Source organism: Coenobita brevimanus, chromosome 14 (assembly GCF_032717465.1).
Source record: "Coenobita brevimanus isolate Jiangsu-jjx chromosome 14, ASM3271746v2, whole genome shotgun sequence".
NCBI classification, from domain to species: domain Eukaryota; kingdom Metazoa; phylum Arthropoda; class Malacostraca; order Decapoda; family Coenobitidae; genus Coenobita; species Coenobita brevimanus.
Window position 1 is genome coordinate 29,894,533 of NC_136967.1, and position 144,179 is coordinate 30,038,711.

Below are 144,179 nucleotides of genomic sequence, written 5' to 3' on the forward strand. Positions count from 1 at the left end.
TTCACTTGGCCACTCTTGGTAAAAAATGCGAACACTCGTACGTTTGTTTCCCTTCCTTTCGACTGCGCATGCATCTCATAGGTTTGTATCACCCAATCATATGCCTACTATAGGTCACGTGATGGAATTTGGCCAATTATTTTAACCCGCGCTGTCCCGGCGACGTGAATTAACGTCCGCACATGATGTGCACTCATGTCCCGGCAACGTGAATTAACGCGGCAACATTGCAAGGTCCCTAATTTGCACAATTTTCAATTTTCGCGAGTAATTTCGCGAGTGATTTTTGGCACGTATACACGGGATACCTTCCTCTATTCCTCTACAAGATGCCAAGCAGGGACAATGCCTTACACCGCATAACCTCTCCCCCCTACCCTGCACGCCATTGTCTTGGCAATTCACCTGTTACCAGTGACCTGGCCAATAAAGACATTCAGGGCCAGAGTGATTCCCCAATCGATGACAATGCGAAGGACAAAGTTTACATAGCATTAGAGGAAGAAACAGTCAGAAATTATGATCAGGTACTGTGGGAAAAAAAAAGGTCATGAATGGTGATGAGTTAGTGAGTGAAACAATGCTTATAATGCCTATATTACTGTTTGAAAACCAATATACTCTTGTACTACATATAAACTCGTACCAAGTAATTAAATAAATACTGTTTATGAGTGGATAAAATAGTTACCCTCCCATAGAACTCATTTTCTTTGGTGCCAGCCTGTTAGAAAACCCAGTCAGGTAAGGAAGTACTCGTACCTAAATCGAGTATTTTAAACCTCAGGTGAGCGATTTCTCTATGAATATTCAATGTTTCTCACCAAAAGCGGATGTTTGAGCCAAAAAAAAAAAAAAAAAGGTCCAAAAATGTCGGGACTGGGGCGTACCACTGCCCAGAAAACGTTGGGATGGGGCGGGTTAAATCGCACTTTTGGATTCAGTGTGGATGGAAAATTCAAATCCTTCTCACTATGGCCTCTAAAGAAGAAAGACGCTGTGTGTCCCTGGTGTGATATTGATTATTTACGAGTGATAAAGCGTTTCCACTCGAAATCTGAGGAGGACACAGTGTATTACCTTCTGAAGTTTATTGCCCAGACTGTCAGGAACCTTGTTAATTTTGAAAAGACAGACATCAGTCGTATTGTGGTTGGTACAAAAAGTACGCAAAAACCAAGAAACAGGTACAGTGTAGTTTTTTTGTTTCTAACTGCAAAGGAACTTTTCTGGACAACACACACCTTCTGGCTTGAAAAATTATATTGTTCATAAACCACTGGATTCAAAGGTTCTGGAACCACGACGTTATTGCCAGACGACCCTCCTCCTGGACAATCGTATCTCAAGGGTAAGCATTCCCCTAGGATAGGTTAGGTATATTGGGGTAGGTGTTATGCTGGGTGTTTTTAAGTCGACTTCTCGTCCTAAGAACACCAGCTACTGAGCGGGGTCCTCTTTCCGGAACGGAAGTAAAGCACCCACAGAGGAACAGGACATAAAAATCAAGCAGTACACCTTAACACATCTATTACCTTAACTCTGACACCGTGACAATATACACAAAGAGATATTGGATACTTGTGAAAGACAGGGAACACAGAATTAGCCTTTAATACAATGGATAGGATTACACACACAGTAAGTCACTCTTCACTTGTACAGGAATATTTAGTATTGATATTACAGTACCCGAATAATACACTTTGGCAGAGATGGCGTTTAATTCACTGAGTATGTTTCACTAGGGGAGGACGTGACTAGGAGTGGGGGAAACGAATAGTACCATAAGTGAGTAGAATGCCGGTCGCATCACTCCCGGGAGTTACTTAGGCCCAGTAGCACTGGATCGCAGGTTTCTAATGAACCCCGTGTGCACCTGCTCTAACCCACGTTTTCTTTGCACCCTCCTGTATATGGTCTTTTCTATTCTGCCAGGTATCGGGTCACTGTGCACTGAATAGGTCTATAGTTATTCACGTATCACTCAGGCCTTACTCTATTCTCTCTCACTGTACACTACTGTGGTGATTGTTCACTGTATCAGTGTCACTATGTACCCGTATTTCCTTTGGGTATCACTTGCTGCGCGTCCTGGGCGTGAGAGAGGGGCCCTACGGGAAGCCCTCCTGTAGGGGGCAGCACACTGTCCGTAGGGGCGTCACTGCGGGGGTGGTAGTCGTTGTTGGGGTGCAGGGAGGCCCTCCACTCTGGGGGCCACGACCTGAGAGACAGCCCTCACACTGGGGCCGTGCTGATGGGGTGCAGGGAGGCCCTCTGGTCTGGGGGCCTCGACCTGTGGGGTGGCCCTCGGGACTGGGGCCAAACAGCTGCAGGAGGCGGGCCTGGCACCTCTGGCTCCTAGGAGAGAGATTGCCTGGGTGGTCTGGGCCTGGGGACTTCTGGCCAGACCTGGGAGTCCAGGGACTGCGGCCGCCTGCAGGAAGAAGCGCCGTCAGGGGTGAACTGCGGCGTCGCCTCCGTCGGGTGTCTGTCAGGAACAAGGACCTCCCAGGGGTAAGTGGTAGGGTTTGGACTGGGCCACACCACCGCTCTGCCAGCACCTCTGGGGAATTGCTCTGGTGGGGAGACAAAGGGTGTCCCACGCAGCCGAGAGGAAAGGGGTCGGCCACACAAGGGACCTCGCCTCCTGCTCCAGGAGAGCCTTCGGAGTCACGAATGAGGGGTGTACGGTGGCCACACCCTCCCCGTCATGTACGGTGGCCGTGAACGCGGTTTCGTGACTCCTAGGGCTCACACCTGAAGGGCGTACGGTGGCCGCTCCTTCCCTGTCACGTACGGTGGCCATGAACGCGGTGCTGCTCCCGAAAGAGGAAGAGGCAGGAGAGGGGTGCACAGGGGCAGCGCCCTCTCTGGTGCATGTTGAGGCTGTAGCCGAGGGTCTACTTACCCTGTCACACATTAAGGCCGTAGCCATGTGCCTGCCCGCCTGCTGGGAAGCAACTGAAGGGCGTACAGTGGCCGCTCCTTCCCCGTCATGTACAGTGGCCGTGAATGCGGTGTTACTCCCACAGGAGGAAAAGGTAGGAGAGGGGTGCACAGGGCCAACACCCTCTCCGGTACGTGCTGAGGCCATAGCCGAGGGTCTACTTACCCTCTCATGCACCAAGACCGTAGCCGTGGGCCTGCCCACTTGCTAGGAAGCAACTGAAGGGCGTACGGTGGCCGTGAATACGGTGTTGCCCCCACAGGAGGAAAAGGCAGGAGAGGGGTGCACAGGGGCAGCGCCCTCTCCGGTACGTACTGAGGCTGTAGCCGAGGGTCTGCTTACCCTTGCACGCACTAAGGCCGTAGCCGTAGACCTGCCTGCCCTTCGGGAAGTACTGTAACTGAAGCGTTACTCCTGTAGTAGGTAATAGTGGATGAGGGGCGTACAGTGGCCGCTCCCTCCCTGTCACGTACGGTGGCTGTGAACGCGGTTCCACTATTCCTCTCTCTGCCAGTCGGGGCGCGTTCAATAACTAACGCCCCGAGGCCGTCCCCAGAGGTGGCTGTGACTAAGGGGCGTACGGTGGCCTCTCCCTCCCCCTTCACGTACGGTGGCCGTGATGGCAGTCACGGGGGGAAACAATTTAAGGGCGTACAGTGACCGCTCCTTCCCCGGTACGTACGGTGGCCGTACCGTGGTGTTGCCTGGGACTGACTCTGGATCAGCCCCACCCCGAACCTGCTGCAGGCTGACCCGCCTGCAGGGTCGTTGTCTCTTCCTGCTCACCTGGTGTTGTGACAGTTATGGGGAAGAGGGGCTCTGGACAGAGGTGTCCTGGTGACCCTCTTGTCCTGGGTCACTAACTTTGCCGTGGTGTCTTCCTAGGGTGGTGGTGTGGTGGTGGCTTGGTGGTGGGGTGAGTGGTCTGGCGGCGGCGGGTATTTTAGTAGGTTTGGTTAGGTTTATTGTGTTTGGTGAGGTTACATAACGTATTCCCCTAGGATAGGTTAGGTAGGTTGGGGTAGGTTTGGTTACGTTTTGTGTGTTGGGTGAGGTTACGTTACGTATTCTCCTAGGATAGGTTAGGCATGCTGGGTTACATTTTGTTAGGTTTAGTGCGTTTGGTGAGGTTACGTTACGTCTGTTTGGTTAGGTTTCGTCTGTTCCGTTATGTTACCCGGTGGTGCAGTATATTTTTCTGGTGGATTTTGATGCGATTTGAGTTTTTTTACTTCATTTTTTTTTTTTTTTTTTTCAGAAAATGCTTGATTTCACCTACTTGTCCAATCAAAGTTCATGATTGGAAAAGAGGGGTAATGAGGCATTTCCGACAAAAATGAAGGTCAAAAGCATTCGAATCGCATCAAAAACTACCAGAAAAATATATTGCACTACCTGCAGGGTGTATTGTCTACTTGTAAAAATTTACCGTTATACTGTATGTCATGAAAAGGTGAGAAGATTAGTAGGAAGAGAGTGCATTAGGAATTTAGAAGGACTTCGTGAAATGGAAGGAATGTAAGAAAATGATCTGGAAAGAGGTGAAGAGAGTTAGGATGATAAGGTAGTAGTGGACTGAAAGATAAAAATGGTATACTAGTGGAGAAGGGAGAAAAAGTGAGTAGAGGGAGAGAACATTTTAAGGAACTGTTAAACATAGAGAATGAAAGCAGTACGAGGATAAGTGGCTGGGGCATTGTAATGCTAGGTGTTTTAGGGTCGGCTTGTGTAGCTGGATTCTCTTTCTAGACCGGAGCTTAGACAAATAAAAGGCAGGACACAAAAACTCGAAGCAGCAACCTTACATGTGTATTGCTAAATTCTACTGTGGAACGGGCAGATGTCACAAATACAGTTATGCTGAACAATTATAATTCAAAGGCTTAGATATTGGGTGTTAGTATCACACAGGATAGTGTTTAGGACAAGGTCGGATAAGGTGAATAGCACTTACGGCAGTGACGTTAAACACTATTTTTCGGGAAAGTCTAGGTTCTGTATACTGGTGAAGTTTGTGGCACTATTTTCACTGCTGGCAGGCTAACTGGTTTGTCTGTCATGTCATTAATTATTACTCTTACACTGGGGCCTTTGTATGATTTTAAGGGATGACTTCATTTTTGGGGGTGAAGATGAATCTATGCGTCAGTCTACATGAACCTTTACTGGATAATAGCTATGATACCTACTAAAGCGTGTAGAAAGTTTCAAGACGATACATGAAGAAAAGAAAAAAAAATATTCAGTAAAATCTTAATATATTTAACCTAACTTTTACTAACTACTGCTCCTACGTGAGTAAACATATAATCATTTTAATAATATCAGTGATTAAGTTAATCATTTATGAATAAAGCTCAGGGATTAGTTTTGCCAAATATAGCTATTATCCAGTAAAATTTCATGTAAATTGATGCATAATTTCATTTTCGACCAAGAAAATGAACTGCCTTCCCTTAATGTGAGGCGGAGTCACTACATATGGTAGCGTGTTCACTTGAGACAGACCCTTATTTCACTGCCTTGCCATGTTCACAATTTCACTGTTATCTTACTTATTCCACCTCTGTTTTATATTATTACTGATGCTTTCTCACTGACTTTCCGTATTCTGATAACTCGCTGTTCTGCCCTTGTTTCACTATGTCACGAACACTGTGCTTTCACTTTCACTCACTTTCGGAACTTGGCCTACTGGCGGTCAAGTACAAGGGCAGCGGGAATGGCTCAGCCTTACTACTGACGGGGCTGAGCTCCGCCAGGGGCCTCCATATTCAGGGGCCATGGGATCACGTGTAGGGGTGTCCTCTCTCATCGAGGGCTGCTGGTGGTGAAGGGTCCCACACTTTCAGTGCTTGGGGCGGGAGTCTGGTCCTCGGGGCTGGGACCGAACAGCTGCCTGAACTTCTTGCTCAGGCGCCTGACGGAGGACAAAGATCTCCGGCGTCGAGGTGAAGGGATACCCCTCCCGGAGGTCCTGGGAGCGGTCCGGAGGTCCCGGGAGCTGCAGTCTCCAATGGTTGGGGACGCCGTCAGGAGTGGGCTGCGGCCTTAAGCCTCTGTCAGGGTCTGTCAGGCGGGTCCTCTCAGGAACTGGCTGTAGTGAGAAGAGCCCGGTGGTAGTTACGGGGCCTCTCCAATACTCCTCCAGACTGGGGTCTCCCTCTGGGTCGTAGGTTGGTGGGCAGGAGTCAGCACCTGACAGAGGAGCGGCTACTGGCCGTGGCCTTCTAGGGGCACGGCTACAGGCCGACTCAAGGGCACCTTCGTAGCGGCTACTGGCCGTCTCCTCGTTACCTCCAGAGTGGCTGCAGGCTGTCTCCTGTAGGAGGGTCCAGCAGCTACAGGCCATCTCTTGAGGGGCACCTTCATAGCGGGTACCGGCCTTCTCCTGACGAAGGCGGAAGCAGCTACCAGCCATTTCCTTGTTACCTCCGGAGCAGCTGCAGGCTGTCTCCTGTAGGAGGGTCGAGCGGCTTCCGGTCGTCTCGTCTGGGGCACCTTCAGAGCAGCTTCTGGCTGTCTCCTGATGTAGGTGGGAGTGGCTACCGGCTGTCTCCTCGTTACCTCCAGAGTGGCTAAAGGCTGTCTCCTGTAGGAGGGTTGAGCAGCTACCGGCCGTCTCAGGGGTGCTGACTGGAGCTAGAGAAATAGCTCCACCCCGTGGCTGTCGGTGGTCAGCTCACCTGGAAGGTAGTCTCGCTTTCCTGCTATGGTGGCGGCGGGCAAACTCCGGGTCATAGGGGTGCACGGCCTGGGCTGACTTATGTCCCTGTCGCCCGGAGTCCAGTTGCACTGTACATGCTCCTCTGTGGGCTCCTTCTGGGGATGTTGGGTTGCCCTCGGTGATACTATACTGCATTTTAGGAATGGCTGAGAGGAGGGAAATGAGAAAGGAAGAAGAAAAGTAGGATGGATTCAGAGGAAGAATTGAAGAAAGTCAAAATGGGAAAAGTCCCAGGAAGTGATGGAGTGAGTGGTGAAATTGAGAAAGGAAGAAGAAAAGTAGGATGGATTCAGAGGAAGAACTGAAGAAAGTCAAAATGGGAAAAGTCCCAGGAAGTGATGGAGTGAGTGGTGAAATGCTGAAGCACGGGGGATAGTAGTGGAGTGGATTTGGAAGATATGCAGATTGGCGTGGGAGGAAGGTAGAGTCCCGAAGGATTGGAAGTCAGGTATTATTATTCCCCTATACGAAGGAAAGGGGAAAAAGAAGGGTGTGTTAATCATAGGGGCATTTGTCTTCCAAGTTTAACAGTAAAAGTATATGATAGGATACTTATTGACAAAGTTAAGGAAACAACAGAGGAATTAGTTGGAGAACAGAGAGGTTTTTAGGAAGAGAAGTGGTTGTGTAGATCAGATATTCGTCCTACGATCTTTAGTAGAAAAGATTCTAGAAAAGGGAAAGAAGTTGTATGCAGCCTTCATGGATTTGGGGAAGGCATATGGCAGAGTGGATAGACAAAGAATGTGGAAAGCATTAAGAATGTATAGAGTAAACGGGAAGCTGTTGAATGCCGTGAAGAGTATGGATAAGGGCACTAAGGCTGCATTGCGTGTGGATGGTGAACTGGGTGAATTTTGCTATCTGAATGTTGGATTGAAGCAAGGATGTGTCATGTCTCCATGGTTGTACAGTCTGTATATGGATGGAGTTATAAAAGAGAAACAAGGTAGGGCAGTGGATGCTGGGGCGACCCTAATGAGAGAGGGCAGCGTTTGGAAACTTCCTGTTCTGTTGTTTGCAGATGATACTTTATTGTTCAGTGAGGACGAAGGGGAACTGGAAAGCCTGGTGAGTGAGTTTGGGAGAGTAAGGTAAGATTTAGGACGTGGAGAGGTGGAATGGGGTGCAAGGGTCTGAGGTATACGGAGATAAAACAAAAAGTGATGATATCTAGGGCTGGTGGCAGTACTGTCAAAACAGAGTGTGACCTTATGCAGTTTGCCACAAAGGCTTGGGAAGTAACTCCATCCTGTGCAGTGTTTGTGGTAAGTGGGTGCATAAGAGATTGTAGTATTAGAGGTAGTCTATGAAATAATGCTGACCTCATTTGTGCAGTGTGTAGGGGTAAGGCATGCAAAGACAGAGAAGTGGGAAAAGAATTACTTTGCTGGAAAGTCTAGAGAGTGTGGAGGAGTTCTGTGATTTGGGGGTTACAATTGTGCTGGGGGTGAGGTTGGGACTAGCTTTGTGGTTTGGGTAAAGAGTAATCGGAAGAAGCTCAGGAAGCTGTTGCCTCTTGTACACAGCATGAGTGTAATGCTGTATGGTAGTGAGGCCTGGGCAGCAAAGGAAGAGGATGTTTGTAGGCTCAAACATGCAGAGATGCTAATGGTTTGATGGATGTGTAGTGCGTCTTTGAATGGCACACCTCAACAGGGTTACGATTGTGCATGAAGAGCTGAGGGGAAGGATGGGATCTGAATTTATTAGTACTGTGATGAGAAGGGTTGGACTGAGATGGTTTGGGCAAGTGGAGAGGATGGAGGATGACAGCTGGGAGCATAATGTGAGAGGTGTGTGAAAGTTGAGAGTAGGGTTGCAAGAGGCAAACCGAGAAAGACCTGAGGTGTAGTCATAGAGTGTGACCTCAAAAATAGGGGATTTAATACAGAGAATGCTAGAAATCAGCAGCATGGAAAGCCACCATTAGGTGATCAAGGCCGGTGTAGTGCAAAATCCTGACGGGGCATAGCAGTCGAAATTATCGTGGGTGAAAGTCCCATGTCCGAATTCACTGTAAGACGAAATAACAAGCTACAAGTTCTTCTCTCACTCGAGTCAGAGAGTGAATGATTCGTACGTCTGGCATGTTTCTGGCAACCGACAGCACATGCGCACTGAATGCAATGAGTCAAATTTCTGGAGGGGGTCAGGAAGAATAACGCAGGATTTCGCACTACACCAGTAGTCCGTGAATGTATACTTGATAGGCCGGGAAAAAAAAAAAAAAAAATGTATACTGGAGCTATTATTAATGAAGGTACAGTGTTGGATGATGAAATACGTTAATAAAATACATCTTCCAATCTGCAAGCATGCTGGGGCCTGTATAATTGAAGGTGCATTGTTGGATGATGAAACATTATAATGAAATGGCTCTTCCACCATGTAGTGTCTCCTTCCCTCCCCACCTCCCGTTTACCGCATAAGGTGGCTCATTTTTACTTGATTTCACTTTTTTTTTTTTTTTAACTCACCACAGGTTCCTCCTTGTCTCTGGATCCCACCTTCCATCTTTTTCTCTGTGGTTGGGATGGGATGATACCTGTAATGAGAAGTACAGGGCAGTCAGTTATTGCTAGAAAGTGGTTTTCATTCATGTGTTTTTCCTTGTGTTAGATCTGCATGAACTTCCTCCTGCATGTGGTATTTGTAGCTATTAGGCACTCTGTGGCAGCCAGTAAATTGGTGGGTTTTAAGATAAAACTCAGTTTGTTGGTACACATGCTAGGTTTACATTTTATTCCTCTCTCTGACCTCTCCTTCTTTGTGCAGTGTTATTTTTCTGTGTGTGTATTTTTAACTGGTATTATTTAATGGCTTTGTAAACAAATGATGGCTGCTTTGCAACCCGTGCACAGTATGAAAGCTGCTATGCAGCGTCTTCTGTGCCCGACTACTTGGGTCCAGATACGGTGCAGGCTTTGGGTTCTTTATTCTTGACCGGACTGGAGTGCGCAGCCAAGGAGGTAGGGCTCAAACACAAACTGGCAAAGTTTGCACTTATATTAACAAATGAGTAAAGTACAACAATACACACTACAGTACATGGAAAATCCTACACAATATAAGTACACTAGGCAGCACAATATAATATGAATCACACACTAAAAATACACCACGATACAAGACAGCTATGACACTTCTGTACACTAGTTATATCTCAGTATGACACACGAAGGGGTAGGGGTTTTTTTCAAGAATACTCCCCCAGTATCCCCGCTTGTCGTAAAAGGCGACTAAAAGGGTTGGCGGAGGGTTAGTGCCGCTCCCCGGAAAATAACTAACTAAAAAAACAAACAAGAAGCCTTGGACATGTACTGACCAAACGATGACGACCCAGGACCGGGCCAAAGGAGTTGGTAATGGGTACATGGAATGTAAGAGGAGCGAATGATGAGGTGAAAGAGAGATTGTCCAGGTGCTTGAGGGTGCGAAAGTGGATGTATGTGGAATAACTGAAACAAAATGGAGAGGAGAAAGTGTGAGAGAATGGGAGTATGGATGGGGTATATGTGCAGGAGTAGGTGAGAATGAGAGGGCAAAGGAAGGAGTATGTATAGTTGTGAGTAAAAGATGGAAGAAGAACATAAGACAGTATGGATCAGTTGGGTCAAGGATTGTGTGGGTAAAGTTGAAAGTTGGAATACAAATGTGGGCGATTGTATGTGTGTATGCGCCAACGCAAGATCGTGGTAGAAGAGTGAGAGAAGAGTTCTGGACAAATGTAGAAGTGTGCATGGAAAAGTTTGGAAGGAATGAGAGAGTGTTTTTGATCGGTGATATGAATGGTAAAGTGTGCATGGAAAAGTTTGGAAGGAATGAGAGAGTGTTTTTGATCGGTGATATGAATGGTAAAGTTGGGAATGTGAAGGTAGATGGAATAGTTGGTGAGTGAGGTGTGCCTGCAGAGATAGATGAGAATGGGAGTGCGTTAGTGGACATTTGTGCTGGGAGGGGGTTGGTGATAGCCAGTACCCTCTTCAGGCATAAAATGATCCACAGGAATACATGGCGAGTGATGAGAAGGGTGGGTGGTGAACTGAATGAAAGGAAGGCAATGATTGATTATGTGTGTGTGGATGAAAGGATGCGAAGATGTGTAATGGATGCAAGAGCTTATAGAGGTTGGGGGAGTGGACTTTCTGACCACTACTTGGTGGTGGCCAGAATTAGGATGCAAGTAAGATGGAGGAATAGAAGAAGGGAAAGACGAGAGGAAGGAGTAGTTGCAAGGAGAGTGGAAAGGTTACAAGAGGATGAGAAAAAGGCAGAGTATAAGAGAGAAGTGGAGGAACGATTGGGCAAATATGAATTAGAGCAGATGGGAGACGTGGAAGGTGTGTGTAGGATATTTACAGAAGAAATATGTGCAGCATGTGATGTGGTGTGTGGAAGGAAGAGAAGACGGAGGGGGGTGCAAGGAACAGCGTGGTGGACTGAAGAGGTGAGACAGGCTGTGGCACAAAAGAAGAAAGCATACAATGAATGGATGAGAAATAGGGGCGTGGAAGAAGTTGAGAGGCGGAAGAGAGAGTTATATGTAGAAAGAAAGAGAGAGGTGGAAAGATTAGTAAGAGAAAGAAGAGAGTGGATGAGGAATTTGGAGGGAATTTGAGTGTAAAGTGGAGGGACTGTAAGAAAATGTTCTGGAAAGAGGTGAAAAGAGTAAGACAGGGTGGAAGTGAAGTTAGCAGGGGAGTGAAAGATAAAAATGGTAGATTACTAGTGGAGAAGGGAGAAAAAGTGAGCAGATGGAGAGAACACTTTAAGGAATTGTTGAACATAGAGGATGGAAGTAATGCGAGTATAAGTGGCTGGGGAATGGCTGGGAGAAGGAGGGAGTTGAGAAGACGGGAAGAAATCAGTAGGATAGAAGTTGTGGAAGCAATGAAGAAAGTTAAATTGGGGAAAACCCCAGGAATTGATGGAGTGTGTGGTGAAATGCTGAAGCATGAGGGAGATATAGTAGTAGAATGGATGTGGAAGATGTGCAGATTGGCCTGGGAGGAAGGTAGGGTCCCGGAGGATTGGAAGTCGGGTATAATTATTCCCTTGTACAAAGGAAAAGGGGAAAAAGACGTGTGGTAATCATAGGGGCATTTGTCTTCTTGGTATACAGTAATCACTCTAATATCCGGACACCCAATATCCGAACATTCCCACTAACCGGACATAATCGTCCTGGGATCCAATATTCCCAAAAAGGTCCGAAACTCCCCCCCCCAAAAAAAAAAAAAAACTCATTTCACTCTTTAATGTCCTTTATTGGTGTGAATAGGGTGTTAGGAGCTATGCATGTGCAGTAGGAAGGTGTTTTTCTGAGTTAGGCTAGGTTAGGGTCCATAAGTACCAGTCCAGGAGCCAGTCACCAGAATGTTTATTATTGTATGAACCTACTTCTAAACCCTCATTTTATGTTTCTTTTGCATTTATTTCAGTCATTTATGTGCCTTATTGGTGTGATTTGCGTCTTAAATAGGTGCTATGCATGTCCAGAGGGAGTTGTATAGGTGTTTCTCTGAGTTAGGGTCCATAAGTACAAGTCCATAGGCTGGGGCCCAATATCCGGACAGGACCACTATCCGGACATGCCTTTGGCTCTATTACGTCGGATATTGGAGGGATTACTGTAATAGGAAAAGTGTATGGTAGGATACTTATTGACAGAGTTTGAGAAAGAACAGAGAAATTAGTTGGAGAAGAACAGGGAGGCTTTAGGAAGGGAAGAGGTTGTGTAGATCAGATATTCATTCTTAGATCTTTAGTGGAAAAGTTTCTAGAGAAGGGAAAGAAGTTGTATGCGGCCTTCATGGATTTGGAGAAACCATATGACAGGGTGGATAGACAAGGATTGTGGAAAGTGTTAAGAATATATGGAGTAGATGGGAAGTTGTTGAATGCTGTGAAGAGTATGTACGATGGTGCGAAGGCTGCAGTGCGTGTGGATGGTGAACTAAGTGAATTTTTCTCTTTGAAAGTTGGGTTGAAACAGGGATGTGTCATATCTCCATGGTTATTCAGTCTGTACATGGATGGGGTAATAAAAGAGGTACAAGGTAGGGTAGTGGATGTTGGAGTGGCCCTGGTGAGAGAGGATAGTGTTTGGAAACTCCCTGTACTGTTGTTTGCAGATGCTACTGTGTTGTTAAGTGAAGACGAAGGGGAGCTGCAAGGCTTGGTGGATGAGTTTGGGAGAGTGTGTAAGAAACGGAATCTAAAGGTGAATATATGGAAGAGTAAAGTGATGATCTTTGAGAGAGGTTAAGTCAGTGAATGTACAGTGAGGTTGGATGGTGAGGAATTGGAAAATGTGAGTACGTTTAAGTACTTGGGTAGTATGATGAGTAAGGATGGAGGTTTGGAGGGTGAAGTGCTTGAAAGGGTACAGCAGGGAAGAATGGTTGCAGGTATAATTATTCCCTTGTACAAAGGAAAAGGGGAAAAAGAAGTGTGTGGTAATCATAGGGGCATTTGTCTTCTTCGTATAATAGGAAAAGTGTATGGTACGATACTTATTGACAGAGTTTGAGAAAGAACAGAGAAATTAGTTGGAGAAGAACAGGGAGACTTTAGGAAGGGCAGAGGTTGTGTAGATCAGATATTCATTCTTAGATCTTTAGTGGAAAAGTTTCTAGAGAAGGGAAAGAAGTTGTATGCGGCTTTCATGGATTTGGAGAAAGCTATGACAGGGTGGATAGACAAGGATTGTGGAAAGTGTTAAGAATATATGGAGTAGATGGGAAGTTGTTGAATGCTGTGAAGAGTATGTACGATGGTGCGAAGGCTGCAGTGCGTGTGGTTGGTGAACTAAGTGAATTTTTCTCTCTGAAAGTTGGTTTGAAACAGGGATGTGTCATGTCTCCATGGTTGTTCAGTCTGTACATGGATGGGGTAATAAAAAAGGTACAAGGTAGGGTAGTGGATGTTGGAGTGGCCCTGGTGAGAGAGAATAGTGTTTGGAAACTCCCTGTACTGTTGTTTGCAGATGCTACTGTGTTGTTGAGTGAAGACGAAGGGGAGCTGCAAGGCTTGGTGGAAGAGTTTGGGAGAGTGTGTAAGAAACGGAATCTAAAGGTGAATATAGGGAAGAGTAAAGTGATGGTCTTTGAGAGAGGTGAAGTCAGTGAATGTACAGTGAGGTTGGATGGTGAGGAATTGAAAAATGTGAGTACGTTTTGTGATGAGTAAGGATGGAGGTTTGGAGGGTGAAGTGCTTGAAAGGGTACAGCAGGGAAGAAAGGTTGCTGGTTCTTTGAAAGCAGTGATAAGAAACAGGGAAGTGAGCATGGAAGTGAAAAGTTTACTACATGACAGTATTGTGATACCAACTCTAACGTATGGAAGTGAAGCTTGGACGTTGTTGGAAGGACACAAGTCAAGAGTGAGAGCAGTGGAAATGAGTTATTTAAGAGGAGCCTGTGGAGTCACATGGAGAGACAGGCTGACGAATGAGGATATAAAGGAGCGTTGTGGTGTGGATGTGGATGTGATAGGAAGCGTTATGAGGAACACACTGAGGTGGTTTGGCCATGTGGAGAGGATGGAGGGTGAAAGACTGACGAAGAGTGTATATGTGAGTGAGGTGGAGGGGGGAAGAGGAAGGGGGAGGCCGAGGATGAGATGGAGGGATGGGGTGGAGAGGTATATGAGAGAGGGGTGTGTGAGTTGGGAGCAGGGCAGTGAAATGGCCGGGGACAGGGCGACTTGGAGGCGATTTGTTTGTGGCCACCTGAAACAGGATTGAGGCATCTGGCAATAGATAGATAGATAGATAGACAGCGTATCTCCGTATGAGTACATACACATTACATGAACGCAGTGGTACATTACTTCACAATTAACTTGGATGACATGGACGCGGTGGTATATCGCTCATAATGCACTCACGTGACGTGAATGCCATGGTGTATCACTCATAATGTACTCATGTGACATGAATGGGAGATACCCATGAGTGTAGTATATATATTATAACACAATCACCTACAGGGCATAAAAACAATACTGCCCCCTGTGGTAGATCTGGTGGACACTACCACAGGGCTTGCTGCCCTCCTGGGGAGCACTAGTGAAGGTCATCTGGGGGACATTCCAACACACTGGCTCCCAGAGGTGGGTGGCAGAAGGAGGAGAACCGGTGGTCACTCCTCGTACAGTAGATCTACTGTGCTGCTGCGCCCCTGGGGTGTAATAGATACTGGAGCTCCGGTGGAGTCTCTTCCTCTTTTAGAGGCAGGTCCGATGGACTCTGTGTCTGAGGGCCTACTTGGGACTTGGCTACTGCAAGTCCCACCCCAATTCTGGCGAGTGCTTGCTCCGTCGAAGTGTAACGCACTCACACTGAATACTGCCAGGGGGTCCGGCTGCGTGGGAGAGGGTCATCGGGTCACGGGGGATGTATGTCCCTTCCGCTCGGAATGCGGAAGTACCTCCCCATTGTCTCCTGGTGGGGTGGGGGTTACCTCCATATGCCCTCCTGGGGTGATGGTGTCAGGCTCGTTCCGCATAGGTGGATATTTCAAAAGCCAGTTACTCTACTCCAGCTTGTTCAAATCTGGCTCTTTTTAAGCGCTGAACTGAAGATTTTTTTGACAATATTTTTGACAATATAAAGCAAACTCCTGTCATGGAAATTGATCAAGGTTTTGGTTAGTGGTAAATAGTTGTTAGGCATTCTATCCAAAGTACATTACCAGCAAATCCAGGGTTTTATTCTAAAACCCACCAAATTTACAGCTGCTAGTCATTATTCTATTAACTATACAGAATACATATGGTGTTTAGCATATACAGTAATGTCCCCAAAGTTTCACTACCCTTTGTTCAAAACAGAGAGTATAAAATATTCTTGCACCACATTTTATAGATTCAGAATTTCACTTGACTGAATACATTTTGTCTCTTCCAGGATGGGACTTATGGAGGACGACTGAAGAAGAAACGTCGCTCATCATGGCGTCGTGAGCGTCGCTCGGCCTCAGATCATTATTACAGGGAGGTTGAGTCTGGTGTAGGGTCAGGGGTTGGGGCAGGGATGGGGCCTGGAGGTGAGGATGGTGCAAATAAGCGAGGCAGCAAGTTCAAGAAAGCCCTCAAATCTGCCAAAACCACAAACTTATAACCCCCTGCATACATTATCCTGCCCCACTAATTCCTCTTGTACCCTGATATGACCTTCCATAGCTTGTCACACCTGCTCCAGCCTACTCCAGCCTCTATTTTATAGTGCCCTACCAGTGACCTTAGGCTCATTGATTGGTATCTTTTTGTTGGTTGTATCCAACCATTATGTTTTATTTGTAACTTTTTATTTGTAAGAATCAAAATCACATTTAATTGATATAAATTTGTTACTGAAGTAAAAATAATCCATATTGTTGCGGTATTGCAGTATCGTACAGTATAAATGTACTGCAGTACAGTATACAGTATTGCAAAATGGTTTGTTTGCCTGTGGTATTGTGGATGACCTATGATTGTGATTCTGGTACAACTGGCATGGCTTGGTAATGTCCATTCCATTGTGTGCTGTCTGGTCCAATTTTATTTTCCAAGTTTATTAGTTGTCTGTGTTAAATTTAGAAAGTTGTATTTACACGAGTAGCACTGATCTAACTGTCTTCCGTTCAGAGCCGACACATACCCTGTAAAAGAGCCGAGTGGCTGAATATTTATGAGGCAGATATATATTTTCATTATGCATTTTCCTATAAAGAGAGCTGTGTCCTGACCCGTGAGTCCCCTGTCTGTGGAGCACCTTCTGGATTCCAGGCTCAGCCAAAAGAAAAATATAACCTATTTATAAACTTTTGTAACTGTTTTGTATGTATTTATAAACACTAACAGATAAGATTCCTTACTTTTCAAAAATATTAGTGGTATATTTTTAGGTGTTCATCAAATAATCGATAACCACATTTTAGATATGAACATTTATAGACAAATAATCCAATTTTGAGGAACAGTTTGTATTGTATTGTGAATGCAGCTTCTTGGATGTACTGTAATACAGTATATGCATTTCATGTTAAACATTATACATACATATATAGATATATATATACATGATATATATATTATAGATATTTAATGATGTTGATATATAGGAAGTTTCATTTACATTTCCTTTGTTGTATCTTGTAAGATAAACTATTTATAAATAATGTGTGAGCAAACAGACATGTAGCCTGAGTGTGGATATTTGCCACAGTGGTGAGGATAATATGGATTCTTAGACAGACCTTCTGTCTAAGGGAGTAAAAGGAAGGGTAAGGCAGGGAGGCAATGGTGAGAGGGAGGGAGAGAAGCCTAGAAAACTGTTGGGAATGTTAGTAGTTGTTTCTTCTCCCTCCAAAGTTCTGTGAAGCTGTGATAAATGTGGTATGATGTTATGGCATGATGTTTTGACTAGCCTTTACATCAAGCCATACATCAGGCTGTCATTCCCCGGCCGCAGGTTCACACATGGTGAAGACTGAGCCGCGTGCCACTCCCTCAGTTATACCACCGTGTATCATATGTGTGTAATCAAAAGCAAAGCATGACCTATTATATCACATTTCTTGTTAAACGTCTCCAGAGATTTTCCACACTCCTGTAGGCTAAATGACCCGCCATGTTACTGACACTGCATTTATGTGTGTGAGGGAATCCCCTTAAATATTATTCACTATTAATACTTATATGTGTGTAGTGTTTCTTCCTGGGGATCAGGCTTGTATATTAAGTGTTACTGAACTCGTCTCTTTCTCTCATTCGCCATCTTTGATGAATCCTATGCCAAGTTCTCAAATTACTTCCTGATTCTGAAATCTAGAAATATAGTAAGGGTTTCATATAGATACCCTGTGGTATAAGGAGCTGGACAATTCAGCTCTTTCCAGTTTGCTTATACTGGTGCAAAGTGCTGTATGTATGCTCTGAAGCAAAGTACTTTTCTGAATGATCTGAGGCCAGGTACTGTATCTCATGTTTATAGTGTAATGTTTAAAACTGTACTTGTTTTCTTAGCAAGGCAATCTAATGTATAAATAGTGAAATAATCAGTCTGCTATTTTCAGCATATATAATGAAGGAATTGTTCTGCCCTCTTGCACCACAGAGACTCTAGTTCCAGTTACCCACTGCAGCAAAAGGTTGTCTGTTCTGCATGAGCTTATTAATTTTCAAGGAAGTACAATACAGTAACTTAGTGTTTGTGCAGCCCAAATTTAATACATTGAGAACAAAATCTGGCACAAAACTTCTTGGACTTATGCTGAGGCTGTGTAAAAGATTAATTTTTGTCTTACTCTATATGCCCCTCAGCTAAGCAGTGTAAGTAACTAAATACATGGAGGCTTTCTACACATACTTTATCATTATTATCAAGAATATGAGAAACAGTGAACATGAGTAATGATGCATAAGAAATTTGTATGAAGAAACAAAATTACATGTACTGGTACAGTAATTTATATATGGCAGTTATTAGAAAAATGTTAGCTAATATTTACCTGATAATTACAGTTAATGGATTGTAAGGAAATGTCCATAAAGCATGTGATTAACATAAGGATCAAAAATTACACTAACAGTATTACATGTGAAAGAGTGGAGAAAGAGACTGAAAAAAATATATATATATATTTTTTTTAGGAATATGGTAATATTAAAGTTTGTGATGATATTCTAAGGGAGATATTACAATGTAAGTATGATACTTCGAAGTAACAGAGAGGAATCTGAGGAAATTTCATACAAATATTTATACAGTAAAGGTGTTCTATTATAAATTAGGAGAGAGTACCAAGGTGCCTAATAGGATAAACAGCACACTAACAGGTAAAATAGTCACTTTATTGGACACTAGACTCTTCCAGCCTTGCATTGCCTCTCATCTCTTAGTTATTTTGGCTGTTATGGGGGAGTAGAGGGTACATCTGGATTATATACCATATGAAATACCCTGTGAGTGAATCTGAGCCAGGCAAGGCAATCCATGGTCTGCAGTGGATTTCATAATAGAAGTAGGCACTGCAAGTGCCACTTGATTTCATACATTAACTAGACTAGCTTTTACTCTACTAGATTGTGTGGGTGATGTTTAGCAGGCAGGCAAGAGTGGAGTCGTTTAGCTGAGAACTATTTTCATAAGATTTTACACAAGATTTTTGCATGTTCTTTCTTACACAGGACCTATGATATGGGGACTCTTCCCAATTTCCCATCAATAGATTTCCATTGCCTCCTCAAAAAGTGTGGTTTAGTACAATAGAAGAACATTATTAGATTTGGCAGCATTTCTGTTTATCAAGTCAATACTGGTTGACTCTTTATCAATATGTTGTAGGTTTCCCAGCGAGTTCATTCCCCATATCCTGGTGTAAGCCACACTCACAACAAGTTCCTACTTTTCTGTGAAACTTCTCACCTACACACAGCTATCACACCCTATAAACAAACTTTTTAAAGGTTAGAATGGCCTAATGCTTTGTTCTTGTGAATCTTATCTGATGATATTTTTCAGACATATTTTAAATTATTTCTTGCTGGCATGACTTTCGGGATACATCTGAAATATGGTGAAGCACACCACAACTGACAGGTGTGATAATGATTAAGGATCCACACCGATGCAACAAACAGTATTTGAAAATTAAAACATAGATTGATTATCGGAGATTACGATAAGCCACTACCACGTGTATCCCATTGACTGTAGCCTCCGTGGGCCATGAGTGTTAGCTGGATGAGCAATTAGGTGAGGTATTGCAACACTGCCTAGAAAAAAAATAAGCATTTTACTTAATTTCAAGCTGAAAAGAGGTTTTATTCGACATTACTTCATGACTACTTCTTTCTGCACATTTCTTTAAAAGTTTTGCAATATATACTGTACAAATTTATATTCCTTTGTACCCTAGTATGGCACTATGCCTGTTTCAGTTAGTGGTTGCTGCATTAACATACTGTTTGAATGCTTTTCTGGAAGTGATTAGTTACAGAAGGGCTTCTTATTAATGGAACATATGAATGTTCCTTCGTAATTAACTAAATGTTTATAGAAATATAGTACTGACAAGTGAAATTTTGTGATGTGGCTTTTAGAGCATTTTGTAATCAGAGTTATCAAAATTTTTCCTAATTATTCTTTAATACTTTAGCACATCATTTTGATACAAAGGTTTTCAAACTCTCTAATATCAGTTATGATGCTAAAATTTAGAAGTAACCTTTATTTGTTTATCTTTTATCAGTTATTATCCACCTATGCAGGTAAGCTTCCCAACTGCATAAGTAGTTAGATAACAGGATGCACTGAAGGTTTGTAAAACTTAATTTATGGCTATATTCATATCTTTGTCATATAATTTGAAATACAAATTATTAGAGGAAAAATGTTAAGTGTAAATTTTCTTCTAATGTTTTGAGATATACAAATAAATAAATGGATGGAAAGATGTCAACTTGAACACTGAGTAGTCACTGAATATTTGTTGCATTCAAAACAGTTGAAAAAAAAAAAAAAAAATCAGTTGCAGCTATCAGGCTCCTGTACAGTAGCTCTCATATTCAGTATTGTTGGGGGCTGACATATGAAGAGACTTTGATCACTGTCTATACTTGCCAGGTGCAGCTTTTTAGCAACTTTAAAAATGGTTCCATTCTGTATATACTTTAAACTGTGGCCATAATAATACATATTTACATAAGGCCTGGTGTTAGCCTCTTCACAATATGTATTCTGGCTGTTAACACTGACATTGTTCTTGAGGTAGTTTCTTGCTGCTCCTCCTGTGGGGGGCGTGATGCTGGCAGGTTACTTCACACATAGCTGGGACCATTATCACATAATATTAGATACTGACTACAGTACTTGTAATCTGTTTCTTCTGGGTAATTTATACCACTGAAACCATTCAGTATACTTTCTCTCTCTCTCTCTCTCTCTCTCTCTCTCTCTCTCTCCATCATCATCTAATATAGATAGATAGATAGACATATGTCTATCTATCAACATTATATACTGTATATACTGGTGTGTGTGTGTGTGTATATATATATATATATATATATATATATATATATATATATATACAGTATATACTGTATATACAACCAGTGCTCACTTTATGCGTGATCAGAGTGCGCGAGCCTCGCATAACACGGAAGGCAATTTTTGAGATCAGGAAATGGTCAAAACGCAAAAATGACAGATAAAACGGACGTGAAAAAATCTGCCCATGTTTTCGAAAACCGTACTATGCTGTGATGGTAAGGACGATTCTGTCTGAGGCCACAAATTACGGTTTAAACTGTTATTACGTAAAAAAAATGGGAACACACAACGCAGGCAGCGATAGTCATAGCGCGGGTTGCATCAGCCAATGATGTATGGCGTCACATGCCTGCGCAGGGTATTGTCACGGTCCATTGAGCATTCCTGCCCCACTTGAGTCTACCTTCTTCCCACATTCTGACTCCACACGTGCTGTGTGTTATCTTTGCTTTTTTTTTTTTTTTTTCCGCCTGACTCAGCCCAACCATGCCGCCACACCATGACCCAGTGAGACATTGAAAGAGTCTGACCCAGGAGCTGAAGCTTGATGTCATCAAGTGGAAGGAGAGAGCAGAACGTAATTGTGCCATTGCCAAGGTGTGTCAGGTCAACGAGTCAACTATTCGTACGATCCTGGGGAAGAAAGACGCCACTATGAAGACTGTGCGGGCCTACAGGGATCTCCCATGGACCAGAGGATTCGAGTGTCTGACTCAGTGCTTGTTATGACGGAGAGGTTCCTGGTCATGTACTTAAACCGAAAGGAGAGGAAAGGAAGTCCAATCGACTCCATTAACATAAGGAGGACGGCCCGCCTTCTCTGTGCTGTAGCTTGCCATAAGCTGTCCCAACCCTCAGGTAGATTTAAGGCATCGAGTTGTTGGTCTGGCAAGTTTAGGAAAAGGAAGGATTTGAAAAGAGTACAGGTGACAGGAGAACGAGTGTCAGCAGGTGCCGGAGCAGCAGAGACATTCGTGGATGTTCTAAAGGGAATCATCACGGATGGGGGTTATACTGCTGAGCAAATTTATAACACAGACGAGACAGGTCTGCGATACAAATGGATGCCAAGGACTACTTGTGTCTCGAGAGAACACAGGCAAAGCAGGGGTAGGAAAGTTGATAAGGTAAGCATCACTAGCTTGTCTTCCAGTGGTGCAGGCCGTAAGATGAGGCCCTAACTTGTAAGTAAACACACACACAAAAAAAAAAGAGAGGTGCTTTAAGCAGTTGAAACACATGAATGAGTCCAAGGTTTATTGGGAGAATTCGAAGATATGGTGAATGGCAAGGGATATCTTGAATAGGTGGTACAAGAAATATTTTATTCCTGATGCAAAGAGAAGGTGTGAAGAGTTGGGCATACCATTTAAAATCCTGTTGGTGCTTGATAATGCACCAGGGCACCCAGCCTACTTGGAGGGTTTACATGAAAGTGTTAAGGTAGTGTTTTTGCCAGCAAACACGACTTCCCTCCTGCAACCCCTAGACCAGGAAATGATAGCATCTTTGAAGTACCATTATGAGACAATCTTGTTTGAGTATCAGAGGGAGGCCACAGACTATAAGGAGGAACAACTCCTCCAAGAGGGAGAGCTTGATGGAGACGAGGATGTAGAGGCGTCTGATGAGGAGGTTTTGGATGACCCAGCAGATCCCCAGCCAGCTCCCTGCCATTCGCCTCAGCCTGACCCACCAGAACTGGTGCCCAGTCCCTCTCATGTGCCTCAGCCTGACCCTTCACATTGTCACCTTTTAACTGTGACTGCATTATGGAAAAAGTACAGTATGAGGAACGTCATCACGAACATTCTTAAGGCATGGGATCAGGTGTCTGTGGCAACAATAAATCACACCTGGCACAAGCTGGCACCTGAGTTGTGTGCTGTTGGAGGTGTTGAGGTGCAGTCACTACAGGCTTCGGGGCAGGAAGCGGTATGAGCGTGCAGAGCCATGCCAGGCTGTGAGGTGGTGCAAGAGGAGGATTTAGTCGAGGTGGTCAAGGACAGCACAGTGCCAGAGGAGCCATGCAACGCAGTGAAGAGCTCGACATGGAACATCGTGAGGCAGAGGAGCAAGGGAATCAGGCTGAGGCACATACCACGACACCAGTTATGGCCACGGGTCGCGTAAGTAACATCTTGGCCATTGCAGAGGCACTCAAGGAAGCCATCATGGTTCATGAAGTTGATGAGGTTCGGAAGGCTGATATGATGGACACTGTGTTGCATGCAGTGCGACCGTACGAAGAGCTAAGGGAAGAGGAAATACGACAACATCACCAAACTCTACTCACTTGGTACTTTCATCCTGGACAAATGCCAGAGCAGCAAGAGCCAGAGGAAGATGCTATGTCTCTGGGTTCTCTTGACTTTGATGGGTTCGTGCAGGAGGCAGAAGAGTTGCAACAGAGGATTGTGGATGTACATGATTCACCTTCTTCCTCAGACCAGGACTCCTTGGAGCCGGCGCAGCAAGAGGACCATGCTGGGGACCAGTAGGAATCCTGCCCTGCCCCGGAACCCCACTCCCCCTGTCCCCAGCAAACCCACAACCTCATCATTTCAAGGTGAGGAAACCTCCAGTGTTTGTATGTAATGAAGTCATTATTAGGTAGGAAAATGTTCTGGGAAAAATCCCTCAAAATTGCCCCAAAAGGTGAACTTGGGGCTGGCTTGGGTATCATTTAACCTTTTAACATGTAAACATATGGCCCTATAACGCTAAAATCTCATAAAGCAGGACTTTCCAGGGACAATATTCGCATGTTATGTGAGCGCTCGCTGTGTATATATATATATATATATATATATATGTACATATACAGTATATATAATGTGTATATATGGGTGTCCCGCAAGTCATGCACCATAGGGAAAACTGAAGTTTAGAGTATTTGTTCGAGGTGCCGACCATCGTACCTCATACAAATATCCAGACGGGTGACCCACTCGACATGGACCTGTCGAATGGCCCCCGCGTAGCCCTGACCTCACACCTCTGGATTTTTACCTGTGGGGTCATTTAAAGGCCGTTGTGTATGCAGAGAAGATAATGTCTCTGCCTTATCTGAAATCGAGAATCACAGCTACGTGCAGAGAAATAACCCCAGACATCTTAATGACGTGTCCTTGACGATTAGGTCACCTGTCTGAATATTTGTATGAGGCACAACGGTCAGCATTTCGAACAAATACTATAAACTTCAGTTTTCTCTCTGGTGCATAACTTGCCGGACATCCTGTAGATTGATATAGATAGATATTAAAGATGAATTCTGAAAATATTTTGACAACATTAATTACCAGATATGTATCAGCAATCAGTTTTCATTTGTTTAACAAAGAGAAAGGAGTATTCTACTGCTTGGTTCCCTCTCATTGAAGTACTCATGAATAGCTGCTATTTTTGTCATTTTTCAACATACAGGTTTAATATACAGACTTATCTATACAATTTAGGTGTAAAAATGTCAAAGTATACAACAGAATTTTAACAATTTCCACTTCAACTTAAGGCGGGATAATTGGGGCTATACTGTAGCTTGACAATGAATTTTAGTGCTGTCCTTTTTGATAAAGAGGACAGTATATTTAACTTTCTTTACAGCTGCAGTGTAAAATGTATTACCAAGGCAGTTTGTCGAAGTAAAATTATTATAGTGCTCACTGCACTGTGATAAGTAATCCAGATACATTATTGAAATATAACATTATTTTTCTGATGGTTCAAAATATTTTTACAAATATGCAGTATGTACACTATATGTAATACAGTATGCGATTCAAATATTTGTCTAGCATAAGATCCTCTGTGGAGCTCAACCTTGTATGAAGTGACCTAGCAACAGCAGACCAAAATCTAAAATGGAAATGCATCCTCTAATTTACTCATTTTCACTGTATGTCACCACTTGACCATGTGTGTATATAAATACTGTAATGCCCACAGTCTATGCAAATGCATCTCTGAGGAAGAATATGCTGGCAGATAAGAAAGTGGGTGTGATGATGAGCATTTTGCATCATTCTGTCAAAATTTTTTGGATTGTAAATAACTTAATGATATACGCAGAGTATATATTATCTATATACAATATATAAAATATATATATATATATAATGTAAAAAGCATTCTCATACATTGCAGGTTACTAGGGACCGAAATTCTCAATATTGTAATATAAATGATTCTGCAATACTTTCCTTTTCCAGGGTATCTCACTGAACTGAATGATGCATATGACTATTTCCTTGAAGAAAATGAGATTTTCAGTCTGACCAGCATAAAAAAAAAAAAAAAAAAAAAATGGGGGGTAAGTTCAAACATATCTGATTTTGTGTCATATGCTTTTTTTCAGTTTATATCTGAAATACTTAAAACTGCACTCATTATTTTTAAGCTTCTCATGGTTAACTGTCAGAAGGGAGTGCTTGATGAACTGAAGTTTCTCATTTAGTGTGGAAAATAATAGCCACACAAGTGTCTGCTTCCCATATACTGTGTGCCTAAATTTAAATTATTTGAAGTTCAACAGCATTTTTCTCAATCTTTTTTCCCAGACCTCTGTGTTGTACAGTACTAACCTCACCTACCTTTTCTTCTCAATTGCTTTCATTTTGTTTGTAACCTTACCTAACCTTTCTCCAAGTTCACCAAACAGACTACACTAGAGTGCGGTGAATAATGTGGATGGAATATATATACCAGCCAGAGCATTCCTCTTACCAAGAACTGAACCAGAAAAATTGAAGTTGCCATTTTGCCTCCCACCAATTAATTAGAAGTTGGACCTCTGTTTAATGAAACTTTGTATGGTTCTTAGCGAGGCATTAAAGTTAGAGCATATTAAACTAAAACAAACAGCACTGTTTGTAATTTACTTATAAAATCACCACAGTATTCTAACCACAACAGTCTCGTCACCACAGTTGTCTGAAGTGCCAGCAGTTCTATAAAGTCTCACTCCTGTGTGTCACGTTATTCTATACAATACCCAAGAACCTGGCTGACAATGGTGTAAAAGAGCTTTCTTTGCAGTTGTCCTGTAACAAGGGTGGAGTGAATGCTAACAGTGCACCTCCTGTTACTGATTTGTTTTCATCACTGCATAATGTTTTTCGGAAATACTGTAGCTTCATGTAGCATCCAAAAAGTTTTTAGTGTCTTGTTATTCTTATCAAATACAGTAAATACCCAGAGAGTTGGCAATGGAATTTCCAATGGTATATTTTCATATGGGATGGTGCACTTGATTTATGGGCCATAAAAATGACTATATTTGTAGTAAACATAGACATATATTGAAAAATAATGCTTGATGATGTATGGGGAAAACATTTGTAGACTCGTTTAGAAATTAAATGTCACCAGGAATGGGAGTTCCAGTTACTTTAGTCAGTCTGTGGAAGATGGATGTGTGTTGCCTCAGCTGTGCACAAGTGAAAGTGCTAAGTTAGATCCAGTTGAGTTGTTGGAGAATATCATTCTTCATTGAAGAAACATGTCATAGCTTCCAAAAAAATTACCCAGTCAAGCCTGCATTAGCCCATCCTTACCTTTACATTCATAAATCAAATTAATCCGACTCAGCAAACCCAAGTAAATAAATAGTTATCAAAAAATCAAAAGTAATATCAATAAGTATATACTGTGAAATACAAAGGAGAATACTTACTGCTAATCCATCAGACTTTATAGTGCTACCATGACAAGCATACCTTTCACACATCTAAAATGCCAGGCCAGCTGAAACATATTTTTCCTGCTTCTATATACCAGGAGATTTTAAAGCTTATATAGGAAATTTTGACTTGTAAAGTAATCATAGCCATTATCATCACCATCATCCAAACCCTGATTCCAACTGAAATATGGTGTTGGGAGGATTCAGAGATAAGAGAAAGCACAACAGTTATAGGTCAATCAAACATAGTGTCCAGAAAAATGGGCCACAGTCATTCATACATCATTTAGGCTTTTGAAATCTTAACTCCATGTCATAACAGAAAACCATCCTTATGTATTATTTGCATTTTCCTCATTAAATGAAGTGCACAGATGCCTGTGGATTGTGATTCTGTTCCCTAAAAAGCAACCTTGTCATGTGCATCTCCCTTCATACTTCATCTAACCATTTAGATTGTCAGTTCCTCTGCATCCTCAACCTTTATACCAGTGTCCAATGCACAAAGTACCTGTATGGCATAGGATACTTGTGCCCGGGGTCACAAGTGCTAAGTTACTGCATGTACAAGGCACCCTATGTACAAAGTAAGTACTGTATACCATATCCCTGCCTTTGGGCATAATGCTAAACACTGTAGGTGGTGATAAATGGTGACAGCAGTCATCCACACACCTGATGTAATGCTGTCTGCTTCCTTCACCTTTATCAATCTTTTTTCTGTGTGCCCTCCCCTCTTCCAGAATCTCCCATCATTCCTGTCACATTTTATTGCTCTTCTTTCCACTCCATTCTTTCTACACAGAGTGACAAATCTAATGATTTCCTGCAACCCAAGAAACCATTTATAGTGCTGGGTGGTAACCATGTAACCAAATGATGGGGTAAAATGTCACCTACTATGGTGCCCCTGTTAACTGGCTAGAGAGATGCAAATGTGGATTCCATCCAAGAACCAAACCTCCACACTTTTCCCAATGCCTTGCTGTTTGAGGTGCTGTCTGTTGCAGGAGAGAAGCAGTTCACTGCACAGGATAGCCCTGTAGGGATGGCTTCTTGCCTGCAATTTATGAGTCTACTCAGCCAAACAGACCATCATTACTCAACAATTATAACTGCTAAATAGATGATTTTCTTTGATTCAAGAGAGGGACAGTTTGTGCGCAGAAATCAAATTGTCTCTCTGTGTATCATAAAAAATTATCTAATTAGCATAGTATGTTCAAAGACCAGGGATGTGCTATAGGGTGTTTTAGGGTACTTCAGTACACAGAGTACAGCCATGAGCAAAAGTTTACCAACAATCTGCTGCCAACATTGTGTCTTTATTTATTTTTCAGTCCACCCACCAAAACAGCAAGTGTCCTTCCTTATGGGCTTCATTTTGCTGTTACATCAAAGTAGCTTATGTAACACATTCCAGTGCCACAACCAGCAAAGAAGTGTTGGTGAACTTTATCTCATGGCTGTACTCTAGCAAGCACAAACTTGGTGCATATGGCAGTCAGTACTTTGCTTTGTCACACATTTGATTACCATATCCATTCATCTTCTTGGTCTTCCATTCCCACACCTTCTAACTTGTTCACTTATACTCTTTTTCACCACCCTGTGCATACCCATTCTCTCTTCATGACTACATTACCTGAGCACACTTTCCTTTATACTTCAATCAGTCAACTTCCACACTTCACAATTATCTTTAATGAAGCTCTGTTTCATATTCTGTTAGGTTTGTGCAACCCACATATGTTTGAAAATAATCCCATTTGCACTGTTCTCTCTCACGACTTGTCAGACTAATGCCATACCAAAATCTCACGTCAGTAGGTTCATGTGGACACTAATATACCTTCATGCAGTTCACTTGTAGCCAGTGCACTCGTTTATTTCAGATCACACATAAGACCGCTTCATTTTGTATGATAATTCTTTAGTTATTACTCAGTTTTGGGAGATTAAAAAAGAAAATTCTCAGGCAACTTTAGTACATAGTTGTTTTTACAGATGCCTTTATTTTCATCATTTAGCCTATGTAATACTAAGGAAATTTATGGAATGAAAGGCTCAAATGAGCAGTTAATAGATTTTTGGCTTATTTTGCTGACCATTGTTCATAGCTTTCCTACTATTGTATCCCTTATTGCTGTTTCTTGGACCTCCCTGTTTCCTTGAAACACAGGAATGGGAAATTGGGTTAAGATGGTGACAATGACAATTATGTGAGAGAAAAAAAAAAAATTACATATGAACTTACACTCATATATGTTGAGGAGTAGCTTCCATTTCAAGTTGGTACAAGATTTAAAAATATGTTTTCATAATATACCTGTCTCTTATATTTTGTTCAGTTGTTCTGATTAACTTTTATATATTAGAGTAATTGCAGACTGACTGTTTTGTGTAAGAAGCAAAATTATTTGCTGACAACCAGTGCTTTTTTTTTTTTTTTTTTTTTTTTTTTTTTTTTAACATGTACTCATACATACTGTAGTGTATTGTGTCTCGGGGTACTGCATACATTTTCAGTTACCAGTACATATTTTTACAAAAAAACAAAATATATTTATAGTTGCTTCATAATGTGAGAAAGTTTAAGAACTAGAACATTACTGTATATGCTGGAGGTGGATGCCTTCATGCAGTGGCAGCAATATAACCAAGCAGTTCTACTGCCTGGCTGTTCAAACATCCCTCAACTCCCTCCATATTCAGAGAATGAAGGATGGTGGACTGCAGGAAAAGGAAAACTTCAGCCAACAGTCCACCAGGTTATGTTTTGATGAGCCTGGAACTGCAACAGCACTAACAATGAGTGTGTGGCCCTCACTGTCTCTGGTATTTTAATTGTATAAATATTATGGCGAAGTTCTGATTTTAAAAGAAGATTGCATATATGATTCAGGCATTTTACTGACAGAGATGAAGCTCTGAACTGCAGCAGCTGCAACTCCCAATGTGCATTTTAACTACTGTATCAATTTCCAGCCTAGTTATGTAGCATTTTTACTGTCCCAACCTACTGCTGTCGTGGCCACCCTTGTGTATGCCCAGAGTCAATATATTTTGTGGAGGAACCTGTGTGTATTATTCTTGCTTCTTCCTAATGGTAGAGCCATAAGTAAAACTTTACTGACACTTTTCTGCTGGCTGTGGCACTGGAACATGTTACATGAACTATAGCAAACAAATACACAACAAAACTCTATGTGAAAGTAGGATACTCTGTCATTAGACAAGGAACAAGAAATATGGAAGGCAGGACAAAATGCTAGCAGATGATTGCCAGTGAACTAATCCTTATGGTTCTACATACTGGGACATAAAACCTTGTGCTTCTTAATTAATAAAATATTTTGTACTATGCAGTATTTAAGCTTATACAGACTCCATTACCGGTACTTCTTTTCAGTTCAAGCCTGTCTATAAAATGATGCCCTTTCATTCTGCAAGGGCTAATGAAAAGAAAAAAGCCTTTTACTACAGTAACTTAACTTAAGGCTTCTGCACTTTGCAAGGGATATTATGAATGTAGGTTTGATCTCCATGGGGTGACTGAAGGTTACTCAGCCATGTGATGCCACCAAAGCAAGTACCTATAATGTAAGATGATGAAATACCCTTCACTGTACTGAACAGTAATAGTCTACCTATAGAGTGTGTATTATGAGGAAGCCTGTAACCATTTTTATATACCCGTAATTTACATTAACATCATACAGCTGAGTCAAAACTGGTTTGTGTGATACCTGGCAGTTAATATTACAACATATGGATTGAGTACTAATCTCCCTTGCTTAACAGTGGAGTCCCATTACCCAAAACCACAATATTAGCTGCTTTAGCAGTAACCAAAAACGTTCCCAAACAGTTTCAATGAGGATACAGTACATTGTTTCACGTCCTGGACTGAGCCTCGGAAGGGTACTTCCACTTAACCTAGGTCCAAGCCAACATTAAAAAAAAAAAAAAAAAAAAAAAAAAAATCCATAACCAGCTAAAACACCACATACTGCACTGGTAAACCAATGTCAGATTATTACCAAGCATAAAACAAAGCTGTTATTGTTGTTACTGCTTAGCCCAGGTCCGCATGGCCAAGCAAACCCGTCATCTACCGGTAAGCAATTGCACTTATGGCACATGTCCCATAGGCTCGTTACACAGTCAATGTTGTGTCTGTGTGTTTGTGCAGCATGTGCTCCATTGTGTGTGTTATCATGTGTGAGCCTGTTCAACAAGCTGGGCATGTGCCATCTGTGATACCCAAACCAAATCAATGCTGATAACTTAGAAAGGGTGTATGATGTCCTGCTCTACGCGTAGCTAAGGAAACTCAGTCAGTTCTGCTTAAGAATACAGGATGACTGATGGACAAATATTGGAAGGAGAGGGCTTGTCGTCAAGTGTTCTCATCGAAGAGTTCCATTGCTCTGCGCTTGTGACAAGTGTTTCTTCGTTGCTAGTGCTGGAATGTTTGGGGGTATGAATACTGTCAAAGAGGGTCTAGCAAAGTTTATGCGGAGATGATGTTATGTGTCTTGATGTTCTGTGTGGCTCTATCATATACAGTAATGACAGAGGTTTTGTGTCTTGGTGCAAGCCAATGCATAGTAGGATGTCTCTCTCTGACAGGGATGATGTTAGTTTCAAAATGTAATAAAGCTGTGGAGGTGGTTTTGGTGCACCACTGATGAAACAGGGAATTATTTATTATGGTATGCAAGGTATTGTAGTAGGTGCTAGGATGGGGGCCCAACAGGGAGGCATGGGACATCACTGACTTATGCTGTCTATAGTGAAGGGAGAGTGTTTCTTTTTGTTACCCAAGTCTGACCCTGTGAATGCCCTGAGTGCACTGAGTCTGGGGGTGCACTTTCTCTTGATGTTTTGTGTGTGGTCACTGATGGTAAATCCAGTGTCAAAAATCACTCCAAGGATCTTAGTGGAGGGTGTGTGTGGCACATGTACAATGTTAAGTATGATGTCAGAGGAGTACTTATGCTCATTCTTGCTACTGGTGATAAGTATGGTGGTAATTTGGCTAGTTCAGTTGTCAGCCTGTTATCGTTGACCCATGCCTGAAGTGTGCTGAGGTAGTCTTGTTGCAGTGTGTGGGCTGTGCCTGCAGTGTGGTGTGAGGTTGCTATGGTAATGTTATCTGTATATGAGGCAATGTTTGTGGATGGTTGAGGTCTATGAATGTCATGCACAGATAAGATAAAAAGTGTGGTGAAATTAACTAAGAAATGGATTCCTAGCACCATTTGGCACTAATTAAAAGCAAAGATAAATGACTAGCAATGGAACAGAAATGGGAAAGGAGAAAAAAAGAAGGACAAAAAAGGTCTATCAATCAATCCATGGCCAGATGTCATAATCCCGTAAGGGGTGACCATTTGTCTTTGAGTTGGTTGTTTGACAGGGAGGGGCACAAACCCTTCGTCATGTAGGGCGAATGGTAAAATTACAATGAAACAAAGACACTATGAAGATAAGATATAGTTTTAAGGATCAATAAAACATAGCAGGAAAAGTATAAAACTAAATGTTGCACAAGAGACCATCAATCCATCCATCCATCATCCAATCCTACATTGCCCCGTGAGGAGCGTAGGAGCCCGGGGCTAGGCAGTTGGTCCTGACATTTAAGATGAGAGTGACCAGCCTCACTCATCCCTGAGTGGTATTACATGAGCAATCAACCCCAGCCATCCCTTGGATATAAACCTTCACCAGCTCAATCCGACTAGAGCGCAATAATTACCCACTAAAACCACCAGGCGCCAAAATCTGGTTATATGGTTACCACCCAGCGTAGTAAATGCTTTCCTGAGACCAATATGAGATAAAAATAATAATAGTTTAAAATATCAACTAAAAGAGTAGGATGTTCAAACAAAACTGGAAAAGAAAGAAAGAAAAAATAAAGACTGGCAATGTACAGCATTATGAAGAAGGGAGCTGAGATGAACATGATGAACTGAGGAGGTCATGTCAGTCAGAACAAGGTGAAGGAGGATCTTCAGACATCAAATGGCCATGGGTCAGACGGGTAGAGCCCAACGGCATTTTTTTTTTCTATGCGAGGAAGAAGGAACCAAAGGCCTCAAGCCTGCAATTGTTGTTCCTTCCAAGAGAAAAACAAAATACCAGAGAGAGCCAAATTCAAGATCCGATCATTTCGAGATGTCTGGACACACTACATTTGAAAGACTGGAGATCACAGGAAGCAGGAAATCAGACAGAGGGAGACAGTTCCAGAGTTGACCTGTTGCATAAATGAAGGACTGTGAGTAACAGTTAACTCTGGCATTAGAGAGTTAGACAGAAAAGGGATGAGAGTTTGCTGCTAAACGGGTGCTATGTGCCTGTCGTAGAGGTGGAGGAATGCATGCAGACAGTTCAGAGAAGCAGTGACCATTGAAGTAGTGATAGAAAAGAGATAAAGATGCAACAGTGTGACGAAGAGACAGAGGTTGAAGGGAGTCAGTAAGAGGAGGAGAGTTAATGAAATGAAAAGCCTTTGACTCCACCCTATTGAGAAGAGCTGTATGTGGGGAGCCTCCCCACACATGAGAGTTGTACTCCACACAGGGGCAGATAAAACCCCTGTATAGAGTCAACAATTGTGCAGGGGTAAAGGAGGAACGGAGTCGGCTTAGCACATCTAATCTCTTGGAAGCAGATTTTACAAGAGATGTAATATGATCTTTCCAAGATAAGTCCCGAGTAAATGAAACCCCATGCATGTTCAAGGATGATGCAGGATTAAGCTGAATATTATTAAACATTAGTGGGTATACCTGTGGAAGATTTTGTCATTTGATAGGTGTAAAAACTGAGTCTCTGATGCATTAAAAACAACCAGATTATTTTTATCTCAGTCAGAGATATGAGCCAAGTCAGACATTAGGTGTGCCATAGCTTCATCCCTTGTTTGTTGAAGTAACTGCTGAGATGGACATTGCAGGAACCGAATGGAAAGGTGAAGGATGGAGTCATCAGCGTACGAGTGGATAGAGTTAGATGTACAGCTTAGAAGGTCATTGATGAATAAAAGGAAGAGAATTGGTGATAGGCCAGAGCCCTGAGAAACACCACTGTTGATAGATCTAGGAGAAGAACGATGGCCGTCTACAACGGCGGCTATAGAACAACCAGAAAGGAAGCTAGAAAAGAAGGCACAGATAGAAGGATAGAAACCATAAGAGGGCAGTTTGGAAATTAGAGGTTTATGCCAGACTCGATCAAAAGCCTTAGAGATGTCAAATGCAATGGCAAAGCTTTCGCCAAATCCCGAAAGGAGGATGACCAGGAGTCTGCAAGGTAGATGAGAAGATCGCCAGTGGAGCATCCCTGACAGAACCCATACTGATGATCAGAAAGAAGATTGTGACAGGAAAGATGCTTTAAAATTTTTTGATTAAGAATTGATTCGAAAACCTTTGAGATACAGGATGTTAATGCAATTGGACAATAGTTGGAGGGTTGGGAATGGACACCCTTCTTTGGGACTGGCTGAATGAGAGCAAACTTCCAGCAAGAAGGAAAGATACAAGTTGATAGACAAAGGTGAAAGAGCTTGCCTAGACAGGGTGTAAGCACAGAAGCACAGTTCTTGAGAACAACAGGAGGGACTCCATCAGGCCCAAATGCCTTATTAGTATTGAGGCCAGCAATGGCAGAAAATACATCAGCTGAAGAAATATTAATGTCAGCCATGAGGAAGTCAGAGGGTGGAAGTGATGGAGGAACAGCACCGGAATTGTCTAAGGTGGAATTGGAGGAGAAAGTCAGCGAAGAGATCTGCTTTATCAGTAGAAGAATTAGCTACAGAGCCATCAGAGTAAAAAAGAGGAGAGAAGGATGATGAGGTAAAGTTGTTAGAAAGGTTTTTGGCAAGGTGCCGGAAGGAACGGGAAGAATTCGAATTGGAGAGTTGAGAGCATTTAGTACGGATGAAATTATTTTTAGCAGAGCGAAGAACAGACTTAGCACGATTCTGGGCAGAAACATATAAAAGATGTGATTCAGGGGTGGGTTGGCTCCGGTGCCTTTTATAGGCCCTCTCCTTCTTGCGGACTGCATTAGAATAAGCGTGATTAAACCAAGGCTTTCTTTCATTAGTCAGAGGACATGAGAAAGGAATGTATGCTTCCATGCCAAAGAGAATAACCTCCGTAATGCACAAGGCGCACTCAGATGGCTCCTGGCCATGGAAGCAATAATCATTCCAGGGAAAATCAAAGAAGTACTGCCTGAGGGCCTCCCAATCCGCAGCTCCAAAGTGCCACAGATGACGTTTCTTTGGAGGGTCAACAGGCCGTAACGGAGTGATAGGACAAGTTAAGGTGATAAGGTTGTGATCGGAGGAGCCCAACGGAGAGAAAAGATTAACAGTGTAAGCTGAAGGATTAATAGTAAGGAAGAAGTCATGTATGTTGGAGTTCTCTCCAAGGCGGTCAGGGATACAGGTAGGGTCCTGTACATGCTGCTCTAGGTCATTAAGGATAGAAAAGGTGTAGGCTAGTTCACCAGGTGGATCGATCAATAACAAGGGGCAAACCAAGGTGTCACAAGGAGCTTATCATCATGAAGTTTATCACTGGTAGTTGCGGATTAGCAAGACTGCCGGTGCAAAGTAAGAAACTCTGAGAAGGCATGAGAGAAGTCTGAAATCAGGACAGAATGGAAGTGTATGTTGGGTGATCTGATAGCAGCACAGGTTGCTAAGGCATCAAGGATCTCACTGTCTGGATACCAACATGACTTGGCACTCACCAGAACTCAACACACTTATGCTTCTCTGACAACCAGAACAGCCATTTTAGAATCTGAAGGGCAATAGTGTGAGACCATGAGGCCACATGTATACGAGAAGGGCACTGAGAGAGTCTGAAAACAATGAGTGATTTAGAAGGCCAAATGTATGCCTGCTGCTCAACAACCAACAATCCATGAAGTTCAGCTGCTAAAAAGGAGGCCACCAGGGGTAGGCTGTATGCACAAGAGCAATTGGGAAAGGAGACTATTATGCTAGAGTCCTTCTGGTCTAGTGGGGTTCTTCTAAACAGGGAGGAGCACCAAAAGAGGCCACAACACACATTAAGAGTACAGGGTAGATACAAACTCCAGATGGCAGGACAAAATATTTATTATTGCACAAGCCACTATATACCACCTTTGATCCAGTATCATGAGATTTATATACAAGAAATCGTCAATTGGGGTGAAGAGGAATTGGGACGGGAGATCTGGAGGGGACGTCCTGCATATAACACTGACACCCTTCACAATTACCTCTCTGGAAAAGGATGAGGCTGGATTTTGTCTCTACGTCGGTACAGGGTGTTGGGGTGTAGTGAATTATTTGAGGTAGGACCAAGGAGGAGACAGACTATGATGCTGGCTTCGGCAAAGTTGAGATCCGATGTCTGGCTCTCTCTCTCTCTCTCTCAGCCTGGGGGTAGATTGGGGTGGTGTGTACCCAGAGGGGGACTAGCGGTGAGGTTAGAAGGAAGCCGAGATAGTTGGGACAACAAGTTTATATTACGAAACCCGAGATTCCTTCTCAAGGGGTAGGAAGGCGCTCTTTACATGTGTGTGGGGATGTGTGTGTGTGTGTGTGTGTGTGTGTGTGGGGTGGGGGGGACTGTCTCTAGCCTGAGCGTCATGTTGAGGAAGCCTGCCAGACTCCAGGGAGTGTGTGGTTTGGAACTTCTCCTGCATTGCCAAGCCGCCTCTAGCAAGCTTGGCTGTGCAGCATCTAGCATGTGCAGTGGAACACTAACTCTCCCTGCGTTGCCAAGCTGCCTCTAGCAAGCTTGGTTGTGCCACGTCTAGCAAGCGCACAGGAACACTGGAATTCCTTCTGCATTGCCAAACCGCCTCTAGCATGTTCGGTTGTGCCACTCTTGCAATCTTCTGTGTTGGGCTTGACCTGCCTGGTCCTGGGTTGATTGGCAAGGCTTCGGTGGCTTCTTTCACACACGGAGTTCCCCTGAGGATGGTAAGGGTACAAGTGGGAGATGTGGTATCAGAATTACTTGGATAACTGTTCCCAAACTTGCCCAGAGAACTCCAGGGCATTGTCATAATGGAGCGCTCGTGGAAGGCCGAAGTAGGGGAAGACGTCGGTAATTAGGGCCTTGGTAATGACTGTGGCAAAGTATGCCTTAGCTGAACAGATGATTATGAAGTTGGAGTAGGTGTCTACGAATAGGATCGCCGATTTGAATGGGAGAGGACCCATCACGTCCATTGCCAGCAGCTGCCACAGTTTGGTGACCATAAGATGCCCGGTTGGTCCTGGGGTCCTGGACATGTCTCTCCTTAAGCACAGGCTCTGCAGACTTCGGCTACTTGCCTGGTGACACTTGATGGCTGGGGTGTCCTGTTGGTATCCCTGAAAGCCTGAAGCAGTTTTACTGGCCGAGGTTGATTCTGTTACTGGAGTGTAGATAGGTCATAACATTCTTGACCTCCGTTGGGTCTATGATGATGTGGCCTGAGCGGGTGTAGAGGTGGTCCCCTATACATTCTAACTTTGTGAAGATGTTGGGCAGTATCCACTTTGAATTTTCTTTAGTTGCCCACTGCTGTAGCAAGGCGTTCTCTGAAATGCTGCAGCGCATTTTCTGTGGTTCAGTGAGTGATTTCAGGGGGAGTCTCGGCAAGGCATCCGCGTTGTTATGGAATTTGCCCTGGCGATATACAATGTCGAAGTCGAATTTTTCCAGGATATCTTGCCATCATATTAAGAAAGCTTCAGTTGTGTGTGACCTTCGCATTCATTGCAGGGACTGGTGGTCTGTGATGATTGTGAGTGGGGTCTCTTAAGACGTAGGACCAGAAGCGTTTCAGAGTCCAGACCACTTCAAGGTATTCACGTTTTGTGGTGGAATGATTCGCTTCAGAACGGTTTAGGGTCTTGCTCACACAAGCACAGATGTGTTCTTTCCCATCCCTAACTTAAGCGAGGACGGCGCCGATTCCGACCAGGGAGACATCACTATACAGCCTAAATGGTTGCATGTAGTCAGCGAAGGCAACTATGGGCGCTGTAGTGAGGTGGTGTTTGAGTTTTTCGAAGGCCTTGCTTCTGGGGGTAGTCCACTGGAAGGCATCATCCTTTTTTGTCATATCGTAGAGTGGCTTGGCGATAGCAGTGAAGTTCTTGACAAAGCATTGATAGTATGCCACATCTAAGAAGGCAAGGACTCCTTTGACGTCGGAAGGTGGGTGAGCTCCGTGATGGCCCGGAGCTTGTCGGGGTCCAGGGCAACTCCATCACGGGAGATGATATGACCAAGGAATGTGACTGATTCTCGGGCCAGGTTGAATTTCAATGGCTTGAGCTTGAGACCAGCTGCTTAAATATGGTGCAGCACTTGCCCTAAGCATTGGAGATGCTTCTTTCAGGTTCATTGAAATACGATAACAGTAGGCCAAACAAGTTTCCCAGGTTAGTGCTCGTAGGTCCATCAACCTGGAGAAGGTGGCTGGTCCATTGCAGAGGCCGAAAGGTAGGATGTTAAACTCATAGTCATCCGCCGCTGGTTGAGAAGGCCGTCTCCTGTCGATATTCTTCTTGAATGGGTACGTGCCAGTGAAATGCGTGGCTTTAACAGACACACATACGGTACTCCAGAATATTCTGGAGAATACCATAGTATCCCCGACAACGAGGCGAACCAGAAACAACGGAGTTCGCCCACGAGAATGCCGACACCCCCACTCGGACCCCACGGGGTAGCCGCCACTAGCCACCACCATTCCGGGCAACAACGACGCATGTCAGCCCGGGCCGTGCGCCCCTGTGACATTCAACCACCACGCCGCCGCCACCGTAGGCGAAAGACACTACCTTCGCGTGGTGGAATCACTGAGTTAGCTAGGGGTGGAGTCAGAAATAACACTCCAGGCAACGCCCCTCTGGTAGAGACGATCTATGGTCGCTCCCACAGTGATTTGGTAGAGACGATCTATGGTCGCTCCCACAGAGATTCGGTCGAGACGATCAATGGTCGCTCCCATAATTCCCAGGTAGAGACGATCAATGGTCGCTCCCTTAGGGCTCCGGTCGAGACGATCAATGGTCGCTCCCACAACGTCCAGGTAGAGACGATCAATGGTCGCTCCCTTAGTACCCCGGTCGAGACGATCAATGGTCGCTCCCGTAGGGCTCCGGTCGAGACGATCAATGGTCGCTCCCACAACATCCAGGTAGAGACGATCAATGGTCGCTCCCTTAGTACCCCGGTCGAGACGATCAATGGTCGCTCCCACAGTGTTCGGGTAGAGACGATCAATGGTCACTCCCCCAAGGTCCAGGTAGAGACGATCAATGGTCGCTCCCTTAGCCCTCCGGTCGAGACGATCAATGGTCGCTCCCGCAGTATTCGGGTAGAGACGATCGATGGTCGCTCCCCCAGTGTCCAGGTAGAGACGATCAATGGTCGCTCCCTTGGCCCTCCGGTCGAGACGATTGACGGTTGCTCCCACAGTACTCGGGTAGAGACGATCAATGGTCGCTCCCCCAGTGTCCAGGTAGAGACGATCAACGGTCGCTCCCTTAGCACTCCGGTCGAGACGATCAATGGTCGCTCCCACAATATTCGGGTAGAGACGATCAATGGTCGCTCCCCCAGTGTCCAGGCGGAGACAATCAATGGTCGCTCCCAGGGCGTAGTTAGGAAAGGGACGTCTCCCCAACCGGAGACTGAACCTCAGGGGTCTCATTCCACACAATATCCCGGAAAGACCTCCCTGTTTCCCCTGGTCTCTGTTCCCTACGTTTGGCCTTCGAGCAGACACACCTGTCGGGCCCTCGTGACAACCGTTGCCGCAGCCCTCCCCTGACGGCGCCTCTGGTCGCGGGAGACCGCAGCCTGTCGCCTCTTCCGGCCCTCCCTAGGACACCCGGGCGAGACCTCACCACGCCCCCGCGACGCCGGGACCTGATCCAGAGGTTCCTAGACCTCTTCGGCCCCAGTCCTACGGGCCGTACGCTGGAGCCCGGCCCGGAAGCCCCCGGACGCGAGAGGACGCCCTCGCGAGCCGCCCCGTGCCCTCTCGGCTCGCCCCGCCCTGACGACGTCCTCAGTCCGACCGGATCACCGATGACGTGTCCTTGTTTCTCCCTATGAGGAAATACGGGTGACCCTGTAACAATCGTGAAGTAGGTTAAGTGTGACTCCCTCTCTCTTAGAATAAGTATTGTGCAGTGAATTTATGTAATCTCCATTGAGGTAAATCAGAACACAATATCCAGTTGAAGGACGAGAATGTGGATTAAGACCTAAAGTGAAAATACGTGCGAGTGTCACCCCGAATCTTTCTAAAGACATATCTCTCGAACCAGAAGAAAGACTAAAATATTATTGGAGTTCTATTGGCTAGTCTCTAAGTAATATTGTGAAATAGTATTTACGAGTATTCCGACTTTGTTACGCGTTATAAAGCGAGAGTCTACATATCATACCTAGAGATGTGTGATTAATAAGCCTGTGCCTACAGAAACCTGTTCCCACCCTAAATATCAAGAAAGGAGAGTATTAACGATATTCCCTCCCTCCGCACGCTACTCTTAAAACTCTCTCCCTTCCTCGCTCACTCTCTTAAAACTAAAGTAAGAATCAGAGTTATTTGTCAAAGAATCTTCGCCAACAGAAAACACCTAAATTCCCTTGCTAATATCGAGCAGCCTCCAATATTACCATAACTTTCTCCTCGCCGTTTTAAGTCACTCTCTGCGTCTCCCCTACCTCCTCCTAGTGGATCACAAACCCCCCTCTCTCTCCCCCCCGCCCCCCCTACGCGCTCCGCGCGCACCTATATTTACTGCACTACTAGTATTAAGATTTGTTGTATTGTCATTACTACCTAGAAAGCTAGTATCCTGCGAGATACACATATCTTAGATAAGGTTTTTCTATTGCTCTATATTGTGCTGTAATATCTGCTGAAGTGTCCTGTGTCTGACTGTGGTAATATACGTGTATGGTGTTGCCGAAAGTTTTTATGTTCTACCTCTCTTTATTGCACTAGCTCCGGTCTCGAAAGAGGACCCCGCTCCACGTTGGGTAAAATAGGTACGAGAAGTCGAGCCTAATTCTACCCAGCATTACAGCCAGTAGCCAGACTGAAGGTCCAAAATGGAGAACCATCAAACACTGTATCATTTGATATTAGTACTCCTTCACACGGTCAGTATTTATTTACAGTTTCATGTTCTCAATATTATAATTACAAATGAGTACAGGGTCACATGATCAATATTATTAACATAATTGTCAGGCAGTGCTACCATTTTACGTGTCTTTTAACTTACTTCTGCCTCAGTTTCGACAGTGAAACTGTTGTACCCCAACCACCAACCCACCCAACCACCTGTCAACTATAGTCCAGCCTTCTCAGACTTACTTTGTGCCACATCTTGAAAATAATTATGGATATCTTCATGTGACACTTGTAAAGGGTAATAGAAAAGAAGAATACACACATACAATACAAATTATGCATAAATATTAAAAATTCTGAAAAGAACAGTAAATCAAACTAAGATATATATATATATATATATATATATATATATATATATATATATATATATATATATATATATATATACAGCAGTCTGGAAATGTGGCAGACATATTTAGCGGCATTGCCAATTGTTACTGTCACGATCACCAGCATTCACCATAGGTCATGGCTGGGGAAATGAAGTAAAAATTATATGTAGAATCTAGTATAAAAGAATATAACTAATGAAATATCGGCTGTGGCAACTCAGGTCGCCACCACACCCCCAGGAGGAGCCTACGGAGGGGTAGACGGTGTGTGCTACATGTCCGGTCAATATGGACATAAGTTCATCTGGGCTGCGTGCCCCTATTCCCTGGAGTGTGCCCAACGAGACACCCCAGTCCGAGTGCAATCCCTTTCGGGCGAGCTAGCCCTTGCCAGGATCGGGATGGAGCTGAACTTTCAGCTCCAAGCAGCACCCCAGTGACGGCCAGAAGCCGCGCAAAACAAGAGATGGCCTGTACCCACTCTGACCAAAGGGTCATGGCCTGTAACCGGGCCCCTGTGATGGTCGGTAGCTGCAGATCAAAAAGGCCAGGGCTGGTAGCCGGGCCCCTAAAGAGGAGACGGCCTGTAGCCGCTCCATCAGGTGCTGCTTACACTGCCTGCAGAACCCGTGACAGCCTGAAGCCACACGAGGGGAGATTAAGGTATGCCCCCTCTCCTTCTGCAGTTGCCTCAGAGGGCATGACACCGGCAATGGCCTGTAGCCGCGCCAGTAGGCAGGAGATGGCCTGTAGCTGCTCTTCGTCAACCTGTCGCCCTCCATGTGGGACTTCGGCGACAGCCTGCAGCTGTGCCAGCAGGCAAGTGACAGCCTGTAGCCGTACTTCGTCTGCGTTCCCATCAGGGAGTCGGGTCCCGGTGACAGCCAGAAGCTGCACCGACAGCGAAGGGACGGCCTGTAGCCGTCCTCCATCTGTTGCCCAAGGGAACTCAGCGACAGCTGGTAGCTGTGCCGGGGAGGGACATAAAAGTCCCTCGCAACTCTGCAGTGTGAGGGCGACCTGCGACCAGCCTTGCCTTCCGGCGGGAGTGCAGGCCGCTCCTCTGTCCACCCAGACCAAGGCAACCTCCAGGAGGAGGAATTCTGCCCCAAGTACTGGTGGAGAGGCTTGGTGTTATCCCCGGGGCTATTCTCCATCCAGCCGGTCCCCCAGGAGGACCCCCACCTGATGGACTCCAGTCAGGAGTGACATCACAGCCCCAACCTGACAGCGGTGCCACGGGAAGACCACAGCTACGGAGCTCTAAGGGCGCCCCCAGGACCCCAAGGTGAGACCTCTCCCCTCCCCAATGAAGGCGATGCCCTTCCTCCACCAGGCGCCTGAGGGAGCACCTCCAGAACCTGTTTGGCCCTAGCCCTGAGGGCCAGACCCCAGTTCCTAGCCCCGACAGTGAGGGGCCCTTCACCACGCCCAGCCCAAACCCTCGACAAGAGATGACGCCCCTGCGAGTAGTCCCGTGGCCACTGGACGAATGGAGTCCTGAAGGGACTCTGCCTACCCCAAGCCGAAGTCTGTGAGTCTCCAGGCCTTCCCCCTTCCCTTTTGCCAGATCAGTGACATCACATATAACAGTGACTGTGATACATGGCTCCACAGCAGGCTTGGGTCCGAGTACATGGACTCGTACTCGTACTCGTACTTAAGTACACAATATAATGTACTTGTACTTGTGCTTGTACTTGGGTTTAAAATTTCCATAGTACTTGCACTTGTTCTTGTACTCAGACTCAAAGTACTCGACAATTTTGCGAGTACGTTTGAGTACAACCATGATATATATAAGTGGTGAGGGTAACAATGGTGTGTCCTTGGAGAGGCCAGGTGGCCTGGGTTGGTGAGTCACTGAGGTCAAGTGGTGTACAGCCACGTCCACTAACTCCTGATAAGCTGCTTTTAATATGTTAGCATCTTGGTACTAATTGCAAGGAGTGAAAAACAGCTGCCTGGACAGCATGCTGTGTCACTGAGAGGCAGAGCGACCCAAGCCTATCAAGGGAGATTCGCCCCAAACTCCTCGCGAATGAAGTCGAATATTCTGTTCAACTCCGGAATCATTTTGATCTTTATGGTCGCTGTTACCCTGATGAGGTTAAATCAGTAAAATGTACTTGTACTTGGATTCGAGTACAGCACAAATGTACTCGTACTTGGACTCGAGTTCAGCTATAAAACGGAGTACTTGTACTTGTACTTGGATTCATGATACCGTAATGTAATCGTACTTGAACTCGAGTACAGAAAAATGTACTCAAACCCAAGCCTGCTCCACAGACTGTGAGTGAGAGGCAAAGACTGTGCAGGCAAGTGAATAGTGAAATTCAGTAAAGTGAGGAAAGACACTCGAGACATTGCATATCTATGCTGTGCAAGATGAGAGGCAAAGCCCAGTGTCATTATCATAACTCTGTGACAATGCAGATCCACCCTGTGTAAACCAAGAAATAGAAACCAGTGACAGTATATTAGTGATGTATTGGATACCAAATTTTAGAGCTCCACGGATGCAGAAGAGAAACCGGATATCTATTTCTCATAAAATGCGGTTGCGGATAAAACTGCAGAGGTTAAGATATAAATTTTTGCGGACGCGGACACAACTGCGGATTTTTTTCACCTCCATGTCCGTGTTGCAGATTTTTTTTACACATATTACAGTACATTTATGCAGTATAAAGTGATGAGTTTCAGCCACACTTAAGTGTACACTTAAGTGTGTTACCAGGATGCAGGACAGGGCCCCACTTGTCATGCATCATAGATAAATAAATCACTGCCACCTTGTCCGAAATTTGATGCCTGTCTGTACACCATTGAACTGCTGCCGACTGTGCACTGAAAGTCACCGGTAAATTCACAGTGTAGAGACTCAAACAGTGTGCTCACCTCTGGACCAAAATAAGGTCGGTTTTGTGCAGGTCATCTATGATTGGTGGCCTTGACCCGTGACGTCACATGGATGGCTGTCTCGCTCACAGGAGCAGGACAACAGTGTGTTTTTACCAGCCATTTGTGATGCATAGCCTGCTTTATTTTATACATTTCATAAAGTTAAAATACTTTTCACGATGTGCAGTGTGTTCCGGTGTTCAGGGAAGACATCTGATGGCAAGTTTCTGAGACGCTTTTGCATGCCAAATGAAAAAATCAACAGGCAAAAGTGGATATATTTGTGTGGACGGAAGGACAAGGTTTCTCCCACTGGCCGTGTCTCTGAAAGGCATTTCAGCTCGCAACAGTATGCAAGAGATCTGCAGAGCGAGTTGCTGGGGACACCACCACCAATCAGAAGACTGCTAAAGTCAGGAGCAGTCCCTAATCAAAATCTGCCTAATAAACAACAAGGTATGCAGTGAGTGAATAGTTTTGTGGTGCAAAATAACTGACTACAGTAAGATTAATAATTATTAGGGGATTTATGTTCAAGTATGAGCATCAAATGTTCACATAAGATGCTTAACCCGCCCCATCCCGACCACTTTTCCACCACTGACTCCCCCCAATCCCGACCATTTTTGGAAAAAAAAAAAATTTTGGCTCAAACCTCCGCTTTGGGTGAGAAACATCGAAAAATCATAGGGAAATCGCTCACCTGAGGTTTAAAATACTCGAAACTGGTAGCAGTACCGCCTCACCTTACTGTGTTTTCTATCAGGCTGGCTCCAAAGAAAACGAGTTCTATGGGAGTGTAACCATTCCACGCCACTCATAAACGGTATTTATTTATTTGGTACGAATTTATATGTAGTATGAGAGAATATTGGTTTTCACACAGTAATTTAGGCAATATAAGCATTGTTTCACTTATGAAACACATCAACATACCTGACCTTTTTTGGCGACATTACCTGATCATCATTTCTGACTGTTTCTTCCTCTAATTCTATGTAAAGTTTGTCCTCTACATTGTCATCGATTGGGGAATCACTCTGGCCCTGAATTTCGTACCGTGGCATGACATGGCTTTACTGGCCAGGTCACTGGTAACAGGTGAATTGCTGAGACAATGGCGTGCTGGGGGGGGAGGTCATGCTGGGTAAGGCATTGTCCCTGCCTGGCATCTTGTAGAGGAAGGTGTCCCATGTATACGTACCAAAAATCACTCGCGAAAATTGAAAATTGTGCAAATTAGGGACCTTGCAATTGATTCGCGTTTATGAACGTCAACGAAGTGACAAAACGTGTGGACGTTAATTTACGTCGACGGGATACCGTGGGTTAAAGGATTTTCTTGTCTCTATGCAATGTAAAATACGCACCGCCACCACCACCGGGCCAACCACTCCACCACCCCCCACCTCCCTACCAAGCCCCAACCCCACCACCACCCCAGGAGGACACCACGGCGGGCCAGGTCAGGCTGAGGCTGACCCAGAGCGAGAAGGGCGCCGGGGCACCCCCACCTTAAGTCCCTCTTACACCCAGCCATCCCAACGACAACCAAGCAGGAAAAACCAACGACCCTGCGAGAGGAGCTGCATTCACCAGGTTTGGGGTGGGACTGCTCCAGGAACAGTCCTAAGCAACACCGCGGTAATGGCCACAGTACGTGCCAGGGAGGGAGCGGCCACAGTACGCCCCTCAGTTGTTGCCCCTTGTATCACCGCCACAACGGCCACAGTACGTGTGGGGGAAGAAGCGGCCACAGTACACCCTTCAGCTACAGCCATGCCTGGAGACGGCCTCGGAGCGTTAGCTATTGAGCGGCCACAGTACGTGTCGGGGAGGGAGCGGCCACAGTATGCCTCTCATCCACTACCTCCTCCTACGGGAGTAACTCCACGGTAACGGCCACAGTACGTACCGGGGAAGGAGCGGCCACAGTACACCCCTCTGTTACGTCCTGTCGGGCAGGCAGAGCCACGATAACGGCCACAGTACATGTCGGGGAGGGAACGGCCACAGTACGCCTCTCATCTGCCTCTTTCTCCTTCGGGAGCAGCGCCGCCACAATGGCCACAGCACGTGTGGGGGAAGGAGCAGCCACAGTACGCCCTTCAGCTGCTACCCATAGGGACTGCAAAACTGCCACAACAGCCACAGTACGTGTGGGGGAAGGAGTGGCCACAGTACGCCCCTCATTTGCAGTTTCTAGGGTTGCCCCGGAGGAGAAGGTCCCTTGTGCGGCTGACCCTCTACCTCTCGGCTGCTTGGGACACCCTTTTCTCTCTCCCTTCAGGTGTGGTTCCCCGGAGGTGGTGCCTTTCCCAAAGTGGTGGCAAGGTCCTGTCTCGGTCCTGCAGCCCACCCCTGGACGACACCGGCCCCTGACGGATGCCCAGCTGAGGAGGCGCCGCAGTCCATTCCTGACGGCGCCCCGCTCTGCAGGCGACTGCAGCACCAGGACTCACAGGGCTGGTCGGCAGGCCCCAGAGCAGAACCGCTCGGGCCCCACTTTCCCACGGCCCTCCGCCCGGAGTAAGAGGCAGCAGGCCCGTCTATTGAAGCTGTTTGGCCCCAGCCCTTAGGGCCCCATATCAGGTCGAGGCCCCCAGACCAGAGGGCCTCCCTGCACCCCACAGACGAGGCCCCAGGACGAGGGCCGTCAATCAGGTCGAGGCCCCCAGACGGAAGGGCCTCCCTGCACCCCATCGGCAAAGCAGGCCCGTGCAGTGACGCCCCTGCGGGTGGTACCTTGCCTTCTGCAGGAGGGCTCCCCAGAAGGGCCCCCTCCCATGCCCGGACACCACCTCTGTTAGCCCAGAGACCAGGGGCATAGTGGCGACTCCAACGCACCTCACGAGTCGTGCCTAAGTGAGTGAAAGAGACAGTGACAGTGGGACCATGAAAATACAATATAAAGTGACGAACAGTGAACATCTATACAAGGGCAGAAATCAAGGGTCAGGAGCACGGATTGTGAGACAGATATATAAACAGTGTTGTGACTATACTAGTGGCGCACAGGAAAAATACTAAGTCCATACTAGTAAAACCAGATTAATAGTGTCGCCGCGGCTAAGTGACAATTCCGAGTGCCGCGGCTCGCGCCATAACTAACTTACAGAAATATCGATCCAACTGCCCCATTATTCCATTCTTATGTAGCACTTTGGATAGAATGTATTAAATGCCTATTTATGTCTAAAAACTAACAACTGTACCGTGCTCTAGTGACTGACAGAATCTGTACAAGTAATCACCAGTATAATCTGTCTCCGACATCACTGTTGTGTCTGTGCACTTTGTATCTGAATCCAAACTCTGTCACCCTGTCCATCCTGTATCCAATAACTCTTTGTTTCATACTGTAAGGTGAACTGAAATAAGGTAATAGATGTGTTAAAGTATACTGTTGAGTTTTTATGCTCTGTTCCTTTGTTGGTGTTTTATTTCCGGTCTGGAAAGAGGACCCCGCTCAGTCGCGGGCGTTTTTAGGACGAGGTCGGACTAAAAACACCCCGCATAACACAATGTATTATCACGGAGAACCCAAGGGGTGTGTGTAACAAGCTAAATAAATGAATGTGGACCCAGTCATGTCTAACGTACCTCTAGGACATTATCAGTGCACCATAACTATTTTTTCATTTAACATACAATTATTTATACAATTTCCATGATGAAATTGTGATAGATTCATTGTAATTGTAATGCTAGGTGAAATTAGGCTCGACTTCTCGTTCCTATTACACCTAACGTGGAGCGGGGTCCTCTTTAGAGACCGGAGCTCAGTGCAATAAAGAGAGGCAGGACACAAAAACTCTAGGCAACAACCTTTACACGTATATTACCACAATCAGACACAGGACAAGTCAGCAGATATTACAGCACAATACATAGCAATATAGAACCTTATCTAGGATATGAGTATCTCGCAGGATACTTACTTCTCTGACATTCATGACAACACAATCAATCCTAGTGTATCAAGGGTGCAGTGAATATAGGCGCGCGCGGGAGGCGCGGGGGAGGGGGGAGTGAATCTCACGAGGAGGGGAGAGGGGAGGGTGCGGGGAGTGACTTGTGACGGCTAGGGGAAAGTCATGATAATACTGGGGAGAGGCAGATATTAGCAATGAAGCATATACGTTTTCCACTAGCAAAGGGACTTTGGTAATTGATTTTATTCTTGATTTACACTTACTCGGGATACTGGGATGAGAGAGAGTGACATACAAGATTTATGGGCAGCGTGGGGGGGAGGGGGAGGGAATACCATTCATACTCTCTTTCATAATATTCCTTTAGAGTTCACAATAGTAGGGGTATGTCACTACAGAGGAATCTCCAGGCGGCACAGGCTTACTAATTGTATATAAGGGACGTCACTCATAAATATAGTTCATCAGGTCTCGTTCCACACACTCGTCCTTTAGATTCTCACTGTAATCTTACTCGCCCCGATATTCACTATATTAAGTCACTGCACAATACTATACTAGGGGAAATCACAACCTAAAGCACTCGCACTGCAACATCACACGTATTCATCGTGGGGATAGGCGGGAACATGCCGTCGGCGATCCTGCCGGGCTAGGGGCACTGCCAATGTGAGGCGTGCCAAGAGGGCATGGGACAACTCGTAAGGGCGTCCTCTCGCGTCCTGGGCTACCCGTGGCTTCCGGGCTGGGCTCAGGAGTGTCGCCCTCGGGACTGGGGCCGAATAGCTCCAGGAACCTCTGTTGTAAGTTTCGGCCTGTAGTGGGAGCCTTACGGCGTTGTGGGGGCTTAGGGAGACTGTGGACTGCGGTCACCAGCGTCTAGGGGCACCGACAGAGGAGGGCTGTGGCATCGACTTCCACTGGGGCCCGTCAGGTGCATCTGCTCTAGAGCCAGACGTAGGGAGCAGAGGCCAGGGGAGGCTGTGAGGCCTGTCTGGGCCACTCTGGGATGGGCGGCCTGCCGTAGTGACGTCTCACTCCTTGCCTCTTTCTGAGTACCCTCGAAGCGACAATAGATCGTCTCACGAGGAAGGGAGCAACAATAGGCCGTCTCTACCAGGACACTTTCGGAGCGACAATAGGCCGTCTCACGAGGGGGGGAGCGACAATAGGCCGTCTCTACCAGGACACTTTCGGAGTGACAATAGGCCGTCTCACGAGGGGGGGAGCGACAATAGGCCGTCTCACGAGGGGGGGAGCGACAATAGGCCGTCTCTACCGGAGCACTTTCGGAGCGACAATAAGTCGTCTCACAAGAGCGGGAGCGACAATAGGTCGTCTCTACCGGGACACTTTCGGAGCGACAATAGGCCATCTCACGAGGAGGGGAGCGACAATAGGCCGTCTCACGAGGGTGGGAGCGACAATAGGCCGTCTCTACCGGAACACTGTCGCAGCGACAATAGGCCATCTCACGAGGGTGGGAGCGACAATAGGCCGTCTCTACCAGAGCACTTTTGGAGTGACAATAGGCCGTCTCACAAAGAGGGGCGCCGTCTGGAGTGCCTATGACAACTCCAACCCTAGCTGGCTCAACAATCCCACTCCGTGAAGGTAGTGTCTTTCTCCTACGGCGTCGACAGCATGGTGGCTGCGTGACATAGGGGCACACGGCCCGGGCTGACATATGTCGCTGTTGCCGGGAGTTGTTCTGACTGGTGGCGGCTACCCCGTGTGGTCCGTGTGGGGGTGTCGGTACATTCCTGGGCATACTGGGTTGTATTTTGCTTGCCCCGTTGTCGGGGGCACCATAGTATATTTCGGGGGCACTGTTCTTTAAGTCATGCATTTTAGTAATATGAGTGAAGAGGTTAGGTATAATGAAACAATTGGTGAATGCAACAAAATAGTAATGCTACCGACCTATATATATATATATATATATATATATATATATATATATATATATATATATGACAATAGTTCTTGTAATAACTTTACATTAATTCAAACCCTTGAAAATCCCCAGGAAAAAACAGAAGTGTTAGGAAATTACAGAGAGAGAGAGAGAGAGAGAGACGTATTCCCCTGACACTTGAGCTTGGCAAATACCCGCAGGTAAAATAGGTGTGGCATCTGTCTGTCTGTCTGTCTCTCTCTCTCTCTGTCTCTCTCTCTCTCTCTCTCTCTCTCTCTCTCTCTCTCTCTCTCATGCATGCAAACAACCTTACACACACACACACACACACACACACAAACATATATATATATATATATATATATATATATATATATATATATATATATATATATATAAAATACACACCTCCATCGCCGCCAGACCAACCACCCCGCCACCCCCCACCCCACTGCCGACTCCCAGCCCTACCACCACCCCAGGAGGACACCACGGCAGGCCAGGGCAGGGTAAGACTGACCCGGAGCGAGAAGGGCGCTGGGGCGCCCCCACCTTGAGTCCCTCTTCCGTGGAACCGACCCAACAATGACCGCGCAGGAAGAAGAGATGACCCTGCAAGTGGGGCAGCCTTCACCAGGTTCGGGGTGGGACTGCTCCAGAAAGTCCCAAACAACACCACGGATACGGCCATTGTACGTACCAGGGAGGGAGCAGCCTTTATACGCCCCTCAGTTGATTCCCCCTGTAACACCACCACAACGGCCATCGTATGTGTGGGGGAAGGAGCAGCCATCGTATGCCCTTCAGTTACAGGCCCATCTGGAGACAGCCTCGGTGGAGTAGCTATTGAGCGCACATTGACAGGCAAAGGAAGGAGAAGTGGAACCGCAAACACGGCCATCGTACGTGTCAGGGAGGGAGCGGCCATCGTATGCCCCTCATCCACTTTCTCCTCCTCCTACGGGAGTAACACCGCCACAACGGCCATCGTACGTGTAGGGGAAGGAGCGGCCACCATACGGCCTTCAGTTACTTCCCATCGGGCAGGCAGAGCCGTGGTAACGGCCATCGTACGTACCGGGGAGGGAGCGGCCGTCGTACTCCCCTCATCTGCCTCTTACTCCTTCGGGAGCATGACCACCACAACGGCCATCGTACATGTGGGGGAAGGAGCGGCCACCGTACGCCCTTCAGCTGCTGCCCTTAGGAGCTGCGGAACCGCCAACACGCCCATCGTACGTTTGGGGGAAGGAGCAGCCATCGTACACCCTTCGTCTGCAGTTCCGAGGGTTCTCCTGGAGGGGAAGGTCCCTTGCACTGCAGGCCCACTACCTCTCAGCTGTGCAGGACGCCCTTCTCTCTCTCCCTCCAGGTGTGGTTTCCCGGAGGTGCTGCCGTTCCTAGAGTGGTGGCGTGGTCCTGTCCCAGTCCTGCAGCCGACCGTTGGACGACCCCAGCCCCTGACGGATGACCCACAGAAGAGGTGCCGCAGCTCACTCCTGATGGCACCCCGCCCTACAGGCGACTGCAACATCTGGACCTCCAGGTCCAGTCAGCAGGCCCCAGAGCAGGGCTGTCCGGGCCCCACTCCCCCACAGCCCTCCGCCAGGAGTAAGAGGCGGCAGGCCCATCTCTTGGAGTTATTTGGCCCCAGCCCCGAGGACCACCTATCAGGTCGAGGCCCCCAGACTGGAGGGCCTCCCTACACCCCACCGACGAGGCCCCAGCATGAGGACCACCTATCAAGTCGAGGCCCCCAGATGGAAAGATCTCCCTGCACCCTCCTGAAGAAGCAGGCCCGGGCCACGACGCCCCTGCGGGTGGTCCACTGCCTCCTGCAGGAGGGTTCCCCAAGAGGGCACCCTCCCACGCCCGTGCGCCACCTCTGTTAGCCCAGGGACCCGGGCTTTAGTGGCGACTTCAACGCATCTCGCCTGTCATGCATAAATATAAGCCCCAGAGAGTGATAAAAGTGACAGTGAAACAGTGAGGGAAATAATATAAAGTAACGCACTATCTCGGTGAACACCAAGGCTGCAAACAAGGATCAGTGAACATATATAGTAAAGTGACTGGATGTAAAGAAACTCCAACAGTGGCAAAAGAACGAGAAATCCAGTATAACAGTGTCGCCGCGGCTAAGTGACAGTTCCTGGTGACGTGCCACGTGCTGTAACAAGTGTATGCAAATATAAGCCAACCTGACCATTTGTTCCGATCATATATTGTGCATCCAGTCCAAAACACTAAATGACAATTATTCACTGTTTATAATATCGATGCCATGTTCTAGTAATTACCAACACACACACACACACACACACACACACACACACACACACACACACACACACACACACACACATATATATATATATATATATATATATATATATATATATATATATATATATATATATATATATATATGAATTCTGCCCTTGACATTCTTGTGTGTATTGAGCACATTGTGTGTTAGTAAACCCGCTCTGTCTTCCTGTTCATGCCATATCCAGTGTCTCTCTGTTCTTATATTGTAATGTGTATTGAATTAATGCAATAGATGTGTTAAGGTGTACTGCCGAGTTTTAATGCTCTGTTCCTCTGTTGGTGCTTTATTTCAGGTCCGGAGAGAGGGCCCTGCTCAGTCGCGGATGTTTTTAGGACGAGAGGTCGAACTAAAAACACCCCGCATAATATATATATATATATATATATATATATATATATATATATATACACACACAGTGGGAGAATTAGTTTCCAAGTGACATAGACACGAAGAAAAGTGGGAGGAACCTTATTCTGGGGGCGGAGTAACCTGCGTATGAGCACACTGTTTGAGTCTCTGCACTGTGGGTAAATTATAGGTTGTTATGCTGGGTGTTTTTAATTTGATTTCTTGTCCTAAAAACGCCCGCGACTGAGCGGGGTCTTCTTTCCGGACCGGAAGTAAAGCATCCACAAAGGAACAGGGCATAAAAACTCGGCAGTATACCTTAACACATCTATTGTATTAGTTCAACACACCTTACAATATAAGAACAGTGAGACATTGGATGCTGTCCCAACACAAAATACACAAAGATGTCAAGGGCAGAATTCACATATACATAGGTATTAATAGTTAATTGAACATGACATCAGTATGATAGTCAGTGCATAATTGTCATTTAATGTTCTGGACAGGATGTGCTATATATGGGTAGAATACAAGGTCAGGCTGGCTAATATTTCTAGACGCTTGTTACAGCGCGCGTCGCGGCACCAGGAATTGTCACTTAGCCGCGGCGACACTTCTTCACTAGTCTTCTCCTTCTTCACGCCACTAGTATTCACACAAGTTTCTCTATGTCCAGTTATCTTTTTATGCTTGTTCACTGACCCTTATTTTCTGCCTTAGCGTTCACTGATATAGTGCGTCACTTCATGTCGTTTCGCTCACTGTTTCACTGTCCTTTCTTTGTCTGTCTCTGGAGTCTGCACTTATACGCGACGCGCGAGATGCGTTGAGGTTGCCACTATGCCCCTAGTTCCTGGGCTAACAGAGGTGGCGCCTGGGGGTGAGAGGGGGCCCGACTGGGGAGCCCTCCTGTAGGAGGCAGTGAACTGCCCGCAGGGGCATCGTTGCCCAGGCCTGCTTTGGCAGGGGGGTGCAGGGAGGCCCTTCCGTCTGGGTACCTCGACCTGATGGGTGGCCCACATGCTGAGGCCTCGTCAGTGGGGTGCAGGGAGGTCCTTCTGTTTGGGGGCCTCGACCTGATGGGTGGCCCTCGTGCTGGGGCCTCATCGGTGGAGTGCAGGGAGGCCCTCCTGTCTGGGAGTCTCGACCTGGTAGGTGGCCCTCGGGGCTGGGGCCAAACAACTCCAGGAGCCGGGCCTGCCGCCTCTTGCTCCTGGTGGAGGGCTGTGGGGGAATGGGGCCCAGGCAGCCCTGCTCTGGGGCCTGCTGACTGGCCCTGGGGGTCCGGGTGCTGCGGTCGCCTACAGGGCGAGGTACCGTCAGGAGTGAGCTGCGGCACCTCTTCTGTCGGGCGTCAGTCAGAGGCTGGTGTCATCCAGTGGTTGGCTGCTGGACTGAGACAGGACCACGCCACCGCTCCAGGAATGGCAGCACCTCCGGGGAACCACACCTGGAGGGAGAGAGAGAAGGGCATCCCGAGTAGCTGAGAGGTAGTGGGCTGGCCGCGCAAGGGACCTTCCTCTCCGGAGAACCCTAGGAACTGCAGACAAAGGGCGTACGATGGCTGCTCCTTCCCCCACACGTACGATGGCTGTGTTGGCGGTTCTGCAGCTCCTAAGGGCAGCAGCTGAAGGGCGTACGGTGGCCGCTCCCTCCCCCACACGTACGATGGCCGTTGTGGCAGTACTGCTCCCAAAGGAGGAAGAGGCAGATGAGGGGCGAACGATGACCGCACCCTCCCCGGTACATATGATGGCCGTTACCGTGGCTCTGCCTGCCCGACGGGAAGTAACTGAAGGGCGTACGATGGCCGCGCCTTCCCCGGTACGTACGATGGCCATTACTGCGGTGTTACTCCCGTAGGAGGAGGGGGAAGTGGATGAGGGGCGTACGATGGCCGCTCCCTCCCCGACACGTACGATGACCATGTTCGCAGTTCCACTTCTCCTCCCTTTGCCAGTCAGAGCGCGCTCAATAGCTGACGCTCCGAGGCCGTCTCCAGATGGGTCTGTAACTGAAGGGCGTACGATGGCTGCTCCTTCCCTCACACGTACGATGGCCGTTGTGGTGGTGTTACAGGGGGAAACAACTGAGGGGCGTACGATGGCCGTTACTGCGGTGTTGTTTGGGACTGTTTCTGGAGCAGTTCCACCCCGAACCTGATGAAGGCTGCCCCGCTCGCAGGGTCGTCTCTTTTTCCTGCGTGGTTGTTGTTGGGTCGGTTCCGTGAAAGAGTGACTCAAGGTGAGGGTGCCCCGGCGCCCTTCTTGCTCTGTGTCAGTCTCACCTTGCCCTGGCCTGCCGTGGTGTCCTCCTGGGGTGGTGGTGGGGCTGCGAGTCGGTAGTGGAGTGGGGGGTGGCGGGGTGGTTGGTCCGGCGGCAGCGGAGGTGTGTGTTTTATTGATATATGCTGATTCGGGGAGAGAGAGAGAAAGAGGAACAATGTGAGACAGAGGGAGGAAGAGAGCTAATAGAGAAGAAAACAGAAAAAGGAAGAGGGACTGGTAGGTGAGAGGACCGGAGAGGAGAGTTGTGGATGAAAAGGAGAAAAAGAATTATAACAAAAAGAGTAAGGAGATATATTGGATGGGTGGAGATTAGCAACCTCTGCGCTTCTTTGATGCGGAGGCGGATTATTATGCAGAGCTTTTATTATTTGAAAATGCAGTGGCGGATAACGATGTGGAGCTTTTGTTGTCTGAAGATGCAGACGTGGATAGTAATGCGGACATTATTTTCACTGCGGAGGCTCCGCAGAGGCGGAGGCAGAGGCGGATATCCGATACATCACTACAGTATATATAACAATCGTGAATCAGGAACCAGAGTCAGAATAAAGAGCCTTGAACTACCTCGTGCACAGTAAAACCTGTATTTTGCCTTCTCACTGGGAATGAGCCTCCTGTGCAAGGACTGTGAAAGTTATGTATTGCCTCCTTACCCAGACTAAGACCCCTTTCTATCTACTATCCTGTGTGATACTCGAAACCCACCTGCCAGCCTATGTATTAACTTTGTTTAAAATATTGTATAAACTGTTTCCCGTTCCATAGCAAAGAATTTGTCGATATATGTGTAAGGTTGTTGCCCTGTGTTTTGTGCCCTGTTCCTCTTATACTGTGTCTAAGCTCCGGTCTAGAAAGGGAACCCAGCTGCACCCTAGGCATTCTTAGGGCGGGAAGCCAACCTAAAAACGCCTAGCATAACATTGGTGGACAGCAGTGGTTCTTGACCTGGGCGTACACAGAGAGGAGCAAACAGGGAAATCGGCAAAATGGCAATGAAACAGCACGTACAATTGCCCAAATTCGACCCAGAACAGTATGACATCCACATATATCCGTCAATAGTTAAGCCATTGCTGGATATTGGGTTCAAAGATGACAGGTAGAAAATAGCTGTCATGCTACCACTCCTGGGCAAAGCCGTGGCCAACATCGCACCAAAAGTCGTCCCCGAGCTAACATGGGCGAACTTCACAAAACTAGTAATTCAAGCCATCACACCCTCGCTAGGCAGGGTAGTGGCACTATCCCAACTGGATAGTTTAACATACGATGGCAACCTGGACAATACTCTGATCCGGGCCAGGCGACTTGTCACCGCTGCTTACCCGGAGACAGACGATGAAACCCAGGAACAACACACATTCAACACCCTCCTCAGAGTCCTCCCCAGTATGGTCAAGGAGCACTTCACCATACACGACTCAACGGGGGACCTGGACAGGGAAATTCAGCTGATACAGCGACTCTTAACCTCCTGCTCCACCCCCCTGCAAATGAACGTGGTTAGCAAATTCCCCACAAATAAGCCCACACCACACAACAAGACACGACCTCCTCTACCCCACACTAGCCCTACACCAACACCCAGCTTACCCAGGGCTCACTCCACAAACAGGCGCCCCAGCCACAAGAACCAGAACCTCATTTCAATCAACCCCTTGGGAGTTCTCCTTGTGCAGCCACCGATGTCCACTCCATGACATCCGTGAACAACTCAAAGTTGCCAGGTGCAAGCTAACCATCCAAGGCCATTGCAAAGTGTCTTCTATAGAAAACGAAGGCCCCAAGGACAAACCCGCACCTGCTGGAGACACTGATCCCGGGGAAATGGAGCCGGAGCAAGAGGAAATCCAACAGCAGCTGGATTTTTAGGACTGCCCCCACACCTCCCTATGGTGGCGGGGGCCACTTTTCTCAAATATCGTCCCCCAGTCTATGACAAGTGAGACTGAACGGGGTAAAAATGAGGCTTCTGGTTGATATGGAAGTGGCCAGGTCATGCCTGTACAGCCACTATTACTTCCGTCATAAGTCGGCTTTCGGCCCACTTTTCCCTATGTCGGCTCATCTTGTAGATGCAGGGAATGGCCCCCTACCCAGCCATGGGGAAACCTGGGCCCTATGGACCGACACACACCACCAAGTATCTACACAACACAAGTTCATTGTCTTCGACTCCAGCTGTCATAATTATGATGGATAGCTGGGACTGGACCTGTGCAGAAACTACAAGATACCATCGACTGCCACAAGCGGCAGCTCCAGTTCCGAAAACCCTCAACTCCCCCCCCTTCCCCAACCTGCTCAAGGCAGTGCGCACTTGCACACCCCGTCCCACACCCTCCCCCCAGCATCACCCCTCCCCACCTGCCCCCTCCCCCTTCCCTGCCTCCCACCTCGCCCAGCCCTCCCCTCCCCCATCTTCCTTGCCACCACTGCCTCCAACATAATGATCCCCCCTCAGCATGAAGCATGGTTGCCACTGAACAGGACCACAGGAACATCCGTCCTATTCTCCCCTGATTTGCCGCCTGGAACACTCTCGGCCTGTCTCCTGCCCCTACCTTCCTCCCTACCCCTGCCCCCAGTGAGCACTGACTGATTCCCCCAGAGCGAGCAGCCACAGACCACCCCTGACGGCCTCTTCCCCCAGGCGAGACTGCAGCCCCCAGAGGCGAGCCACTTCTACCACCCACCACAGCCGCCGGGCCCCTCCTGACAAAGGCAGCCGCAGTCAACCCGATGGCCACCCTTCCTGGATGGGACTACGGCCGCGGAAGGGCGCCACCTGACTCACAGCCAACCCTTGGCCTGGGCTTACCTAGGTCTGCCCCCAGGACCCCTACTACAACGAATGGCAGGCTCCGTGCTGTGTGCCTCTTGGCTCTATTCGGCCCCAGCCCGAGGGCCACTCCTCACCCAGGGCCCCTATACTCCGCCCATCAGCTCCCATAGGGCCCATGGCGATCCAGACAGTGACCTACCATGGGATCACACTCCTGACGCCCCACCCCCTATACCCGGCCATCACCTGCAACTTCCTGTATGATTGGCTTCGCACCGCGCCCTGGTGCCCCCCTCAGCCTGTGTCAGTGAGTAGAAAGACTCTACAGTTGTGGTTCCATCCCCTGGTGGTATTAATGTTTAAAAGCAGACCCTTCCCCACTGTCCCTAGTGTTCCCCCCCCCAACCTCCTTGCTTGGACAGTGAACTTGCAACCCCAGGGGAAACCTCACGTTGATAGCCAGTGCAGGCATGAGACGGGAGGCCCCGGTCACTTTCCCTAGTGTGATTCCCCCTCCTTGCAGTATACGACGAACTACCTCTAAGTACCAGTGTTGTGCCCCTGCCCCTGCATTGCCATATACCACCCCCTTCCCAGCCTTATTCTGTATACACCGAGTGTCTGTAATACGCTGTGATGGGCCTGCGAGAATGATATGCAATAATAGTGTCTGCTATGCGGGGTGTTTTTAGTCCGACCTCTCGTTCTAAAAATGCCTGCGACTGAGTGGGGTCCTCTTTCTGGACCGGAAATAAAGCACCAACAAAGGAACAGGGCATAAAAACTCGGTAGTATACCTTAACACATATATTACCTTATTTCAGCACACTTTACAATATGAAAACAAAGACACTGGATACAGAATGGACAGGGTGACAGAGTTTGGATTCAGATACAAAGTGCACAAACACAACAGTGATGTCGGGGACAGAGTATATGGGTGATTACTTTTACAGATTCTGTCAGTCACTAGAGCACGGTACAGGTGTTAGTTTTTAGGCATAGATATTTAATACATTCTACTAGATGTGCTACATGAGAATGGAATAAAGGGGCAGTTGGGTCGATATTTCTATAAGATCGTTATGGCGTGAGTCGCGGCACTCGGTATTGTCACTTAGCCGCGGCGACACTATTTCTCTGGTTTCACTTCTGTAGACTTAGTCTTTTTCCTGTGCGCCACTAGTATAGTCACAACACTGTCTATATATCACAACTGTCTCTGTCTCACAATCCGTGCTCCTGACCCTTGATTTCTGCCCTTGTATAGATATTCACTGTTTGTCACTTTATATTGTATTTTCACGGTCCTGTCACTGTCTCTTTCACTCACTTAGGCACGACTCAAGAGGTGCGTTGGAGTCGCCACTATGCCCTCAGTCTCTGGGCTAACAGAGGTGGCGTCCAGGTGTGGGAGGGGGGCCCTTCTGGGGAGCCCTCCTGCAGGAGGCAATGTACCACCCGCAGGGGCGCCACTGCCCCAGCCTGCTTCGTCAGGGGGGTGCAGGGAGGCCCTTTTGTCTGGGGCCCTCGACCTGATAGGCGGCCCTCGTACTGGGGCCTCGTCGGTGGGGTGCAGGTAGGCCCTCCGGTCTGGGGGGGCCTCAACCTGGTATGTGGCCCTCGGGGCTAGGGCCAAACAGCTTCAGTAGACGGGCCTGTCGCCTCTTACTCCAGGCGGAGGGCCGTGGGAAAGTGGGGCCCAAGCGGTTCTGCTCTGGGGCCTGCTGACTGGCCCTGGAAGTCCGGGTGCTGCAGTCGCCTACAGAGCAAGGCGCCGTCAGGAGTGGACTGCGGCGCCTACTCAGCCAGGCGTCCATCAGGGGCCGGTGTCATCCAGGGGTGGGCTGCAGGACCAAGACAGGACCTTGCCACCACTTTTAGAATGGCAGCACCTCTGGGGAACCGCACCTGGAGGGAGAGAGAGAAGGGCATCCCACGCAGCCGAGAGGTAGTGAGTCGGCCGCGCAAGGGACCTTCTCCTCTGGAACAACCCTAGAAACTGGAAATGAAGGGCGTACTGTGGCCGCTCCTTCCCCCACACGTACTGTGGCCGTTGTGGTGGCGCTGCTCCCGAAGGAGGAAGAGGCAGATGAGGGGCGTACTGTGGCCGCTCCCTCCCTGGTACGTACTGTGGCCGTTACCGCAGTGTTACTCCCATAGGAGGAGGTAGTGGATGAGAGGTGTACTGTGGCCGCTCCCTCCCCGACACATACTGTGGCCGTTGTTGCGGCTCCACTCCTCCCTCCTTTGCCAGTCAGAGCGAGCTCAATAGCTAACGCTCCGAGGCCGTCTCCAGGGGTGGCTGTAGCTGAAGGGCGTACTGTGGTCGCTCCTTCCCCCACACATACTGTGGCCATTCTGGTGGCGCTACAAGGGGCAACAACTGAGGGGCGTACTGTGGCCGCTCCCTCCCCGGTACGTACTGTGGCCGTTATCGCGGCGTTGCTTGGGACTGTTCCTGGAGCAGTCCCACCCCAAACTTGGTGAAGGCTGCTCCTCTCGCAGGGTCATTTCTCATTCCTGCTTGGTTGTCGTCGGGTCGGCTGGGTGGAAGAGGGTCTTAAGGTGGGGGCGCCCTGGCGCCCTTCTCGCTCTGGGTCAGTCTCACCCTGACCTGGCCCGCCGTGGTGTCCTCCTGGGGTGGTGGTGGGGCTGTGGCTCGGTAGGGGGGTGGGGGGTGGCGGGGTGGTTGGCCCAGTGGCGGTGGTGGTGCGTATTTTAGTGTCCTTCGTCCCTGTCACATGAGTAGATTATAAGTGGTATATCCCTTCGTCCCATGTCACACGAGAGAAACATACAGTAAAATTGCCTAGCCCTCGTCCATGTCACGCGGATGTGTCATAACTAGTTTAAGGTTCAGTCTATGTCACGCGAATGGTTTCCGTCCCTGTCACGCCTGTGTGTACTGAAGTATATTGTATTAGAAGTGTTATATGTAAAAAGGAACAGGATATACCTGAACTACTGTATGAATTATATGTGTATTGTAAATGGACATGACTCCTTGTAAGAGAAGATACACTTCTTGTGTTGATCATTACTCCGTATGAACTATGGTAGGACAAATCTAAACTTGTGGCCAGGGTGGGGCACGACCCTCTGTACAGTGGTGCTATGTTTCCCAAACCCGCAATGTGAAACGGCTGTTATATATGTAAAAGGCATGACAAATACGATAAACACATGTGAATACAATGTTAACGTGTGTATTATAATATATGAAAGAACAGTAAACTTATTATGCATGAAATATTTATACGGCAATACAGAAACGTGGCATAAATATTTTACAGTGTTGCTAAAAAAAAAAAAGTAGTCACTTTTATTGGCTTTTACCGTATTTCTGGGGTGGGTAATAATGTCACAATTGTGATTATAAGATAATGTGCAGGAATATAAGTAAAAATTTGCCAATTTCTTAGTAAAAGAAAAAATAATTCATTAAACCCTCGTGAGTGGCAACACTCACACAGACCCAGACTAACCCGGCCAGACCCTCCTCGTATCACCTTACTTTGTGTCCTTACCTCCTGGGAGGTGTGAAAATAAAGTCAAATTTACAATATGTACAATATAATGTTAAAGAAAATAACCAAAATGTATCCTAAAACACCATAAATAAGAGAGAGAGAGAGAGAGAGAGAGAGAGAAGGGGGGTGAAGAAGGCAGGCCAGAGGAGGTGTTGAGGGATGGAGGAAGGGAGGGAAGGAAAGATGGAGAGAGTGATTGAATGAAAAATCATGGCACCACACCACGAGGTCATCTGGCAACAAATGCAAAACAATAATATTTTTAAATATAGATGTAATAAAAAAAAAATAAAGAAATGAAAGTCACTCATAAAAGAAACAAAATTCCCCAGGGTGACGCACATCTCCCCCAGGAGAGAGAGAGAGAGGGGGGGGGGTGGCATCGTGCTATGGAAAACATGGCAACACTGTACAGAGCTTCGTGCCCCACCCTAGCCGCAAATTTAGATTTGTCCTACTATAGGTGGAGACATTTAGTGTAAGGCATTTTGTTCCGTGTCAGCTAATATTCTGTATTCACTAGGTTTGATCACAGACTGTTAATGTAATCCAGCTTATTGTTAATATACGTGTGCTTTTGCTCAGTCAGTGTTTGGACTTCCCCCTCGTTGTGTGTTTACTCTGACCTGGTCGTGAATAAAGAACCCAAGACCCGCACCGCAGCTGGACCCGAGATGTCGGAGCCCAGACTAAGCTGCATAACACTGATTACAGGTTTGTCATATAAGAAAGTGTTATGCTGAGCGTTTTTAGGTCGACTTCTCGTCCTAAAAGCACTAGCGACTGAGCGGGGTCCTCTTTCCGGACCGGAAGTAAAGCACCCACAAAGGAACAGGACATAAAAACCAGGCAGTATACCTTAACACATCTATTACCTTAATTCTACACCGTTACAATACAACACAGAGTGATATTTGATATACAGGAGACAGGGACACAGAGTTAGCCTTTGACTCCACAATGCACAGTCACTCTTAACACACGGTATACTGCATGTACACTAATGTCATGAACTATATGTATTGATACCCGTATTTCATCTTTAGGCAGAATATATATTTAGTTGGAAGCAAGGGGAATAAACAAGATTAAGAGTCCGTGGGGGAAATGCTACTATAAATAAGACAGGGTGCGGATCGCGACACTTGATGTAGTCACATAGTCGCGGCGGCACTTACACACAGACTTTTGAATCGCCCGCACACCCTAGTCTCCATTCACAGTTACTGAAAGTTCTGTTACTTGGAGACTCACACAATTACTATAAGTTCTCTTACTGAGGGTTTAAATTATTTTCTGTTCTGCCGGGTATCAGGTTCTTATAGACTAATAGTAACTGTCACTGGCTTTACACTGGTCTTCACTCAGTCACTGTTCACTGTTACTTTCCCCTGGTTTGTTCTCGGTACAAGGGACGTCACTATGTTACCCACGTTTCCTGGATAGAGTTCACTCTGTCATATGGGCGTGAGGAGAGGGCCCTATGGGGACCCTGCCTGCAAGGGGCAATACAATACCCGCAGGGGAGTCACTGCCCGGGTCCTGGTCGTCAGTGAGGTGCAGGGAGGCTCTCCTGTCTGGGGGTCTCGACCTGAGAGGAGGCCCTCGTATTGGAGCCTCGTTGGTGGGGTGCAGGGAGGCCCTCCTGTCTGGGGGCCTCGACCTGAGAGGTGGCCCTCAGGACTGGAGCCAAACAGCTGGAGGAGGCGGGCCTGTCGTTTCTGGCTCCGTGGGGTGAGGGAGCCTGGGTTGCCCTCGTCTGGAGTCTGCTGGTTGGGCCTGGGGGTCCTGGAACTGCGGTCGCCTATTTGGAGAGACGCCAACAGGGTTGGGCTGCGGCACCGTCTCCGTCTGGTGTCTGGCAGGAACAGAGATTTCCCAGGCGTAGGAGGTAGGTCCGGTTTCGGGCCTTGCCACCACTCTGGTGACACCTCCAGGGCAACACTCCCGGATGGTGATGAAGGGCTCCCACAGGGGGAAGAGACAGGAGAAGGATCACGGAGGCTGTGTCCTCTCCGGTACGTAGAGAGGGATCCACAGAGGCAATGCTCTCTCCGGTGTATACTAAGGCCGTGGCTAAGGGTCCCCTTATCCTGGTGCACAATTCTGGCCGTAGCCTTGGGCCTCCTGCCCGTGAAGTGGCTAAGGGTCCCCTTACCCAGGTGCACACTTCTGGCTGTAGCCTTGGGCTTCCTGCCCTTGGAGTGGCTAAGGGTCCCCTTACCCTGGTGCACACTTCTGGCCATAGCCTTGGGCTTCCTGCCCTTGGAGTGGCTAAGGGTCCCCTTACCCTGGTGCACACTTCTGGCCATAGCCTTGGGCTTCCTGCCCTTAGAATGGCTAAGGGTCCCCTTACCCTGGTGCACACTTCTGGCCATAGCCTTGGGCCTCCTGCCCTTGGGCCTCCTGCCCTTGGGCCTCCTGCCCTTGAGGTGGTAACAATAGCCGTCGACACGGTGTTACCTGGGACTGAAGCTTGTTCAGTCCCACCCCGATTCTGGCGATGGTTTTCCCACCCGCAAGGTCGTTGGCTTTTTCCGGTTACCTGGTGTTGGGGTAGTTGCGAGGAAAAGGGACTCAGGACAGTAGTGTCCTGGTGACCCTCTTGACCTGGGTCACTAGCCCTACCATTGTGTCCTCCTGGGGTGGTGGTGTGGTAGCGGCCCGGTGGTGGGGTGGGTGGTGGCGGGGTGGGTGGTCCAGCGACGGGCATTTTACCACCCTCCGTGGTAGAAAAGTCACGACCCTGTGACTGGAGGTGGTATGTCGTGGAGGTGGATGTCTGGCGGGCTGGGGTGAGGTGTTGTAGGAGGCTGGTCCAGTGGTAGGTGATGTGGTTAGGCTCCCGATAAGAGTTGAGAGTGAGCCGGATGGAGGACGGGTGGTTGGTCTGGCGTAGGAGGCGGAGAAGGTGGTGGGTCTCCCGAATCCTGACAGGTGGGCGGTTGTGGGGTAGCCAGTGCACTCAGGTGATCTTCATCTCGGGGAATGGTGCCTGGTGAGGAGACAGAAGCTGAATGCTGGAGAGTGACGGGAGATTGGTGCTTTTATGGGGGATGGGTCTGTGGGAGGAGCGTCGTACTTTGGGGAATTGGGATTTGGGACGATTCCATCGTGCTTGGTGGAGAGGGAGGGTTATGGGGGAGGTGTTTGAGGTAGGGGGCGGTTTGTGGTGGTGGGTGGCAGTATGGGTGTGCGATGGGATGTGGTGTTGGAGTGTATCTGGAGGGCGGGCGTGAAAGGCATCCTGACCTGGTGGTGGTGGTAGTGAGTGTGGGTGTGGATGGTGAGGGTGGTTGTGCACGTGGTAGTGGTAAGGGCGTGCGGCTGTTGGGGGGGCAGGCGGGTGGGGATGCGGTGTGGCGCGTATAATGAGATTGGTCTCGGGGGAGGGGGGGTGAGGTTGGGTGGGTGGTGTCTGTGAGTGGTGGACTGGAGTGTGGTGTGGTGTGGGGGGTGGTGGGTGTACAGGTGGTAGGGGGGTGAGTGGTGAGCTGTGAGGAGGTGGTGGCATTGGGCGGTGGTGGTGATGTAGGCGGTGGAGGCGGTGTGGTGTGGGAGGTGGTGGGTGGACAGGTGGTAGGGAGGTGAGTGGTAGGCTGTGAGGAGGTGGTGGCGTTGGGCAGTGGCGGTGATGTAGGCGGTGGAGGTGGTGTGTCGGGATCGGGTGTGTTGGGAGGTGGCGTGGTCGTCGGTGAGGTGGAGGGTGGGGGTGAGAAAGAGTAAGAGTAGGAGTCTGGGGGGTAATTCTTGGAAGGCTCGGTGTGGACAGGTGTGCGGGAAGAGGTGCGGGGCGCGTGGGTGTGGGGGTGTCATTGTTGGGTGGGTGGAAGGGTCGCACGTGGCAATTTCGGTTCGTGCGTTGCTGTCCTTGTTGGTCAATGATTACTTGGTAGGGGTTAGGGACTCGGATTATTTTGAAGGGGCCATTGAACCGGGGGGAGGTCTTGGTGGGGGCGGGAAGGTGTGCTACGACGACGAACTGGCCAGGTTTGTATGGGTTGGAGTGATTGGTGTCGGGCGCCAGGTCCGTTGGGTTTGTAGGTGGTGGAGGCGGCGTTTGAGGTGGTGGAGAGGGTCAGTAGTGGAGGGTGGGGTGGGTGGGTGGAGGTGGTGGCGGAGGGGTAGGAGGAGTGGGGTTTCCCCGAAAACTCACTCATGGGGTGTTATACCGTCCTCTCGTGGGTATGTATTCAGACCCCATTGGACAATCTTGACATGGGCAGGACAATCGTCGTTCCCTGTTTGCATGATGCGTGTGCAGACCTGATTCATGAGGGAGCGATGGCTCCTCTCGCAGATGCTGTTACCTTGGGACCAGTAGGGGGATGAGTGGGAGATATGATACCCGAATATATTGGCCAGTTCTTCCCAGACTTTGCCAGTGAATTCTGGGGCATTATCCGAGTGCAATGCTTGGGGAATGCCAAAATACGGGAAGACGTGGCGAGTTAGGGCGTCGGCGACAGATACCGCGCTGTGATCTTTGGCGGGGCATGCGATGATGAACTTTGAATACACATCCACAAATGTGGTAATGTATTTGTACCCTGTTTTGGGTGTGAGGGGGCCGACGATGTCTAGGGAAAGCAATTGCCAAGGTTTCTGTGCTGTTAGTTTTCCTGAAGGGCCGGGTGTGCGAGTGATGTCCTTCCCCAAAAGCACAGGCGCAGCGGGATTGTATGATGTTCTTGGCAATGGTGGATGGGTTAGGTGTCCAGTACATATCACTGAATACTTGTAGGAGTTTCTTAGTCCCCAGGTGGATGCCATTGTTGGCGTGAAGATGCAGCATAGTGTCATGGGTGGTGGTAGGGCTTAGGATGATGTGGCCGTTGGGATCGAACAGGTGATCGCCGTGAAGATGGAGTTTGGCGAATGTACTCGGCGGGATCCAGGTAGGGCGTTGTTTATTGTGCCACATTTGGATAAGGTCTGGTTCCGTGGAAATGGCATTGATGGGTAGACGGGAAAGGGCATCGGCGTTCGTGTGGAGCTTGCCTGGTCGGTATGATATTTCAAAATCATACTCCTCGAGTGCTTCTCGCCATCGTATGAGTTGCGCCTTGGTGGTGTTAGACTGGCGTAACCACTGTAGGGATTGGTGGTCAGTAATGACAATCACGTGGGTGCCTGAGATATATGAACGGAAGTAATCGAGGGACCAGATGATTCCGAGGCACTCGCGTTTGGTGGCCGCGTAATTCCTTTCCACAGGATTTAGGGTGCGACTGGCACAGGCGATGATATGCTCGCGGCCATCTTGCACTTGAGAAAGGACAGCCCCTATGGCGATGAGTGAGATGTCGGTATATAGACAGAAGGGGAGGTTGTAATCTGGGAATGCGATGATGGGGGCGGAGGTCAGCTTGGACTTGAGGGTGGTGAATGCGGTTTTTCTTGGTTCTGTCCATATGAATGGTTTGCCTTTTTTTGTCAGGTCATGTAAAGGTTTGGCGATGTCTGCGAAGCCTTTTACGAAACGCCTGTAATATGAGGTTAGGCCTAGGAAGGCTCTGGTTTCGTGTACGTCGCGAGGTAGGGGGATGTCAGCAATCGCACATAGCTTGTCGGGGTCAGGAGAGATGCCTTCGGCATTGATCAGGTGTCCAAGGAAGGAGACTGATCGTTCGGCCAAAACACACTTTGTGGGTTTGAGTTTGAGCCCGGCCTGGTGTATGCATTGGAACACCTGGTTAATGTGGTGGAGGTGGTCGGCCCAGGTGTGACTGAAGACGATGACGTCATCCAGGTAGGCCAAACAGGTCTCCCAGGTCAGCCCACTCAGAACAGATTCCATGAGGCAGGAAAATGTGGCGGGGGCATTGCAGAGTCCGAAGGGAAGGACGTTAAATTCGTAATGCTTCCCATATGATGTTGAGAAGGCGGTTTTGTGCTTGTCGTCTGGGTGGACGGGGACCTGCCAATAGCCTGATTGCAGGTCTAGGGTAGAGAACCATGTCAATCTGTGTAGGGAGTCAAGAGAGTCGTCGATCCTGGGTAGGGGCGTAGTGTCTTTGATAGTAATGTCGTTCACTCTGCGGTAATTGACACAGAAACGCATGGTTCCGTCTTTTTTACGCACGAATACAACAGGTTAGGACCACGGGCTAGTGGAGTTGGAGATGACACCGGCATCAAGCATATCCTGGACCTGCCGGTCTTCTTCTGCCCGTTGTTTAGGATTTTTTTGGCATGATGGTTGGCGAATGGGAGGTCCGGTAGTATGTATCTCGTGGCTGAGATAGGTAGTGTGGCCAAGGTCTGTTGGGCCGGAGGAGAATAGGTCCTGAAAGTCCGGGAGTAGTTGTCAGAGGCTGTTGGTTTGGGAAGGGGATAGATGTGATGGTAGGTCGGGGAGAGTGGGGTGATTAGGGGATGGTGCTTGGCATGGTTTGGCTTCTTCCGTGTCGCCAACAATGAGTCCTCGCGGTAGAGTTAGTGGTGTTGTGGCGAGGTTTGCGATACGGATCTCTTGGGCATAAGGGGGAAGGAAGGTGGGGGACACTAAACAAGACGAGAGGGGTCCGGTGGGTAAGGATGGTGAAAAAAGGACGGAGGTACCTGAGGGTCTGTTCAGTTTCACCCAAGCTTCGTGGTGGGGTGGAATGGTGATTGTGGAAGCGATACTGGCAGGAAAAGATGGAGAGGGGGCCAGTAGAAGTGGAGTGGGGGATGGGGATGGAGGGGGATGAAGTGAGGCGCTGAGTGAGGTCGGGGTGGGGTTACATGTACAGGTGGGTTGGGGCAGGTGAGTGTCTGGGGAGTGTGTGTGTGGGGGTGGTGTGGGGGAGGTGGTGTTGTTTTTCTTTTTTCTTCTAGATTTTTTTTTTCCTTTGTTGATTGATGCTTGGTTGGGGCAGGCTGGACTGAAGTGGAGGTGACGCTGATGACAATCGATGGTCGCGTGGAGTTTTTGGAGGAGGTCCAGCCCAAGGTATCCATCATATTGATTGCACGTGGAATCAAATATGATGAAGGGGTGGTTGGTGGACACTCTTTGGTGAGTGCTGGTTTGAAGGGCCCGGGTTTCCCCACGGATGGGTAGGGGGCCATCCCCCACGTCAAAGAGGTTGGCTGAGGTGGGGAGAAGAGGGCCAAAAGCAGAGGTGTGGCGGGAGTAGAAGTGGGAGTAGAGGTATGACCTGGCTGCTCCCGTGTCTACCAGTAGTCTTGCCTTGACCCCGTTCAGCCAAATCTTGTCATAGGCTGGGGGTCTGTAGTTGTGTGAGGTGGCCCCCGCCACCGTGGGGAGGTGCGGGGGTGGGCCTAAAAATCCATCTGCTGAGGTTGGCCGTAGTCGTCATGTTCCTTGTCGTCCGGTCCTGGGTAGGCTAGTGGCGGCACGTCGTCTTCCGGGGCGTCGTCGTCCAAAGAGGAGACCTTCTTACGCCCTTGGTGAAAGTTCCTGCGCCTGCTTGCCTTGAGCTGCTCTCTTATGTCGTGCAGGGAGCAGGTGCGACTGCAGGCCGTGAACTCCCAAGGATTAATGGTGACGAGGTTGCCTTGATCCCTGGGGTTGGGGCGTTTCTTCTGCGGGTAAGCCCTGGGCACAGTAGGAGGCGGCTCCGTGGGTGACTGGTGAGGCAGCGGCTTTGGTTTTGGTGGGAGGTTCTGGTTTGTGGGGAGTCTTGTCACCGCGTGAAGAGGTTGTGGCATGGGACGGGTGGCGAGGAGACGTCGGACGAGTTGCAGGTCCTGGTCCATGTTCCCTGAGGGATCATAGATGGAGAAATGCTCCCTGACTGTTCTAGGGAGAATCCTCAGTAGGGCATTGAATGTGTGAATATCCCGACTATTTGTGGCTGCCTCGGGATAAGCGGCGCTGACGAGGCACCGAGCCTGGACGAAAGTGTCGTCTAGGTTACAGTCGTAGGTGAGGGCGTCGAGTTGAGAGAGAGCGACATCTCTGCCCATGGAAGGCATGAAAGCCTGTCTCACAATTTGTGAGAATTGGTCCCATGTCAGTTCTGGGATGATTTTTGGTGCGACAGTGGCGATTATTTTACCCAAGTTAGGTAATGTGACTGCAATCTTTTCTTTGTCCGAATCGAACCCTATGTCTAAGAGGAGTTTAATCATATCTAAATACACATCAATGTCACATTGGTCCGGGTTGAATTTCGGCAACTGAATGTGCGGTTTGGCTGCCATTGTGCAAGTTTTCCTTTCTCGTTCCTCCGTGCTTTATTCGGATCCAGAACCACCGCTTGCCACCAGTGTTATGCTGAGTGTTTTTAGGTCGCCTTCTCGTCCTAAAAGCACTAGCGACTGAGCGGGGTCCTCTTTCCGGACCGGAAGTAAAGCACCCACAAAGGAACAGGACATAAAAACCAGGCAGTATACCTTAACACATCTATTGCCTTAATTCTACACCGTTACAATACAACACAGAGTGATATTTGATATACAGGAGACAGGGACACGGAGTTTGCCTTTGACACCACAATGCACAGTCACACTTAACACACGGTATAATGCATGTACACTAATGTCATGAACTATATGTATTGATACCCGTATTTCATCATTAGGCAGAATATATATTTAGTTGGAAGCAAGGGGAATAAACAAGATTAAGAGTCCGTGGGGGAAATGCTACTATAAATAAGACAGGGTGCGGATCGCGATACTTGATTTAGTCACTTAGTCGCGGCGGCACTTACACACAGACTTTTGACTCGCCCGCGCACCCTAGTCTCTGTTCACAGTTACTGAAAGTTCTGTTACTTGGGGACTCACACAATTACTATAAGTTCTCTTACTGAGGGTTTAAATTATTTTCTGTTCTGCCGGGTATCAGGTTCTTATAGACTAATAGTAACTGTCACTGGCTTTACTCTGGTCTTCACTCGGTCACTGTTCACTGTTACTTTCCCCTGGTTTGTTCTCGGTACAAGGGGTGTCACTATGTTACCCGTTTTTCCTGGGTAGAGTTCACTCTGTCGTATGGACGTGAGGAGAGGGCCCTAGGGGGACCCTGCCTGCAAGGGGCAATACACTACCCACAGGGGAGTCACTGCCCAGGTCCTGGTCGCCGGTGAGGTGCAGGGAGGCCCTCCTGACTGGGGGGCTCGACCTGAGAGGAGGCCCTCGTATTGGAGCCTCGTTGGTGGGGTGCAGGGAGGCCCTCCTGTCTGGGGGCCTCGACCTGAGAGGTGGCCCTCAGGACTGGGGCCAAACAGCTGGAGGAGGCGGGCCTGTCATTTCTGGCTCTGTGGGGTGAGGGAGCCTGGGTTGCCCTCGTCTGGAGTCTGCTGGTCTGGCCTGGGGGTCCTGGAACTGCAGTCGCCCATTGGGAGAGGCGCCGACAAGGTTGGACTGCAGCACCATCTTCGTCTGGTGTCTGGCAGGAACAGAGATTTCCCAGGCGTGGGAGGTTGGTCCGGCTTCGGGCCTTGCCACCACTCTGGCGACACCTCCGGGGAAACACTCCCGGATGGTGACGAAGGGCTCCCACAGGGGAAGAGGCAGGAGAAAGATTCACGGAGTCCGTGTCCTCTCCGGTACGTAGAGAGGGATGCACAGAGGCAATGCTTTCTCCGGTGTATGCTAAGGCCGTGGCTAAGGGTCCCCTTACACTGGTGCACACTTCTGGCCATAGCCTTGGCCCTCCTGCCCTTGAAGTGGCTAAGGGTCCCCTTACGCTGGTGCACACTTCTGGCCATAGCCTTGGGCTTCCTGCCCTTGGAATGGCTAAGGGTCCCCTTACCCTGGTGCACACTTCTGGCCATAGCCTTGGGCTTCCTGCCCTTGGAGTGGCTAAGGGTCCCCTTACCCTGGTGCACACTTCTAGCCATAGCCTTGGGCCTCCTGCCCTTGAGGTGGTAACGATAGCCATCGACACGGTGTTACCTGGGACTGAAGCTTGTTCAGTCCCACCCCAATTCTGGCGATAGTTGTCCCGCCCGCAAGGTCGTTGGCTTTTTCCGGTTACCTGGTGTTGGGGTAGTTGCGGGGAAAAGGGACTCAGGACAGTAGTGTCCCGGTGACCCTCTTGACCTGGGCTGAACTGCTTCGGCAGACGGCAGCTTTGAGCAACTTCGTGTGCAAAGTAAATTAAACTCATCATTAAGGAATGTATAACTGTGTGTGTGTGTGTGTGTGTGTTTTTTTTTTTTCATGACCATATTTATCTCTAGTGATAAATAATATCTTACCCAAAATATAACACAAGAATTTATTTACAAAGAAATGTGCTGTCGTGGGAGGAAAATTCAAACCCAAAATCCACGCCATACGCCCCTGCCCAAAACAGGTACAATATTTACAACTGTCCCGTCCCAATCAGGGCACACCATAGTTGGGAGGAACCAAGGGCGGTCTGACGTGATGTCCTCAAAGTGGCTTCGCATCAGGTGTTTGCAGGTGTACGGGGGTGTTGGATAGCGCCGGTTTGGTTGTCATCTTCTTTCACTTCTATATCAATTTCTAGTGGATACAGCTTAATCACCGGTCTAGTGGTAAACCAGCGCTCGTCCTCAGCTGCATTACCCTACATTCTTGATCAGGACCACATAACAATTTGGTGACCTGACCTAGTCGTCAGAGAAGTCAAGGCCCAACGTTGTGTATCAGCATGACGTCCCTAACTTGAGGCGCTGCCTTCCGTTTCTTGGATGTCACTTGACGATGTTACTCCCTGAGCGATACTTGGTAGTCAATGGTCCATCTCCACAGATCTCGTGAGATCCTCGTCACGTATAGGAGACGTCGGTTTATTCCCGAATTAGTCCGCCAGGTGACGTCCATGAGATCGTCATCCCTGACTTCCTGTTTCGGGAACTGTGTAAGACACTTCCTTTTAATAAGTTGTGAAGGAGTAATAGGAGTGGATCATCAAGGTCATCGTATGTATATCCAAGTGGACGGTCATTGACTATGGCCTCAAGTTCCAATAATACAGTATCCAACTCTTCACGGGTTACTAATGCTCGACCCAATACCTTTCTCAGGCCAGCTTTTGGATGCCTATCACTCTTTCCCAGATGGCACCGAACCATGGCGCCCTGGCCGGTATAAACCGCTACTCACATTTTACTTTTACCAATTCATTCTGTAACCTGGGATCGTTTTTTAACTCCCTCAACACACTGGCTCCACTTATAAATGTAGTGACATTATCGCTAATTATGAGTTCAGGGAAGCCTCTCCTGCTATAGAACCAACGGAAGGCATGAATGAAGGACTCACAGGAGAGGTTCGACACCGTCTCAATGTGTATTGCCCTAGTAACTGCACAGGTAAACAAGACTACATATAATTTTCCTACGGTACCCTTTTCTTTAGTGGGTAAAGCACCTGTGTAGTCTACTCCTGTTACTTGAAATGGATTCACTTCCCGAACCCTAAAGTACGGTAACGGCGGAGCCTGTACAGCACTATATGGGGCACCTTGTAACCTTTTACAAGTTATACATTTTCTTAAAATTTTCTTTAGAACTTGTCTGATCCTAGGAATCCAAAATCTTTGTCTTATGTAACTTACAACAAATTTACTCCACTATGGCTACATACCTCGTGGCAGTACTCAGAAAGGAGAGCCGCTAACCTATGTTTACTAGATATTAGGATAGGGTACCTTGCTTCATCCTCTAAGTCCGACAACTGTAACCTACCTTTACAATGCAATAGCCCACCTTCCATGTAGAGGCCTAACTGCTTCACAACATTACTTGGTGTGCCCTTTCCAGTGGACAAATATTGGTAATCCTCAGGGTACTCTTCCATTTGAGCAAACTTAATCATTACTGATTCTGCTGTCCTTAATTCCGACACTGTCAAATAAGCTAGTATTGCCTCATGTGTTCTTTGTCTCCTATCTTTCATTATCTTGATAAATCTCAATACCCATGCCATCACCTGCCTTGTCTTCACATCAGAACCATACCGGTCCCAATTCAATATGGCAGGAAGGGTTACCAGTATTGGCAATGACAGGGTCTCTTCAAGGAGACAACCCGCGGTGGCGTCCCCAACTTCTTCAAATGGACCATTTTCCGGCCACATATTTTGGTGAGGCAGCCATGTGGGCCCTACACAAAGTGGAACCCACTAAGGACGCGTGTGATGTCCCTCTGGAAACCTTATCACTGGGGCTGTCCTTTGTAGACACAACGACATTCAGCATCGGGGACTAATGCTTTTATTTCATCAATTCTGTTCATAACATATACGGGCAACAGTTTTTTACTAGACAACCGGTATAGGGTTATCTGGCTATCCGTCCAGAGGTATATGTTCTCTATGCTTAACTCGTCCTCATAGGCCTCATTAATATACAGTACTTGGCGAGACGAGCTGCTAGCATGACAGCAGTCAGTTCTAATTTCGGTATAGTGAGGGGTTTAATGGGTGCTAAGCTGGCCTTTGTCACAGCTAATCTACTACCTCTCTCACTAAGTAGGCTGCCACACCGTAAGCAGTGGTGCTTGCATCACTAAATTGATGCAGGGTGACCTTTTTACTATCAGTGACTTGGCGGGGAAATACAATTGGTACTGTTAATCATATCCTCATATCTCCTGCCATTCAACCTCCATATCTTCCGGTATGGGAAGATCCCACCCACATTCAGTACGCCATAGATCTTGAACAAATTTTCATGCACAGATGGTCACCGGCAATAATACTCCCAGAGGGTCAAACACACCCGCAGTTACGTTCAACACCTCATGTTTCGTCACTACTGTGGGTCTACTTTCGTGTCCCTTCACCTGCAACATGTCCTTGTCAGTTAGCCAATTAATGCCACGTACCTTCACCTTGTCCTGAACTTCAGATGCCAATCCCTATAGATGGAGTATCTCTCACAGTTTCACACTGTTTGTTACCAGCTCTCTTAAGGACAAATTGGCACTTGAAAATACTCTCAGGGCATCCCAACACAGTTGTCGTAAAGCATCCTCATCTTCTTCGGTTCCTTGCAATTTGTCAATATACAACCCTTTCTTTAATTTATTAATCAAGGCCTAATCCTCCTGAACCACTGATAAATGTTTTTGTAAATGTTTTTGTATAGTGGCATTCAAGAGGAACTGGGAACAAGTGGCCCCAGACAACACTGCCTTGAACCTATATATCAAGTAAGGGCTATTTAGATTTAAAGGTTCAACAGGCAAAAGAAATCTAGTGGCATCCCTATCTTTTTCATATAACCCCACCATGAGAAATGCCTTCTCGATGTCACTCTCTCAGGCAAAACAATGACATCGAAAGCGCAACAATATCTGTGTGAGGTCACTGACCAAAGATGGGCCTGCGTGTAAGCAGTCATTCAGACTATATGCCCTCTCTTGCTCTCTAGCTGAAGAATCGAACACTGCTCTAACTGGTGTTGTTAAGCTATCTTTAGCAACACCATGATGAGCTAGATAGTGTACAGGATGGCCTACCAGACTCTTGTCCACCTTTTCTAAAATGCAGCATAGTGCCCCCTGGAACACCCAGACACCCCCACAAGGAATACAGTATAGTGCCCCCATGAACTCCCAGACACCCCCACAAGGAGCCCACGGAGGAGCACCAGCAGCACGCTGGGACTCAGTGCGACAACGCCCTAAGTCAGCCCGGGCCGCGCACCCCTATGACCCGGAGCCCGCCCGCTGTCGCCATAGCAGGAATATTACACTACCTTCCAGGCGAGCCTTCACCAACTAGCTAAGGGGTGGAGCTGCCTATCCAGCTCCTGCCAGCACCCCAAAGGAGACGGCCAGTAGCCGCTCCCGCCTTTGTCAGGAGACGGCCAGTAGCCTCTCTGAAGGTGTCTTCCTCCTTGAGACGGACAGTAGCTGCTCACCCCTCGCTAAGGAAACGGCCAGTAGTCGTCCTGAGGGTAATCAGGAGATGGCCAGTAGCTGCTTCCACCTTCGCCAAGAAACGACCTGTGGTCGCTCTGAAGGTGTCCTTCCGGAGACGGCTGGTAGCCGCTCCAAATCCCTCCTGAATGAGTCAGCCTGTAGCCGCTCCCACCTTCGTCAGACAGCCTGTAGCCACTCCGAAGGCATTCCTCCAGAGACGGCCGGTAGCTGCTCGCCCCTCGCTAAGGAGACGGCCAGTAGCCACTTTGAGGGTAATGAGGAGATGGACGGTAGCCGCTCCCACCTTCGTCAGATGGCCTGTAGCCGCTCCGAAGGTGTTCCCCTTGAGTCGGCCGGTAGCTGCTCCAAACCCCTCCTGAAGTAGTCGGCCTGTAGCCCCTCCCGCCTTCGTCAGATGGCCTGTAGCCGCTCTGAAGATGTTCCCCCTGAGACGGCTGGTAGCTGCTCCCACCTTCGTCAGACGGCCAGTAGCTGCTCTGAAGGTGTTCCCCTGAATTGGCCGGTAGCCGCTCTACACCCCTCCAGCAGGAGTCGGCCTGTAGCTGCTCCCGCCTTCGTCAGACGGCCTGTAGCCACTCCGAAGGTGTCCCTGGGTTTGCTGGCAGTCACTCACCCTCTCAGGCCACGGCCAGTAGCCGGGCCTTGGCGGCTTGTAGCCGCACCCCCAGGAAGCCACGGCCAGTAGCCGGGCCCTACGGCAGGAAGTGGCCGAGAACCACCCCGCCGCCTAAGCTTGATGCCTGTTCCCCGACCCCCAGCGCAGAGGGCGTAGAGGAGTATTAGAGGCCCTGTAGTCTCCCCCAGCCTCTGCTCCCTATGACTGGCTCTGGAGGAGACCCATCTGACTGACCCTGATGCAGACCTATGCCGCAGCCCCCTCCTGTCGGTGCTGCCCAGCCCTGGGGACCGCAGTCCTCGGGAACCCCAGACCCTCCCCAGAATGCCCGGGCGGGAACTCCCTACACCACGATGGCGGAGGACCTCCCCCTCCGTCAGGAGCCTGAATGACCTTTTCAGGCAATTGTTCAGCCCCAGTCCTGAGGGCTGCACTCCTGTCCCCAGCCCTGAGAGTACGGGCCCCTTCGCCACCCACAGCCCCAGACGAGAGCAGATGCTCCTGCGCATGATCCCGTGCCCCTTGAGCATGGAGACTCCTGGTGGTGCCCAGGCCCGTCAGCACTAGAGCTGTGTTGCCCTTCAGCTGCACCCTTGGCGCCAGATGAACCATAGTGACTGTGACTGTGCAGTAATAGTGATCGAGCAGTGACGAGGCAGAATAGTGAACTGACAGTGATAGACCCAAGTGTTAGAAAGAAGAATAGACACAGTGAACTACCATACAGTAATAAGATAAACATCAAAGCAGTGGAGGAGTGACGGTAATTGAGCAAAAGCAATCTACAAGTAGAAAATAACAAAGTGAACACATTACCATTGGACTCTATCTCATACTACCTTAATCATAACTAGACCCCAGTGCGTTACACTCCCCCCCCCCAGTGAGAAACAGTTCTAGCATCTCCACTCGCTTAGAGACCCTGGACTACACTAATTTAGGATACTCGGCCTCAAGACTTGTTTTCACTATATTCCCAAACAGTATCCTGCGAGATACTATTAACCCTATCTAGTTATAAGAGTTTATGATCATCCAGAATATCGTGTCTATAACATCCGCTGATTCCCTTGTCTCACTGAGTAATACACATGTATGGTTATTACCTGGAGTTTTTGTGTCCTGCCTCTCTCTTATTTGTCTAAGCCCCGGTCTTGAAAGAGAGCCCTGCTACACGTTAGGAGCTTAAGGAACAGGAAGCCGAACCTAAAACACTTAGCACTACACTGGTGGACAGCAATGGTTCTTCACCCAGGCATACGAGAGAGGTAAACAGGAAATACTAGAAAAATGGCAACCAAACTGTTATGCTGGTTGTTTTTAGGCCGACCTCTCGTCCTAAGAACACCAGCGACTGAGTGGCGTCCTCTTTCCGGACCGGAAGTAAAGCACCCACAAAGGAACAGGACATAAAAACCAGGCAGTACACCTTAACACATCTATTGTCTTAATTCTTACATTATTACAATATAAAACAGAGAGGTATTGGATATGCTGTGGACAGGGACACAGAGTTAGCCTTTAACACCAAGGTTTACCGTTACACTTAAGACACAGTATTCTTCATTTACACTTAGATAATAAATTACAATATCGTGATACCCGTATTTCGTTTATAGAAAGAATTGGTATTTTATATATTGAGTCCAATGCACTAGGGGTGGACAGGGCCAAGAGTTAGTGGGGTGAATATTACTATAAATGGATAGGGTGCGGGTCGCGACACTTGATGGAGTCACTTAGTCGTGACGACACTTATTCACAGGCTTTTGATTCTTCCTCGCACCCTGGTCTTGGTCCACAATTTCTATAAGTTCTTTTGTCTGGGATTTAGGACATTTCCTATTCTGCCGGGTATCGGGCCTTAGTAGGTTATTGGTAACTTTGTCACTTGTATTGTTCTGGCCCTTACTTTGTCACTGGTCACTGTTATATTCCCGTCTCGACTGTTCACGACACAAGAGGCGTTAATGTCACTATTTACCTGTGGTTTCTAGGTATAATTTACTACGGTGTCCGGGCGTGAGGGGGAGGCCCTACGGGGAGCCTTCCTGCAGGGGGCAATGCACTGCCCGCAGGGGAGTCACTGCCCGTGTCTCGGTCGTCGGTGGAGTGCAGGGAGGCCCTCCTGTCTGGGGGCCTCGACCTGAGAGGTGGCCCTCAGGACTGGGGCCAAACAGCTGTAGGAGGCGGGCCTGTCGCCTCTGGCTCCGGGGAGAGAGATAGCCTTGGTTGCCCGGCCCTGGGGGCTGCTGGTCGGGCCTGGGGGTCCTGGGGCTGCAGCCGCCTGTAGGGGGAGGCGCCGACAGGGGTGAGCTGCGGCACCGTCTCCGTTGGGTGTCCGGCAGGGGCAGGGATCTCCCAGGGGTAGGAGGTAGGGCCTGGATCGGGCCACGCCACCACTCTGGCAGTGCCTCCAGGGGAACACTCCTGGAAAGGGACAAAGGGCGTCCCATGCAGCCAAGTGAAAAAGGATCGGCCATGCAAGGGACTTCCTGCGTCGGGAGGGCCTTTGGAACCACGAATGAAGGGTATACAGTGGCTGCTCCTTCCCCGTCACATACAGTGGCCATGAGCGCGGTTTCGTGACTCCTAGGGCCCACAGCTGAAGGGCGTACAGTGGCCGTTCCTTCCCCCGCACGTACAGTGGCCGTGCTGGCGGTGCTGCTCCCAAAGGAGGAAAAGGCAGGAGAAGGGTACACGGAGTCCGCGCCCTCTCCAGTACGTACAGAGGCCGCAGCCATGGGTCTATCTACCCTGGTACATACAGCGGCCGTAGCCATGGGTCTATCCACCCTTTGGGAAGCAACTAAAGGGCGTACAGTGGCCGCTCCTTCCCCGTCACGTACAGTGGCTGTGAACGCAGTGTTGCTCCCGTAGGAGAGAAAGGCAGGAGAGGGGTGCACAGAGGCCGTGTCCTCTCCGGTATGTACAGAGGCCGTAGCCGTGGGTCTATCTACCCTGGTACGTACTTTGGCTGTAGCCCTGAGCTTGCCCACTCTTAGGGAAGCAACTGAAGGGCATACAGTGGCCACTCCTTCCCCGTCACGTACAGTGGCCGTGAACGCGGTGTTGCTCCCGTAGGGGAGAAAAGCAGGAGAGGGGTGCACAGAGGCCGCGCCCTCTCCGGTACGTACAGAGGCTGTAGCCATGGGTCTATCTACCCTGGTACGTACTTTGGCCGTAGCCGTGAGCTTGCCCACCCTTAGGGAAGCAACTGAAGGGCGTACAGTGGCCGCTCCTTCCCCGTCACATACAGTGGCCATGAACGCGGTGTTGCTCCCGTAGGGGACAAAAGCAGGAGAGGGGTGCACAGAGGGCGTGCCCTCCCCGGTACGTACAGAGGCCGTAGCCGTGGGTCTATCTACCCTGGTACGTACTTCGGCCGTACCCGTGAGCCTCCCCGCCCTTTGAGAAGCAACTGAAGGGCATACAGTGGCCGCTCCTTCCCCGTCACGTACAGTGGCCGTGAACTCGGTGTTGCTCCCATAGGAGAGAAGGCAGGAAAGGGGTGTACAGAGGCGGTAGCCATGGGTCTGTCTACCCTTGTACGTACTTTGGCCGTAGCCTTGGGCCTGCCTGCCCTTTGGGAGGTAACTGAAAGGCGTACAGTGGCCGCTCCTTCCCCGTCACGTACAGTGGCCGTGAACGCGGTGTCACCTGGGACTGACTCTAGTTCAGTCCCACCCCGATTCTGGTGAAGGCTGCCCCGCTCGCAGTGTCGTTGTCTCTTCCTGCTTACTTGGTGTTGGGACAGTTGCGAGGAAGATGGACTCAGGGCAGGAGTGCCCCGGTGACCCTCTTGTTCCGGGTCAATAGCCCCGCCGTGGTGTCCTCCTGGGGTGGCGGTGTGGTAGTGGCTTGGTGGTGGGGTGGGGGGTGGGGGGTGGCGGGGAGGGTGATCTGGCGGCGGTGGGTATTTTACTACCCTCCGTGGTGAAGAAGTCACGGCCCCGTGACTGGAGGTGGTATGTTGTGGTGGTGGATGTCTGGTGGGCTGGGGTGAGGTGCCGTAGGAGGTTGGTCCAGTGGAGGGTGGTGGGGTTTGACTCTCACTGGGGATTGAGGGTGAGGTGTAGGGACAATGGTTGGGTGGTCTGGTGTAGGAGCTGGAGGAGTTGGTGTGTCGCCCTTATTCTGATGGTGGGGAGGTTGTGGGGGCGCCGTAGTACCCTGTCAATCTTCATCTCTGGTGGTGAAGTGGGAAGTTTCCACGATGTTTGCTGAAGGAGGAGGGTGATGGGGGTGGTGTTTGGGGTGTGGGTGGCATGTGTTGGGGAATGGGGAGCAGGATGAGCAGGAGATGGAGGTGTGGGGGTGTATCTAGATGGTGGGCAGGAGAGGCGCCCTGATCTGGTGGTCGTGGTGGTGAGGGTGGGTGTAGGTGGTGATGGTTGTTGGGCATGTGGTGGCGTGGGCTTCCCGTCATGGTTGTGGGTGATTTTTGGTGGTGGTGTGGGGTGTCTTGTGTAGTGGGCATGGCCGGTGGGTAATGGGTGGCCAGGAGTGGATGAGTGGGTGACAAGTGGGGTTGGTGCACGTGGGGAGTTGGTGGGTGATGTGTTGCGTGGGGCGGTGTGTGGTGGGACTTGTGGTGGTACGGCGGCGGTGGTTGTTTCCGCGGCGGTGAAGGTGGGAGTTGGTGATGGGTGGTGTGGTGCGGTGTTGGTGGTGGGCGTAGTGGGAGGTGATTGAAAGTGGTGGGTTGGAGGAGGTGGGGTAGCCGTGGGAGATGCAGGCGGAGGTGGGGTTGGTGAAGGATCTGACTCAGAGGAAGGTGGTGGTGGGTCAGGTGAAGGTGAAGTGGAGGAGGGGGGTTGTGGGTATGGTGAGGTTGAGGGTGGGGTGGGGGAGGTGAACGAGGAAAGAGAGGCGGGTGAGAGTGAGGAGGAGAAGGGTGTGATAGGGAAGGCGAATGAGTTGGCCTTGTTGGCGGGGAAGATGAGTGGTGGGGAAGTGATGGTGGTGGGTGGTGTGGGGTAGTAGGTGGAAGGAAGTAGATAGGTGGAGGTGGTTTTGGGAAGTAGGTTAGGGGAAGATGAGGTAAGCGTTCTAGGAGGCCTGTGATGGGGGAGGCAGGCTTTGTGTTGGGATGGAATAGGAAGGGGGGGTGGGCGATAGTGGTGTAGAAAGTGGTGTGTGAGGTGGGAAGGTTAGGAATAGGGGAAGGCAAAATAGAAGAGATAGTGAGAGGAGAGGGAAAGGAAGTAAAATGCCCGCCGTGCCCGCCGCCGGACCTCCCACCTCACCACCCCCCACCCCACCACTGGGCCGCCACTGCACCACCACCCCAGGAGGACACAACGGTGGGGTTAGTGACCCCAATCAAGAGGGTCACCAGGACACTACGGTCCTGGGCCCTTGTTCCCCGCAACTGCCCCAACACCAGGTGACCGGGGAAAGGCAACTACCTTGCGGGCGGAACAACCGTCGTCAGAAAAGGAGTGGGACTGAACTAGCTTCAGTCCCAAGTAACACCGTATTGACAGCAATTGTTACACCCTCTAGGGCAGGAGGCCCAAGGCTACAGCCTAATAAAGTGTACGAGGGTAAGGCGACCCAAGGCTCCGGCCTTAGTACACCCCAGAGAGAGAGTTGCCCCAGTGCATCCCTCTCCTGCTGTTCTCCCCTACAGGAACAACACCACGCCGACGGTCTCTATACGTGGCGGGGAAGGAGCGGCCTTGTACGCCCTTCAGTTGCTTCTGGTCGGAAAGATCAGCTCCTGGCTACGGCCAGAGTACATACCAGGGTAAAGAGCCCCTGCTATCGTACGTGTAGCTTTTCCCTACTACGGGAGCAACACCGCGCCGACGGTCTCTATACGTGGCGGGGAAGGAGCGGCCTTGTACACCCTTCAGTTCCTCTCTGTAAGATGGGTAGGCATCCGGCTTCGGCCGTGGCATGTACCAGGGTAGAGAAGCCCCTGAAGGTAGCCTCAGTACGTATTGGAGAGAGTGTGGCCTCTGTGCCCCTCACTCCGGCTTGTCCCCTACTACGGGAGCAACACCGCGCCGATGGTCTCTATACATGGCGGGGAAGGAGCGGCCTTGTACGCCCTTCAGTTGCTCCATGTATGCCGGGTAAGCTCACGGCCACAGCCAACGTACGTACCAGGGTAAGGCGACCCAAGGCTCCGGCCTCAGGACGTACCAGAGAGGACACGAGTGACGTGAGTCCTTTTCCAGCCTCTTCCCCCTGTGGGAGCCCTTCGTCACCACCCGGGAATATAGCCCCGGAGGTGACACTAGAGTGGTGGCAAGGCCCGATATCGGACCTACCTCCCACGCCTGGGAGATCCTTGTTCCTGCCCGAGTCCCGAAGAAGAAGCTGCCACAGCCCAGCCCTGTCAGCGCCTCTCCTCCTAGGCGCCTGCAGTCCCAGGACACCCAGGCCAGACCCACCGGCTCCTGATGAAGGCGATCCCGGCTCCCTCACTTAACGGAGCCAGAGACGACAGGCCCGACTGCTCAGGCTGTTCGGCCCCAGTCCCGAGGGCCACCTCTCAGGTCGAGGCCCCCAGACAGGAGGGCCTCCCTGCACCACACCGACGAGGCCCCAACTCAAGGGCCACCTCGCAGGTCGAGGCCCCCAGACAGGAGGGCCTCCCTGCACCCCATTGACGAGTGTGACCCGGGCAGTGACTCCCCTGCGGGTAATCCCTTGCCCTCTGCAGGCCGGGTCCCCCTAGGGCTCTACCCTCACGCCCTTGTCACGGAGTGAACATTACACAGAAGATACAGGTAAATAGTGACTCCCCTTGCGTCGAGAACAAATCAGGGAAAAGAACAGTGAACAGTGACTAAGTGAAGAACAGTGCAGGTACCAATAGCCCAAAAGCGCTCAGTGTCGGCAGGACAGAGAATGAACCTTAGAATAATTATCAAAATCCCCCCAATAAAAGAACTTTCTGTGAATGCATAAGGCTAGGGTGCACGTGCTGGTCAAAAGCCTGAGTGTGAGTGTCGCCGTGACCAGGTGACTGTGTCAAGTATCGCTATCCGCACCCTGCCTTATTTATAGTAATATTTCCCCTACAGACTCCCAATCTTGCTTATCCCCTTTGTGATCAGTTCGGTGTATATCCTGCCTAAAAGTGACACCTAGACAATAACATATAATTCAAGATATCCCTGTATGAGCATTGTAGTGTGTACTAAGTGTAACTATATTTTGTGGTGCTGAATGTTAACTCTGTGTCCCTGTTCCCCTGTATCTCAAATATCACTCTGTGTTGTATTGCAACGGTTAGAATTAAGGTAATAGATATGTTAAGGTGTACTGCCTGGTTTTTATGTCCTGTTCCTTTGTGGGTGCTTTACTTCCGGTCTAGAAAGAGGACCCCGCTTCGGTCGCTAGTGTTTTTAGGACGAGAAGTCACCTTAAAAACACCAGCATAACACTGTGTTAGTAATTCTCCTTTGTATTTTTGCATCATCTGCAAACATATTCAGATAGCTCTCATTTCCAGTGTTACTGTATATATCATTTATATACATTAAAAACATGATTGGTGCCGGCACTGAACCCTGTGGTACTCCACTAGTTACTTCTTTCCATGATGAGTAGTTTCCTCTTAGTACTGTTCTCATTTCTCTTTTTATGAGAAAGTCTTGCATCCAACAAAACAGTTTGCCTCGAATTCCTCCTTGATGGTACAGTTTCCATAAAACTCTGGTGTTGTACTGTGTCAAAAGCTTTTTTGAAATCTAAATAGATACTGTCCACCCATCCTTCTCTTTCCTGTAATGTGTTTGTTACTCTGTCGTAGTAGCTCAACAGATTAGTAACACATGATTTTCCTTTTCTGAAACCAAACTGTCTTTCTGTTATCATACTGTGTTCTTCTAGATGATTTACCCAAGCTTTTCTTATAAGCTTTTCTAATACCTTGCTTACAACACTGGTCAGTGATAATGGTCGATAGTTGAGTGGATTTTGTCTATTTCCTTTCTTGAATAAGGGGACAATATTTGCTTTCTTCCAAATATCAGGTAGTTTACCTTGACTCAAGGATTTCCTGAAAATTAAAAATAATGGTTTACTTAACTCCTTTGCACATTCTGGTAGTACCCAACATGAAATTTCATCAGGACCACTTGCTTTTCCATCCATCCATTGCCAGACGCCATGTATCCCAAATGGGGTGGCCAAGGGCTTAGAGTTAATTGTTTTACAGGGAGGGGCACTAATCCTCCACCAACCCCACTTGACACGTAGGGATGCCAACAGCATCTGGTGTTCCCAGGCGGTCACCCATCCAAGTACTAACCAGACCCAACACTTGCTTTTCCTCTGTCTAATTTACTTAACTCCTCCTGTATTACTTTTTCTGCTATTTGTATATCTGGTAGTATGTGTGGACATGCATGTTCCACATAGTCCCTCTCAAATTTTTTTTCTTCTGTAAAAACTAATTGGAAATTCTTATTTAGTGCTTCACAAATATCTTTCTCTTGCGTATAAGTGATTCCCTCGTCCGTAATGGATTGTATTATATCTTTTACTTTGGTTTTGCTTCTGATGTAGCTGTAAAACAGCTTTGGTTGATCACTGCTTTTATTTATTATATCCTCCTCAAACTGTTTTTGGGCTTCCCTCCTTATTCTTGTATAATCGTTTCTTGCCTGTTTGTAATTATTATACGCCCTTTCACTATTGTGTCTTTTGTATCTATTCCACAACAAATCTCTTCTTTCTTTTGATTTTTTTACATCCTTTATTAAACAATTGCTGTATTTTCTTATCTGCTTCTTTGTGCTGTGGGATGTACTTCTGGACTCCTATTTCATAAAATTCACAGAATTTTTTATATACAGCATTTAAATCTTGTCCTCTAAGCTCATTTCCCCAATCAACTTCTAAGAAATACTTCTTTAGGTATTGATAATTTCCCTTTTTTATAGTTTAGGCTCTTTTTGTAACTTTCATTGCTGTTAACTATGTCATATGCTATCCTGAAGTTGTAATTTAGTACTGCATGATCGCTTTTGCCGAGTGGAGGGTGATATATTAAACTGTCAATATCATTTTCTTGCCTAGTAAATATTAGATCTAGCACTGAAGGTACATCGAGTCCTCTTTTTCTGGTGGTTTCCCTCACATGTTGCGTTAGGAAAAGCTCTTGCAGAAGATCCAGAAGCTTTTGGTCCCAACAGCTTTCTTGGCTAATTATATCTAGAGTATTCCAATTTATATTTGTATTAGAATCTCCCGTTAGTATAATTCTTTCCGATTTCTCTTCCATTTTATGTAGTAATGATCTTAAACTCTGAATTGTACTCTCTGCCAGGTCCTCATATTCGTCTCTTTCCCGTGTGTTTGATCTGGGTGGCATGTACAAATTAGCTACAATTACTTTCTCTCCAGATGTGTTGATCTCTACTGCAATCAGTTCTACTTGTGATGGTATATCTAGTTTTATTTCATTGACTTTTAGATTTTTCTTAGTTAATATTATAATTCCTCCTCATTTTTTTAAATTTCTGTCTCTTCTCCATGTATTGTATTCCTCTAAGTTTAGTAAGTCATTAGATATCCTTGTGTTAATTTTGTTTCAGTTAGGCATATTATTTGTGGTTCATTTTCTCTGACACAATCATTCATCTCTAGTAATTTAGATACCATTCCATCCACATTTGAGTACATCAACTTTATGATCTTGTTTATATACTTGTAATGACATGGTTTTACTACCTTCCCCCTTTTTATTCCATCCTGTTTGTGTACCACTTTCGTACCTGCAATCCTATTACTTTGTAAAAAATGTGTTCTTCTCCTCTTCTGATCTTCCCTCATTTTTTGTTTTTGCTTCCTCCCTCATCTCTTTCAGTAATTCCAGTTACTCTTGTGTTAGGCATCTTTTTATCCATACATTTTTGAACTCCTCTGTTTCCATAAGATTCTTTGCATTTTTTAGTATCTCCTCCACAGTGTTTACACTCTGGAAAGTCACCTTTAGAGGTCTTGTCTTGCTTTTCTCGTATTTCCCTAACCTTTTGTGTTCCTCTATGTCTTTACAACAGATTTCCTCTGACACTTCTTTCAGTAAGCTCATTACATTTGCCATCTCTTTTTTGTCTCTTGTGATCTTGTTTTTTACTTCTTCCTCTTCTGTACCAGTGATTACTATAGATTTGTTTATATCTACTGTGTGTGTGTGTGTGTGTGTGTGTGTGTGTGTGTGTGATTGTTTTGCTGATGCAGTAGTCATTCCTTATTCTTCATTCTTCAGTTTCAACTATGCAATATATATATATATATATATATATATATATATATATATATATATATATATATATATATATATATATATATATATATATATATATATATATATATATATATATATATATATATATATATATATATATATATATATATATATTTTTATTTTTATATATATATTCGATTTTTAAATGGTTTAAACACTTACGAAAGTGAAGAAATGGTTATATATGAAGTATTTTATTAAAATGCATGTGCTTGGGGGTAAGGGGTGCAATTACTGAACTGGTGGAAGGGACTCAGGGAGTGATAACGGTCCACGGGTTAGGGGGAGCAAAACTTTTTTCCTTGACCCGGGCGCTGGCAACCCACGCTACGCCACTGGGCTACAGGCCATCTCTGTTAGGGCACCTTTGGAGTGGCTACCAGCCGTCTCCTTATTACCTCCAGAGTGGAAACCAGCCGTCTCCTCCAGGAGGGTCAAGCGGCAACAGGCTGTCTCTGTTAGGGCAACTTTCAGAGCGGCTACCGACCTTCTCCTGACGAAGGCGGGAGTGGCTACTGGTCGTCTCCTTATTACCTCCAAAGCAGCTAACAGCCGTCTCCTGTGGGAGGGTTGAGCAGCTACTGGTCGTCTTTTTGAGGGCACCTTCAGAGCGGCTTCTGGCCATCTCCTGACGAAAGTGGGAGCAGCTACCAGCCGTCTCCTGTAGGAGGGTTGAGTGGCTACCGGCTGTCTCAGGGATGCTGACTGGAGCTAGAGTAATAGCCCCACCCCGTGGTTGTCAGTGGTTGGCTTGCCCGGAAGTTTTTTTTTTTTTTTATGTGACTGACTCTGGGTATAGGCTTCACAGCCTGCTTTCAAGGCCCAGTAGTCCTCCTACGTACCGCACACCTCTACATGTCGCCATTTCGGCGCTAACACCCACCGTCCATACTGAATACATGCTAGGGCTGTCTCATACAGGACTGGTGTATTGGTATTAGCAGGGGTATTTTTACGACATGTCGGCGGGTCTTCAGGTAGATCAGTAAAGTCTGATTTTATGAAATTCAAATCCTTAAACTGCTCCCTGCCCCAGCGGGATTTGAATCCAGGTCCGTTAGGACTGCAGGCCAACTCTCTAACGATTGAACCGCTGCCTCCTCCAAATAGTCTCACTTTCCTGCTATGGTGGTGGCGGGCGAGTTCTGGGTCATAGGGGCACGCGGCCCGGGCGGACTTATGTCCCTTTCACCCGGAGTCAGGTCGCACTCTATTTGCCCCTCCATAGACTCCTTCTGAGGGTGTTCGGCTGTCCTCCACGAGACTATACTGCATTTTACCACTGTCTTCCAGGAAAAAGTCATGTCCCTATGACTGGAGGTTGTAAACTTTTGTGTCGTAGGTGTGGTAGACTGGCTGCAGGTGTTGGAGGAGGGTGTGCCAGGCTGTGGTGGCGGGATTTTCATCTAGCTGAGTGTCACAGGTGTTAAAGTGGGTGGATGGGTTGGTGGAGAAACGGAGGATTCGTAAGGTGGAGGGGTCCACAGACTTGGTGTTTATGTCCGAAGGTCGGCACATATATGGCTTGGCGAATCCTCATGGTGGCAGGTGTTGTCTCCTGTAGAGAGCTGTGCTGAATGCTGGAGATGGACGTTGAGTGTGGGGTTTTATACCAGAGTGATGCGGCGCAAAGTTTCTGGGGAGAGTAGGTGGCTGGGATTTGTGCCTGGTGTAGTATGAATGTGAGATGATTTAGGGAAGGAGGTGGAGTGTGATTTTGCGACAAGGTGGGTGGTGTGGGAGTGTTGGTGTATCGGGTGGGTGGGCATGAAAGGCGGCCAGAGCGTGTGATGGTTATTTAAAGGGTGGGTGTGGTAGGTGATGTGGGTGTGTGGTGTCAGCATGTGTGGGAAGTGTTAGGGGTGTGCGGGGGTGGATGTGAGGTGTTAGGGGTGGGGGTGGCATGGGGCGTCGGGTGGGGTGTAGGCCTAGTGAGTGGTGGTGTAGTGGGTGTGTGGGCAGTGCAGGTGGGGGCAGGTGTGGGGGATGGAGCAGGCTGGGCCGAAGGGGTGTGAGAGGGAGGCGGCTGGGGTGGTTCTGGGTCAGGGTGGATGATGGTTGCAGCAGGGGTGTGGTGGTTGGAGGAGGTGCGGGCATGTGGGCAGGGCACATGGTGCTGGGCGTGGGGGATGGGGTGGTTGGTGGCGAGGAGGTGGGGGAGAGATCCGGACTTGGTGGTGTTGGTGAACCTTCAGGTGAGGTGTGTGGCTGCATGGTGGGGGGTGAGGTGGAGGTGGCAGAGGAGGAGGGGGAGAGAGACAATGAAGGGGAGATGTAGCAGTCATAGGAGGTAGAGGGGAGCAGAGCGGGGATAGCAGGTTGGGCGAGGCAGGGGCAGGGGACGTGGAAGCATGAGAGGGGCGTATGTGACGATTTCTGAGAGTGCAAGGGGTGCCATGATATTCAATTGTCACTTGGTAGGGGTTAGGGACGCGGATGATGGTATGGGGTCCCGTGAACTGTGGAGAGCGAAGTTTGTCGGGGTGGGGAGCTGCGCTGTCATGATAGCGTCTCACAGTTTGGAGGGGTTGGAGGCAGTGTCGGGGCAAAGGTCCAGGTTGTTCTGAAGGTGGGATAGCCGTCACTTAAGGTGATGAAGAGGGTCAGATGTGGGAGAAGAGGTGGGGGGCTGTAAGTGTTGTTGCAAGGTTAGGAGGAGAGGTGTTTCCCCAAGCACTCACTCGTATGGTGAAATTCCATCCTCTCAGGAGCAGGAGTTTAAGCACCATTGCACGATTTTCACATGGGTGGGCCAGTCGTCGTCTTTGGTGGCTTCTATCCGGGTACAGAGTTGGTTCAATAACGTACGATGGCTTCGTTCCCAGATAACGTTTCCTTGGGGCCAGTAAGGGGACGAGTGAGAGATGTTGTAGCCGAAGATGTGGGCTAGCTCCTCCCAGATTTTGCTGGTGAACTCTGGTGCGTTATCGGAATGGATTGCCTGTGGGATACTAAAGTATGTAAAAACGTGCTGATCAGGGCGTCAGCCACTGCGACAGCATGGTGTTCTTTTGCTGGGCAGGCTATGATGAATTTTGAATACGTATCAACGAACGCGACAACGTACCGATAGCCTGATTTCGGGGGTAGAGGTCCCATTTTGTCGATCGCCAATAACTGCCAAGGTTTGTGGGCGGTAATGTGCCCTGATGGACCGGCGGTGCAGGTGATGTCCTTACCCAAGGCGCATGCTCGGCAAGATTGGATAATCTCCTTGGCTAGGGTGGAGAGATTGGACGCCCAGTAGGTGTTGTTAAAGACCTGCAGGAGTTTTTTCGTCCCCAGGTGAATTCCACTGTGGGTATGCAGGTGCCGGAGGGCATCAAGGGCAGTGTCAGAGGCTAGCATGATATGCCTGGATGGAGTGAGCAGGTGGTCACCCTGGCAATATAGCTTTTTGAAGAGATGCCGGGGAATCCAAGGGGGTCATTCCTTACAATGCCACTCTTGGAGGAGATCTGGCTCCGGTTGGACGGCAGTGATGGGGAGCCGGGAGAGAGCATCCGCGTTGGTGTGGAGTTTTCCAGGGCGGTACGAGATTTCATAGTTAAACTCCTCCAGTGTCTCATGCCATCTGATGAGCTAGGCGTTGTGGGTGTCAGACTGCAGCAGCCATTGGAGGGACTGATGATCAGTAATGATGGTAACCTGGGTCTCTGATAGGTACGCCTGGAAATGCTCTAGTGCCCAGATGATGCCTAAGCACTTCTTCTTCGTGATGGCGTAATTTTTTTCCTCTTGGTTGAGGGTATGGCTGGCGCAGGCGATGATGTGCTCGTGGCCCTCTTGGACTTGGGCCAGCACAGCACCTATTGCAATCAAGGAAATGTCAGATAGAGTCGGAATGGGAGGGCATAGTCGGGAAAGGCCACAACTTGGGCGGAAACGAGTTTGTCCTTAAGTTGTTGGAAGGCAGCTTGTCTCTCGTCCGTCCAGACGAACGGTTCTCCCTTCTGGGTCAGGTCGTGGAATGGCTTAGTGATGTGAGCGAACCCCTTCACAAAACGTTGGTAATAGGACGTCAGGCCGAGGAAGGCCCGAATTCCGTGAACATCTTGTGGTGGGGGTATGTCCGCAATAGCACAGAGCTTGTCTGGATCGGGAGATATGCCAGCCAGTGAGATGACATGTCCCAGGAATGAGACGGTTCTGGTGACCAGGAGGCACTTGAAGGGCCGGAGTTTGAGGCCTGATTGTCGGATTCGGGTGAAGACCCGGCAAAGGCACTGAAGGTGGTCGGCCCAGGTCTTGCTAAAGATGATGACGTTGTCCAAGTAGGCAAGACAGATCTCCCATGTGAGGCCGCTGAGAACAGATTCCATTAGTCTTGAGAAGATGGCGGGTGCATTACAGAGGCCGAAGGGTAGAACATTAAATTCATACTGTTTCCCATTGCTGGTCAAGAAAGCAGTCTTGGCTCTGTCTTCCGGTTGCACCGGGACCTGTCAATACCCCAACTGGAGGTCAAGGGTGGAGAACCAGGAGGCACCATACAGGGAATCTCGAAAGTCATCTATTCGTGGGAGTGGAGTAGCGTCCTTGGTGGTTATGTCATTAAGCCGGCAGTAATCTACACAGAACCGCATTGTGCCATCCTTCTTCTTCATGAGGACGATGGGGGAGGACCAGGGGCTGATGGAGGGGGAGATGACTCTGTCCACAATCATCTCTTGAACCTGGCGGTCTTCCTCTTCCCGCTGTTTGGGGTTCGTCTGCTGGGATGGCTGTTGGATCGGTGGGCCTGTTGTGTGGATTTCATGAACCAGGTAGGTGGTATGTCCAATATCGGCAGGTCCCACCACGAAAAGGTCCTGGAAATCCAGGAGGAGGCAGTGGAGGGTGTCTGATTGGTGGGTGGAGAGATGGTCGGGGATTTGGGGCAGAGGGGCACGGGAGCTGGAGGGGGAGGGGGCGCAGGGCTTGGCTTCCTCCATCTCCCCAATTATGAGCCGTTTGGGGATGGTGAGGGGCGAGGGGGCAAGGTTGGCAATTCGGACTGCCGTGTGATGAGAGGGAAGGAAAGTTGGGGGCAAGAGGCAGGCTGAGAGGGTTCCGGGTGGCAGGTGTGAGGGGAACAGGATGGATGTACCTGAGGGCCGGTTGAGGGACACCCAGGTTTCATGGTGGGGGGGAACGGTGACAGTGGAGGAAATAATGGCGGAGAATGAGGGAGGGGGGAGGGAGATCAGGGGGGAGGGGCGGGGGTATGGAGTCTTCTGGCCAGGGCTGTGGCGTGTAGGTGCAAACGGCCTGAGGGGGAGGGAGGGTCAGGGGATTTCTGGAACTGGAGCTGTTTGTTGTGGCAATCAATGGTGGCTCCTAACTTCTGCAGCAGGTCCAGCCCCAGATATCCATTGTAATTGCGGCGGGAAGGGTCAAACACAATGAACTTGTGGTGTGTCAATGCCAGTTGATGGGTGTCAACACGCAGGGCCCATGTTTCCCCACAGATCGGCAGGGGGCCATCCACTGCATCCACAAGGTGAGTAGTTGTCGGGAATAGCGGGCCGAAGGTCGACTTATGAAGGGAGTAGTGGCTATACAGGCAGGATCTGGCCACTTCCGTGTCGACCAGAAGTCTGGCTTTCACCCCGTTCAGCTTCATTTTGTGGTAAAGTGGAGGGCGGTATTTGGGAGAAGTGGCCTCCGCCACTGTGGGAAGGTGCGGGGGCGGTCCTAAAAATCCAACTGCCGGGGGCCTCTTTCTTCTTCCTCCGGCTCCTGTTTCCCGGGTTCGGTATCTTCCGTGGGTGCGGGTTCATCCTCTGGCTCCTCGTTCTCCAAGGAGACTATATGTCGGCCAGGGGTGGTGGTTTTTCGCCTGGCAGCTTTCATTTGGTCCCTGATATCATGCAGTGGGCACCTGGAGCTGCAAGCAGAGAACTTCCAGGGATTCACCAGGATGAGGTTTGGGTTCTTGTGACTGGGGCGCCGGTGGGTGGGGTGCGGCTTAGGTAGGCTGGGTGCTGGTGTGGGGCTGGTGTGGGGCTTAGGCGGACGTGGCTTGACTGGAAGAGCCGGGATGTTCGTGGGGAACTTTTTCACCATGGTGATTTGCAGGGGTGTGGGGCGGGAGGTCAGGAGGCAGCATATGAGTTGGATATCCTTATCCATGTCTCCGGTAGGGTCATGGATTGTAAAATGCTCCTTGACCATGCTGCGGAGTACTCTGAGGAGAGTATTGAAAGTGTGTTGCTCCCGAGTTTCGTCATGTGCCTCTCGGTAGGCAGCAGTGACCAGGAATCTGGCCTGGATTAACGTGTTATCTAAATTGCCATCAAAAGTTAGGCTATCGAATTGGGATAGCGCCATCACTTTACCTAGTGATGGGATGATGGCCTGAATCATGAGTTTCGTGAAATACTGCCAGATGAGCCCCGGGACGATCTTGGGTGCGATATTGGCTGCCGTTTTACCCAGTATCAGGAATGTAACCACAATTTTTTGCTTGTCATTTTTGAACCCGATGTCTAGCAAAGGTTTAATAATTGCTAGGTATGTGTGAACATCATACTGTTCGGAGTCGAATTTGGGCAGTTGCACATGAGGTTTGGTTGCCATTTTGCTGGTGTTTCCTGCTTACCTCTCTCGTATACCTGGGTCAAGAACCACCACTGTCCACCAGTGTAATGCCTGGTATTTTAGGGTCACCTTCCCTTCCCTCTAATGCCTAGTGTGTAGCTGGGTTCTCTTTCTAGACCAGAACTTAGACAAATAAGAGAGAGGCATGACACAAAAACTCAAGGGAATAACCTTACTCGTATATTGCTAAATTCTACAAGTGAAACGGGTAGATGTCACAAGAGTAATTATACTGAACAATTATAAACCTTAGGCCTAGATTGTGGGGGTGAGTATCACGCAGGATACTATTTGGGACAAGATCAAGTAAAGTGAATAGCACTATGATCAGGAGTCCTAAGGCAGTGAGACCAAATTACTATCACTCGGGGGAAGTCCAGGTTTTGTCTATCGAGTGGAGTTCTGTTCACTAGGGCCGTGCCACCGTTTTCACTGTTGGCTATCTAACTCGTTTGTCTGTCGTGTTATTGATTATTGTTATTACACTGAAGCCTCTGTATGATCTCGGCATGAGGCTATATCACTAAGATGGTAGCGTGTTCACTCAGACACTTATTTCACTGCCTGGCCGTATTCACTGTCTCACAGTTACTTTATTTACTCCACCTTTCTTTTACACTAATACTGACGTTTTTATTTCTGACTTCCTGCATTCTGATAATTCACTGTTCAGCCCTTTCTTCACTGTATCACTTGCACTGTGCTTTCACTGTCACTCACTTTCGGGACTGGGTGTAGTGGCGGTCAGGTACAAGGGCGGTGGGAACAACTCAGCCTAACTACTCACTGGGCTGAGTTCCGCCGGGAGCCTCCATATTCAGGGGCCACGGGATCACATATAGAGGCGTCTTCTCTCGTCCGCAGCTGCTGGTGGCGAAGGATCCTGTGCTCGGGGTGGGAGTCTGGCCCTCTGGGCTGGGGCCAAACAGCTGCCTGAATCTCTCACACAGGTGCCTGATGAAGGACAAGGGTCTCTGGCGTCGGGGTGTAGGGATGTCCCACCCAGGGGTGCTCGGGGCAGTCTGGAGGTCTTGTGGGCTGCGGTCTCCAGTGGTCGGGGACGCTGTCAGGAGTGGGCTGCGGCGTTGGCCTCTGTCGGGGTCCATCAGGTGAGGCCTCTCGGGGACCAGCTGAAGTAAGAAGAGCCCGGTGGTGGTCATGGGGCCTTTCCTGTAGTCCTCCAGGCTGGGACCTCCCTCTGGGTCGTAGGCTAATGCAGGTGAGTCAGCACCTGTTGGAAGAGCGGCTACCAGCTGTCTCCTCCCGTAGGGCCCGGCTACTGGCCTTGGCCTTCAGGGGCTACTGGCTGTCACAAAGTCCCGGCTACTGGCCGTGGCCTGGGGAAGGGAGCAGCTACAGGCCAACTCAAGGGCACCTTCGGAGCAGCTACCGGCTGTCTCCTGGTTACCTCTGGAGTTGCTTCCGGCCATTTCCTGGTTACCTCTGGAGCAGCTACCAGCCGTCTCCTGCAAGAGAGTCGAGTGGCTACAGGCTGTCTCTGTTAGGGCACGTTTGGAGTGGCTACCGGCCGTCTCCTTATTGCCTCCAGAGCAGCTGCCAGCTGTCTCCTGTAGGAGGGTCGAGCGGCTACAGGCCGTCTCTGTGAGGGCACTTTCGGAGCGGCTACCAGCCATCTCCTGAAGAAGGCGGGAGCGGCTACCGCCATCTCCTTATTACCTCCAGGGCGGCTACTGGCGGTCTCCTGTACGAGGGTCGAGCAGTTACCGGCCGTCTCTTTTAGGGCACCTTCAGAGCAGCTTCTGGCCATCTCCTGATGAAGGCAGGAGTGGCTACAGTCTGTCTCCTCGTTACCTCAAGGGTGGCTGCGGGCCATCTCCTGTAGGAGGGTTGAGTGGCTACCGACCATCTCAGGGGTGCTGACTGGAGCTAGAGTAATAGTCCCTCCCCGTGGTTGTCGATGGCTGGCTCATCCAAGAAGGTAGTCTCACTTTCCTGCTATGGTGGCGGCGGGGTGAGTTCTGGGTCATAGGGGCACGGGGCCCGGGCGGACTTATGTCCCTGTCGCCCAGAGTCAGGTCGTGCTCTATTTGCCATTCCTTAGGCTCCTTCTGGGGCTGTTGGACTATCCTCTGTAGGACTATACTGGATTTTACTCATCATTAAAACTGCCTTGACATGGGCAGGAGACAAAACAATAATTATTATTATTGTGGAGAAATATGAACATTAGAAACTCACTTGAACAATTACCAATTATATACTACAACCTATTATTCCCAAAGAATTACACCCAAACAATGCACAATTACAAGGCATTTTTACACCCTTGGCACATTATGTTCAGAGGAATGTAGACAACAGAGACTAGAGAGAGATGACCTGTCTGACTGACCTCTCAACAACTGAGCCTGTTTATCACAACAAGCAACCTCTTCTACTGTGTGCATGTTATGCTGGGTGTTTTTAGTCCGACCTCTCGTCCTAGGAACACCAACTACTGAGCGGGGTCCTCTTTCCGGACCGGAAGTAAAGCACCCACAAAGGAACAGGACATAAAAACCAGGCAGTGCACCTTAACACATCTATTACCTTAACTCTTACACCTTGACAATATACACAAAGAGATGTTGGATATGTAAAGAGACAGGAAACACAGAATTAGCCTTTAATACAAATGGGTAGGATTACACACACAATAGGTCACTCTTCACTTGTACAGGAATATTTGATGTTAATATTACAGTACACAAATAATATTCCTTGGGAGAGATGGCGTTTTATATACTGAGTTCGTTTCACTAGGGGAGGACGTGACCATGAGTGGGGGGAATGAATATTACCATAAGTGGGTAGGATGCAGGTCGCGACACTCGCGAGAGTTACTTAGTAGCACTGGGTCACAAGTTTCTGATGAACCCCGCACACCTCTGTTCTAACCCACGATTTCTATCCGTCCTCCTGTATAAAGTTATTGGTCTTTTCTGTTCTGCCAGGTATCGGGTCACTGTGCACTGAGTGTGACTATAGTCATTTATATATCACTTGGGCCTTTATTCTGTTATTTGTCACTCTACACTACTGTGTTGATTGTTCACTGTATTAGCCTTATTAGTGTTACTACGTACCCGTATTTTCCTTGGGTATCACGCTGAGCGTCCTGGGCGTGAGAGAGGGGGCCCTATGGGGAGTCCTTCTGAAGGGGCAGCGCACTGTCCGTAGGGGCGTCACTGCCCGGGTGGTAGTCGTCGTTGGGGTGCAGGGAGGTCCTCCAATCTGGGGGCCTCAACCTGGGAGGAGGCCCTCACACTGGGGCCGCGCCAGTGCGGTGCAGGGAGGCCCTCCGGTCTGGGGGCCTCGACCTGTGAGGTGGCCCTCGGGACTAGGGCCAAACAGCTGCAGGAGGTGGGCCTGGCGTCTCTGGCTCTGAGGAGAGAGAGAGCCTGGGTTGTCTGGGCCTGGGGGCTGCTGGCCAGACCTTGGAGTCTGGGGACTGTGGCCACCTACGGGAAGAAGCGCCGTCAGGGGTGAACTGCGGCGTCGCCTCCGTCAGGTGTCCGTCAGGGACAGGGACCTCCCAGGGGTAGGTGGTAGGGCTTGGACTAGGCCACGCCACCACTCCGACAGCACCTTCGGGGAACTGCTCTTGTGGGGAGCCAAAGGGCGTCCCACGTAGCCGAGAGGAAAGGGGTCGGCCGCGCAAGGGACCTCCTGCTCCAGGAGAGCCTTCAGAGTCACGAATGTGGGGCATACGGTGGCCGCTCCCTTCCCGTCACGTACGGTGGCCATGAACGCGGTTTCGTGACTCCTAGGGCTGGCAGCTGAAGGGCGTACAGTGGCTGCTCCTTCCCCGTCACGTACGGTGGCCGTGAACGCAGTGTTGCTCCCGAAGGGGGAAAAGGCAGGAGAGGGGTGCACAGGGGCAGCGCCCTCTCCGGTACGTACTGAGGCCGTAGTCGAGGGTGTATCCACCCTTGTACGCATTAAGGCTGTAGCCATGGGCCTGCCTGCCCTTCAGGAAGTAACTGAGGCGTTACTCCCATAGTAGGAGGTAACAGTGGATGAGGGGCGTATGGTAGCCATTCCCTCCCTGTCACATACGGTGGCCGTGATCGTGGTTCCACTATTCCTCTCTCTGCCAGTCGGGGCGCGTTCAATAACTAACACCCCGAGGCCGTCCCCAGAGGTGGCTGTGACTGAGGGGCGTACGGTGGCCACTCCCTCCCCCTTCACGTACGGTGGCCGTGATGGCGGTGTCACAGGGGGAAACAACTGAAGGGCATACAGTGACCGCTCCTTCCCCGGTATGTACGGTGGCCGTACCGCGGCGTGCCTGGGACTGACTCTGGATCAGCCCCACCCCGAACCTGCTGAGGGTTGCCCCGCCTGCAGGGTCATTGCCTCTTGCCGCTCACCTGGTGTTGTGACAGTTGCGGGGAAGAGGGGCTCTGGAGATAGGTGTCCTGGTGACCCTCTTGTCCTGGGTCACTAACCCCGCCGTGGTGTCCTCCTGGGGTGGTGGTGTGGTGGTGGCTCGGTGGTGGGGTGGGGGGTGGAGGGGTGAGTGGTTCGGCGGCGGCAGGTATTTTACCACCCTCCGTATCGAAAAAGTCACGGCCCCGTGACTGGAGGTGGTATGTTGTGGTGGTGGATGTTTGGTGGGCCGGGGTGAGGTGTCGGAGGAAGTTGGTCCAGTGGAGGGTGGTGGGGTTCGGCTCTTGGTGCGGGTTAAGAGTAAGCCAAAGGGAGGATGGGTAGTCTGTCCAGCAGAGGATCCGGAGAAGCTGGTGTTGCCCTGAGCCTGACCTGTGGGCGGTCGTGGGGCTGCCAGTGGATTCGTTCAATGCTCATTTCGGGTGGTTATGCTTGGTGCGGAGGTAGGAGTCGGATGCTGGCGAGTGAGGGGAGTGTGGGGTTTTTATGAGGTCTGGGTGGGTGGGAGGAGCGTTGTGCTTTGGGGAATTGGGATTTGGGGAGATTCCATTTTGCCTGGTGGAGGTGTAGGGTGATGGGGGCGGTGTTTGGGGTGGGGGTGGGTTGGGGTGGTGAGTGGTGGGGTTGGGGTGTACCTGGAGGGTGGGCGTGAAAGGCGTCCTGATCTGGTGGTGGTGGTGGTGGTGAGGGTGGGTGTTGGTGGTGAAGGTGGCTGAGCACGTAGTGGTGAGGGGGTATGGCCGGGGGCGGGTGGGGTAGCAGGAGGGGGTGCGGTGTGTCGTGTGTAGTGAGAATGGTCGTGGGGTAAGGAGGGTGTTGGTGGGCGGGCTGTGGGTTCACGTGGTGGGTTGGAAGGTGGCATAGTGGGTGAGGTAGTGTGTTGGTTGTTGTGAGGTGGGGTGATTGCACGGGGTGGGCTGGAGGGTGGTGCAATGGGTGGAGTGGTGCGGTCATGCGGGTGGTCTGTGATGGGTGAGGGTGGCGTGATGGTGTCGGGCGTTGGTCGGCTAAGTTGGTGTGGTGGAGGTTGCATTGTGGGCGGTGGTGAAGGATCTGGTGGTAGAGAGAGGGGGTTAGGTGTGGGTTGGTCAGGGGCGGGGTTGTGGGATTGGAGGTTGGTGTCGTCGTGGGGGGTTGGGGAGGTGGGGGTGGGTGAGGTGGGAGGTGGCATGCTCGTGGGGGATGTGGAGGGTGGGGGTGAGAAGGAGTAGGAGTAGGAGTCGGGGGGGTAATTCTGGGAAGACGCCAATGGGCCAGGTGTGCGTGGAGAGGTGCGGGGCGCGCGGGTGTGGGGGTGGTCATTGTTGGAGGGGTGGAAGGGGTGCACGTGGCGGTTTCGGTAGGTGCGCAGTTGTCCGTGGTGATCTATGACAACTTGGTAAGGGTTAGGGATCCTGATAATTTTGAAGAGGCCATCAAACCTGGGGGAAGTCTTGGTGGGGATGGGCAGGTGTGCAACCGCCACTGAGTCACCCGGCTTATAGGGGTTGGAGGGGTTGGTGTCCGGTGCAAGGTCTTGTTGGGATTGGAGGTGGTGGAGGCGTCGTTTGAGGTGGTGGAGGGGGTCGGTAGAGGAGGGAGGGGTTGGAGGGTGTAGGTGGTGGCGGAGGGGTAGGAGGAGTGGGGATTCCCCGAATACTCGCTCGTGGGGGGTTATGCCATCGTCTCGTGGGCAGGTATTAAACCCTCATTGAACAATTTTGATGTGGGTGGGCCAATCATCATTGCCTGTCTGCAGGATTCTGGTCCTGACTTGATTTAGGAGGGACCAGTGACTCTTCTCACATACACTGTTACCTTGGGGCCAGTAGGGGGATGAATAGGAGATTCGGTAGCCGAATATTTTGGCAAGTTCTTTCCAGACTTTTCCTGTGAAATCAGGGGCATTATCCGAGTGTAGGGCTTGTGGGATGCCGAAAATAAGGGAAGACGTGGCGGACCAGGGTGTCGGCGACTGCTACGGCATTGTGGTCTTTGGCAGGGCAAGCTATGACGAATTTTGAGTAGATGTCAACGAACGTGATGATATATTTGTATCCTGCTTTTGGTGTGAGGGGGCCAACGACGTTGAGGGAAAGCAGCTGCCACGGTTTTTGTGCAGTTAATTTGCCTGAAGGGCTGGGGGTGCGCGTGATGTCTTTCCCTAAAGCACAGGCACGGTATGTTTGGATGATGTTTTTAGCAATGGTGGATGGGTTGGCTGTCCAATACGTGTCAGAGAACGCCTGTAAAAGCTTTTTGGTGCCGAGGTGGATGCCGTTGTTGGCGTGGAGGTATATCATAGCGTCATGAGCTGAGGTGGGGTCGAGGACGATGTGGCCATCTGCGTCGTACAGGTGGTCGCCGTGGAGGTGTAGCCTGGCGAATGTGCGTGGCGGGATCCAGCTAGGGCGCTGTTTGTCTTTCCACATTTGAATTAGGTCTGGTTTTGGGCAGACGGCATTGGTGGGTAGGCAGGAGAGGGCGTTGGCATTAGTGTGGAGCTTGCCTGGGCGGTATGAGATTTCAAAATCGAATTCTTCGAGAGCTTCCCGCCATCAAATGAGTTGGGCATTGTTAGTATTGGACTGGCGTAGCCATTGTAGTGATTGGTGGTCTGTGATGATGGCTATGTGGGTGCCGGAGATGTAGGAACGGAAGTACTCTAGAGCCCAGATTATCCCGAGGCACTCGCATTTGGCGGCCGCGTAATTTCGCTCAGCTTGATTTACAGTGCAGCTGGCGCAGGCGATGATGTGTTCGCGCCCGTGTTGTACTTGCGCGAGGACAGCCCCTATGGCTATGAGGGAAACATCAGTATACAGACGGAAAGGGAGGTTGTAGTCTGGGAAAGATACGACGGGTGCTGAAATCAGTTTGGATTTGAGGTTGTTGAATGTGGTCTCTTTGGTTTCGGTCCAGATAAACGGTTCGCCCTTTTTTGTCAGCTCATGCAGTGGTTTGGCTATGTCTGCAAACCCTTTCACGAACCGTTGGTAGTACGACATAAGGCCTAGGAAGGCCCGGGTTTCGTGGACGTCTCGTGGAAGAGGGATTTCGGCAATGGCACGCAGTTTGTCGGGGTCAGGTGAGATGCCCTCAGCTCCGATCACGTGTACTAGGAAGGAGACGGATCGTTCGACTAGGACGCATTTTGTTGGCTTGAGTTTGAGGCCTGCCTGGCGGATACGTAGGAAAACCTGTTTGAGGCGGTGGAGGTGGTCGGCCCAGGTGTGGCTAGACACCATTTGTCTAGGTAGGTCAGGCAGATTTCCCAGGTTAAGCCGCTTAGTATGGATTCCATCAGATGGGAGAACGTGGCCGGGGCGTTACAGAGTCCGAATGGGAGGACATTGAATTCGTAGTGTTTCCCGTTTGAGGGCGAGAAGGCGGTCTTTTGTTTGTTATCTGTGTGAACAGGGACTTGCCAGTACCCCAATTGCAGGTCGAGGGTGGAGAACCAGGTGGAGCCGTGCAGGGAGTCGAGGGAGTCGTCAATTCGGGGTAGGAGTGTGGCGTCCTTGATGGTGACATCATTTACCCTGCGGTAATCAACGCAGAATCGCATGGTTCCGGTTTTTTTTCTCACGAGTACGACAGAGGAGGACCACGGGCAGGTGGAGTTGGAGATAATGTCAGCATCAAGCATGTCCTGGACCTGCCGGTCTTCCTCTGCTCGCTGCTTAGGGTTTTTGCGGCGAGATGGTTGGCGAATGGGTGGTCCAGTCGTGTGTATCTCGTGACTGAGGTAAGTGGTGTGGCTGAGGTCTTTTGGGCCAGATGAGACTAGGTCCTGGAAGTCCAGGAGTAATTGTTGGAGGCTGTTGGTTTGGGAAGGGGATAGGTGCGTGGGTAGGTCCGGCAGGGTTGGATGGTGAGAAGGTGGTGTGTGGCATGGTTCGGCTTCCTCCGTGTCGCCAATGATGAGTCCTCTAGGTGGTGTTAGTGGTGTTGTGGCGAGGTTAGTGATACGAATCGCTCGTGCCTGGGGGGGGAGGAAGGTGGGGGATACTAGACAGGAGGAGAGCGGTCCAGTAGGTAGGGATGGGGAGAAAAGGACGGAGGTACTGGAGGGTCTGTTTAGTTCCACCCAAGCTTCGTGATGGGGCGGGATGGTGATGGTGGAGGCAATCGAGGCGGGGAAAGATGGGGAGGTGGTTGGTATAGGTGGGGGGGTGGATGGGGATGGGGAGTGGGGGAGTGGTGTGTTGGCTGAGGTTGGGGTGGTGTTGCATGTGCAGAGGTGTTGGGGGACGTGAGTGTTAGGGGAAGGTGTGTGTGTGTGTGTGGGGTTTGTGGGTGGTGGTGTTGGTGTTGGTGTTGTTTTGTTGTACGTTTTTTGTGTGTTTTCTTTTTTGTTTCTGAGGGGGGGGGGGCTGGACTGAAGTGAAGGCGGCGTTGATAACAGTCGATCTTGGTGCAGAGTTTTTGAAGGAGGTCCAGCCCAAGGTATCCACCATACTGACGGCATGTGGAGTCAAATATGATGAAAGGGTGAGTGATGGAGACTTGTTGATGAGTGTTGATCCGAAGGGCCTGGGTTTCCCCATGGATAGGCAGGGGGCCATCTCCCGCGTCTACGAGGTTGGCTGAGGTGGGGAGAAGGGGGCCAAAAGTGGAAGTGTGACGGGAGTAGAAGTTAGAGCACAGGCATGACCTGGCAGCTCCCGTGTCCACCAGTAGTCTAGCCTTGACCCCGTTCAGGCGAATTTGGTCGTAGACTGGGGGTCTGTAGTGATGAGGTGGCTCCCACCACCGTGGGGAGGTGTGGGGGCGGACCTAAAAATCCATCTGCTGAGTGGTGATGTGGTCGTCGTGCTCCTTGTCGTCTGGTCCTGGGTAGACTGAGGGCGGGGCGTCATCTTCCTGGGCGTCGTCCTCCAGAGAGGATACCTTCCTGCGCCCCTGAATAAGGGCTCTGCGTCTGTTTGCTTTGAGTTGTTCCCTAGTGTCGTGCAGGGGGCAGGTGTGACTGCAGGCCGAGAATTCCCAGGGATTAAAAGAGATGAGGTTGCCCTGGTCCCTGGGATTGGGGCGCCTTCTCTGTGGGTGAGCCCTGGGAATCGTTGGAGACAGGTCCGTGGTGGGTGGGTGGGGCGGTGGTTTGATTTTTGGTCTTGGGGTTTTGGTGGTGTGGAATTTGCTCACCATGTGTATGGGTTGCGGTGTGGGATGGGCGGCGAGGAGGTGTCGGACGAGTTGTAGGTCTTGATCCATATTCCCCAAGGGATCATAGATGGTGAAATGCTCCCTGACTGTGCTAGGGAGAATTCTCAGCAGGACGTTGAAGGTGTGCAAATCCCAAGTATTTGTGGTTGCGTTGGGATAAGCGGCGGTGACGAGGCGCCATGCCTGGACGAAAGTGCCGTCCAAGTTAATGTTGTAGGCAAGAGTGTCGAGCTGAAAGAGAGCGACAACTCTGCCCATAGAAGGCATAACAGCCCGCTTCACAATTTGGGTGAATTGATCCCATGTTAGTTCTGGGACGACTTTTGTTGCGACAGTGGCGATTATTTTTCCCAGGTTAGGTAGAGTGATGGCTATCTTTTCTCTGTCAGAGTCGAACCCGATATCTAAAAGGGGTTTGACCATATCCAAATAAACATCTATGTCATATTGCTCCAGGCTGAATTTTGGCAATTGGATGTGAGGTTTGGCTGCCATTGTGCAAGTTTCCTTTTATCGCTCCTCCGTGCTTTATTCGGATCCAGAACCACCGCTGGCCACCAGTGTTATGCTGGGTGTTTTTAGTCCGACCTCTCGTCTTTAGAACACCAGCTGCTGAGCGGGGTCCTCTTTCCGGACCGGAAGTAAAGCACCCACAAAGGAACAGGATATAAAAACCAGGCAGTACACCTTAACACATCTATTACCTTAACTCTTACACCGTGACAATATACACAAAGAGATATTGGATATGTATAGAGACAGGAAACACAGAATTAGCCTTTAATACATATGGGTAGGATTACACACACAATAGGTCACTCTTCACTTGTACAGGAATATTTGATGTTAATATTACAGTACCCGAATAATATTCCTTGGGAGAGATGGCGTTTTATATACTGAGTTCGTTTCACTAGGGGAGGATGTGACCAAGAGTGGGGGGAATGAATATTACCATAAGTGGGTAGGATGCGGGTCGCGACACTCGCGAGAGTTACTTAGTAGCACTGGGTCACAAGTTTCTGATGAACCCCACACGCCTCTGTTCTAACCCACGATTTCTATACATCCTCCTGTATATAGTTATCGGTCTTTTCTGTTCTGCCAGGTATCGGGCCACTGTGCACTGAGTGTGACTATAGTCATTTATATATCACTTGGGCCTTTATTCTGTTATTTGTCACTCTACACTACTGTGTTGATTGTTCACTGTATTAGCCTTATTAGTGTCACTACGTACCCGTATGTTCCTTGGGTATCACCTGCTGCACGTCCTGGGCATGAGAGAGGGGCCCTATGGGGAGCCCTCCTGAAGGGGCAGTGCACTGTTCGTAGAGGCGTCACTGCCCGGGTGGTAGTCGTCGTTGGGGTGCAGGGAGGCCCTCCGATCTGGGGGCCTCGACCTGGGAGGCGGTCCTCACACTAGGGCCACGCTGGTGGGATGTAGGGAGGCCCTCCGATCTAGGGGCCTCGACATGTGAGGTGGCCCTAGGGACTAGGGCCGAACAGCTGTGGGAGGCGGGCCTGGCGCCTCTGGCTCTGAGGAGAGAAAGAGCCTGGGTTGTCTGGGCCTGGGGGCTGCTGGCCAGACCTGGGAGTCTGGGGACTGCGGCCGCCTACAGGAAGAAGTGCCGTCAGGGGTGAACTGCGGCATCGCCTCCGTCGGGTGTCCGTCAGGGACAGGGACCTCCCAGGGGTAGGTGGTAGGGCTTGGACTAGGCCACGCCACCACTCCGACAGCACCTCCGGGGAACTGCTCCTGTGGGGAGACAAAGGGCGTCCCACGCAGCCGAGAGGAAAGGGGTCGGCCGCACAAGGGACCTCCTGCTCCGGGAGAGCCTTCAGAGTCACGAATGAGGGGCGTACGGTGGCCGCTTCCTCCCCGTCATGTACGGTGGCTGTGAACGCGGTTCCGTGACTCCTAGGGCTCGCAGCTGAAAGGCGTACGGTGGCCGCTCCTTCCCCATCATGTACGGTGGCCGTGAACGCGATGCTGCTCCCGAAGGAGGAAAAGGCAGGAGAGGGGTGCACAGGGGCAGCGCCTTCTCCGGTGCGTGCTGAGGCCATAGCCGAGGGTCTACTTACCCTTGCATGAACTGCGGCCGTAGCCGTGTGCCTGCCCACTTGCTGGGAAGTAACTGAAGCGCGTATGGTGGCCGCTCCTTCCCCGTCACGTACAGTGGCCATGAACGCAGTGTTACTCCCACAGGAGGAAAGGGCAGGAGAGGGGTGCACAGGGGCAGCGCCCTCTCCAGTATGTACTGAGACCGTAGCCGAGGGTATATCTACCCTTGTACGCACTAAGGCCGTAGCCATGGGCCTGCCTGCCCTTCGGGAAGTAACTGGGGTGTTACTCCCTTAGTAGGAGGTAATAGTGGATGAGGGGCGTAAGGTGTTCACTCTCTCCCCATCACGTACGGTGGCCGTGATCGCGGTTCCACTATTCCTCTCTCTGCCAGTCAGGGCGCATTCAATAACTAACGCCCCAAGGCCATCCTCAGAGGTGGCTGTGACAGAGGGACGTATGGTGGCCACTCCCTCCCCTTTCACGTACGGTGGCCTTGATGGCGGTGTCACAGGGGGAAACAACTGAAGGGCGTACAATGACCGCTCCTTCCCCGGTATGTACAGTGGCCATACCGCGGTGTTGCCTGGGACTGACTCTGGATCAGCCCCACCCCGAACCTGCTGAGGGTTGCCCCGCCTGCAGGGTCGTTGCCTCTTGCCGCTCACCTGGTGTTGTGACAGTTGCGCGGAAGAGGGGCTCTGGAGATAGGTGTCATGGTGACCCTCTTGTCCTGGGTCACTAACCCCACTGTGGTGTCCTCCTGGGGTGGTGGTGTGGTGGTGGCTCGGTGGTGGGGTGGGGGGTGGCAGGGTGAGTGGTCCGGCGGCGGCGGGTATTTTAGTGCGCTGTGATGGTGTGTACAAATGCCTGGCTGCGTTTCAACAGCTGGAGCGTCACGAAACGTGACGGCGCTTTCGAGAGCGAAAGTGTGGGGGGTGAAGGGGGGGTTGTCGCGGCCTCCGTCATGGTTGGAACTATTTGAAGAGGTGGGTCTCTCTGGCGACATCTGACAGCTGTAAATGATTTAGATCACAGTCGTGTAAAGGATAACAGAACTCTCAGTGCCAGGGTAATATTCTGTGTAATTTGGGAGAGTGAACGGATTTTGAATATTAACATGTCATAAATGAAAAGATTTGTTACAATACCCTCTTCATTTCAATTAAGTATTGATTTTCGGCTTAATGAAAGTAAAGGCTATGCGGATCTAAATAGTACAGACTGAGGGTTTGTTTTCATTCATTCTCGCGAAAATCATACTTCTATGAAGTACCTCCTCACCTCTGTACAATGATCATATCTTGCAAAGTCATATTGTTCCACTGTAGTCTTGCACTGCTGGGTTCATATCGTCTTCAGAATCGGAGGAAATTACAAGAGGAAGCAGCTGTGGCGAAGGCAGGATTCGTTATGGTTCTTCATTACGGCTTAAATATTTCCAAAGTATTTCGGCAATATGCATTTACAGTTATATTTTGCTGACAAATATTCATGTAACATTAATACTGTTGTTAGTAATGATCAAATATACATAACTGCTAAGTATTCTGAAAGAAGGATCTATAGAGTAAAAGCAAATTCGCGCTCCAAGTATTTTGTGGTTTCACTGCTACCCCCACTACCCCCGGACAGCTCTGGGGCGTTAAGGCCTGTTGAAACACAGCCCAGAGAGACCCACCTCTCCAAATAGTTCCAACCGCGACGGAGGCTGCGACAACCCCCCCTTCACCCCCCACACTTTCGCTCTCGAAAGCGCCGTCACGTTCCGTGGCGCTCCAACTGTTGAAAAGCAGCCCTGGTAGTATTATTGACCTTGCTCGAAAGGACGAGCAGGGACTCTCTCACTGGTCAGTCAGTAGCTCACAAACTGTGATGAAGAAAGGATGGACTGACAACAGATACTTTGATGCTGATATGTCTCCGTGGTTGGATTAAAAACCCAAACAAGCAGTGGCATACTGAGGAGGGGGATGTGGCCATGGCGCCCCCCTTTTGCAATATATATATATACATATATATATATATATATATATATATATATATATATATATATATATATATATATATATATATATATATAGAGAGAGAGAGAGAGAGAGAGAGAGAGAGAGAGAGAGAGAGAGAGAGAGATGTTCTTATGCAGCGTAGTCTAGGCTCCGGCTTCTCGAGTCCAGCTACGGTGCGAGCCTTGGGTTCTTTGTTCGCAACCAGGTCAGAGTAAACAGACATGGAGGGGGAAGTCCAAACACTGACTGAGCAAAGCCACACATATATTAACAATAAGCTGGGTTACAATATACCACATGCTACAGTCTGCGACCAAACCTAGTGAATACAGCATATTAGCTGACACGGAATATGCCTTACACTAAATGTCTCGACCTAGTTCATACAGAATATTGACCAACACAAGAAGTGTATCTTCACTTACAAGAAGTAATCTCACTTTACAATACACATATAATTCATACAGTAGTTCAGGTATATCCTGTTCCTGTTTACATATAACACTCCTAATACAATCAACATCAGTCTACACAGCGTGTGACAGGGACGGAAACCATTCGCATGACACAGAAGGAACCTTACATTAGTTATGACACATCTGCGTGACATGGACGACATGGGACGAGAGGATATACCACTTATAATCTACTCGTGTGACTGGGACGAAGGACACTATTATTACAAAGCATTCTTGTAGGCCAATCACAGTGAGTAAACTTGTATTACAGACACTCGGTGTATACAGAATAAGACTGGGAAGGGGAGGGGGTATATGACAACACAGGGACAGGGGCACAACACTGATTCTTAAAGGCAGTTCATCGTGTATTGCAAGGAGGGGGAGTCACACTAAGGAAAGCAACCAGGGCCTCCCATCTCGTGCCCACACTGGCTATCGACATAGGTTTTCCCTGGGGTTGCAAGTTCACTGGTCCAAGCAAGGGGAAGGGGTGGGGGCAATACTAGGGGCAGTGGGGAGGGCCTCCTTTTAAACATTAATACCACCAGGGGACAGAACTGCAATCTTAGAGTCTTTCTACTCACGGACACAGGTGGAGAGGGGCACTAGGGCATGGTGCGAGGCCCACTATACAGGAAGTCGCAGGTGACGGCTGGGCATAGGGGCGGGCCATCAGGAGTGTGATCCCGTGGTAGGTCACTGTCTGGATTGCCATGGGCCCTACAGAAGCTGATGGACGGAGTGGTGGGCAGCCTTCTCTTTGTAGGGGCTGAGGAGTGGCCCTTGGGACTGGGGCCGAATAGGGCCAGGAGGCGTGCAGCATGGCACCTGCCCTTCGTCTTAATAGGGGTCCTGAGGGCAGACCTAGGTAAGCCTGGGCCAAGGGTCGGCTGCAGGTCAGGTGGCGCCCTTCCGGGGCCGTGGTCCCATCCGGAAGGGGTGGCCGTCAGGGGTTGACTGTGGCTGCCTTCGTCAGTAGGGTCCCGGCAGCTGTGGTGGGCAGCAGAGGTGGCTCATCCTCTGGGGGCTGCGGTCTCGCCTGGGGGAAGAGGCCATCAGGGGTAGTCTGTGACCGCTCACTCTGGGGGAGTCCATCAGTGCCTGCCGGGGGCGGGCATGAGGTCACAGTGACAGGTCACCTGGTCTCGGCTTCGTCTCGCCCTGGCTGGTCCCTGGCGGGGTACCTGCAGGGTAGCAGTTTCCACTCTCCAAAGGAGAGGGGCGGGCTGAGCAAGGGGTGTCACCCTCAGTAGGAACCTCGAGGGTCGCAGAGGGGGAGCGACTGGCGTCCTGCTCCCCTGCTTGGCTGGCCTGATGGTCCCTGCCAGAACTCCGGACCGGGGTGCAAGAGGGAGACCCGGTGGGCACTCCTTCGGCCAGACACTCGGTGGGCACTGTCTAGGTTTCTTCTTGGGAGAGAGGCGAGAGGAGGTCCGGAGGATGCTCCCTCGGGTGCCGCTGAGCCCAAGAGCTATGGGAGGGAGAGGACCGGCGGGCTCTCCAGGCTAACACCACAGGTCCAGCAGACTCTGTCCCTCTGCCGCCGTGGCTGGGGTACCTGTCCTGGGGACGACAGGGAGAGGAGGCCCGGCGAGCTCTCCTAGCTAATGCCACAGGTCCGTCAGACTCTGGCCTCCTGTCATCAGGCTGGGGCAGCTTGGGAGACGACCGGCAGTCTGTCGCACTTAGGTAGCTCCAGTGGAGTCTACCTCTAGGCCCGCCTCCCTCCTGGGGAGAATCAGTGTAGGTCGTCTGTGGGATGTGCCAACATGCTGGCTCCCAAAGGTGAGTGGGAGAGGGTGGAGAACCGGGGGTCACCCCACCCACAGAGGTCTGGCGGACTCCACTGTGCCACTGCTTCCCTGGGGTATGGCAAGACTGGAGGCTCCAGTGGAGTCCTTTCCTCTTGTGAAGGCCAATCCAGCGGATATGGCATCCGAGGGCTTGCTTGGGACTTGATGATTGCAAGTCCCACCCAGATTCTGGTGAGTGCTTCCTCCAGTAGAGTATAGTGCACTCAAACTGCGTACTGTCCGGTGGTTTGGCTGCGAGGAAGAGGGGGCGTCGGGTCACGAGGGAGATATGTCACTCCTGCTCGGAAGGCTTGGCATGTGAAAGAGCCTCCCTGTCATCTCCTTGTGGGGTGGGGGTCACCTCCCTGTACCCTCCTCCTGGGGTGGTGGTGTATGGCTCACTCCACCGAGCAGGTATTTCATATATATATATATATATATATATATATATATATATATATATATATATATATATATATATATATATATATATATATGTGTATGTTATGGTAGTAGATGTTTTAAGGGCGACTTCTCGCCCCAGAAACACCTGCGATATAGCTGGGGTTCTCTTTTGAGACTGGAGCTAAAATACACAACGAGGAGCGCAGGACATAAAAACTCTGGGCAACAACCTTACACATGTATTATCCAAATTACAACCATCATACAATGTGGTTGGAAGTTATACACGATACACTATTTACTATCAACTGTGCTGGATAAACTAGAGGGTCCCGACTGGTTGGTGGGTATCACGCAGCATATTAGCCAGTCAGAAGGATGCTGGACGGACACTACACAATGAAGGGTATTAGTTCTCACACAGTTTGTTACTTGAGCTCTGGTACCAATCTGAATATAAGTGTCTCACCATATATCACACAGTGGTAAAAGCACTAGTACAACACAGTATACAGACATAGACACGTAGGCATACTATAATTATAGTCCGTAGGGCACTAGTTCGACAGTGTACATATATGTATCATGAGCACTACAGTCACTCTTGGTCTGGGCAGTCAGTATTACACTGGGCAGGCTGGGGGACTCCGGCTAGGCTGCAGGGTCCGGGTGATCTCCAGTGTCAGCTAGGTGTTGGAGGGATCCCATCTGATGTCCCTTCCCACAAGGGCCATGGGACAACTCTTGGAGGTGACGTCGTCTACTGGGAGTGTGGTCGGGCGTGATGGGCCCTCTACTTGTGGGGCCTGGCAGGGTGGTCTGGTCCTTGGGGCTTGGACCAAACAGCATGAGCAGGCACACTTGTCTGCATCTACTCTGGGGAGAAGGTTGCCGTTGCCTGGGGCTGGAGAGGTCGCGCCCTGGGGTTGTAGGGGCACCTCGGGGAGTCCGGCATCTGCAGTCTCCCTTCCGCCAGGCCACTGTCGGGGTCGAACTGCGGCGTCACCTCCGGCAGGAGTCTGTCAGGTGGTCGTCTCCCACAGGCACCAGCTGGATGGCACACACTCCTGTAGACAGCACAGGACCTCATCACACTTCCTCCAGGCAGGGAAATTCCTCCTGGGGGCTACCTTGGTGGGGAGGGGTGGAGGAACGTCCCGCTTGACTACAGGAGGGGCGAGCTGAGTGAGGGCCGTCCTTCGCTGGGGAAGTGACAGGGGGTGAGAGGCTTTGGTGGTGATGCCTCTCCCTGGCGTGGTCGGAGGCCGTCGCTGAGGTCCCGTAGGCAACAGGGGGAGGGCGGCTAGAGACCATCCCTTCCCTGTCAGTGCGGCTGAGGCCGTCACTGAGGCCTGACTTCCGAGCGGGACCCTGGGCGAGGTGCGGGCAGAGGCCATCACCTGACCATGGGTGCAGCTGGAGGGCGTCACCTGTGTCCTGCAGGGGGAGTGATGTGCAGTCGAAGTGTGGGCAGAGGCCGTCACCTGCCTACTGGTGCGGCTGGAGGCCATCACCTGTGTTGTACTCCCATGGGCAGCTGCAGAAGGAGAGGGGGCGTACCTGTCTCTCCCCAGATGTGGCTAGAGGCCATCGCTGGTTTCTGCAGGTGAGGGGGGGGGGCCGAGCAGCACCTGAGCAGCTGGAGGTCGTCTCTATGCTTATGCGGAAGCCGTCACGTTTTAGTGTGCGTCTGGAGGCCGTCACGTTTGGTGTGCGGCTGAGACCATCACTATTATGGGAGCGGCTAGAGGCCGTCTCCTGGTTTGTGCGGTTGGAGGCCGTCACAGGCGTGCTGCCCGGGACTGTCCTTTCAGCCCCACCCCGAACCTGAGCCTGTCAAGGGCTAGTCCGGTCAGAGGGTAAAGCACGTGGACTGTGGCACTCCCGCTGGGTCTGTTTCAGGGACTAGGGGTATAAGATAGTTGGGGACATACGTCCATATTGCCTTGACCTCACGTGCGCCTTCGGAACCCCTCCGTGGTCACCTACTGGGGGGGTGTCACTCTGTCCCGGTGGTGTTCCGTCGCCACGGTCGATATTTCAATATATATACATATATATATATATATATCTATATATATATATATATATATATATATATATATATATATATATATATATATATATATATATATATATATATATATATATATATATATATATATATATATATATATATATATATATATATATGTTTATATCAATCAAATGAACAAGAACAATGTTTCCTCAAATAACATTTAAATAATACTTTCTCAGATTACTTAAATTCCCCCTACCTACATATGATGACAACAAAAACAGTTTTAAAATCCAGCTTAAATAATGCATACCTGAATAAACTGCTTATGTATTATACTCAGTGGTATCTCAGAAATGACGGTTTTCTGATTTTATCCACTGGTTGCTCTAAGAACTGCTCATCAGCTTCATCTGTTTCAACTGAATTATCAGTAAGAAAATTATGTTGGATATGTCTTGTCTTTAACTGTTTGTAATTGAGACTAATACAGTTAGTTAATTATCATATTTTTTAATGTTATTATTAGTTTATTACAGTTGTAAAGTTGTTGGATCGAAATATGAGCATTTGAATTTTAGTAGTATAAGTTTATTGGAGAGACTGAATCATAACTCAGTGACACAGAGTACTTAAAAATGACTTTAGAATATGCTATATTCATGTCGTATACCCATTCCATATGGCTTCAAAATGATCATAAAATTGGCCAAAATGCAAAATTTTCTGGGGGGGGGGCCTTACAGCGCCCCCCCCCCCGAACCCCCCAGCTTTAAGGGCTCGCTGCTCACGCCAAAGTCATGGGATGCACAGTTAAAAAGATAAAAGAAAAGGCCCCCCGCTTTTCAACTTTCTGGGCTCGCCATTGCAAACAAGCCTTTCGTGGTACCGTGTTCTCTGGTTGTCTTATTCCTTTTTACCACAGTGACACAGACCAAGGTGCAAACACACTCAGAGATGACAGAAAGGAAACTCGCTGGACTTACCAGCAATTTATTGTAAGATTACAGCAGGTGCGGTGTGTAGGGAACAGTCAGCTGCTGTGGTGATGATGGCAAACACACTCAGAGATGAGAGAAAGGAAACTCGTTGGACTTAACAGCAGTTTATTTTAAGATTACAGTAGTTTATTGCAACATTACTGCAGGGGGTAGCTAGCTGCTGTGGTGATGATGGCTTCTGGTAGAACTGGTGAGATATTGGTGAGGCTGAGGCTGGTGCTGTTGGGGAGATTGGAGCTGGACCAGGTGCTGGTGAATTGATTTTGATGCTCAACCTAGTCTGACTTCCCCACCAAGGCTGCAGAGTCACCCGTTCTGCTCCTGCGGGCAAGAAAGGCACACCAACCAGGTGTCCCCTGTGCCATTCTTGCTCGGAGCACGCTTATGTTGTCTGTGGGACCGCCAAAAAAGGTGGTTGTAAGGGAGACTGTTGTAGTGGACACTGATGGATGTTGCCACAATACTCCTCTTCCCCCTTGGCCACTGTGGGAAGATGGTTCACTCCGATGTGTGATACATAGTAAAATGCAGTATAGTCTCATGGAGGACAGCCTAACACCCCCAGAAGGAGCCTATGGAGGGGCAATTAGAGTACGACCTGACCTCGGGTGACAGGGACATAAATCTGCCCAGGCCGCGTGCCCCTGTGACCCGGAACTCGCCCGCCGCCACCATAGCAGGAAAGTGAGACTACCTTCCGGGCGAGCTGACCACCGACAACCTCGGGGTGGGGCTATTACGCTTGCTCCAGCCAGCACCCCTGAGACGGCCAATAGCCACTCAACCCTCCTACAGGAGACGACCTGCAGCCGCACTGGAGGTAATAAGGAGACAGCCTGTAGCCATTCCCGCCTTCGTCAGGAGGTGGCCAGAAGCCGCTCTGAATGTGTCCTTAAAGAAACAGCCTATAGCCGCTCGACCCTCCTACAGGAGATGGCCGGTAGCCATGCTGGAGGTAATAAGGAGAAGGCCGGTAACCGCTCCGATGGTACCCTAACAGAGACGGCCGGTAACCGCTCCGATGGTACCCTAACAGAGACGGCCTGTAGCCACTCGACCCTCCTACAGGAGACAGCCAGAAGCCGCTCTGGAGGTAATAAGGAGATGGCCAGTAGCCGCTCCTGCCTTCATCAGGAGACGGCCGGTAGCCGCTCCGAAGGTGCCCTAACAGAGACGGACTGTAGCCGCTCGACCCTCCTGCAGGAGACAGCCGATAGCTGCTCCAGAAGTAACCAGGAGACGGCCGGTACCCACTCTCGCCTTCATCAGGAGATGGCCTGGAGCTGCTCCAAAGGTGCCCTCGAGTCGGCCTGTAGCTGCTCCTATCCCCAGACCATGGCCAGTAGCCACACCTTTCCGATGCCCGGTAGCCGCGCCCCTAGAAGACCATGACCATTAGCCGTGCCCTACGGCAGGAGACGGTCAGTAGCCGCTCCTCTGTCAGGTGCTCACTCCCCTACACAAGACTAAGACCCAGAGGGAGGCCCCAGCCTGAAGGACTACTGGAAAGGCCCTGTGACCACCACCAGGCTCTTCTCACTGCAGCTGGTTCCTGAGAGGCCTCACCTGATGGACCCCGAAGGAGGCTGACGCTGCAACCCACTCCTGACGGCGTCCCTGACCACCGGAGGCTGCAGCCCATGGGACCTCCAGACCACCCCCAGGACCCCCAGGCGGGACATCCCTACACCCCAATGCCAGAGACCCTCGTCTTCAGTCAGGCGAGAGATTAAGGCAGCTGTTCGGCTCCAGCCCAGAGGGCCAGACTCCCACCCCAAGCCCCAAGAGCACGGGACCCTTCGCCACCAGCAGCCCCGGACGAGAGAGGACGCCCCTATGCATGATCCTGTGGCCCCTGAATACGGAGGCTCCGGCCGGAACTTAGCCCCGTCAGTAGTTAGGCTGAGTCGTTCCTGCCGCCCTTGTACCTGACCTCCACCATGCCCAGTCCCGAAAGTGAGTGACGGTGAAAGCACAGTCAAAGTGATACAGTGAAGAAAGGCCAGAACAGTAAATTATCAGAATTCGGGAAGTCCGAAATAAAAGCGTCACTGTTAGTGTAAAAGAGGTGGAATAAATAAAGTAACAGTGAGACAGTGAATACGGCCAGGCAGTGGAATAAGTGTCTGTCTGAGTGAACTACCATGTTAGTGATATAGCCTCATACTAAGATCATATGGAGGCTCCAGTGCAATGACAGCAATTAATAACATGACGGACAGACACGTTAGACTGCCAACAGTAAAAACAGTGCCATGGCTTAGTGAACAGAACTCCACCCAATACATAAAAACCTGGAATTCCCCTAAGTGATAGTATTTGGTCCAACTGCCCTAGGACTCCTGATCGTAGTGCTATTCACTTTACCTTAGCTTTTCCCGAGTAGTATCCTGTGCAATACTCACAACCACAATCTATGACTAAAGTTTATAATTGTTCAATATCATTACTCTTGTCACATCTACCCATTCCACTTGTAGAATTTGGCAATACACGTGTAAGGTTGTTGCCTTGAGTTTTTGTGTCCTGCCTCTCTCTTATTTGTCTAAGCTCTGGTCTAGAAAAGGGAACTAGGTGTTAGAGGGATGGGAAGCTGACCCTAAAACATTACACTGGTGGACAGCGGTGGTTCTTGACCCAGGTATACGAGAGAGATAATCAGGAAATACCAGCAAAATGGCAACCAAACCCCATGTGTAATTGCATAAATTCGACCCCAAACAGTATGATGTTCACACATACCTGGCAATTATTAACCCGCGCTGTCCCGGCGACGTGAATTAACGTCCGCACATGATGTGCACTCATGTCCCGGCGTCGTGAATTAATGCAGCAACATTGCAAGGTCCCTAATTTGCACAATTTTCAATTTTCGCAAGTGATTTCGCGAGTGATTTTTGGCACATATACACGGGACACCTTCCTCTATTCCTCTACAAGATGCCAAGCAGAAACAATGCCTTACACCGCATAACCTCTCCCCCCCCCCTGCACGCCATTGTCTCGGCAATTCACCTGTTACCAGTGACCTGGCCAATAAAGACATTCAGGGCCAGAGTGATTCCCCAATCGATGACAATGTGGACAAAGTTTACATAGCATTAGAGGAAGAAACAGTCAGAAATGATGATCAGGTAATGTGGGAAAAAAAAAGGTCATGGATGTGATGAGTTAGTGAGTGAAACAATGCTTATAATGCCTATATTACTGTTTGAAAACCAATATACTCTTGTACTACATATAAATTCGTACCAAGTAAATAAATAAATACTGTTTATGAGTGGATAAAATAGTTACCCTCCCATAGAACTCGTTTTCTTTGGTGCCAACCTCTTAGAAAACCCAGTCAGGTAAGGAAGTACTCGTACTTAAATCGAGTATTTTAAACCTCAGGTGAGCGATTTCTCTATGAATTTTCGATGTTTCTCACCAAAAGCGGATGTTTGAGCAAAAAAAAAAAAAAAAGGTCCAAAATTGTCGGGACTGGGGCATACCACTGCCCAGAAAACGTCGGGATGGGGTGGGTTAAACCTTTGGTAGACATCAGGTTCGAAGACGACAAGCAAAAAATTGCAGTTACACTCCCGCTACTGGGTAATGCAGTAGCCAATATCACATCCAAGATCGTTCCGGGACTCATCTGGCAGAATTTCATGAAACTCATGATTCAGGCCATCACCCCATCACTAGGTAAAGTGGTGGCGCTATCTCAGTTCGGTAGCCAAACTTTTGATGGCAATTTGGATGACACTTTAATCTAGGCCAGAAGCTTGGTCACTGCTGCCTACCCAGAGGCACATGATGAAACCCAGGAACAACACACTTTCAATACTCTCCTCAGAGTGCTCTCCAGCCTGGTCAAGGAGCATTTTACAATCCATGACCCTACCGGAGACATGGAAAAGGATATCCAACTGATACACAGCATTCTGACCTCCAGCCCCACCCCAGCACCCAGCGTGCCTGGGGCACACCCCACCCACCGATGCTCCAGTCACAAGGAGAACCCCAACCTCATTCTGGTGAATCCCTTGCAGTTCTCTGCTTGCAGCTCTAGGTACCCACTGCATGATATCAGGGACCAATTGAAAGCTCCCATGCGAAATACCATCACCCCAGGCCAACGTAAAGTCTCCTCCTTGGAGAATGAGGAGCTGGAGGATGAACCCGCACCTGCGGAAGATACTGAACCTGGGGAGCAGCAGCTGGAGGAAGAAGAAAGAGGACCTTGGATTTTTAGGACCACCCCCGCACCTTCCCACGGTGCCAGGGGCCACTTCCCCCAAATACCGTCCCCCACTTTGTCACAAGATCAAGCTGAACGGGATGAAAGCCAGACTTCTGGTCGACACAGGAACGGCCAGATCCTGCCTGTATAGCCACTACTTCTCCCATCATAAGTCAACCTTCGGCCTGCTATTCCCGACAGCCACTCATCTTGGGGACGTAGGGGATGGCCCCCTGCCAATCCATGGAGAAACATGGGCCCTGCATGTTGACACCCATCAACCGGCATCAACACACCACAAGTTCATTGTGTTCGACTCTTCCTCCCGCAATTACGACGGACATCTGGGGCTGGACCAGCTGCAGAAGTTAGGAGTCATCATTGATTGCCGCAACAGACAGCTCCAGTTCCAGAAATCGCCTGACCCCCCTTCCCCCTCGGGCCGTTTGCACCTGCATGCCACAGCCCTGGCCAGGTGACTCCATACCCCCCTCCCACTCCCCAATCTCCCTCTCCCCTTTCCCTCCCCCCCTTCATTGTCCCCGCCACCATTTCCTCTGCTGTCACCATTCCCCCCCACCACGAAGCCTGGGTGTCCCTCAACTGGCCCTCAGTTACTTCCGTCCTGTTCTCCCCACACCTGCCACCTGGAACCCTCTCGGCCTGCTTCCTGCCCCCAACCTTCCTTCCGCCTCATCACTCGGAAGTCCGAATTGCCAAGCTTGCCCCCTCGCCCCTTACCCTCCCTAAAGGGCTCAAATTCAGAGAGATGGAGGAAGCCGAGCCCTGCGCCCCCTCCCCCTCCAGCTCCCCCACCCCTCTGCTCCCCATTCCTGACCATCTCTCCACCCACCAATCAGACACCCTCTGCCGCCTCCTCCTGGATTTCCAGGACCTTTTCGCGGTGGGACCCACTGATATTGGACATACCACCTGCCTGGCTCATGAGATCCACACGATGGGCCCACCAATCTGACAGCCATCCCGGTGGAAGAACCCCAAACAGCGGGAAGAAAAAGACTGCCAAGTTCAAGAGATGATTGAGCCCAGAGTCATCTCCCCCTCCACCAGCCCCTGGTTCTCCCCCGTCGTCCTTGTGAAGAAGGATGGCACAATGTGGTTCTGCATAGATTACCGCCGGCTTAATGACATAACCACCAAGGACACTACTCCACTCCCACGAATAGACAACTCCTTAGATTCCCTGTATGGCACCTCCTAGTTCTCCACCCTCTACCTCCAGTCGGGGTATTGGCAAGTCCTGGTGTGACCGGAAGACAGAGGCAAGACTGCTTTCTCGACCAGCAACGGGAAACATTATGAATTTAATGTATTACCCTTCAGCCTCTGTAATGCCCCTGCCACCTTCTCAAGACTATTGGAATCTGTCCTCAGCGGCCTCACATGGGAGATCTGTCTAGCCTACTCGGACGACATCATCGTCTTTAGTAAGACCTGGGCCGACCACCTTCAGTGCCTTCACCGGATCTTCACCTGAATCCGACAAGCAGGCTTCAAACTCCGGCCCTCCAAGTGCGTCCTGGCCGCCAGAACCTTCTCATTCCTGGGACACGTCATCTCCCAAGCTGGCATATCTCCTGACCCAGACAAGCTCTGCACCATCGCGGACACCCCTCCGCCACAAGACGTTCACGGAATTTGGGCCTTCCTCGGCCTGACGTCCTATTACCGACGTTTCTTGAAGGGGTTCACTCACATCGCTAAGCCACTCCACGACCTGGCCCAAAACGGAGAACCGTTTGTCTGGACGGATGAGAGACGAGCTGCCTTCCAACAACTTAAGGACAAACTCGTTTCCTCCCCAGTCGTGGCCTTTCCCGACTATGCCCTCCCATTCTGACTCTACACCGACGTCTCGATCGGCGCTGTGCTGGCCAAAGTCCAAGAGGGCCGTTAGTATATCATCACCTGCGCCAGCTGTACCCTCAACCAAGCAGAAAAAAATTATGCCACCACGAAGAGGAGTGCCTAGGCATCATCTGGGCACTAGGGTATTTCCAGGCATACCTATCAGGGACCCAAGTTAACATCATTATTGATCATCAGTACCTCCAATGGCTGTGGCAATCTGACACCCACAACGCCCAGTTCATCCGATGGCGCGAAACACTGGAGGAGTTCAACTATGAAATCTCATATGACCCCCCTGGATTCCTCAGCATCTCTTCAAAAAGCTATATCGCCAGGGAGGCCACCTGCTCACTCCATCCAGACATATCCTCCTAGCCCCTGACGCCGCCCTTGACACCCTCCGGCACCTGCATACCGACAACGGAATTCACCTGAGCACAAAAAAGCTTCTGCAGGTCTTTAACGACACCTACTGGATGCCCAATCCCTCCACCGTAGCCAAGGAGATTATCCAATCTTGCCGAGCATGCGCCTTGGGTAAGGACATCACCCACACCGTCGGTCCATCAGGGCACATTACTGCCCACAAACCTTGGCAGTTATTGGCGATCGACGTAGTGGGACCTCTACCCCCGAAATCAGGCTATCGGTACGTTATCACATTCGTTGATACGTATTCAAAATTCGTCATAGGCTGCCCAGCAAAGGAACACCATGCTGTCGCAGTGGCTGACATCTTGATTCGGCACGTTTTTCCATACTTTGGTATCCCACAGGCAATCCACTCTGATAACACACCAGAGTTCACCAGCAAAATCTGGGAGGAGCTAGCCCACATCTTCGGCTACAACATCTCTCACTCATCCCCTTACTGGCCCCAAGGAAACGCTATCTGCGGACAAAGCCATCGTACATTAATGAATCAACTTCGTACCCGGATAGAAGCCACCAAAGACAAGGACTGGCCCACCCATGTGATTATTGTGCAATGGGGCATAAACTCCTGCCCCCAAGAGGACGGAATTTCACCGTACGAGCGAGTGTTTGGGGAAACACATCTTCTCCTACCCCTGCAACAACACTTACAGCCCGTCGTCTCTTCTCCCACATCTGACCCCCTTCACCACCTCAAGTAATGGCTATCCCACCTTCAGAACAACCTGGACCTTTGCCCCGACACTGCCTCCAACCCCTCCAAACTGGGCAACATTATCATGATAGCGCAGCTCCCCACCCCCCACAAGCTCGCGCCACGGTTCACAGGCCCCATACCATCATCTGCGTCCCTAATCCCTACCAAGTAATGGTTGAATATCACAGCACCCCTCGCACTCTCAGAAACTGTCACGTATGCCCCTTTCATGCTCCCACGTCCCCCACCCCTGCCCCATGCCCCGCCCCACCCACTACCCTCCCTCTGCTCCCCTCTACCTCCTATGACTGCTACATCTCCCCTTCACCGTCTCTCTCTCTCTCTCTCCCTACCCCTCCCCCGCCGCCTCCACCTTACCCCCCTGCCATGCCACCTCATACCTCACATGAAGGTTCACCAGCACCACCAAGTCCGGATCTCTCCCCCAACTCCTCGCCACCAACCACCACATCCCCCACACCCAGCATCACTCGCCGTCCACATGCCCACATCTCCTCCAACCACCTCACCCCTGCTCCAACCATCACCCACCCCCGGCCCCAAATCACCCCACCCATCTCCCTCTCACATCCCCTCAGCCCCGCCTGCCCCATCCCCCACACCAGACCTCACCTGTGCCACCCATGCACCCACTACACCACCACCCATTAGGCCTACACCCCACCCGACGCCCCGTGCCACCCCTACCCCTACCAGCTCACATCTGCCCCCACACACCCCACACACCACACACCGACACTGCACACCCACATCACCACCCACACCCACCCGTAAAACAACCATCACACGCTCCGGCCGCCTTTCATGGCCAGCTGCCTGATACACCAACACTCCCACACCATCCACCTCGCCGCAAAATCACACCCCACCTCCTTCCCTAAATCATCTCACATTCATGCTGCACCAGGCCCAAATCCCAGCCACCTGCATTCCCCAGAGACTTCACGACAAATCACTCCAGCATAAAACCCCACACTCGACATCCATCTCCAGCATTCAACACAGCTCTCTACAGGAGACAACACCTGCCACCATGAGGATTTGCCAGGCCATATGGGCACCGCCCTTCGGACGTAAACACCGAGTCCGTGAACCCCTCCACCTCCTATGACTCCTCCGCTCCTCCACCAACCCATCCACCCTCTTCATCACCTGTGATGCTAAGCTAGATGAAAATCCTCTGGCATGTCCTCCTCCAACAACTGCAGCCATTCTACCACACCTATGACACAAAAGTTTGCAACCTCCAGTCACAGGGACGTGACTTTTTCCCAGGAGACGGTGGTAAAATGCAGTATAGTCTCACAGAGGACAGCCCAATATCCCCAGAAGGAGCCTACAGAGGGGCAAATAGAGTGCGACCTGACTCCGGGCGACAGGGACATAAGTCCGCCTGGGCCGCGTGCCCCTATGACCCGGAACTCGCCCACCGCCACCATAGCAGGAAAGTGAGACTACCTTCCGGGCAAGCCGACCACTGACAACCACGGGGTGGAGCTATTACTCCCCTGAGACAGCCGGTAGCCGCTCAACTCTCCTGCAGGAGACGGCCTGCAGCTGCTCTGGAGCTAATAAGGAGATGGCCTGTAGCCACTCCCGCCTTCGTCAGGAGATGGCCAGAAGCCGCTCTGAAGGTGCCCTTAACCTGTCACGTCCCGACTGATTTTCCACCACTGACTCCTCCCAGTCCCAACCAATTTTGGAAAAAAAAAAAAATTGGCTCAAACCTCCGCTTTTGGTGAGAAACATCGAAAATTAATAGAGAAATCACTCACCTGAGGTTTAAAATATGCAATACAGGTAGCAGTACCTCCTTACCTTACTGGGTTTTCTATCAGGCTGGCTCCAAAGAGAACGAGTTCTAGGGGAGGGTAACTATTCCACACCACTCATAAACGTTATTTATTTATTTATTTGGTGCTAATTTATATGTAGTACGAGAGTTTATTGGTTTTCAAACAGTAATATAGGCATTATAAGCATTGTTTCACTCACTAACACATCAACATACCTGACCTTTTTTGGCAAAATTACCTGATCATCATTTCTGACTGTTTCTTCCTCTAATGCTATGTAAACTTTGTCCTCTACATTGTCGTCGATTGGGGAATCACTCTGGCCCTGAATGTCTTTATTGGCCAGGTTACTGGTAACAGGTGAATTGCCGAGACAATGGCGTGCATAGGGGGGGGAGGTCATGCGGGGTAAGGCATTGTCCCTGCCTGGCATCTTGTAGAGGAATAGAGGAAGGTGTTCCGTGTATACGTACCAAAAATCACGCACTAAAATTGAAAATTGTTCAAATTATGAACCTTGCAATTGAGCGACATACCAGTACATCGACAGGTCTAGCTGTGAAAAAACGTTGCGACACACCAATACGTCGATGGGATGCCTCAGGTTAAAGAGATGGCCTGTAGCTGCTCGACCCTTCTACAGGAGACGGCTGGTAGCCACTCTGGAGGTAATAAGGAGATGGCCGGTAGCCACTTCGAAGGTGCCCTAACAGAGATGGCTTGTAGCAGCTCAACCCTCCTACAGGAGACGGCTGGTAGCCGCTCTGGAGAAAATAAGGAGACGGACTGTAGCCGCTCCGAAGATGCCCTGACAGAGACGGCCTGTAGCTGCTCCGAAGGTGCCCTGATAGAGACGGCCTGTAGCTGCTCGACCCTCCTGCAGAAGACAGCCGCTAGCCAATCCGGAGGTAACCAGGAGACAGGCAGTAGCCACTCCCGCCTTCGTCAGGAGATGGCTGGGAGCCGCTCTGAAGGTGCCCTCGAGTCGGCCTGTGGCTGCTCCCTTCCCCAGGCCACGGCCAGTAGCCAGGCCTTTCCAACAGCCAGTAGCCATGCCCCTAGAAGGCCACAGCCAGTAGCCAGGCCTTACAGCAGGAGACTGCTGGTAGCCGCTCCTCGGTCAGGTGCTGACTTCCCTACACAAGACTACGACCCAGAGGGAGGCCCCAGCCTGGAGGACTACTGTAGAGGTCCTGTGACCACCACCGGGCTCATCTCACTGCAGCTGGTTCCTGAGAGGCCTCACCTGATGGCCCCCGACGGAGGCCAACGCCACAGCCCACTCCTGATGGCATCCCCGACCACCAGAGACTGCAGCCCACAGGACCTCCGGACTGTCCCCAGGACCCCTGGGCGGGACATCCCCACACCCCAACGCCGGAGACCCTTGTCCTCCATCAGGCACCTGAGCGAGAGATTCAGGCAGCTGTTTGGCTCCAGTCCAGGGGGCCAGACTCCCACCCCAAGCCCCAAGAGCGTGGGACCCTTCGCCACCAGCAGCCCCAGACGAGAAAGGACGCCTTTACGTGTGATTCCATGGCCCTGAATATGGAGGCCCCGGCAGAACTCAGCCCCGTCAGTAGTTAGGCTGAGTCGTTCCCGCCGCCCTTGTACCTGACCGCCACTACACCCAGTCCCGAAAGTGAGTGACAGTGAAAGTACAGTGAAAGTGATACAGTGAAGCAAGGGCAAACAGTGAATTATCAGAATACGGGAAATCAGAAATAAAAACGTCAGTATTAGTGTAAAAGAGAGGTGGAATATATAAAGTAACAACATGAACACTCTACCATCTTAGTGATATAGCCTCACACTAAGATCATACGGAGGCTTTGGTGCAATAACAACAATTAATGACACGATGGACAGACAAGTTAGACTGCCAACTGTAAAAACAGTGCCACAGCCCTAGTGAACAGAACTCCACCTTATAGATAAAAACCTGGACTTTCCCTAAGTGATGGTATTTGGTCTCACTGTCCTATGACTCCTGATCATAGTGCTATTCACTTTACCTGATCTTTTCCCGAGTAGTATCTTGCGCGATACACCCACAGTCTAGGCCTAAAGTTTATAATTGTTCAGTATAATTACTCTTGTGACATCAACCCGTCCCACTTGTAGAATTTAGCAATACACGTGTAAGGTTGTTGCCTTGAGTTTTTGTGTCCTGCATCTCTCTTATTGGTCTCAGCTCCGGTCTAGAAAAGGGAACCCAGCTACACACTAGGCGTTAGAGGGACGGGAAGCCGACCCTAAAACACCTAGCATTACACAGAGGACTCTGGAATGCATACGGTGCAGCCACTAGGGGTTTGTGTCCTCCAGTAGCATCCACAGCAGAACTGGGAGAAGAAACCTATGGAGGAAGAACACAGGTATCATTATCTGGTGAGGTGGAGTGTGGAACCCATACGTCAAGTGTACGTGATGGTGGTGGTGGTGGTGGTGATTATGGTGGTGTGCTGGGTGTTGGGGGCTCCTGTTGAGGTGGTAGTGCAGTGTCTGGTGCTTCATCTGGAGGCATGATTGCTGGCATCAGGTGATTGATGCTCACGATGTCCTGTTTTCCCTTGCAGCTGATCATTATGAACATCAATGAATAGTAGATGACTCAGAATGGGCCATCATAGGGGCGCTGGAGAGGGTTATGGTGGGCGTTTCGTCTGACAGAAACGTAGTCAGCATTGGTGAGGGCTGGTGGTATGGTGTTTCGGTTGTTTGAGGGCTGGCAGGGAGCCGTGGCTTTGAAGGAGGTCACTGTGCACTGTAATGTCTGCAGTTGGTGGTGTTGACCGAGAAGAGGGCATGAGTCCAGTGAGAGGTCGCCAGGACGTCAGAGAGGTCCGCCTAAGGTGAGATGCACTGGACTGCAGTTGAGGCTTTCTTTGGGTGAAGCACGTATCCCGAGGAACACCATAGGAAGTACGTCCACCCAGCAGTAAGAGTGAGGCTGTGCCTTGGTGACTTGCATCAGCTGGCAGTGAAAGCATTCAACCATGTCATTTGGCGGGGGGATGGTAGGCCGTGGTGTGGTGTTGGGAAGTGCCAAGATATCACAGAAGCTCTCTCAAGAGGTGTGATTCAAACTGCACACCCCATTAGGTGATGATCATAGTCGGGGTGCCAAAGTGAGAAACCACCCAGACAAAAAGGCCAGGGCAGTGGTCTATGTGGTAGCATCTGGCATAGGGATGGCCTCAGCCCATCTAGTGAACCAGTCAATGCAAGTGAAGAGGTAGATATAACCCCTGGAAGTTGGAAGGGGTCCCACAATGACCAGGTCTTGAAGCGTCCTTCAGGGATGGGGAACATCTTCACAGGGGAGCGGGTGTGTTGATGGACCTTGGATGACAGACAGGCAAGACACTAAGTAGTCCAGGCATGAGTATCTGCCTTGATGCCAGGCCAGACAACATGCTACGTGAGAAGGTGATGACTTAAGCCATGTATGTGGTTGAACGTGTCGTGATGAAGGGTGCATGGGATGAACAGCCTGGGCTGCCCACAGGAAACATAGCACCAAATCCTGAGGTCTGTCCTGGGAATGGGGAGCTCCTGATGACCAAGGTCTGAGGATGAATTCCTATATTTGGCAAGGCCTTCATCATCTTGCTGGACTGTGGAGAGAAGTTTGTAGTCTAGGAACACTTGAGGCGTGATGATGGAAATGTGGGAGAGGGCATCAGAGGTTTCATTGCGTTTGCCTTTGATGTGCTGGGTGTTGCTGGTGATATCTGAGATGTAGACCATGCAACAGAGGCCTCTGGGTGTGTGTGTCTCCAAACTTGTGGCAAAAGTGTGGACGAATGGTGTATGGTCCGTGTAGATGGTAAACTGGTGGCCCTCAAGGAAGTGCTGGAAATGCTTGACAGCGAGGTATGTGGCCAGTAGTTTGTGACCAAAGGTGCTGTACTTCATTTGAGGGGACTGGAGAGTTTGTGAAAAAAAAAAAAAAAAAGCAATAGGCATTAGCTGGCTGTCAGTATCTTGCTGTAAGACTGTGCCAATAGCAGTGGCCGAGGCATCCGAGGTGAGTATGGTGGTGACATTCGGTGTGGGGTGAGCAAGTAGAGTGAGGCGTGAGATGTGTTCCATAATGGTGGTAAATGCAACCTGGGCTTCCTGGGTCCAAGTGAGCAGCTGGCGGGACAACTTTGGAAGCCCCTTGAGGAGGTTGTGGAGAGGTGCTGCTTCTGTGAGGAAGCAGTGGTAATAGTTTACGATGCCAAGGAATTCCCGAAGCTCCATCACTGTATAAGGCTGATGGTACTGTTGAGTTTCAGTCTTCTGTGGGAGAGATTGGATGCTATCTGCAGAGACTCTGTGGCTGAGGAAGTCAAGTGATGCCACACCAAAGATACACTTGGCCAGATGAATCTTGAGACCCAAGTCCTGGAGGCATTAAAAAAGGAGCTACAAGTGACAGACATGGTCTGCAATGGACGAGGTGGTAACCAGTATGCTGTTGATGTATATTGTGATGAAATCGAGACTGCAGAGAATATGGGCCATGAAGTGTTGGAAGGTCTGAGCTGCACTGTGTAGCCTAAAGCTCATGTAGGTGTATTCAAAGAATCCAAAAGGAGTGGTGATGGCATTTTTCTGGACTTCCTCAGGTGCCACTGGAATCTGGTGGAAGGCATGGTTTTGAAGAATATTTTGTTGTAGAGCTTGTGGTGGAAATCATGGACGTGTGGGATGGGCTAGCGGTTAGGTTTTTGTAATCTGGTTGAGGGCTTTGTAGTCCCTGCAAGCTCTTTACTCATGGAGAGCAGATTTGGGACCATGTGGACCCTGTGTAGCCCAAGGGCGCTTGGAAGGCCGAATGATGACTTGGTCCAGGAGGGAGCTGAATTTTGCCTTGGCTGCATTGAGTCGTTCTGGAGGAAAGCAGTGAGGTCGGGCGAAAACTGGGGGTCCTGATGTTTCAGTGTGGTGGAAGATTCCGGCAGAGGTGTGGACTGGCGATGTGCGTGGAGAAAACCGATCAGAAAAATCCTGCAGGAGGTAGGAGAAGTCACTGGGATGTGAAAGGCAGGAAATAACTTCCATCCCTGTGGCAGGCTTGCCAACCATCTCCCGTCTTGAGGGAATATGAGTGAGGCAGTTGTTGGATGGTTCAACGATGAGTTTGTGGTAGGCTATGTAGTCATAGCCAAGAATCGGTTGAGAAATGTCAGCAACAACGAAGGGCCAAGTCACGGTATGTGGCATGCCAAGGTCGACGTTGAGAGTCATCATGCCATAAGCAGCAACTGGGGGATATGTTACCTGCGAAGAGGTCATAGGGAGGCTGCTGACAGTTGTGTTGAGGAAGTGGAGGAATGATGCTGAAGGTTGCTCCTGTGTTGACGAAGTAACAAAGCCTTGAAGTCCAGTCAGTGACGTGCAGGAAGGTGATGCACTGCAGAGGAGTGATAGCTGTGACAGGGGTGTCTGTGTGATGGGGTGAAAACAAGGGAGTGGCAGCATCTACCATCCCTTGCTGCTGGAGTTTCCCTGAAAAGTGTAGGGAGCAATCCAGGTATGAGGGCGATGGCCAAAAGGGCGTAGAACCAACATACATTGTCCCACTGAGTGGTGGTAGGGTGGCGTGCAGAGTTGTTTCTTTGACTGTTAGATGGCTGTAGTTTAGAGCACCTCGGGGTGGTTGGCCATGGATGAACAGATGTTCCAAAGCACTGATGCATCGGCAGAGAGCCCGGTGTTCACTTTGAATGCCATTGGCTTGAGAAGGAAAGTGACTATGATGTGGTGGGTAGCTGGAGGCAGCATTGGCAGTGCTGTCCTTGCTTGAAGTGATGATGCAAGGCCAGTGAGGTAAACTCCCTGAATACCCTATCTGCAGTTGCTGAGTATTTTGTGGCTGAGGAAGCAGTGTCCACGGTTGATAGGGCGAGGCAGATGTCATCAGGAAGCTTTTGGTGATGTAGTTGCCGTAGGATGGTGTCTGGCAGCTTGTCAGCATTACGGTTGTTAATGCACTGCATCACTTCCCACGCATGGGCTGGTGTGGAGTCACCAAGTGTGAGACGTGTGAGGCCTTGGAGGAAGTTGTTGCTGGACCGTCGGTACTGGTTGCAGACGGCATCTCTTAGGGCAGCGAGTTTGTGGTTGGCTGGTGGGTTAGTGATGACCGCTGAAACCTCTGAGACAACCTCTGTTGGAAGAGCACACAGCAGTGCCACGTACACACACTCAAAAAAGTATCATTACATGGGGGTTCGATGAGTTTCATACTGAATAATCCAGCTGTCTCGGTAGGGCTGGAGGATAGCTGTTATCAAACGTTTCATTCGTGGTGTCAGTTTGTCTTGTGCAGAAGGTGTAACGATACTTTTTTGAGTGTGTGTACCTCTGTGAGTCAGTGGCCATACTGCCAGTGAGAGCAGCTTCAACATGGTCCAGCCAGTCCTCTACATTGTGACTGAATGCGAGAAGAGTTATCCTTTGTTCCGCCTTCATCTGAGGTGTCACTCTGGGGGTCACCATTTTTAGTACCCTATTTACTGGTTGTCTTATCCCATTAACCACAGTGACACAGAGACCAAGGTGCAAACACACTCAGAAATAGGACAAAGGAAACTTGCCAGAGCTAACAGCAGGTTATTGTAAGATTCGAGCAGGTGCGGTGTATTGGGGACGGTCAGCTGCTGTAATAATGACGGCTCCCGGTGGTGCTGGAGAGAAATTGATGGAGAAGCTGGGACTGGTGCTGCTGTAGAGACTGGAGCTGGACCAGGTGCTGGTGAACTGATGTTGACCCTTACCGTGGTCTGACTTCCCCGGCATTGCTGCCGAGTCATCCTCTCTGCTTCTGCGTAAAAGAAGGGCACACTGGCCAGGGGTCGCCTGTGCCTTTGTTGCCCAGAGTCGCATGTCTCCGAGACCACCAAGGGAAGTGGTTGCAGAGGAGACTGTTGTAGTGGAAGCTGGCGGTGGTCACTGCACCCCACATACAAAGATTTGGCTGCACTGCCCAAAGCATAGAGATGCCATTAAAACTACGTTGGAATTTGCTGTGGCCCAGGCAGTTGCGACATACAACACTGGTTATGTCGCTAGCAGTCTCTGTCTGTTGGGGATTCGTTACATAAAAGCCCCTCACACTTACCTTGAGAAGATGGACAAGTCTATGAACTGCAATACCTGCAAGAAAATGAGAAATAGGATACTACAACAAGAGCTGGCATATGCAGCAGGTGGCTTTTAAAAGGCAGCGGATGGATTCTAACGAGTCACACCCACTTCGCTTTTGCCATCTTTAATGGCCTATTTCTCATAATGTAATTTACATTCTCATAATATCTCGGCTATTTTTTTTTTTTTTTACAGAATTTCATTATTTTTTACCATTTTATAGGTTGTTGAAAACACTAGAAGATGGTTATTTTTTTACATAGTTACAGAGCAATTTTTAAAAATGTTTTAAGTGGAAATATACACCTCCAGAAATTTTACTGACTTTAAAAATTAGTTGAAAATTAAGGCTGTCGATATTACGAAAACTAAATTTAGCATTTGAATTTGTGTATTAAGCTGGAAATACTACAGTGTATTATTTTTTTCTCTAAGTGCTATGATTAATATGTCATTATTCATTTAATGTAGAAAAAATTGTCAATTTATATGATAATTATTCTTTGTCTTTTGGTTGATCTCCACCAGAGTTGCTTACGTAGTTCCTGGTTTGGCTGTGAGTTTTCACTAAAATTGTCATTAAATTTGGGCTTTTTTTTTCCTTTTAATAGCCTAGTTATAATACAGTACCACTCCCATTGAATGCATCCCGGTTTGCCTCAGCACACATCCGAGCTTCCTTACTTGGGGCACCGAAAAATTGTTCTGCATAAACTTATGTAAAGAAATTTAACAACATTTTGAGTGGTAAAATAATTTATAATATATTATGTAGGTAGCCTATGCCTGCAGAAGCGGATGAGAATGACAGTGGTCTAGTAGACATTTGTGCTGGGAGGGGGTTGGTGATAGTCAATACCCTCTTTAGGCACAAAATAATCCACAGGTATACATGGCGAGTGATGAGATGGGTGGATGGTGAACTGAATGAATGGAAGGCATTGATTGATTTAGTGTGTGTGAATGGCAAAATGAGAATGTATGTTATGGATGCGAGAGCATACAGAGGTTGGGGGAGTGGACTTTCTGACCACCACTTGGAGGTGGTGAAAGTCAGTGTTCAAGTGCAATGGAGGAATAGAAGGAGGGAAGGACAGGAGGAAGTAGTCCATACAAAGAAGGTAGAAAGGTTGCAAGACGATAGAGGAAAGGAAGAATATAAGAGAGAAGTGGAGGAGCGATTGGGAAAATATGGTTTGGAGCAGATGGGGGAGGTGGAAGGTGTTTGCAAGATTTTCACAGAAGAAATCTGTGTAGCATGTGAGTTGGTGTGTGGGGTGAAGAGAAGAAGAAAGGGGGTGCAAGGAACAGCATGTTGGAAAAAGAGAAAGCAGTGGCGCAAAAGAAGAAAGCATATAGTGGGTGGCTGAAAAGCAAAGGCATGGAGGAAGCTGAGAGACGGAAGAGGGAATTATATGTGGAGAAGTGAAAAGACTCGTACAAGAGAGGAAGAAGAGAACGGATGTGGAATTTGTAAGGAAATAGAGTGTAAAGTGGGGGGAATGTAAGAAAATGTTCTGGAAAGAGGTAAATAGAGTTTGACAGAGTGATAAAGAAGTTAGTAGGGGAGTGAAAGATAAAATGGTAGACTGATAGTGGAGAAGGGAGATAAAGTGAGCAGATGTAGAGAACGCTTTAAGGAATTGTTAAACGTAGAAAATGAAAGTACAATAATAATAAGGCTGAGGAATGTCTGGGAGTACGAGGGTGGTGAGAAGGGATGAAGAAATCAGTAAGATGGAAGTTGTAGAAGCAATGAAGAAGTCAAAATGGGAAAAGCCCAAGGAATTAATGAAGCGTGTGGTGAAATGATGAAGCATGAGGGAGAGATAGTAGTAGAATGGATATGGAAGGTGTGCACATTGGCCTGGGAGGAAGGTAAAGTCCTGGAGGATTGGAAATACGGTATAATTGCTCCCCTGTGCAAAAGAACAGGGGAAAAAGAAGTGTGTGGTAATCGTGGGGGCATTTGTCTTATTAGTGTAATAGGTAAAGCATGTCGAATCATGCTTATTGACAGAATTAGGGAAATAACAGACAAATTTGTTGGAAAAGTATACGGAGGTGCTAGGAAGGAAAGAGGTTGTGTACATCAGATATTCATCCTTAGGTCTTTCGTGGAAAAGTTCTAGAGAGGGGAAAGAAGTTATATGCAGCTTTCATGGATTTGGAGAAAGCATATGGCATAGTGGATAGACGAGGAATGTGGAAAATGCCAAGAATTATGGAGTAAATGGGAAGTTGCTGAATGCCGTGAAGAGCACGTATGAGGGTGCTAAGGCTGCAGTGTGTGTGGATAATGAACTGAGTGAATTTTCCTATCTGAATGCTGGATTGAAACAGGGATGTGTCATGTATCCAAGCTTATAAAAGAGATACAAGGTTGAACAGTGGATTTTGGAGAGGCCCAAATGAGTGAGGGCAGCGTTTGGAAACTTCCTTTATTGTTGTTTGCAGATGATACTGCATTGTTAAGTGAAGACGAAGGGGAACTGCAAGGCTTGGTGAGTGAGTTTGGGAAAGTGTGGAAGATACAAAATCTACAGGTGAATGTAGGGAAGAAAGAAGTTATGATCTTCGAGAAAAATGAAGTCACTGTATGTACAGTAAGGTTGGATAGTAAGGAAATGGAATATGTGACTGCATGTAAGTACATAGGTAGTGTGATGAGTAAGGGTGGAGTTTGGAGGATGAAGTGCTTGGAAGGGTACAACAAGGAAGAAAGGTGGCTTTCAAAGCAATGATAAGAAATAGGAATGTGAGCACGGAAGTAAAAAAGTCGCTGCATGATGGTATTATAATCAGTGCTGGGCAGGTGCGCAAACACTTGCGCAAAACGCAATTGCGCACCCTTGCACTCCTGTGATATCGTTTGCGCATTGTGCACCACACGAGACCATGCGCAATTTTGCGCATGCGCACCTGCCTTGCACATCTACTCTGTGGATTGCGCACTGCGCAATCCAAGGGACACGTGGTCTTCCAGGGAACACGTGATCTTAGGAGCTTCCCGCATGGCTGGACAAGGGATGGGGGAGGCTGGGGCGGGTCTCGAGGGTGGGTTGGTGGGGGAGGCGGGAGGGAAGGGGGTAGTAGCATTTCTTAATATGCTTCAACAGAGTTAATGTATTTTTAATATTTTTCAAATTATTATTATTAGTAAATAATAATAAATATACATTATTTTTTAGATTAGCACATACAATTCCTTACAAAAACCATTAAAACATATTATTTAAATCAAATATCCACAGCCTAATAATTTTAAAATGCCCGCCGCCAGACCTCCCACCTCGCCACCCCCAGCCCCACCACCGGGCCACTACCACACCACCACCCCAGGAGGATACAACGGTGGGGTTAGTGACCCAAGTCAAGAGGGTCACAGAGACACTACTGTCCTGAGCCCCTGTTCCCCGCAACTGCCCCAACACCAGGTGATCAGGAAAAGTCAACTACCTTGCGGGCAGGACAACCATCGTCAGAATTGGGGTGGGACTGAACCAGATTCAGTCCCAGGTAGCACCGTATTGACGGCTATTGTTACACCCTCTAGGGCAACAGGCCCAAGGGCAGGAGGCCCAAGGCTAGGCCTAAAAGAGTGTACCAGGGTAGAGAGACCCAAGGCTACGGCCTTAGTACGCTCCGGAGAGAGAGTTGCCCCAGTGCATCCCTCTCCTGCTGTTCTCTCCTACGGGAGCAACACCGCGCCGACGGTCCCTATATGTGGCGGGGAAGGAGCGGCCCTGTACGCCCTTCAGTTGCTTCTCGTCGGGAAGATCAGCTCCCGGCTACGGCCAAAGTACCTACTGGGGTAAAGAGCCCCTGCTATCGTACGTGCAGCTTTTCCCTACTACGGGAGCAACACCGCACCGACGGTCCTTATATGTTGCGGGGAAGGAGCGGCCCTGTACGCCCTTCAGTTGCTCCTTGTAAGGCGGGTAGGCGTACGGCTCTGGCCGAAGCACGTACCAGGGTAGAGAATCCCCTAAAGATAGCCTCAGTACGTACCGGAGAGAGTGTGGCCTCTGTGACCCCTACTCCTGCTTTTCCCATACTACGGAAGCAACACTGTGCCGATGGTCCCTATACGTGGTGGGGAAGGAGCGGCCCTGTACGCCCTTCAGTTGCTCCTTGTACAACGGGTAGGCTCACGGCCACAGCCAAAGTACGTACCAGGGTAAGGCAACCCAAGGCTCCGGCCTCAGGACGTACCAGAGAGGACACGGGCTACGTGAATCCTTCTCCTGCCTCTTCCCCCTGTGGGAGCCCTTCATCACCACCCGGGAATACTGCCCCGGAGGTGTCGCTAGAGTGGTGGCAAGGCCCGATATCAGACCTACCTCCTACGCCTGGGAGATCTTTGTTCATGCCCAAGACCCGACGAAGAAGTTGCCGCAGCCCAGCCCTGTCGGTGCCTCTCCCCATAGGCGTCCGCAGTCCCATAACCCCCAGGCCAGACCCACCGGCTCCCAACAAAGGCGACCCAGGCTCCCTCACCCCACGGAGCCTGAGACGACAGGCCCGACTCCTCCAGCTGTTCGGCCCCAGTCCCGAGGGCCACCTCTCAGGTCAAGGCCACCAGACAGGAGGGCCTCCCTGCACCCCACTGACGAGGCTCCGACTCGAGGGCCACCTCTCAGGTCGAGGCCCCCAGACAGGAGGGCCTCCCTGCACCCAACCGACGAGGTTCCTACTCGAGGGCCACCTCTCAGGTCGAGGCCCCCAGACAGGAGGGCCTCCCTGCATCTCACCGACGAGTGTGACCCAGGCAGTGACTTCCCTGCGGGTAATACCTTGCCCTCTGCAGGCCGGGTCCCCCTAGGGTTCTCCCCTCACGCCCTTGTCACGGAGTGAACATTACCCAGGAGATACAGGTAAATAGTGACGCCCCTTGTGCCGAGAACAAACCAGGGGAAATAATAGAGAACAGTGACCGAGTGAAGACCAGTGTAAAACCAGTAACAGTTACTATTAGTCCAAAAGAACGCAGTGCCCAGCAGGACAGAGAATGAACCTTAATGTAATTATATGAGTCCCCCCAATAAAAAGAACTTTCTGTGAATGAATAGAGACTAGGGTGCGCGGGTAGATTAAAAGCCTGTGTGTACTGTAAGTGTCGCCGCGACTAAGTGACTGTGTCAAGTGTCGCGATCAGCACCCTGTCTTATTAAGTATTTCCCCTACGGACTTCCAATCTTGCTTATTCCCTTTGTTGTCGACTCAGTGTATATCCTGCCTAAAAGTGACATACAGATAATAACATATATAATTCAAGACGTTAATGTATGTGCATTGTACTGTGTACTAAGTTTGACTGTATCTTGTGGTGCTGAAGGTTAACTCTGTTTCCCTGTCCCCTGTACCTCAAATATCACTCTGCGTTTTATTGTAATGGTTAAAATTAAGGCAATAGATGTGATAAGGTATACTGCCTGGTTTTTATGTCCTGTTCCTTTGTGAGTGCTTTACTTCCGGTCCGGAAAGAGGACCCTGCTTCAGTCGCTAGTGTTTTTAGGACAAGAAGTCGTTTTAAAAACACCAGCATAACACTGGTGGCAAGCGGTGGTTCTGGATCCGAGTAAAAGCACGGAGGAACGATAAAAGGAAACTTGCACAATGGCAGCCAAACCGCACATTCAGTTGCCGAGATTCAACCCGGACCAATGTGACATTGAAGTGTATTTAGATATGGTCAAACCCCTCCTAGACATAGGGTTCGACTCGGACAAAGAAATGATTGCAGTCACATTGCCTAACCTGGGTAAAATAATTGCCACTGTCGCACCAAAAATCGTCCCAGAACTGACATGGGACCAATTCTCACAAATTGTGAGACAGGCTTTCATGCCGTCCATAGGCAGAGTTGTCGCTCTCTCTCAGCTCGTCGCCCTCACCTACGACAGTAACCTAGACGACACATTCATCCAGGCTCGGCGCCTCGTCGGCGCCGCTTATCCCGAGGCAACTACAAATGCCCGAGATATACACACATTTAATGCCCTGCTGAGGATTCTCCCTAGCACAGTCAGGGAGCACTTCTCTATCTATGATCCCTCAGGGGACATGGAACAGGACCTGCAACTCGTCCGACGTCTCCTCGCCGCCCGTCCCATACCATAACCTCTTCACGCGGTGACAAAGTTTCCAACAAACCACAACCCACCACCAAAACCTAAGCCGCCGCCTCACCAGCCACCTACAGAGCCGCCTCCTACTGTGCCCAGGGCTTACCCGCAGAAGAAACACCCCAACCCCAAGGAACAAGGCAACCTGATTACCATTAATCCTTGGGAGTTCACGGCCTGCCGTCGCACCTGCCCCCTGCACGACATAAGAGAGCAGCTCAAGGCAAGCAGGCGCAGGAACTTTCACCAGGGGCGCAAGAAAGTCTCCTCCTTAGACGACGACGCCCCAGAAGATGACACGCCGCCACTACTCTACCCAGGACCAGACGGCAAGGAACACGATGACCACACCCAACCAAAGCAGATGGATTTTTAGGCCCGCCCCCGCACCTCCCCACGGTGGCGGGGGCCACCTCACACAGCTACAGACCCCCAGTCTACAACAAGATTTGGCTGAACGGGGTCAAGGCACGATTACTGGTAGATACGGGAGCAGCCAAGTCGTGCCTCTACTCCCACTTCTACTCCCACCACACCTCTGCCTTTGGCCCCCTTCTCCCCACTTCAGCCAACCTCGTAGACGCGGGGGATGGTCCCCTACCCATCCGTGGGGAAAAACGGGCCCTTCAAACCAACACTTACCAACGAGTATCCACCAACCACCCATTCATCATATTCGATTCCACCTGTAATCAATATGATGGATATCTTGGGCTGGACCTCCTCCAAAAACTCCACGCGACCATTGACTGTCATCAGCGCCGCCTCCACTTCAGTCCAGCCCCCCCCAACCAAGCATCAATCAAAAAGAAAAAAAAATCTGGAAGAAAAAAGAAGAACAACACCTCCTCCCCCACACCACACAGACACACACACTCCCCGGACCTTCACCTGCCCCAACCCACCTGTACATATGACCCCAACCCAACCTCACTCAACACCTCACTTCATCCCCCTCCATCACCACCCCTCACTACACATCTTCTGGATCCCTCCCCATCTTTTCCTGCCACTATCGCTTCCTCAATCACCATTCCACCCCACCACGAACCTTGGGTAAAACTTAACAGACCTTCAGGTACCTCCGTCCTTTTTTCACTATCCATACCCACTGGACCACCCTCCTCCTGTTTAGTGTCCCCCACCTTCCTTCCCCCACATGCCCATGAGATCCGTATTGCAAACCTCGCCACAACACCACTAACCCTACCATGAGGACTCATCATTGGCGACATGGAAGAAGCCGAACCATGCCAAGCACCACCCCCCGATCATCCCACTCTCCCCGAGTTACCATCACATCTATCCCCTTCCCAAACCAACAGCCTCCGACAACTCCTCCTGGACTTTCAGGACCTATTCTCCTCTGGCCCAACAGACCTTGGCCACACTACCTATCTCAGCCACGAGATACACACGACCGGACCTCCAATTCGCCAACCATCATGACGAAAAAATCCGAAACAACGGGCAGAAGAAGACCGGCAGGTCCAGGATATGCTTGATGCCGACGTTATCTCCAACTCCACTAGCCCGTGGTCCTCACCTGCTGTACTCGTGCGAAAGAAAGACGGGACTATGCGCTTTTGCGTCGATTACCGCAGAGTGAACGACGTTACTATCAAAGACGCTATGCCCCTACCCAGGATTGACGACTCGCTTGACTCCCTACATGGATCGACTTGGTTCTCGACCCTAGACCTGCAATCATGCTATTGGCAAGTCCCTGTCCACCCAGACAACGAGCACAAGACCGCCTTCTCAACATCGAACTTGAAGCATTACGAATTCAAAGTTCTTCCCTTTGGAGTCTGCAACACCCCCACCACATTTTCCTGCCTAATGGAGTCTGTTCTAAGTGGGCTAACCTGGGAGACTTGTTTGGCGTACCTAGACGACGTCATCGTTTTCAGTCACACCTGGGCTGACCACCTCCACTGCCTCAAATGGGCTTTCCAGGCCGGGCTCAAACTGAAACCAATAAAGTGTGTCTTGGCCGAAAGATCAGTCTCTTTCCTTGGACACCTAATTAACGCTGGAGGCATCTCCCCTGACCCAGAAAAACTACGTGCGATCGCTGACATCCCCCTACCTCGCAATGTACACGAAACTAGAGCCTTCCTAGGCCTAACTTCATACTACAGGCAGTTCGTAAAAGGATTTGCAGACATCGCCAAACCCCTACACGACCTAACAAAAAAAGGCGAACCATTCATATGGACCAAACCAAGGAAAACTGCATTCACCACCCTCAAGTCCAAGCTAACCTCTGCCCCCGTCGTCGCTTTCCCAGATTACAACCTCCCATTCCATCTATATACCGACGTCTCGCTCATTGCCATAGGGGCTGTCCTTGCCCAAAATGGCCACGAGCATATCATGGTACCTTAAACCCTGCAGAAAGAAATTACGTGGCCACCAAACGAGAGTGCCTCGGAATCATCTGGTCCCTCGATTACTTCCGTTCCTACATCTCAGGCACTCATGTGATAGTCATTACGGACCACCAATCCCTACAGTGGTTACGTCAGTCAAACACCACCAACGCGCAACTCATACAATGACGAGAAACACTCGAGGAGTACGATTTCGAGATCTCATACCGACCAGGCAAGCTCCACACAAACGCCGACGCCCTGTCCCGTCTACCAATCAATGCAATTTCAGCAGAGCCAGACCTAATCCAAATGTGGCACAACAAACAACGTCGCCAAACACATTCGCCAAACTCCACCCTCATGGCGAGCACCTGTTCGATCCCAACGGACACATCGTCCTAAGCCCTACCACCGCCCACGACACTATGCTGCACCTCCACGCCAACATTGGCATCCACCTGGGGACTAAGAAACTCCTACAAGTCTTTAGTGACATGTACTGGACACCTAACCCATCCACCATTGCCAAGAACATCATACAATCCTGCCAAGCCTGTGCTTTGGGAAAGGACATCACTTGCACACCCGGCCCTTCAGGAAAATTAACAGTGCAGAAACCTTGGCAGTTACTTTCCCTAGACGTCGTTGGCCCCCTCACACCCAAAGCAGGGTACAAATACATTATCACATTCGTGGATGTGTATTCAAAGTTTATCATCGCATGCCCCGCCAAGGATCACAGTGCAATATCAGTCGCCAATGCCCTCACCCACCATGTCTTCCCCTATTATGGCATTCCCCAAGCACTGCACTTGGATAATGCCCCAGAATTTACTGGCAAAGTCTGGGAAGAACTGGCGAAAATATTTGGATACCATATCTCCCATTCATCCCCCTACTGGCACCAAGGTAACAGCATCTGCGAGAGGAGCCATCGCTCCCTCATGAACCAGGTCCGCACACGCATTATGCAAACAGGGAACGATGATTGGCCTGCCCACGTCAAAATTATCCTATGGGGCCTAAATACATGCCCACGAGAAGACGGAATAACTCCACATGAACGAGTTTTCGGGGAAACCCCGCTCCTTCTACCCCTCCGCCACCATCTCCATCCACCCACCCCATCCTCCACTACCGACCCTCTCCACCACCTCAAACGCCGCCTTCACCACCTACACACTGAACAAGACCTGGTGCCCGACACTAACCACTCCAAACCATACAAACCTGGTCAGTCCGTAGTCGTTGCACACCTTCCCGCCCCCACCAAGACCTCTCCCCGATTCAATGGCCCCTTCAAAATTATTCGAGTCCCCAACCCCTACCAAGTAATCATTGACCAACGAGGACAACACCGCACATACCGAAATCGCCATGTGCGACCCTTCCACCCACCCAACAATGACCACCCCCTCACCCGCACGCCCCGCACCTCTTCCCACATACCTGTCCATACCGACCCTTCCGAGAATTACCCCCCAGACTCCTACTCCTACTCCTTCTCACCCCCACCCTCCACCTCACTGACAGCCAGCCCACCTCCCAACACACCCGATCCCGACACACCACCACCACCGCCTACACCACCACCACCGCCCGACACAGCCACCTCGGCACAGCCCACAACTCACCTCCCTACCACCTGTCCACCTACCACCTCCCGCACCACACCGCCTCCACCGCCTACATCACCACCACCGCCCAAAGCCACCACCTCCTCACACCTCACCACTCACCACCCTATCACCTGTACACCCACCACCCCCCTCCCCCTTGACCATTCTCATTATACGCGCCACACCGCATCCCCACTCGCCTCCCCCCCTAACAGCCGCACACCCTCACCACCACCACGTGCACAACCACCCTCACCACCCACACCCACTCTCACTACCACCACCGCCAGATCAGGACGCCTTTCATGCCTACCCTCCAGATACACCCCAACACCACCTCCCATTGCACGCCCATCCCACCACCCACCACCACGAACCCCCCCTACCCCAAACACCTCCCCCATAACCCTCCCCCTCCACCAAGCACGATGGAATCCTCCCAAGTCCCAATTCCCCAAGGTACAACACTCCTCCCACCGACCCATCCCCCATAAAACCACCAATCTCCTGTCACTCTCCAGCATTCAGCTTTCATCTCCTCACCAGGCACCATTCCCCGAGATGAAAGTGACAAGAGTACACTGGCAACCCCACGACCGCCCACATGCCAGAATCCGAGGGACCCCCCACCTTCTCCGCCTCCTACACCGGACTGACCACCCATCCTCCCTCCGGCTCACTCTCATCCCCCACCAGGAGCCTAACACCTTCACCAACCACTGGGTCAGCCTCCTACAACACCTCATCCTGGCCCACCAGACATCCACCTCCACCACATACCACCTCCAGTCACGGGGTCATGACTTTTACGCCACGGAGGGTGGTAAAATGCCCGCCGCCGGACCTCCCACCTCGCCACCCCCCACCCCACCACCGGGCCGCTACCACACCACCACCCCAGAGGATACAACGGTGGGGTTAGTGACCCAGGTCAAGAGGGTCACCAGGACACTACTGTCCCGAGCCCCTGTTCCCCACAACTGCCCCAACACCAGGTGACCGGGGAAAGTCAGCTACCTTGCGGGCAGGACAACCATCGTCAGAATTGGGGTGGGACTGAACCAGATTCAGTCCCAGGTAACACCGTATTGACAGCTATTGTTACACCCTCTAGGGCAAGAGGCCCAAGGGCAGGAGGCCCAAGGCTACGCCCTGAAAGAGTGTACCAGGGTAGAGAGACCCAAGGCTACAGCCTTAGTACACCCAGGAGAGAGAGTTGCCCCAGTGCATCCTTCTCCTGCTGTTCTCTCCTACGGGAGCAACACCATGGCGACGGTCCCTATACGTGGCGGGGAAGGAGCAGCCCTGTACGCCCTTCAGTTGCTTCTCGTTGGGAAGATCAGCTCCCGGCTATGGCCAAAGTACGTACCGGGGTAAAGAGCCCCTGCTATTGTACGTGCAGCTTTTCCCTGCTACGGGAGCAACACCGCACTGACGGTCCTTATACGTGGCGGGGAAGGAGCGGCCCTGTACGCCCTTCAGTTGCTCCTCGTAAGGCGGGTGGGCGTACAGCTCCAGCCGAAGCACGTACCAGGGTAGAGAAGCCCCTGAAGATAGCCTCAGTATGTACCGGAGAGATTGTGGCCTCTGTGCCCCCTACTCCTGCTTTTCCCATACTATGGGAGCAACACCGCGCCGACGGTCCCTATACGTGGCGGGGAAGGAGCGGCCCTGTACGCCCTTCAGTTGTTCCTTGTACGACGGGTAGGCTCACGGCCACAGCCAAAGTACGTACCAGGGTAAGGCGACCCAAGGCTCCGGCCTCAGGACGTACCGGAGAGGACACGGGCTACATGAGTCCTTCTGCCTCTTCCCCCTGTGGGAGCCCTTCGTCACCACCCGGGAATACTGCCCCGGGGGTGTCGCTAGAGTGGTGGCAAGGCCAAATATCAGACCTACCTCCTACGCCTGGGAGATCCTTGTTCCTGCCCGAGACCCAACGGAGAAGTTGCCGCAGCTCAGCCCTGTCGGCACCTCTCCCCATAGGCGCCCGCAGTCCCAGGACCCCCAGGCCAGACCCACCGGCTCCCGACGAAGGCGACCCAGGCTCCCTCACCCCATGGAGCCTGAGACGACAGGCCCGACTCCTCCAGCTGTTCGGCCCCAGTCCAGAGGACCACCTCTCAGGTCAAGGCCCCTAGACAGGAGGGCCTCCCTGCACCCCACCAACGAGGCTCCGACTCGAGGGCCACCTCTCAGGTCGAGGCCCCCAGACAGGAGGGCCTCCCTGCATCTCACCGACGAGTATGACCCGGGCAGTGACTCCCCTGTGGGTAATATCTTGCCCTCTGCAGGCCGGGTCCCCGTAGGGTTCTTCCCTCACGCCCTTGTCACGGATTGAACATTACCCAGGAGATACAGGTAAATAGTGACGCCCCTTGTGCCGAGAACAAACCAGGGGAAATAACAGTGAACAGTGACCGAGTGAAGACCAGTGTAAAACCAGTAACAGTTACTGTTAGTCCAAAAGAACGCAGTGCCCGGCAGGACAGAGAATGAACCTTAATGTAATTATATGAGTCCCCCCAGTAAAAGAACTTTCTGTTAATGAATAGAGACTAGGGTGCGCGGGTAGATTAAAAGCCTGTGTGTAAGTGTCGCCGCGACTAAGTGACTGCGTCAAGTGTCGCGATCCGCACCCTGTCTTATTAAGTATTTCCCCTACGGACTTCCAATCTTGCTTATTCCCTTTGTTGTCGACTCAGTGTATATCCTGCCTAAAAGTGACATACGGATAATAACATATATAATTCAAGACGTCAATGTATGTGCATTGTATTGTGTACTAAGTGTGACTGTATCTTGTGGTGCTGAAGGTTAACTCTGTGTCCCTGTCCCCTGTATCTCAAATATCACTCTGCGTTTTATTGTAACGGTTAGAATTAAGGCAATAGATGTGTTAAGGTATACTGCCTGGTTTTTATGTCCTGTTCCTTTGTGAGTGCTTTACTTCCGGTCCGGAAAGAGGACCCCGCTTCAGTCGCTAGTGTTTTTAGGACGAGAAGTCGCCTTAAAAACACCAGCATAACAAATTTATTAGGCTGTGGATATTTGATTTAAATACTCTGTTTTCATGATTTTTTATTTTTTGTAACGAATTACATATGCTATTGTATATCTATATTGAATTATTAAATAAATTGTCTTGACAAGACAAGAGAGAGAGAGAGAGAGAGATAAAGAGCATTATTCTGAGAGAGAGAGAGAGAGAGAGAGAGAGAGAGAGAGAGAGAGAGAGAGAGAGAGAAAGAGTAAATACGGGAATGGCAAAGGAGCGTCCCTTTCAGTGAGGAGATAAGGCATAAACTTCATCCTTCTTCTCTCTCTTATTCTCCATTCCTTCCCTCCTCTCTCTCTTATTCTCCATTCCCTCCCTCCTCTGTCGGAGAGAGAGAGAGAGAGAGAGAGAGAGAGTTGATGATACAGTAATCACGTGATCTTTGCCAATGCCTTGGTAAATATAGGCTGTTTTTCTCGGACAATGACCTACTGTACCTCAGTCACCGCGGATGGTGGGCAGGTTGCTAATTTAGTAATTTATTTAATTATACAAATATATATTTTACAGTAATTCCCACAAATATATGCAAATGATTTGCGCTAGCGCTTTGCAACATTGCACAAGCTAAATATTAGATTGCGCACTTGCGCAAATTACAAATAATAGAAAATAATAATAATAAATAATAGTAAGTAGTTATGCTGTTTTATTTAAATATCTCAATATTTTTCAGTAATTCCCAAAAATATATGCAAATGGTTTGCGCTTGCCCTTTGCGACATTGCGCGAGCTAAATATTTGTCAGATTGCGCATTTGCGCTTGCGCAAGGTAGTGAACTGTGGATTGCGCTTTGCGCTTGCGCAAGGTCCTTCTTCGTTTGCGCTGCCCACCACTGATTATAATAATACCTCTAACGTATGGAAATGAAGCTTGGACCTTGTTGGAAGGACACATGTCAAGAATGAGAGCAGTTGAAATGAGTTTTCTGAGAGAAACATGTGGATCAGTTACACGGAGAGACAGACTGACAAATGAGGAAGTGAAGGAGCATCGTGGTGTGGATGTGGATTTGATAGAAAGCGTTTGGAGAAATACAATGAGGTGCTTTGTCCATGTGGAGAGGATGGAGAACGGGAGACTAACAAGGGGAGTGTGTGTGAGTGAAGTGGATGGAGGGGGAAGCTGAGAACAAGATGTAGAGATGGAATGGAGAGGTATATGAGGGGGATGAGCTGGGGGGAGGGCAGTGAAATGACAGGGGACAGGGCGACATGGAGGTGATTTATTTACCACCACCCCTGACGGGATTAAGGCGTCTGGCAATAGATGGATAGATAGAAATTTTGTAGGTTGACCCTACCTCTTAACCACTCCCGATGCTAACAAGTTCCCTTCAAGTTATTGGGCAATAAATATGTAAGTCACAGCTCTAGAAAAGAGTAGTGCTTTTTTTTTTTATGCAAGGAAGAAGGAACCAAAGACCAGGAGCTCGCAAACCATTCCTTCCAAGAAAAAAAAAAAAAAAAAAAAGAGAGCCAAATTCAAAATCAGTTCATTTCGAGATGCCTGGACACACTACGTTTGAAAGACTGGAGATCACAGGAAACACTGACAGAGGGAGACAGTTCCGGAGCTGACCTGTTGCATAAATGAAGGACTGGGAGTAACGGTTAACTCTTGCATTAGAGAGTTGGACAGAAAAGGGATGGGAGTTTATTGCTAGATGGATGCTACACGCCCATTGAAGAGGTGGAGGGATGCAAGCAGACAGTTCAGAGGAGCAATAAAGATGCAACAGTGTGACGATGAGACAGAGGTTGAAGGGAGCCAGTAAGAGGAGGAGAGTTATTGAGAAGAAAAGCCTTTGACTTCACCCTATTGAGAAGAACTGTATGTGGGGAGCTTCCCCATACATGAGAGTTGTACTCTACACAGGGGTGAATAAAACCTGTGTATAAAGTTAACAACTGTGTAGGGGTAAAGAAGGTATGGAATCGGCTTAGCACACCTAATGTCTTGGAAGCATATTTTACAAGAGATGTAATATGATCTTTGCAAGATTAGTCCCAAGAGAATGAAACCCCAAGTATGTTTAAGGATGATGCAGGATTAAGCCGGATAATATTAAACATTAGTGGGTACTCCTGTGGAAGAGTCTGTCGAGTTGATAGGTGAAATAAGTGAGTCTTCGATGCATTAAAAACAACAAGATTATTTTTACCCCAGTCAGAGATACGAGCCAAGTCAGACATTAGGTGTGCCATAGCCTCATCCCTTGTTTGTTGAAGTAACAGCTAAGATGGATGTTGCGAGAACTAAATGAAAAGGTGAAGAGTGGAATCATCGTCGTATGAGTGGATAGGGTTAGATGTACAACTTAGTAGGTCATTGATGAATAAAAGAAACAGAGCTGGTGATAGGACAGAGCCCTGAGGAACACCACAGTTGATAGATATAGGAGACGAACAATGGCCGTTTACAGCAGCAGTTATAGAACGACCAGAAAGGAAGCTATAGGTGAAGGCACAGATAGAAGGATAGGAACCGTAAAAAGGCGTTTAGAAATTAAAGATTTATGCCAGACTCGATCGAAAGCCTTTGAGATGTCAAGTGCAATAGCAAAGCTTTCGCCAAAGTCCCGAAAGGAGGATGACCAGGAGTCTGAAAGGCAGGTGAAAGATCGCCAGTGGAGCGTCCCTGACGGAACCCATACTGACGATCCGAAAGGTTGTGACAGGAAAGATGCTTTAAAATTTTTCTGTTAAGAACAGACTCGAAAACTTTTGAGACACAGGATGTTAAAGCAATTGGGCGATAGTTAGAGGTTTGGGAATGGTCACCCTTCTTTGAGACTGGCTGAATGAGAGCAAACTTCCAACAAGAAGGAAAGGTACAAGTTGATAGACAAAGGCGAAAGAGTTTACCTAGGCAGGGTGTAAGCACAGAAGTATAGTTCTTGAGGACAACAGGAGGGACTCCATCAACTCCATATGCCTTGTTATAATTGAGGCCAGTGATGGCAGAAAATACATCAGCTGAAGAAATTTTAATGTCAGCCATGAGGAGGTCAGAGGGGAGAAGTGATGGAGGAACAGCACCGGAATCGTCTAAGGTAGATCTGGAGGAGAAAGTTTGAGCAAAGAGATCTGCTTTATCTGTTGAAAAACTAGCTACAGAGCCATCAGAGTAAAAAAGAGGAGGGAAGGATGATGAGGTAAGGTTGTTAGAAAGGTTTTT